The sequence below is a fragment of the Spermophilus citellus genome, assembly GCF_964194105.1.
Source record: "Spermophilus citellus genome assembly, chromosome: 9".
Taxonomy (NCBI): domain Eukaryota; kingdom Metazoa; phylum Chordata; class Mammalia; order Rodentia; family Sciuridae; genus Spermophilus; species Spermophilus citellus.
The window spans coordinates 18,133,035-18,277,213 of record NC_138191.1 but is presented as its reverse complement, the minus strand read 5'-3'; the positions used below and the strand labels follow the sequence as shown (position 1 = coordinate 18,277,213).

The 144,179-nt window shown below is 44.0% G+C and overlaps 1 protein-coding gene across 2 annotated transcripts; it reads left to right on the top strand.

Moving 5' to 3' along the window:
• The first annotated feature begins 61,096 nt into the window (after nt 1-61,096).
• Nucleotides 61,097-135,259, top strand: PTGFRN (prostaglandin F2 receptor inhibitor). Of its 2 annotated transcripts, none has more exons than XM_081307624.1 (9): nt 61,097-61,330; nt 92,301-92,669; nt 95,324-95,737; nt 100,109-100,489; nt 113,567-113,992; nt 118,304-118,723; nt 126,092-126,199; nt 129,908-130,050; nt 131,727-131,865. In XM_081307624.1, exons 1-9 carry the CDS (start codon nt 61,282-61,284, stop codon nt 131,730-131,732), a joined length of 2,316 nt encoding a protein of 771 aa, XP_081163750.1. In that variant the 5' UTR covers nt 61,097-61,281; the 3' UTR covers nt 131,733-131,865. The 2 variants fall into 2 exon arrangements, with proteins under 2 accessions (XP_081163750.1, XP_081163749.1); XM_081307623.1 differs by having other exon boundaries at nt 61,172-61,330; nt 129,908-130,213; nt 131,727-135,259.
• Nucleotides 135,260-144,179: the final 8,920 nt, after the last annotated feature.

The following is a 144,179-nucleotide window of genomic DNA, read 5'->3' as shown; positions in this document are numbered from 1 at the left end:
AGAGGGGAAACCTTCACAAATATACGTCTTGTTTTTAGGCAAATAGGGCAGGGTAGAGAGATTTTCTTGTATCTGCTTCTTTTCGATTGCCTTTAGCTGAAAGCCATCCTTAAGGCAAAATGGCATATTCTGGAGGGGCATGTTCTGCTACCCTTCATAGCCATAATGGGATCAGTGTAGACGGCAGTAGGATTTTCAACCCCCACATTCTAGATATTACACACCTAGTAATACCATGCTTTTAAGGATGAGAGTGTGCACAATGTCAGAAGCAATTATTGACTGATGCCAAATGAAGGTACTGGAAGGAGAAAAAGGAGAGGAAATTAGTTGTCTTTAAAAAAGCAAAAGCTATTACAACCATTTTTGTGAAATGTTTATTATTGATGCCTGGTTGTCACACAGCACAATAACAATTGATGTCAAAACCTGAAGGGCTGCCAAACAAATGAGGGATTTGTCAGATTACATTTGCCATGCGTTTGATTTGACAGCAGCAGTTAACTCGGGATAAGTGGTCTCAGTCTTCATAGTGTGTGGGCTCATTGTGTTAGTAACAGATAAACTCTGAAGGCTCAGTGATTTAACACAATGAAAGTTTATTCCTTGTCTCTTTCTATCCAATGTGAGACTCCTGCATGGGTGGCTGTCTCTTAAGCAGAGTTTTGGGAATCCAGCCTCCTTCTCTGCCATTATCAACAGGCAGTTCCCAAGGTTTCCCCTGGGGTTGATGGTTGAGAGGGGGCCTTGGGGTCCACTCCCAAAAACCAGCCAGAGGGAGAGAAAAAAACTTGACCAAGCACCCATGGGAGGATTTCAGGGTCAAGTGTGGCTCTGAATGACATCCTACTTATAATGTATTGGCTAGTACTCAGTAACAGGGCCACCTAACCACAGGGAAACTAGGAAATGTACTGTTTGGGCTTAGAAAATGATACCCTAAAGTATAACATTTTGGTAAACTAAGTGATTTGAATTAAAGGAATTTAAAGGCCTTCATAGCTGCCTTAGAATCAAGGTCTCTGATTTTTCTCTATTTCTACCTCCTAATAAAGGGAGGGTTCTCTCTGAAGTTCCCTTATCTGACTAAAGGAAATTCTTCTATTTAAAAAAAAATACAATGATCTTAAACTTCCTAAAATCTCATTAACCGCAAAAGATTAACTTAGAAAAGAAGACTAAAAGTTCTCCACCTTTGATAGTAAATACATTATCTATTCTTCTAAGGACTGCCACCTGAGGGACTTTATCTGCATAAGACAACCCTTATTTCTACAAACTTGTCACCACCTCCCCAGAGCCCTGAGGAACTGTGTCCAGGGCTATCATCTGTTCTTCAGCCCCATTCTTTATCCTAAAAATTATTTACTACCTTTCTAAAATTGCCTACAGCCTCCGCTTCTCTCTCCCCCATGAAGGAGGTATTTAAACTTGAACCATCTTCCCCTTTGAGTTTTATATTTTGAAACTCATTTCATATGCAAGTTTGGCTCCTGTGCACATGTGCCAGTTAACACATTTACTTACCCTTTCTCCTGTTAATCCATTTTCAGATTATTACAGCAGAAGCAAACCTTCAGAGAAGGAGAGGAAAATCTTTTCATTCCTATGCTATGTGTCCAAGAAAAAGAATGCATCCCTTGGCTTGTAATAACTCAAGGTGAAAGCTCCTGTATGGAAAGCAAAACTGACATCTTAATATTATTGTGAAAATAGTGTCAGCCTCATGGGCTCCTGAAAGAGACCAGAAACTTCCAGGGAACTCTGAGCCACACTTTGAGACCATGGCTCCAGAACATCAGATGACCTTGGGTGAGCCTAGCTCCCAACACTCCAGTTTGACATTAAAAGGGTATTTTTGTCTTCTAAACCTTTGGCATTCAGGGTTAAAATGCTCTTCATCAGTTTTCTTCCTTCCCTAGGCTCAATCCTAAATTCCAAATGATGTGGATAACTTCCTCCTCTCCCTGTTGGGGGCTTTTACGGCTGGCAGTGAGGAAAGGCAGGTCTGTGGCTCAGTCCTGGGTCCTCCTCCCTGCTGTGCTTATCTGTAGAATTTTGCCTCTTTCCATCCATTTCTTTCAGCTCAGGGTATGTCCCTCTCTGGGTCATATCTCAGCTCCCTGTCCCTCCTTGGCCATGACAACCCAAAGAGGAGCAGACATGTTCTTTTCCAACTCCTAGCAGGAAGTCCACCGGATACCACTTAGTCCAGCATCCCTTCACCTGGGATTTCCTGACAAGTACTGCCCTCTGCTCAGTCCCAACAAATTATGGCAGTCCCCTCCCTCGCTATTCAGTGGCCTGGGAAGGGCAATGGCTCAGTAGCCCATGTAACACTTTCTACCCCTCCTCATACCCAAGCACATACCTGCATCTTACAACCTCCAATCAGGAAGCTCCTTGGTGCCACGTCCATTCCACGTCCCCCTGAATTCCTTTTGGTGGGGGATAAAGATGGGGTAGCTGCTATAGCTCCTGCACTGTTGTTCGAACTCACAGAACTCTCTCCCTGTCTCCTCTGCCAATGATCTTTCTCTAGGTCCATGTCTGAGCCGGAGAGAAAAACCTTTCTAGAGAGACATCTGTTCTGTTTGTTTGGACTTCCTTTCCAGTCTCTTCTGTCTCACTAGATGTGTTGCCTCTTGAGTACTGAAGTCAAGAATTCAGGGCAAATTCTTCACAGGTTTAGTCTTTGTCCAATACCTCGCCTCTCCTCCAGGGACAATGGCAACCTCACCTCTTAATGTTCTGGATCCAGTGATGGTGGAAGACAAAAATAAAACACCCTAGTTAACGTCTCAAATTATTAGTCTGCTGTGTACTAAGATGAGAGCAAAAGGGCTTAAGTGGTTCCTGGGCAACAATTATACCTTAAGGCACTTTGGAAAGAGAGAAAAAAGTGATTTCAAAGGACAGCTTTAATGTGGGTATTTTGGGATGCCTGTACCAGTTTGAGGCAGTGCATGGAGCTGGTGGGCGTTGTATTTGGAGAACTCTAGGGGAGAAGTAAGCAGTACCTGAACACGTCCTGTTAAGGGAGATAAGTGGCTTCCAGGCCACTTTTATCTGGAAAGGTATTTTATTCCAATCCCAGCTCCAGTTCCAGGTTTTGCCAAGAAGACCTTCTCTCCCAGGGCTCTGTCTCTGGGTTCCTCTTTCATCCTGACAGTGCTATCAGAAGAAACCCAGGCAGTAGGAACAGCCAGCGTAAAGGTGGGGAAAAGTTTCCACACTGCCTTCTGAAGGGTCACTGAAATTAACTTGTTGGGAGTCGCCCTGGCTCCAAAGACTAACTTCCCCATCCCCCAAGAAGAACCGTCCAATGGTGAGCCCTGCTGGCTCACCTGATCCTTACCCACCAATCAGACTAGCCCTGCTGGCTCACCTGATCCTTACCCACCAATCAGACTAGCCCTGCTGGCTCACCTGATCCTTACCCACCAATCAGACTAGCCCTGCTGGCTCACCTGATCCTTACCCACCAATCAGACTAGCCCTGCTGGCTCACCTGATCCTTACCCACCAATCAAAAAGCACCCCATGCCAACTGTCAGACCACCCCCGGCTCTATAAATACGCAGAGCTGCCTCAATAAACGGGCATTTTCTCCAATGAGGAGCCTTGTTTATTCTTTCATAACTGACAATTGGCAGACTAACAGGAGAGAAAGACATGCAAATTAATTAACATGCACGGGATCATCACCAGCGAGTCATCATCCTGTAAGACTCAGAAATGAGAGATTGTAGGCAATTATGAGGAGTAGTTCATGATTTTTTTTAGAGAATTGAATGGTCCCAAGAACCGACAATGATCTTGGTTAAGATTCCTCTCATACTGGGGAGAAAATGGCAAGCTAAAAAGAAGATGAGGAACAGAATTTCAGGGACTGAACTTCACAGTGAACAGAGGTTCTTATTATTCAAATGAAGTCTCTCAGGAAACTCTCACAAATAGATGAAAAGTGTGCCTCTGTGCTTGAGGACTTTAGCCTCTTCGATTCTCTGGCAGTTAATCTTCCCTGGTTTTGTGAGGTTTCTAGGGAGAGGACCCAGGCAATTTTATTACTTTTGAAGAAGTTTCCTGTGTCATCTAGAGGAACTTCAGTGAGAGTCCTATCTGTCATTGGGGGAGGAACAAGGGAGGGTCAGAGAGACCTTGACTTTTAAGTAGCTGTGGAGCCCTTCCAATTTCCTTTAATTCTCATTGCTCAGCATGTTGAAGTGTCATACTTTGGGGTGTTGTTTTCTGAGCCTCAACACTAGGAAGGAGAGATAAAGCCTGATTCCCCTTTGCTCAACCAGCATCTCTCAGTTACTTGCAGGGACTCAGGCCCATGACTGGCAGAGATGCCAGAAGTCATGTTTTGTGTGATATCCTGATTTCTGAACACTCTTTGACACCTGCTCCCAAACCCAAAGGCTCTCATGCAGAAACACTGAGCCTGAGAGGCTCTTAAGGACTCTCAGAACATATAGGTAAGCCCAATATCAGTTGTGTCTGAGGAAGCAGATTGGCTGGCATCTGCTCTCCAGGCTGCAGGTGACTCCTCTGTGTCTGATGGGAAATTCTCAGCCCTGAACACTGGCATTGCCTTGCCAGCCCCAGGAGCCGTGCAGAGCAGAGCCACAGGAAATAGCCCCAGTCCTTCTGTGGAGAGGCAGGAAGTCACAAAGACTGGCAGAAGATTTACACAGTAGAACATGTGGGCACCATTGTTGTGTGGTCTACACAGAAGCAGATTCCCAACAAGGAGGACAGAAATTTCTACCCCTAGGTCAAAGACTCTGTGGTTCCACATACACTGGACAGTAGCACCATCAAATGCAGATCAGTGTGCACATCTTGGTTCTGATGTAGTCAATGACATGTTCTGTAATAAGAGTTAGGAGGCCTGTTGAGCTGAGGAGGCAGCGGGTGTGAAGCAGAGTTGAACAAAATTTCCTGCAAAAAAGAGGTGGGGGGAGGCAAAAGAATTTCTTCTGGGCTGGGATTGTAGCTCAGTGGTAGAGCACTAGCCCAGCATATGTGAGGCACTGGGTTCAATTCTCAGCACCACATATAAATAAATAGAGTAAAGGTCCATCAAACAAAAAAACAAAACAACAAAACAACCCCCCCCCACACACACACACCATTAGGAAAAAAAAGAAGCATTTCTTCTTTTGACTAGAACAAGAGAGAATATTGCCTCCTGGAGATGTGAATGTATAGCCAAGGCAGGAAACAGTTGTATTCAAATAGTGACCCATGAGTAAAGGGCATCCAAAAAACCAGGGACGAATAGTTGATATAATTGATTTTCTTTCTATGTACCAATACAAATTCTAGGGTTTAAAAGTGTGCCAGGATTGCTGAGTTGGTATTAAAATACTGAAATAATACAGATAAGATAATTATAGACACTGAAACAGATGGCTTGCAACTCCATGAAGTACACCATAGTTTTGCATAATTGAATAATTTATAACAAATTCATAATATTTTTCAAAAACAATCAACAGAGTGGTTTAAGAAAAAGAGAGACTGGGCATAAATAAGTCAAGACATTAATGTGGCAATTCCCAGTTGTATGAATATTAATGATTGTTCTTTTATTTTTTTATACTTTCTATATTTTTTTAAGTTTCTAAAAATAGAATGAAAATGCATACAAGCAACTCAGGAGACATGAGGAATGGCCAGGGCTTGTCCGTGAACTTGGGGAATCCATAGATCAGAACTTAGAAGTTGGCCCTATTTTTAATTCTCCTCTGCAGAATACCTATGACCCATGGGTCTGCACTCAATCTTGATTTGTCTCCGTGTAAGAAAAGCTTTTGTGGGCTTTATTCTAGTTATTATTGCTGAAAGACAAAATAACACAAAACTTAACACCTTAAAACAACCATATCACTTTACTCATGATTTTGTGAGTCCACAATTGGAGAAGAGCATGGCTGGGCTGTTCTCACGTTGGGTCTTGTGTTAACGGTCAGAAGTTAGCGGGAGCTAGAGTTATCTGAAGGCTCAACGGGGCTGAATGTTCCAGAATGTCTCATTCACATGATTGGCAGATGATGTAGGCTAAATGCACTGTCAACTGAGAACCCGCCTCTGGCTCCCCAGTCTAGCCAACTCAAAGTGATTGGACTTGGATCCATCCCTAGGATCTAGCTTTCCCCAGGACAAGAATCTCAAAGGAACCAGTGGTAGCTACAGACCTGTTCCGACCTGCCTGGTTTGTCCCCTGTCTCTCTTCCATTACATATTACAGTCTAGATTCAAGGGAAAGAGGATTAGCCATCTCCTGATAGAGAAGTGCCACAGTCATATTGTAAAAGAGCGCATGGGGTGATTAACATCGTTTCAGTCACTTCTGGAAGATAAAGTCTACCTTTATCATTCATTCCAATGCTTCCCAACCTTTGTCATCTCACAGCACACACTGAAGGCATTAATATGTGTACAGCTCATGACACATCACCTGGGAAACTCTGACAGGTTAGCTACAATTAAAAAAATCTTCCTTTCCTCTATAGCTAGGGCACATTCAAGAGTGAGATTTCTTTTTTTTTTTAATTTTTTTTTATTGGTTGTTCACAACATTACAAAGCTCTTGACATATCATATTTCATACATTAGATTGAAGTGGGTTATGAACTCCCAATTTTACCCCAAATGCAGATTGCAGAATCACGTCGGTTACACATCCACAATTTTACATAATGCCCTATTAGTAATTGTTGTATTCTGCTACCTTTCCTATCCCCTACTATCCCCCCTCCCCTCCCCTCCATCTTCTCTCTCTACCCCATCTACTGTAATTCATTTCTCTCCTTGTTTATTTTCCCATTCCCCTCACAACCTCTTATATGTAATTTTGTATAGCAATGAGGGTCTCCCTTCATTTCCATGCAATTTCCCTTTTCTCTCCCTTTCCATCCCATCTCATGTCTCTGTTTAATGTTACTCTTTTCTTCCTACTCTTCCTCCCTGCTCTGTTCATAGTTGCTCTCATTATATCAAAGAAGACATTTGGTATTTGTTTTTTAGGGATTGGCTAGCTTCACTAAGCATAATCTGCTCTAGTGCCATCCATTTCCCTGCAAATTCTATGATTTTGTCATTTTTTATTGCTGTATAGTACTCCATTGTGTATAGATGCCACATTTTTTTTTATCCATTCATCTATTGAAGGGCATCTGGGTTGGTTCCACAGTCTAGCTATTGTGAATTGTGCTGCTATGAACATCGATGTGGCAGTATCCCTGTAGCATGCTCTTTTAAGGTCTTCAGGGAATAGTCCGAGAAGGGCAATAGCAGGGTCAAATGGTGGTTCCATTCCCAGCTTTCCCAGGAATCTCCAAACTGCTTTCCAAATTGGCCACACCAATTTGCAGTCCCACCAACAATGTACAAGTGTACCCTTTTCTCCACATCCTCGCCAGCACTTGTTGTTGTTTGACTTCATAGTGGCTGCCAATCTTACTGGAGTGAGATGGTATCTTAGGGTGGTTTCGATTTGCATTTCTCTGACTGCTAGAGATGTTGAGCATTTTTTCATGTACTTGTTGATTGATTGTATGTCCTCCTCTGAGAAGTGTCTGTTCAGGTCCTTGGCCCATTTGTTGATTGGGTTATTTGTTATCTTATTGTCTAATTTTTTGAGTTCTTTGTATAAGGAGTGAGATTTCTTTATTTCACTTCTTGTACTTCAGGAGACTTGTTGAGGAAGTCGGTTCCTAAGCCAACATGATGGAGTTTGGGGCTTACTTTTTCTTCTAGTAGGCACAGGGTCTCTTGTCTAATGCCTAGGTCCTTAATCCCCTTTAGTTGAATTTTGTGCAGGGTGAGACATAGGGGTTCAATTTCATTTTGCTACACATGGATTTCCAGTTTTTCCAACACTATCGGTTGAAGAGCGCATCTTTTCTTATGTATGTTCATGGCACCTCTGTCTTGTATGAGATGTTTATGTGGGCTTGTCTTTGTGTCTTCTATTCTGCATCATTGGTCTTCGTGTCTGCTCTATAGTATAACTTAAGGTCTGGTATTGGGATGGCTCCTAATTCATTTTTCTCACTAAGGATTCCTTTGGCTATTCTGTGCCTCTTATTTTTCCAAATGAATTTGAAGTAAGGTCAAAAGTTGATAAATGGGATGCTTTCAAACTAAAAAGCTTCACAGCAAAGGAAAAAAAAATCAAGAATGTGAAGAGAGAGCCTTCAGAATGGGAGAAAAATCTTTGCCACTTGCATTCCATCCAGATGGAGCATTAATCTCCAGGAAACATAAAGAACTCAAGAAACTCAACACCAAACAAACAAATAACCCAATGAATAAATGGGCAAAGGAATTGAACAGGCTCTTTACAGAAGAAGAAATATGAGCGGTCAATAAATATATGAAAAAATGTTCAACATCTCTAGCTATTAGAGAAATGCAAATCAAAACTTTGCTGAGATTCCATCTCACTACAGTCATAATGGTAATTATGAAGAATAATAATAAGTGTTGGTGAGGAAGTGGGGAAAAGGGTACACTTATACCTTGCTGGTGGGACTGCAAATTTCCCCTCTGGAAAGCAGTATGGTGATTCCTTAGAAAACTTGGAATGGAACCACCATTTGACCCAGTGATTCTACCCACTCCTTGGTATATACCCAAAGGACTTAAAATCAGCATATTATAGTGACGAAGCCACATCAAAGTTTATAGCAGCTCAATTCATAGCTAAGTTATAGAACCAACCTAGGTTGCCCTACAACAGATGAATGGATAAAGAAAATGTGGTATGTATACATAATGTAATATTACTCAGCCATAAAGAAGAATGAAATTATAGCATTTATTGTAAATGGATGGAACTGGAGATTACCATGCTAAGTGAAATAAGCCAATCCCCCAAACCAAAGGCCAAATGATCTCTCTGATATGAGGATGCTAACACATAGGGAGGGGGAGGAGAGAACAAAAGTTTTTGAAATAGACAAAGGGAAGGAAGGATTGGAATAGAAAAGACAGTAGAGTGAATCAGACATAACTTTCCTATGTTTATATGTGAATATACAATCAGTGTAACTTCACATCATGAATAACCACAAGAATGGGAAGTTATATTCCATGTACATGTAATAGGTCAAAATACACTCTACTGTCATGTACATCTAAAAAGAAAAAAAAAATAAGAACACAATTTCTCACATTCCAAGGTAATTCTTGAGCCAACAGAAAAGAAACTCACCAGCTCAGATTGCTCTGTGCTTAGATATCTCTGCTTTAAGGATTTTTGGGTCCAAAAGCTTTGAGATAGTTTTTCATCTTATCTTCCCCAAACATTAAAGCAGAGAAAACATGCATTCTTCATGCATTGGATCAGAACAAAATATGTGTTCCCAATCAAACAGAATAATAACTGCAATGAATTGAACACTTTAAATATGTTAAAATTCATGAGTTCATAATGATTTCAAAACAACAATGATGAGAGAAATCATTATAGCAATCTTTGGAGATTTCCAGGACACTCACTCATTCAGAAAACTGAAACATAAAAGGAAAGGATCAAGTATGTATCCTGCCTTCCTTATAGGAACTACACTTCATGGTATTCCAATTATCAAGGTGCCACCCTTGGCTCCAAATCCACCCTTCTCTGCTGTGCTTTGCAGAAGGTGCGGGTGGACATCGCAGGAGGGAGGTGCTCTTTCTGGCTTTAGTGTGTTTTTCCTCCTGGTTCCTGCAGTGCACAGTGGCCAAAAATGTGGAGGCCGTCCCAGTGAGTTGTAACAGAACCCCTGTGAGCAGCTGTGTCCGACCCCTGCGGTGGGCAGTTTCCTGCCTGCCAGCTTGAGCCTAAAGAACTTCAGTGAACTTCTCCACTGTCCAATCATGCTCTCCATGTTTGAGACTGGAGAGACCCTCTTCCTGCTGTCACTTCCTTGAGTGTTCTGACTCCGCTGTTGATGTAGAAGCTGCTACTTCTACAATAGAGCTGTTCAGTAGAGGTCAACATCTACTATTCCTACATCTTTTAGAGTTTCTTAATCTCTCGTTAATAACTTTTATATTAAAATTTTCTCAACAGGAGACAGTATTTCTGTCTCCTGTTTTCAACACTGACTGATGAACAGGATAACTGAATTAAGTCTATTTTTCACTGCTACAATAAAACACCTGAGACCAGGTAATGTATGAAGAAAATTACTTTATTTAGCACACAGTTTTTAGAGGTTGAAAATCCAAAATATGGTGTCTCCATTTGTTTGGCCTCTGGTAAGGGCTTCATGGCGGAGGGCGACACAATGGCAAGAACATAGGTGAGACAGGAAGTCAAAGGGCATGCAGGGGCTGTATTCTTCTTCACTAACAACCTTCTCAAGGTCCCATGAGAACTGCATGAATTCCTTCCAAGGGCACCTCCCCTAATGACCTAATTATTTCTCACTAGGCCCACCTCTTAAAGTTACTATCACCTCCTGCATTGTCACAACAGGGACCAAGCTTCCAACAGATAAACCTTTGGGGGACATATTCAAGCCATATCCAAGCCAACTTTGGGTGTAATTGATGGGGGAAAGTATTCAAGAACACCAGCTAATAAATGTGCAAGGAACAAATTAAAATATTTTACATTGGAAGAAAAATAAATCTAGGCAAAGATCCTCCATGGATGCTAAAGCCATTAAAGCCAGAGGCTGGTGGAGAACGTGATAATGGATGCACCAGACCTGAATCACCCGCATTCAGAGGCAGATTGGCCATCGGCTGATCCAGTGTCATCTTTAGCGCCACTCATTCATGTGGACCCCTTCCAAGGCCTAGAATCTAATTTGGTTTTTGCAATTTTGATTTCTCTCTTAAAAAAAATTGCTTAAACTTAAATTGCTTAAACTTTGGTCTCCATGAAACCTGGACCTGCACGCTGCCTGAACCCCCTGATAAATATGAAGATCACAAAGGAGACAACTACAAGCCTCTTGATGTGATGTAATAAAAATTAGCCCCAGCCATGAAATACTTTTGCTAAAAGTTTCATCTCAAACCCATGAAGCCTTGTAGATATAATCACTTCGTAGAGACACTGGGGATAGAACATGTTAAAGACACTACAAGAGTCCAAAATATAGAAGATCATGTAGAACAAATTACCCAGTATTTTCAACAAATAAATACCAAGTAAAACAACAGCATAAAGGGTAGGGCGGGGGATGCTCACGCAGATTTTAAGAGACGTGAAAAATATCACCATAAACAACAAGGGTAACTTATTTGCATCTGGTTTAGGTAAAATAAATGTTTGTGAGATAATTTGAATTTTAACACTGACTAGATACTAGATGGTTTAGGGAATTAGTGTTAATTTCTTTTAGATATAATAATTGGTATTGTAGATGCATTTTTTTAAAGGGTCCTTACTTCTTAGAGATATATATTTAGGTACTTTGGAATGAAACAAAATATAAAGTTTGGAATTTTAAAAAAATGTGGCAAAGGGTGGATTTTATGGTTTGGATATGAGGTGTCCCCCTGAAAGCTCATGATCAGATTACAGAGCTTTGAGCTAATCAATGGATTAATCTATTTGATGGATTCATAATTTGAAAGGATTACTGTACTGGGTGATAACTATAGACAGGCAGGATGTGGCTAGAGGAAGTGGGTCATTCCGGCATGGCTTTGGGCTTACATATTTGTCCCTGGCGCCTGGCTCCCTGTTTCCCAGCTGCCACAATCTGAACAGTTTTCCTCTCTCATTCCCTTTGTCCATGATGCTCTGCCTCCCCTCAGGCCCAGAGGAATGGAGTTGGCCGATCATGGACTGAAACTCTGAATCCATCAGTCAAAATGAACTTTTCCTCCTTGAAGCTGCTCTTGTCAGGTATTTTGGTCACAGCGAGGAAAAGCTGACCAACACCATTGGGCTGTACGGGTTATAGATAAGTGCAGTTGGCATAAGGTTGACAGTTTAGCGGAGTGATGGGTACGCATTGTAAACAAGTTCATCATATTCATGCACACTTTGGTGTATGTTCAAAAATGTCACAACGAAAAGTTGAATGAAATAAAATATATGCTACCGTAGGTGGCATATTGCCTGCATATTAATAACCACCAAATTCGTATATTATATCGCAGTTTACAGAGCATTTTTCATACATAATTTAATGTAATTCTAACCTCGGGCCTACAAGGTAGATTATCTTCATTTCACAGGGAACAATTTCAGAGTGGTTGAGTCGGGGGCTCAGAGGCCAGGCATTAATGGGAGGCCAGAATGGGAATCAGATCCAAGTCTTTGATTTCCAAATCCCAGGCTGCACCTGGTGAGATGGAAGAAAAAAATGGATGATACTGCTTAAGTCATTTAACTTCTGAGCTTTGGAAACATGAGAGCAATAATACGCAGCCTGCCTTCTTCATAGTTGTGGAGAAACTCAGGTCTGATCATTTCTAGAAAGTGCTTTGCAAATTTTAAAGCACCTTCCGAATTTTGATCAGCATATAGAGACTAGTTTGCCTGGAAGGGATGCCACAAAAAAATGGAAAAGGGTGGAGAGCTCTGGAGGCTAGTTTGGGGGCAAAACAGAGTTTTCTCTTGGCAACCTTTGCATCTTCCTTCTGTAGACTTCCTCACTTTCCAAACTCCATCCCTTACATCAATATTAGCTGATAATGCCTAAGAGGTTTATCCTGTGGTATCTGAATGCTTGCCACGGTCCCTGGTGCACCCCATTTTTATGTGGCTTGTGGGAACAGTGACATCACGACGGCTGTTTACACCAGAAAGTTTTATGGCTTGTTTTTAGGCTGATAAAATGAGTATGAAACTGCATGGTATTTTCTGTTATTGTCCAGAATTCTCTATTAGATTATTTATATAAAGTCATCGGTACTCATGAATTTTCATCAACAACACTGGAAAACAAACGAGACACTTTGGATTCTCTGGGGGATGGGGAGGAGTGAAGTGGTACAGTTGAAATGACTGATATTAAACAGTTACTACAAAAACACAAACTGAAACCTCTTTGGGGACTGGGTATAAGATATCTAAAAAGCCGTGTCAAAATGGCAGCATCCCAACGTCCCCTCCAAACATCTTGCTCTGAAGCACATGTTCAAGAAGGGCAACATAATTCTGTCAGTCTATATTTAAATACTAACAGGAGCACTGAAATATAACTATATATTTTGTTTTAGATGTCTCATTTGTAATTATTTCCTTAATAGTACTAGTTTTAGCCATAAATGACTTTGGAAGATACTTTACCTGTGTCTCAATCTTCTTCACCATAAATGGAGAACAGTAATAATAACTGAACAATAATAATAACTATGTAACTTCAATCTATATCATAGATTAAAAATTAAATAATATCATGTATGTAAAAGTAATGTGCCTTGCTTAGAGCCTGTCTCAAAGCAGATAGAAAACATTAATCTCTTTAAACATAAGTACAGTTAGCCCCTTGTCATCTGCAGAGGATTGATTCCAGGATCCCTGCAGATACCAAAATCAGGAGCCATTCAACTCCTTTATATAAAATGCCATTTGGGGTTGGAGGTAGAAAGCTTGCCTAGCAGGTGCAGTGCCTTGGATACTATCCCCAGCACCACAAAAAATGAAAACCAATAAAATAAAATGGCATAGTATTTACAGGACACATAAGCAACACACATCCTCCCATATTCTTTAAGTCATCTCTTGATTGCTTATAATACCCAGTACAATGTAATGCTGCAGAAATTGTTGTTACATTCTTTTGCTTGAGGAATAATGACAAGAAAAAAGTCTGTACATGTTCAGTACTGGAACAATTTTTTTTTGTTGTTATTATTCAAATAATTTTGATCTGCAGTTGGTTGAGACCCCAAGGATATGGAAGACCAAGAGGGGACTGTACTTATTAAATTGTGCATCTAAGTCTGTAATTGCCATAGGCACTCAGAGGAGAAAGGGACCAGTATGGCTGGTAGAGAAGCAGGTAGTAGGTTGTGGATTCTGCAGAACTATGATGTAGTTTATGAGCACCAAAGACACTAGTTAGAAGAGGCCTCTATACCCGTGTCTGGGATGAGACAGAGCACAACATCAGCTTGAGAACGCTGGAGCTGATTATGTATGTGGGTATTTAGTGCACATTTCTTCAACTTTTCTGAAAGTTTGGTGTTTGTTATAATAAAAAGTTACAATAAAGTTAAAAATAAACCTTGTGGCCTTTTGAGATGCACCGCCCTGGTTAGCTTCCACAGAATAGATGGAAATCAGCAGAACAGATCTATGAACACATTAAATGGGCACTAGGGAGGCAGAAATGAAGTGGGCGTACTGGCAGGGACAGGGACAGACACTGTCTCCTCACGTGGTAGACACGGGGCTGGAACTGCTCAGAGAGACCACTCTATGGGCCAGGAAAGTTTGCTTCTCTTGGAACATGGTGCAGACAGGCAGCGATCAGTTCCAGTTCTGCTTCCAAGCAGCCTGGGGGAGCAGCCTTCCTCTTACTCTGCTCTCAAAATGGAAATGTTCAGCCCCAGGATTTCAAAAGGAACTTCTAGAGCTTGTGAAAGATCCCTCGCTCCTCGAAAGTAGAATTAAATGATACAATTTCAGAATTACTTTAAAAGCGAGTCTCAAATGTCCTGAAACTAGCCTGTCTGTGACTACTAAGAGTTGTGTGGGTGGCTCATTGGAATGTGACTATTTTGATTTAACGGTTCACTCAGGGCATGGGATAAAAGGCAACCGTGCATTATTTACCTCAAACACAGAGCAGCCCCTTGCTATGTATAAGAGCTATGTAACCAAGTGATGGCACCCTTAAATTTAGTCCAATGAGAGCATATGTGGATATTTGAACTCTGGATGAAGGTTGACTTTTTTTTCTCCCTACTACTGGGAATTGAACCCAGGGATGCTCTACTACTGACACACATCCCAGACCTTTTATTTTTTATTTCAAGACACAGTTTTTCTACATTGTCCAGGCTGGCCTCAAACATGTGATCATCTTTTCTCAGCTTCCTGAGTAGCTGAGGTTTACATGTTTTAAATATTATTGAAGCCAGTACACCTCTATTGAGCACCAACTATCTTCAATGTGAATACATATGAAATACTACAGCAGTTAATACTTTAATGAGAGAATTATGTAATTCCAGAAATGTATCATATCCAAACCTTTTGCAGGCACAATCTCCTCCTAGATCTCTCTTCAAGAATCATTGTCACCAGGCTGGCGGTGCACACCTATAATCCCAGCTACCCGGGAAGCTGAGAAAGAAGGATTGCAAGTTTGAGGCCAGCCTCAGTAACTTAGTAAGACCCTATCTCTAACTAAAAATTTGAAAAGGGGTGAAGGTATAGTGTGGTTTGGTGGTGGAGTGCTTGCCTAACTTGTACAAGACCCTGGATTCAATTCGCCCTCACCCCATAAAAGAATTATCGCAGTCTTCACATCCATGTAAATATCAAATTCTAGGCTAAAGTTAGGAGTCATCACTATTCTCCAAGTGTATTGCCTGAAGGATGTAATTTCTTAAAAATCGTTTCAAAAGTAAAATTTCCAATGGTTTGCAGAGTACAAACTGAAAAGCCAGAGGCCACCGCCAGGCAGCACCCCTAGTTCTCACCCCCAGAGGTAACCCTGGTAATAGATTTTCACATTCCCTTCAAGAGAATGTTTATGCACATACGAGCATATGTGACCCAGATGTTGGCCGTCCATCTCATCCGCTTGGATGACTTTCTTTTGGCCCCATGCCAAGCTTGACACAAAACTCAGACCCTTGACCAGCATTTACAAGAAATTCAATCACACTAAATATATCCTGATTTTTAAAATATCATTAAAGATTGATGGAGCTGGAAAGAAGGACACATTTCACAGCATCAACATCTCTCTCAAACAAAACACAACTGTGTTGAACATGTCTGTCCCTAGTGTTCCCAGACCACACCACAAACTGGAATGCTCCTCTCTGGCCTCTGTTCAGCCACTTTTGATACACACAGCCCTAGTCATTACTGTCACCTCTGTTCTAAGTCTCCTAGGTTTCCACTGCAACCCCTACCCTCTGCCAACCACCCCACTTTTAAGGATGCTAACAGCTTATTTAACCAGTCCTTTTTTTGGTGGACATTTCAGTTGCTTCCAGTTTTCTTTTGCTGTGTTAAACTATGTCCTAATTAGCATTTTAGAGGATACATACATCTTTGTACATTTGGGAGATTTTTGTCAGGCAAATTCTTAGGGGTGTAAAATCTGGATTGACGACATATGCATTCACAATTTGGGTATTTTGTGACAGTTTACTCTGTATGAAAGGGCATGAATGTAAATTTCCATAAGGCCTGGGAGCAAACATAGGATTTCTCCACATTTTGATCAATATTGGAAATTACTAAACTTGGTCATCTTTACCAACGTAATAGTGAAAGTAGTACCTCATTATTATTTTAACTTGCATTTCAAATTTAAATTTGATTTAGATTCAGCGCTTTTTCATCTATGTATTTGTCATCTGTGTGTGTGTGTGTGTGTGTGTGTGTGTGTGTGTGTGTGGAGAGAGAGAGAGAGAGAGAGAGAGAGAGAGTTAAAAATAAACCTTGTGGCCTTTTGAGATGCATGGCCCTGGTTAGCCTCTGCAGAATAGATGGAAATCAACAGAAAAGATCTATGAACACATTAAATGGGCTTTGAATTCAGGACCATGTAAATGCTAAGCAAATGTTCCACCACTGAGATACATCCCCCAGCCTATTTATTCATATTTCTTTCTCAATAAAAATCTTTTCTTTTCCCAGTTCTTTAGGTGTTGATATTAACAAACCCCCTCTTTTTCTAGAAATGATCATTTCCCTTGGCCTCCAGGACACTCTGTCTTCTGATTCCCTGGCACCTCTTTCTTGTACCTCTGCTGTCTTCTTCTATCTGCCTCTAGAATACCTCTGTTCCCCAGGGTTCCACCTCATCCTGCTTCCTTTCCCCATATGCACTTTCCAGCAGTGATCTCATCCACTTGCCTGATAACAGCTACACCTTATTGACCACTTCTAATGTCCTAGAATTCTACTGGGTGTTCTACATGCTTATTATGATAATTCTATGTCAGTGTTATCATCCCCAGTTTTCCAAATGAGGAAACTTAGGTCACAGAGTAGCCTGCCTAAGGTTGTGCCATCTGTAAAGGACAGAGCTGGGACACCCAGGGGTGTGCCCCTCCAATGTCTAAGCTCTATTATTCCTCTTGTCAGGTCCTCATTCACCATTTAAGGGGAGATAATTCCAAATCGGTAATGCCACCCTAGGCACCTCCCCTGACCTCCACATGTATATATTCAATTCCTCCATAGATATTGCTGCGTGGACATCTGCAGGAATCTCCATGTAGCATGCTTCCCCATAAGCCTGCCTGGATGTCCCTCTAGAGAAGTCTCCAAGCCTCAACCATTCAGTCACTAAGTCCCATAGAAACAGTTCAGGCATCTGGACCCTCTCTTCTCTCTGCTACTCCTTTGGCTAGTCATTTCTTGCCCAGAATGTCACACACCTCTGTACTGTTCTCTCTACCATCAGATTCTATACCCTCTAGTTCTTCCCCAACTCTGTTGCTAGAGGTAGCTTCTCCAATAAGCATAATAATCCCAAAGACTTTATCTTATAAAGGTTTTATCTTTAAGGCTCTTAAAGGAATAAGCAAAATAATCTATGTAAAATAGTCAGCTCACACTAATTCCTCAATAAATGTTAGGGCTCTCATCTTCCTCCTAAAAAGTCAGTCTGTAACCTAAGTCCCTACAGCCTGCAGTAACATCCACAGGCCCAGTGGCTTCCAAGGCCCTCACCTGCTCCCTGGTTCTTGCCCCACTCCCTCGGCTCTCAACCAAATTCTTCCTTGTGTTTGCACAGACTGTGTGCTCTGCTTGGACTTCCCTTCCCCTACTTATCCCACAAGTGAGCACCTTTAAGTCCTTGAAGAGCTAACTCAAATGGCACTTTCCCCGAGGTGCTGACCCTGAATTCCTCTATTCAAGTTCTCAGGCCCTTTCTCTGACCTCCTTTATTTATTCTTACAACATTGTATTGCAATTCTTTGTTTACCTGCCTACCTCCACAAGGCTGGGAACAGGGACTATTTTTCATCCTTCATCATACTCTCAATTTGTGGCACTCATAAGGCACTTTACAAATGCATATGGAATTAACATGTTCCATGTGCTAACAAGCACTCGTCTTGTCCTCACCTCTTCCACACCGATAGCCATGGACAGAAGGAACGAAGCCCCTCTAGCAAAGTGACAGCGCGTGCAGCCTCGGGGCCTGTTCCCCATCTCTGCATCCTGGCCTGAACTGGGAAGTTAGCTCAGTCACTTAGACCCTGCAAAGTTGGTCCCAGCTATCTCGTGTACCATTAAGAAGATCAAAAGATAGCACATGAGCAGCCAAAACGCAGCCAAGATGCAAGTAGTTATTAAATCCTTAACTGTTAGCTGTGGGGACAGAAAAGTGTGAAATCTTTCCTCACTCATTATAAGGATCCTGGCTGACACCTCTATAACAAAAGGCAGGTTAACAAGAGAAAAGCATAACAAGTTTATTTAATCAAAGCTTTATGCAACATGAGAGTCTTCAGAAATGAAAACTCAAAGACCCAGAGAAAGCTGTTTCTATGTTTACTTTTGATGAGGAGTGGATGGCTGTGCAGAAATGTGATTGGACAATGTTATGATCTAATGGAACAGACTGAGGGGGTCCCCGTCTGCTCAATTCCTCTTGGCCTCTCTGTGGAGCCTTCCTCCTTCCCAGGTACAGGGCAGGACCCTCTGGAAGGAGGCTTCCAAAGGAGAAGGGAAAGCATGAACTTTCTAAGTGTCATGATTGACTGTGGGGAGAGGGACTCTAATTCCTATGACACACCCTGGGGAGGAGGAGTTCTGTTTTTTGATTCACTTTGGAGGAGGAAAAGGGACAGAAGACAGAAGAACAGAAAGAAAGTCAGAGAGAGACTTTCTCAGACAGCTTCTGAAGACTTCCAGTCTCCTTTAGTTCAAAGTACTTAGCAAGTCAAAGCACCATATTTCAGGGTATCATTCTCCCAATCCCAACATAGCCAAAGTGAAAAGAGGAATAGTCATTTTCAAGAAATGGAGTGATACCTGGAAAGAAGACAGTTTTAGAGTTGAGTTTAAATTCACTATGTTAGGCAGTCTTCACAAATTAACCCTAAAATATCATTGTCTTGACATCAAAAAGGAGGCTAGTTTCTATCACAGGACATGCCCACCATGGGGGATACGCTGCCTTACTAAGTACTCAGGAACTCATACCTATGGAGTGTGGCAGACTGAGGTCTCTGAAAAGCAGGCTCTGAAAGGAAATTAACATGCAGAATGTTAATTTAGGAGTACCCTTGGGATCAGCACCTGGGAAAAGGGGCAGTAGGAAACTAGAATGTACAGAGGGAAGAGCTGGCCTGCCATGCAGAACCAGCAACAGCCCTGGCCCAACCCCCGGGTCTCCGGAGTTCTGGTAGCCCCGTAAATCTGTCTGGACTTGGGCAAAGTAGCCATGCCCTTATACTTCCATGTCAATCAGGGCAAACCTTGGGTGGGGAGGCTCTTTGCCACTGAGGCTGCCCTGCAGAAATTGACAACTGAAGACTGTCTGTGGATAGAACTCCCAGTCCCTAGGGCCACACATTCATTCATGGAAAGGGACAGGAGTCCACATGTGGCGCTATCTTATCATGTAGTATCAAACATGTGCTCCCAGGGTACTGTACTAGGCTGACTCTGAAACTGGGATGTGACATGCACAAGTCATCTGTTTGGTTATGTGGAAGTGACATGGGAAGGAAAAGCAATCAGCACAGAGCTTTCTAAAGAACAGGAAACTACTGGAGACTGAGAGCAGAGCAGAACATGTCCCAGAGTTGTCCCCATTCAAGGGGTCAAGAAGAGGTGGTATCTGTCACCAAGTCCTTTGGGACATTACTCAAGACCACTCCCAGAGGGAGTTCTTCTCTGGCAGTTTTGACCTGCCTTGACCAGTTGAACAAAAAGTCACATGTGACTGGAGAAAGATGCCATTGAAGTGAAGAGGAGCTAGGAACACCAAGGGGACATGAGCTGAGCACTAACAGTGTCTGCCACACCAGAGGGACAGAGGCCACATAAGCTTTAATGACATTATGGCACCTCAACCCAGAAGTGACATGTTCACATGTGACATGCACAGAGCTTGTCACATGGCCTTCTCACAGTGCTGGGCTGGGACAAACGATGAGCCTTGTCTCCAGGGAGAGAAGGCAGAAGGCTGTGGCTGAGCCCTGATGACGTCAACCACACCTCTTCCCCTACCGGCCAGCTGTGTGGGGGTGAGGAACTTATCTTTACCAGCCTCAATTTACCAATTCATAAATTGGGTAAAAGAGCACATATCACTTGTGAGAAATGAGAGTAATGAATCTACCATCATGACACAGAACTGGTGACATTCTGATTCTCACCTTGAGTCAAATGAATGAAAAAGATCTTTTGTGGTTCATTTTATTATGATACTTTATAACTCCAATGCATTACCTATATATGTTTTTTCTTTGGTGGTACTAGGGATTGAACCCAGGGGTACTTTACCACTGAGCTATATCCTCAGCCTTTTCTTTCTTTTTTCTTTTAATTTTGAAACAGAGTCTCACTAAGTTGCCCAGGTCTGCCTTGAACTTGTAATCCCCCTGCCTCAACCTCCTCAATAACCGGAATTACATGTGTGTACTACCACGACAAGGCTAATTATCTATATTATTTTTGTATATCAAATATAACATTAAAGGCCGGGGCATGGTGGTGCATGCCTGTAATCCCAACAGCTTGGGAGGCTGAGGAGGCAGGAGGATTGTGAGTTCAAAGCCAGCCTCAGCAATGGTGAAGCGCTTAGCAACTCAGTGAGACCCTGTCTCTAAATAAAATACAAAATAGGGCTGGGGATGTGGCTCAGTGGCTGAGTGTCCCTGAGTTCAATCCCCAGTACCAAAATAATTAAATAAATAAATAAAATTTGAAATGTTTGTATAACATTAAAATAATTAATAAGGAATGCTCATTTGAGATGAGATGTTACTGACGTTATAAGACTGATTCAAATATGTAAATAAATCAAAGCTATGAAAACATTTTAAAATGGTCTACCAGGATGCCTAGCACACAGTGGGCACTCAGGAAATGGTAACCATCACTATCAGTTGAGAACTAGTGAACATCAATCTCATTAATCACAGCCCAAAGTGGATTTGGAATGCGAGTTGCCCAGATAGATTATGGGCCGCAGGATCTGCTTGAAGACAAGGGACTGACCTGTGCTTGTGGCTCGCCTTGTAAACACCAGTCGTGGTAATTTACTTACAGCAAGACCTGCTTCCTGCTGAGCACTTCCAGTCCAGCCTCTAGAGCTAGCCCCAGGGGCAGAGGTCAATTTCCTTCCCGCCAACTTCCAAATGGTTAAGGCTGCCTGGTCGCAATGTCATCAGACTGAGATGTGGAAATTCTTTACCTGCCATAAACTAGACAGAGCTTTTCAGATGCAAACCGTATACATGTTGAGAGGAGAGACTGGAAACCAAAGAGAAAAGTCACTTTCAAGGCAGCCTGCCCCTCCCCGCACCTTGATTCCCCTCCTGCTTCTAGACACACACGCTAAGCACACATTGCTCTTCAATCTGCTACGAAAACAGAATTTTAAAATAAACCCTCGTCTACTCTCTCAAGTCAGAATTTAGAAGAGGACGGATTTTTGGAAGTTGAATTTGTTCTCTCAAATTAGTTCCAATCACACACATGTGCACACACACACCCCCACCCCACCACACATACATACCCACAGACTGCAGCTCTCATTACCAGGCCAGATATAAGCCCTCAGCAAGAGAGAGACATTGGATGATTTTGAGGACACGCTGGAAGCTGCATAAAAATAAAACACACAAAAGCCAGCAGATGGCACTTAATCATAATTTTTTCCCTATGCTTTCTATTAATTGTCAAAGATTCTTCATTCTGTCTTCCCAATAAGACAAATCGTATGCTAATATGGCATAGTAAGTCATGTTTTCCCTTTGAGATATTAAATAAGCTTGTTACATAAAACTTCCCCACCTACATAACTAGCCCAGGACCTATTTTTCTCATGCATATATTTATCATATCACACCATGCATATGCATGCCCATATATCTATGTGCTTCCGAGCATGCAGCACACTTGATAAATGCACAAAGGAAAAGCTAACACCTTCATTTATCTCCAAAAGCAAGCCCAAATCAAGGAGCTGTTGTTCCTAAAACAGTCGCACAAAAAAACATTTAAACCACATTGTCTGCCAGAATTAGAAATGCAGAAATACCTTAGGGAGTCCACTCTGGCAATTTCCTTCAGGGCTCCTATTACAAGCATTAACAAGGTGCATGACCCTTTCCAGGCTGTTCTGCCTCACCTGCCAATTCCGTTACTTTCTCCCCCTACATGCCTCAGTCTTTCCTGCTTTCTAATTCCTTTTCTTTATTCCACTTATTTCCTTTCATCTCCCCTCCTTCCTCTTAAGCACTGGCCGTGGTTTCCTAAGTCTTATAGGGACAGATGCTATACTAGGCAGGACTCTTGGTTTCTGACACCAGAAATTGACTCTGTTAAGCAGCACACAAAAATTATTGGACAGCATTCAAATCGTTCACAGCATCGACAGGAAGCCTGGAAAATCTGGCCCAGCGAGCAGGCAAGAACCAAAGGAGTTGGCACCAAAGAGCACAGCCAAGGTCACACTGCTGAAAACCACTCGGCTGAGGCAGCCACCAGCGGCCCCATGCACCAGCCACTGACAGCCACCGCTGCCGCTCGCCTCTACTGAATAATCATACACTTGCTTCACATCCTCCAGATTCCCAGCACAGGCTGGAAGCCCAATGCCAAGGCTGCCAGGGCAGGCCCCAGGAGTTGCTCTCCAAAAGCAGAGCTGTGGTTCCAGCTCGCACCACAGCAGGGCGGAGGCCCACGGCCCACAGCGGAGATGGTGAGCAGGCCTGGCGAGAATGCAGGAGAAAGTGGACCTCAATGAACACTGCAGACTAGGCAGCCCCAGGTGTCACAGTCACTACCCATTTTAAACAGGTCCTTTCCTATATGCATGGATGGGGAGTGGGAGCAACTTTTGGGGAAAGGAAAGATATTGGATGGCATACAGATCAATGATGCCAGTTCTGGAAAGGTAAACGATGAAGTCAAATTCAGCTAAGGCTGTAGCCCTGCGCAGTCCCCTCAGTTATTTCTCTCATTTTGTCCCAGACCAAGCAAGGGGCTGTAGTTGCTGATGTGAATACTCTTTGTTTCCAGGTTCTATTTATCCAGTTGACATTCCAGCTCCCAAGCACTATTCCTTTGACCCCCCACATCTTAACCCTTAATGGAGACCAGTCTCTTTCTAGGGATGAAATTTGTAATCTGATTCCTAGCCCAGTGCAGGGGCCTCCCTCGCTCCTGCCAGCTGGTCCCAATTAGGAGCTAGTTGGGGTAATTTGAGAGTGTGGGGGTGCCTGTGTAGTAGGAGGAGTACTTCCTAAGCTCTTGATTTCCCTTAGGATCCAGCCTAGAACTAATGGATCCTCTAACATCCTGAATTACGAGGTGAGTTTTGCTGGTTTTTCAAGAAAAGGAAATAAAATACATAAATAAAATCCCTCCATGGCGTTCCTGATAACCACGACCAATGTAGAGTAAGACGTGAAGGCAGCCATCTGTATCATTCTGGCAAAGTTCCGACTTTGCCAACATTTCTTGGGCAATTACCTCAATTTCCCTGTATTTGAACAGAGGGGCTCTGTGTTGCTGCAAGTTTCCTTTGTGATAGGTGACACCCACCTGGGCAGGTCTTTCCAGGAGCCTTGGTGCAGATTTGAAAGGGCCGCACGTATACCTGTGTTCAATTTCACAGTTTTTCCAACTTCATGTTTATTGAGCATCTATTATATGAAAGACACCGCTTGTCCTGGGAATGCAAAAAAACTAGATAAAGCCCACAATATACAAAGATGGATCTCTTCCAACCAGTGACATTCCAAAGAGGGTAGAGGGTGGAAGAGTTAGCCCTTGGCTGGGAGGAGCATTTTCTCACTGACATTGTTTAGAATTGCTAAGGCGCATGGTGATTATGCAAACCAGATGGACTTTCATTGGTTTTATTATTATTTTTATACTCTCTGCAGACAAATATACCCCTTATTGTCTGCACCTGGGCTGACTTCTCCCACTGGCTCCCTCCCCATGCTCCACTTCCTCCAATCACTCCTCCCAGTTTAGGCCATTACATACACTCTGGGTAAGCGAGGGAGAAAAAATAAGTTGCATTTGAAGTCATGTCAGCAGCGAACAAGTACCCATCTTCATCAGTAGTGTGAGTGTAGGAATAGTTCTTTCGTGGAAGAATTGTTGTATGGTTTAAATGAGAGAATACACATAGAAGCACCTGGCATATGGCAAGAGCTGAATGAATATTCACTGTTACTATATCATTATTCTATTAGAAGATATTATAACACCCTGCTTCATTTCAAGGAGTTGCTTAAAAACCTTTCTATAAAATTCTCTTCAATCTCCCAGGAGCAATAATGAGACAGAACCTAGAAGATGGTCAGGGTTAGGCACCCAGCTCAACCAGATGTGCAACACAGGTACACTCTGAGGGACATCTCCCATGCTGATGCGGAATTGCCCAGGATGTGGGGCAGGCAGGGGTGAGCCTCCCTGGCCCACATCCACCATCATCCACTGGCATTTCTCACCTGAATTGATTACTGCAACGAGGGCTGCTGATGGGGATTTTTTTTCCTACCCCTATTTATTCTGTATTTATTAGTTGACTTTCTGCTGTAAGAAATACTCTTTGCATTTATTAATGTAGTTGTTGAACTATATCTACACGAATACCAGGGCTTCTATTTTGTTCACCAGATTGGTATTATTTATATCAATTCTCAAGTTGTCCCAGATTTGGTCAGCAGACATCCCTGCAAGCTGGTGTCACTGTACTTTTGACATCCTTTATTTCAGTACTGGGGATTGAACCCAGGAGTGCTCTAAGACTGAGCTACATCCCAGCCCGCTTTTATTTTTAATTTTTTTTTTAATTTTGAGATGGGATCATGCAAAGTTACCTAAACCGGCCTCAAATTTGCAGTCCTCCTACCCCAGTCTCCCAAGTCCCTGGGATTACAGGCATGTGTCATGGTGCCTGAGAAGTCCTAGTCGTTCTCGGAAAAATTTTTTACATTCTGGTATGAGAAGATATTCCAGACTTGGACTAAGAGTGTAGCTCAGTGCTCAGTGGTACAGTGCTTGCCTAGCATGCATGGGGTTCTAGGTGTGATCATTGGCACACACCACACACACACACACACACACACACACACACAATCTGGGCTCATATTGCTTCCTTCCTGGCTCCAGTCCTGAAATCAGTCATTCATTTAAAAAAAAAAAAAAATCCTTATAATGCAGAGCAGTACTGGGAACCAAGATCTGAGTACTGTTTATGTAACTACATATGTATTCAGTACCCATTGCTTTTGGGGTTCTCCTCAGTTTTTTTTCTGAAAGAACCATAAAACACATATGTGTCTATGTGCACAGGCACAAATAAATCTCTCTGCATTTCTGTATCTATCCATCTCTATTTCTTTCCATCTATCATCTAGCTACCTGTCGATCTCTTAGTTTACACTGGTAGCTCAGTTTCAATGCAACACGACAAAGTTTATTTTGGCTCCTCCTTTTGTATATTTGCCTCCCAATGGTGGGAACCATAACCCTCTCATCTCACTCTACTTATGTCTCCTGATATCACCGGGCCACACCTCTGGCTCACCCCTCCGTGAGCAGCATCCTTGGAACTGGTTACCTACTTTGTTCCAAGAAGAAAGAAAGCGAGCTAATAAATACGTTTTAAAGACAGGAAAAGAAGGGGAAGGAACAGAAGGGAATGGGAGGGAAGAACACAGGAGGGAAGACAAAGGAAAGGAGGAGGAAAGGATTGGCTTACATTTTAATTTGTGTTTTTAAAGAGCATCCTGGTAGATTGGTAGGAGAGGAATTGAGGGGGAACAGAGTGAATTCACTTCTTCCTTATGTAGGCATTCCTAGCACTTGGGCCTCATGTTTTAAAGAAGGCACATTATAAATATTTAGGGAAGGAAGAAAGAAAGGGGGGACTGGAGTGTGGAGGGGGTGGAGGGTTCTCCAGATGAATGCACCCTGGAGTATACTTATGTGTTGCTTTTCTGTAGTGGGAGTTTCTTCTCTCTATAGCCAAGAACAAAAGACCACGATGAAGTGTCTCCTTGCTCTGTGGAGAACCTCATAAGAGGCTTCCTGTTGTTGCTTATATAAATGGAGCTGAACTGGATCCATTTTTCTATAGAAGGATACACCATCCTGAAGCAGATACTCTTTGTCAGTGACAAATCATTCACAGTCTCTTTTAGTTATTATATAAATGGAGGTCAAGTAGGACCTTCATACTGGGAAAAGTTGTGACCAGAGGTTTCCCCCCACCCCCATCTCTCTCTCTCTCTCTCTCTCTCCCTCCCTCCCCTCCTCCCCCTCTCTTTTCTCTCTCTTAACCCATTCCCAGTCAAAACCTCTCCCATGCTTTCATATGCAGATCTGGATATTCTGAAAGTGGAGGACCTATTTTCCCAAGAGCCCAGGGACTCAGGGAGGGAAGGAATTCAAGTTTAGGTCCCTGACTCTTGAATTCAGTGTGAGAAGTAGATAACATGGTGACCTGACTCATCCTGAGGCTAGAGAACAGCTGAACCAGTGGACCAGATCCTCACTGAGCCAAATGGGCCAGCCAGGTGGCAAAAGCTGGCACAGTTCCCGAACCCACTGTTCTGGATCAGCCTGAGACCAGGGATGTGACTGTGTGTACAGACCAAAGATAGGACTACTAAGACCTATAAATCAGCAGTGCCCTGGAATTGGCGAATACTGACTTGCAAGACTTAATGGTTAAATTTTTTAAAATAGTTTTTTTTAAGAGAGAGTGAGAGAGGAGAGAGAGAGAGAGAGAGAGAGAGAGAGAGAGAGAGAGAGAGAGAGAGAGAGAGAATTTTTTTAAAATATTTATTTTTTAGTTCTCGGCGGACACAACATCTCTGTTGGTATGTGGTGCTGAGGATCGAACCCCGGGCCGCACGCACACCAGGCGAGCACGCTACCGCTTGAGCCACATCCCCAGCCCTAGTTTATTTTTTTTAAGATTTTTTTTCCCACCATGCCTTCATTTTACTTATTTGTTTTTATGTGGTGCTGAGGCTCAAACTCAGTACCTCACACATGCTAGGCAAGTACTCTACCACTGAGCCACAACCCCAACCCATGGCTAATTTTTAGGAATTTTGCAAGCCAGCTAGTAAACACAGCCATTAATAAATATTCAATTATGTAAAGTTTCAGTTAAATAATTATATTTTAAACCAAGGTGATAATTACTCAAAAGACATCACTTACAAATTATTTTACCGCTTTTGATGCTCTTGAAGTTATTTGCATCTTTTATGACTGGTGGAAACTGTATACACAGTGGTGAGCTCTGGTGCATTATTAACTCTGTGTTCAGTGATGTCATATTAATAGCTTGAAATCAGTCATGGTGGGAGTATTTGCACCAAGGAAATTGGAACACTCCATCAGTCAGAGCTCCCAACCCATCTTCCAGGGGCCAGTTGTTATATATTTATCAGTACCTTTCTGTTACCCTTGAGATTTAGTCAATCATTCAGTATTTACTGGCTGAGACAAGCAAGGCTATAAGGGCCTCATAACTTAACATATTAAAAGTGCACATCACAGAAGGATTCCCTTATTGTGAGGTGGTGGGCTCAGGCCACTTACGTGCTGCCTCTCTCCGGACTTGAATGATTTTGACATTGTTTCAACTTCCTGAAATTTTGACCTTCCAGCAGAAAGCCTCAATGAAGAGGAAACTTGTGATCCAAAGTTTCTTCTCCCAAGTTTCTAAATCATCTTGTTAAAAATAGTGTTCCTCAGCCCAAATCCTGGCTCTGCCATGTGTCCATAAGAAAGCTGACACCCCTTGAGGGAAAAAAAAAAAAAAAAAAACAGAAGGCCGGAATCCAGGGATCTTTTTCTCTTGAGTAGTCCTGGGAATGTGGTGGAGAGTATCTGTCACTGAGCATGACTGGTGAGAGGGCCAGCACTCAGGAGAAGCTACCACCAAAGCAAGGCACATCACGCTAGTATCCGAGGCTGTTACAAGAGGAGCGGAATTCCACACGTTTCATGTTTTGAACTTGACCCATGTTGGCCAACTTCTATTCAGGACCCAGCATCTCTCTGCCCAGTGAGTATACTAAGATGGAAACCGACTGAATGGACACTTTGTTTGCACTCTGCAATCGCTGACATAAATGGTGGCTATAGAATGGGAGTGGGAGAGTGTGGCTTCCCTCTTTGGACTTTCTATTAATAACATGTGGAGTCCTGAACAATGTGCTCTGGGAACTGAGTAGAGGGAGATCCCACTTCAGTGGGAGGAAAGGGGGGAAGCAGGGAGGAATGGGGAAGGGAGGGAGAGGGACAAGTTAGGAAATGAGGAATGAACACCCCATATTCTCCCTCAGAGGGCTCCTTCCACTTGGTCTCCATCTCCATTAATGTCATCTTCTATTTGCTCTTGAACTTGATACCATTCTCTGCTTCTCTCTCTCCTAATCCACATTCAGTCCACCATCAACTACACTTTCAAAATGCACCCAGAATGTACCCTCTTCCTTACTGCTTACCCCTCCCCCATGTCACCACTCAGACCCACCCACCATCCTCTCTCCCCTGCACTGTCGCAAAGCTCCTGATGGGCCAGGGCAAAGCTTCTGCCCTGGGCTCCTCTTGCTTCAGCAGAGCTGTGATCTTGTTACATCATTCGCCAAATGACATCGCTCCTCAGCTCAAAGTCTTCTAGTGCCTCTGATCTCATCCACACAACGAAGGCCACAGTCCTTCCTCAGCCCTGCTGATCTGCACCCCCAAACCTCATATCTTCACTGCCAATGACCTCACCCACTCAGCCCCTGCTGTGCTGGCCTCTTTGTTGACCTTACTACACCAGATATGCTCCCACAGGGCCTTTGAGTGACAATTTGCTCCCCTGGGACACTCTTCCCCAAACAGCCATGTGACTAACTCCCCAATTCTCTTAGTTCTGACTCAAAAATTATTCCAGTGAGTCCTTCTCTGGCTGCCCCACCCCAGACATCTCCATTGTCTCTCACCATACTTCATATTCCCTAGTTTATCTTTATTTTCTCTCCTTGGCTTTCATAACTGCATGTGTGTATGTGTGTGTGTGTGTGTGTGTGTGTGTGTGTACACATGCATTCATGTGTGTGTAAGCACACACACATGCACATGTATACTATCTATATGCAAACATTTTATATAGACACACACATACACACACACACGTTGACCCTCTCTCCCACTAGCATGTGGGTTCATGGAGGGCAATGGTGTGTGTTGTTTTGCTCGCTCTCCGGGTTCTAGAACAGTGCCTGTATTCTAGTAAATGCTCCTTTCAATCATAACCCATCCTGAAACAGTGACTTAAAACCATAGCTTTTCATTGTCTCATAACTCCCCAGTTAGACAAGAATCCTTGGGCAATTGTTCTTTGAGAATCTCCATGTGGATGGAGGCCAACAGCAGCTGGGACTGAGTCACCTGGAGGATGTGGCTGGCACCGGATGCTGGACTGCTGGCTAGTACTGCACTGGGGCCAGGGTCTGCAGAGCCTGCATGTAACCCCCAGTTCATAGGGACATCATCTCTAAAAACTAGCTACCTCCGTACTCATTGAGTATTTGTGGGAAAAGGAAGGAAGGGATGGAGAGAGGGGTTATGGAAGGAAAGAAAGACTTGGAAAATTTAGATGTGGGATATGGAAGGAAATGAGGAAGGGCAGGAGAGCCTGAAAGAAGGGAGAATTGGATTTCGGGCACCATGGGAGTGTGATGGCACTGCAATAAAGCTCACCTTTTCGTGCCTGACTCTCCTTTCCCATCTCCCTTGAGTTGCACAAGGGCCTGCTGGCTTAGAAGGAGAAATTCATCTAATGCTGCACATATCAGAACCGGAGTACTCTTGGCAGAATGTTTCCCAATTTATACCCCAAGTTCAAATCTGAGCCAAGGCATAATTCCAAGGGAAGAACAACACAGCACTTTATCTTGATGTTGCTATTTCCCCCTTGATAATGTCAAAGCAGTTTTATAAACAAGTGTTATCATTGTATAAGAGAGGAAACGGAAGAGAACCAGTAACATTTAGGTTACCAATAACAAAATCTTTGAATCAATATTGTACTGACGTGATTTGAAGTAATTATGTGGCATCGGAGGCAGGCTGCGACTGCATCAAATTAATAAAATGTAATTTGGAAGAAATAAAATATAAAAATTTCCACATAAAAAGTGAAGCCAGGGAGGGAGGGAAGGAGCTAGAAAGCAAAAATAGACTTATCCCAAACTAGGTAGAATAAAACTTAAACAGTTGCTGGGATATTAAAAATGGATTAACTTTTAAAACAGTTTGGAATAGTTTAGTCATTTTCCAGAGCCTCGGCTATGCTGTGCCAGTTGGGCACTTCTTCCTAAACCAACCTGGCAGACGGTTGTCTAAAAAGGGTTTGCAGGCCAGCTTCTTGGCTAAGACCCAGAGAAGTAAATGTACTTGATTTTCTGAAGTTCCAGAATCTCAATATGAAAAGGAATAGAGACATGATTTTTCTTAGGGAAAACTCTGATGATGATATAAATTGTGTTGCAGCTGATATTAACTCTTCTCGGCGTGGGATTCTCCTTTGAATGATGTATCATAGGACAAGGTGGCATTGTGTTTGCTTCAGTTTGTGGCCTTCCTAAACCATTTTTTGTCCTAAGTTTCCCAAATATGCTCATTTTAGGGAAATTGGGGTACTCAACTTCTCAAGTATTGTTAGGATTAGATTTCACAGCATGAAGTTGAACTCCCCCTACCCTCAACCCATCCACCCCCCCAAGAAAAACCCAGTGGATTAAACAACATTGAAATTTATTTCTTTTTCACACAAGACTAGATAGATAGTTTGCAAATTGCAAAGGGATTCCCTGTGTCAGGACCACCGATTCTTTTTTTTTTTTTTTGTATTTTTCTCCCAATATCTGCATAATCTCCATTTCCTAAATCATCTCAAGGTCAAAATGACTGCTTTAGCTCCAGTCCTCATATCCCCATTCCATGCAAGAGAAAGAAGGAAAAGGCAAAGAGATTTAGTCAATCCCTTTAGGAACACTTGCTAAAAGGTGCTCAAACTATTTCTACTTACACCCAGCAGGCCAAACCTTAATCACATGATCTTACCTGGCTGGACAGGAATCTGGCAGTAAAGCCTTTCTAGTAAGTAAGTGCCTGGCTAAACACTGAGGATTCTAAGACTATAGAACAGAGAAAAGCCAGTGTTGTTGGACAATTCAACAGTCTCTGTCACAGTCTACCCCCTTTTGTCTTCCCCCCAAATATTTGTGCGCTCCTCCTTCCTATAGGACACACTCCCCTCCAAGGGAAGAAACCACAAAATCTTATCAAGGAACTGCCTCTAGCCCAAATTCAAGATCTCTACATCAAAGTACCAACAGATCTGGTGCCTGGGGAGGGCTCTCTGCTTCAACAATGGCACCTCTTGCCATGTCCTCATGTGGCAGAAGGTGGGAAATGACCAGACTCACTGGAGACCTTTTGCAAAGGTCCTGACCCCATCGGTGAGGGTGGTGTTCTCATGACCTCATCACCTCCTAAATGACCCCTCCCCCTATTGCATTGAGAATTGAGTCCCATCGTAAATTTTGGAGAAGACACAGTCACACCACGGCTAGAAGACTGGTTATCTTTCACCCAGCCCATTAGATATGCTGTGATGGAGTAAGAACAAGAAAACCACCATTAAAACTACCCTGTAGAAAATGTGAAACCCCCAGAAGTCACAGCCTCTAGTAATGATCAAAGGGGGGACTCTCCTCCAACAGAAAGATGACAGTCCTCTGGGAGCTGCTTCCGGATCCAGCATCTTCTGTGGCTGTGTCCAAGGCAGGAAGTAGTGAGTCCACCCTCTGAGGAACTGCACAGCTTTCAGAGCCCGATTCCTACTAGTGCAGATCTGCAGGCACAAGGCGGCTTGAAGCATTGAATAGTCAGCAGCTATGGCTGGCTAGACTCATAGAACTGGGGCAATACAGGTCCCTCAAAACTCAGTAGATGTCTCTTCTATTGGCTTTTTATCCATTCCATAAATAAGTGACAGCAAAGAAGAGTTTTTAAACTTACAGATTCAGATCTTATAGACCTTTGCCCTTTTTGCCCTGATTTAATGGCAGCTAGTTGGGACTATCTGGTTTGGGAAGGAAAACAACAGACTTAATTGGATCGTAGTCATCCCTTGTCACCAGAAAGCTTTTAATGGAACTTGAATGGAATTTACTCAACTTTGGAGCCACTGCATATGAAGTTTCTTTTGGGGTCAGAACATTTGTTTGTTTCTTTGTTTGTTTTCATTTTTAAGCTCCTAGATTACTGAACTGTTAGTCAATTTAAATGGAAGGCCAAACAAAAGACAGAGAGTATAGCCGGTGTGACTCTCCTAATATCTTAAAAATTGGGTAAATTTAGCTTTAGTTTGCTACTCTCCTGCTGCTTGTGGATTTAGGATTTTGCAATGGTGCCTGTCCACCCAACTCTTGGTACCACTTTCTGTTTAACTGGGGTAGGCTAACTTGCTACCAATAACAGAACTAAGAATTCAACCGCTCTACTACAATAGAATAGCATTTTCTGTTCAGGTATCTTTCAAGAACTGGTGCTCCAGAGCTCCAGGGACCCAGACTGCTTAAGTCAATGTCCCCATAAGCAAAGCACCCACCCCAGTAGCTAGTGGGATGACAGCTTCTTTTCTTAGTCTTTTATCTGTTGGGGTGTAGAGCCATGATCTATATGGCAGGAAAACAAAGTTTGCTAGGTAGTCAAATCTCAGAGTTTTTGATAAGTAGTTTTGTGTATTTGACAATAAGGCAAACGTTTTTAGAGAATGCCTATTTAAGGCTTTTTTCAGTTCCCCACTGGGAGCCCACAGCTCTGTGGCACTTCTATGAACTTTACATAGAACTGGATTCAAATGTCCCCCACTGCACTACTCACTATGACTTTGGGCAAGTTACTTAATGATTGTGAAGCTTCGTGCTTAACTAAGGTGAAATGTATATTTTAAAATAAATCTACTCACAGTGTAGATTGGTATAATGTGTATCCAACAGATATATAATGCTTAGCATTTCGTAAGTGCTAAATGAATGGTAGCTACACTCATTCAGGAAGCACATCGTTAGGATAATAGCACTTGAATTTGAATTTGTACAGATCTGTGTGGATCCTTGGTAGGTGGGAGGTTGTGGGCAAACTCAGTCCTTGTCAGTTTCCTCATGTGTTAAATGGGGATTCTGCTACCTATCTCGGAGTGTGGTTGTGAAGATTATATATAAAACACTCCTCGCATAACAAGGAGCACATAATAGTAACTCAGTAGGAGATTTTTGCTCTAGATTTTATTTTTTATTATGCTCTTTTCTGATTAAGAAGAAAATATATACTCAATTAAGTTTAGAAAACATGCAGAGTTATGGAGGAGAAAATAAAACCTACTGAACATGCACTGCTTGGATGACACTGTTGGTACTATATTTTGATGATTTCATTCTCGTTTTTCTTTTTTCTATTATGCTATTATTTTTAAAGCTGATGACCATGGGATACTCTTTAGTTCTAGGCTCAGGGAGTTCCTCACTCTGTTATAAATGAGAAGCCAGAAGTCTCTGCCAAAACAGAAAATAACCAAAAGGCTCCAGTTAATATATACTAACTTTCAAGTGAAGAGAGAATAGCCCTTCTTCAATTAGTCTGTCTTTGCTGCCATTTTGGAATAAGGAACTAGACCCTATTTCTTTTTAAGTTTAGAAAACACACAAATATTCCCTCCTGGGAAGAAGAGACACTGGGAAGATCCGGGGTGTGTATGAGTCTGGGGCTCCTAAAGCCAGACAGTTGGCCAATGTGCAGCCTTGCCTTGGGCTAGTTCTGCTAGGGGAACATCTAGTGCTCATTTCAGTCAATAGGGTATTCTGGTCACAGAGGAATTGGGATATTTGGCAAAGATTGCAAAGGAAGAAACGCAGACAAGTATACTTTAAAAATTGCCACTTAGGATAGGGCAAAAATAAAACCCACAATTCCAATTCTCTTATTCTGCCATACCCAGTCAATCTGGAATAAAGATCAAAAATTTAAATTTGACTGCTACCAGTCAGGACTTATTTCTTCCCCAATGGGCTACGTAGTATTGGTACTCAAGGAATATTTTTGTAATAATCAGTGATAATCTGATAACAGAAGAGCAGATGAGTTTGTCATTGTTCATTTCTATACCTCTCTTACTATTATCAGGGCCTCGACATTATGCATTAGTCTTGAAAATGTAAATTACCTACAGCTATTCATTCTGCCTATTTTAATGCCTGTCAAACCAAGATGAAAGAAGGCTGTGCCAAGGCAAGTCTGAGATCTTCATCTCAATCAGTTAAATCTTCGGTGGAACCTTGCATTACTCAAGCAAGGCAGATCTGAGCTCCTGATACAGTTAGAAGATGTGACCTACTTTAAAACCCAGCAGTGTGTGTGTATGATGAAATGAAAGTGAATTGTTTTGCTGAAATCTGACACTAAAAATAGGGCACTGGATCCTTCCCCTGCTGGAAAAAAAAAAAAAGAGGCATTAAAATGAGTGTGTCTGTATGTCTGGGAATATGTCTCCATAGCAACCATTGTCCCACCTCCTCCATCAACAGCGTTACCCCTCTCTATGGAAAGAGGGCACATGAACGCCTTTCCCAGCACCCCTCCCAATCCCTTACTCTATGAAATCTAATTAAAGAGTGAAATGAATTTTAGTGATGGTTCCAGAGGCTGGGAGAAGTCCAAGGTTGTGGGGAGGGGGTGAAAAGAGGAGCTCTGGGGGAAGGGACAGGGAGACCTGCCCTTCCATGTTGGAGCAGCAGCACACAACTCCATTCTCATTTTTAAAGAGAGCCCCAGCTCCCTCGTTGAGGGGCTGTGAGGGAGTGATAAACCCACCATGCACTGATGTTATTACTTTAATGGATACAGGACTGGCTGAGCACTTTATTTCCACCAGGGCTTTTTACTCTTGCATCTCCTTCCCTTTATACAGCATCCAGTTTTCCTCAGACCCACCTCCCCTTTAACAGTGAACATTGTCCCCATTTCTCATCCGGCTCCTATTGGTGGGGAGGAAGCATCATAGCAGGTGATAGGTCTGTCTCTGAGGTGAGTCCATCACACTTGTGAACCACCCCAGCCCAAACCCTGCACCCTTTTTCCTGTAGTTTAGAAGAATAGCGGGGCATGGAATGTCATGATGAGAAAGACACTCTGGGAGGCGGAAGCTGGTTTGGGAGAATGAGCTCCAGGGTTTTTTTTTAGCATCTGCTGGGGACCTTCCTTTTGCCTTTGCAGCAGCTGCCTCTACTTCTCCCTGCTTCTCAAACCTTGCTATCTGGTCCTCATTCCTGCATCCAAATGTTTTCTCCAGGTTGGCCATCAGTCTGGTTTTGTGCTGCATGGGGTCCCAACGGAAGCAGAATTGCCCTCACATGAGCATTGGGTCAGGTCTGGGCTTGTGCATCTGACGAGCAGAAGGTGGTGGCAGAAAGCTCTGGGTGTCTCCTGGGAAAGAGGGGAGAGTTCGTTATACGCAGTCTCCAAGCTGGCAAGTTTCAGTGGCAGAGGAGGGCAGTATGAAGAGCAGCTAGTTACATGCCTCTCAGCCTCATCTTCCATCCTGGTGAACGGAGTGGGGTGGGTTACTCCCAAGTGAAAAGTCAAAAATGTGCTCTCACCAGGGACAGGGTGGCAGAGCCCAGAGTGAATTGGCACAGGGCAGTCAGCATGTGACTCTGGACATCCACAGGAGGCCAAGCCAGCTGTGGCATCTGCAGTAGCAGCCTCTTGTCTGCCAGCCCTGCAGCTGCAGCAGCAGCAGCAGACTCCTCTGTGTCCTTGGAAGGAATAACCAGCCTCCCCGCTGGGGCTGGTGGGTCTCCAGCAGGTGGGCAGGCCTCCCTCCTTGCCTGTTAGCTGAGGTAGTGAGAGCCACTTGCTTCCCAAATAGCCTTGCTGCCTCCTGGAAAAATTATGGAAGACTCATAAGAATGGGGTCACTGTCCAGCTAGAGAGATTCCTAGGGCTGGAGTGTTTTTGCCCAGGCTGATGTGGCATAAGGCACCTGGCTTATCCACAGTGTAATCACCAGAACTAATATTGACTGAGTGCTCACTCTGGGCCAGGAGTTTTTCTAAGCACTACATGCATACTAACTCACTTAGATGTACAAAGCCTAGGAAATAGATATTCTTATCTTTGACAGATGAGGTCAGACTATTCTCAAGGTCATGTAGCTAAAAAGTGGCAAAACCAGGATCTCAACACACACAGTTGGAACCCAGAGCCCCCATGCTGGGATCTGGGCATTCACTGGCCAGCAAGAAACCTTCAGTCTTCATTAGATCTCCACTTTTTTTTAAAGTGCCTAGGAAATTTTTAAACACCAAAAAATTCATTATATAATCATTATGTAAATAACATCATTAAAGGAGTGTTTAAATGAGAAAAAGAAGTCAGTGCTAAGCTCATCACCCCAAAGCGATGGATTTTATATATGCATGGTTTTTTGGTTCCATGCACTCATGTTTCACATAGTGAAATAAAATTCTATATTCTGGCTTTTTCCCCTGATTTTATAACATTATATTATAAGCATACTTTTCATAAGGTTATTTTCTTACTTGCTTTAATTGCAGCAGAGCATTCCTTCAAGTTGATGTACCGTAATTGGCTTAGCCAGTCCTCTATTTTGGACATTTAGATTGTTTCCAGCTTGTCACCATTTAAAAAGTAGGAAAAACAAAATCTTTACTCCCATTTTTTCTCTTTTATGGACTCTTCCCAGACAGAGAAGAGCCACTTAACCTCTGCATTCGGGGCTGTTTTGATAACCTTTGGCCTACAGTCAAGGTTTACTCAAAGGTTAGGAGTATGTGAGCTGGAAAGGTTTCATTAGGTGCTATTCATTGCTGAAGGACTTGGAAGGAAGGGAAGGGGGAATGGAATTATGCTCAACATTTGGCTGCCAATATGCTAGAAATGGTGCACAAACCAGACTCTGGCCCCGGAGCCTGGGCAGCAGACATGCAGAGGCAACATTCAACTTGGTAATAAATGGCCCACCTGCCAGATCGCAAAAGGCCAGGGCTCCTTAAACCAACAGGACACAGCGCATGATTCAAATCCTCTCAGTAGCCAGAGGAACTGCCTCTCTCTACTTGCCAAGGGCTGTGATGACGTGTGAATCTGCAAGGGACTTTGAGTTATTTCTCCTCCCCTAACCTCTGCTGTATCATTTCCCAAGCCTCAGAGAGAGGCTTTTAAAACTCTGAATCACTGCTGACTGCATCTCAACTCCATCTGGGCTCAGCCTCCCTGGCCTAATGGAAAAACCTCAGAATTTGGTAGATGCTTAGATCAGATGAGTTTTAGCTTCAACCCTGGTAAAAAGAATCCATCTCCTTATATCCTGACAGCTCAGTCCAGGGTACTAAGTCAATCTAGAGAGGCAAAGAAAGTCAGGCCAAGCCAGGACCAGGGCAGGAGTAAGTGAGATCCCTGGAGGTTAAAATTTAAAGAGGCCTCATCCTGAAATGCTGACCCTACACTTGCTCAAGTGACCCTGTGAAGGCCTCCTTAAGCATCGTATCCCCAGCAACATCTTTTCCTCACCTTAGTCCTGGGTCTGTCCAAAGTCACAGTAAGGTTCTGGTTTGATGGCTGCTGCCCTCATGAAGTCCCTGTCTTGTTACATTCTGAGTAACTAGTTAAACATGGGCCCCTGACATGGGAAGGTAAAAAATAAAATGGACCATGTCCTTTAAAAGGTAGCAGTAATGCAAGGGGAGAGGCTGACCTTCCTCCCAGGACCAGGTGGAAAAGGGAAGCCTATGTGCTCTTCTCAAGCACCAGCCGGGGCTTATTGACAGAAGGACCAGACGACCCAAACCATGACTTCAGTACAGACTGGCACTTGTGTTCTTAAGCCTGCCTAGAGAATTAACATTCAACAGCTGTGCGTATTCACACTTGCTGAATGCGTATTACACAATATTATCAGACATTCTCCTACGCAGAGCAGCAGTATTGGCCCATCGGGTGATTCATGAGGTTCCAACACAAGCCGCCAGAGAAAGGGAGCTATCAAGATTGGGGTGATGAGAGAAATCGTAGCACATGGTAACAGAGGAAGGCAGACCGGATATCTTTTCAGGCTGGATCAAAGAAAGGCTTTGACAGAATGAGACATGATTTTCTTTATTTTGAAGTGTTGTAGGTCTCCAGATCTACAATTTGTTCAGAGTATGGAACAATGCAAGGAGTCATCCCCACACACAACTGGGAAAGGAGAGAGAGACGCGAAAACCGAGGAGGGAGCCAGGTGAGTTCATGCTTGAATAATAGATTCTCTTGGTAACAAAACCACAGAGAGGCCTACAGCCTGCCCCAGTTACCACCAGCTCAGATTTCCTCATAAGCTACCATCACCATGGGTGTTCCCGGGGCTAGGCCCTTCCAAGCCTTCCCTGTGACCCAGCCAGTGGCCTTCAATGTGGGATGTGTGTGCAAGAACCTAGTGGCATATAGAAAAACAATTAGGATTATCTTATCAATTATTTGTATTCTTCTGCCTTGATTTTTATTCTTGAATAAACTTTACAGTGTATATCATATATATTGTACATCAGTGAAAAGAATTCATTTTGAAAGGAAGTAATTAAACAACTCCGTCGTTGGTTGCAAGATCAAAAGTGCTTGGAAAGTATCTAAGTAAAAAAATAAATAAAACACTGAAAAATAAAATAAAATATAAAGCATATGAAACCCCGATGTTCAAAGTCCTCTGCAATTTACCTATTTAATATCCTCTCTATTTTACCTGTTGGATCATCCATTGCAATAAAGTGGATCTGGTCATTCTACAATTTCTCTCTCTCTCTCTCTCTCTCTCTCTCTCGCTCTCGCTCTCGCTCTCGCTCTTTCTTTCTCTGTGTCTTGGCTTGAGCTCCACCAGCAAATGAGGTCACATCTACTGGGAGACGGTGAATCTCCAACCACTTGCAGATATTCCAATCCTATCTAGGATGCCCCCCCGCCCCGTCCCGCTCCAGATGACCTTCCATGGGTAACAAAATGTTCATATGAAACACAGCCAACTGCTGTCTGCTAGGCAGAGATGGTGACTGTCATGTAATCAACTGCAATGGACAAACATCATAACCACTGCCTCCCCCACTAGCAGCTGCCCTACTGCTCAGTAGACTGGAATCCATCCATGTCATTAAATTAATACTAACGGTGCATCTAGCCACACCAGCATTGGTGTGAAGAGCTTGATAACACAAGGTAAAGTGCCACAGTCCGGCTGCAGCAAAATAACGGGGGGGTGGGGGGGGGTGGGGGGGGTGACGAACAGCTTGTGTACATTGATACAGCAGAAGTGGGAGCCATTTATTGTAGGACAACAGAGGTATTTATACATTCCACACAGCTTATCTTAATTAACATAAACTCGATACAGCAGTCAACCAATAAGGAATCTCCACACTTAATGGCTCGCTGGCGCCACCTCACAAACCACTCCCTCTGGCAAAATACCAGGCGCCATCCAGACTTGTTTACAGACTCTAACATTTGCCAGGCGCCATCCTGACTTGTTTACAGACTCTAACAGTAAAGAAGAATCCAGCAAATACAGTAGGGGAATCCAGAAAACAGGTCCTTCATTTATAATTCATTCAGGCATCTCCCAAAGCAGAATCGCTGGGGGCAGGGTGCTACATGTTTCTGCAGTTTGTGTCTACACAAAGGTGCCCAGGCAGGCAGCAGATCACGCCTTCCATCTATTGGCCTCTCCCTAAGGCCTCTAGAGGCAGATTACATTTTCCAAAGATGGCATCCACAATATTTCTCATCCCTTAAGTTCTTCTGACAATGTGACACAGACACTCCTTCCATGGAGTGATGAGGTCAAATATTTCTTCTCTTTCAACTTGAGTGGAACTTTGAGACTTCTTCCATCAGCAGAATTTGGCAGAAATGATGGCTTGTGACTTTTGAGGCTAGGTCATAAAAATGACATGATTTCTACAATGACCCACAGATACTTCACCACCTGCAGCATCTAGCACCGTGTGCACCGACTGAACCATGTGGACTATGTGTAAGTGGCCTAAGTTCTTGGACCCTCCTCAATTTCCTCATGCATAACCTGAGGATAATATTTATCCCTACTTCACAAGGATTAAATAAAGCGAACAATGCAAATGTGTATGATAATGCCTGGCTTAAGGTAAGCACTCAATGTTAGCAATTATCATTAGTATCACCACCTGGCATTTGGTAGGTGACTAATTAATATTTGTCCTTTGGGCAAATTGTGTGTACATAGGCTGAGAAGAAGATGAAGATCCAGTCTGTCCCCAATGGCGAGAAGGCTCTTCATGTTCGGGCTTAGTTCAGATCTCCAGTCTCAAGCCTGGGTATACCAGCTGCCCTGCACGACCCTCCAAAGAACACCTCTCACCCTAGACTTCCCTCTCATCGTAGGCTTCCCATTACTTCTCATTGTTTCACCTCCAACTCCATATTTCCTCTTTGCATTTGCTTTTATCGATTCTTCTTCCCAGGGTTCTTTTCAATTCTTGATTTTCCTTTCAAGTAATTTTCCCTGGACCTCAGTCCTCAGCCTGGAAGGCACCCTCTGGAAGCCTTTCCATACCTGAAGATTAGCTAAGAGTCTCTCAGTTTACCCTATCATGGCAGTAGCTCACCATAAGGAGAATTTTCTGCTAATCTCTCTCTCTCTCCCTCCCCCACCATCTGGAAGCTCCCAGAGGGCAGGATTTATGTAATTTTCACCATAATTAGAAATGTACTACCAATAATAGTCACTAAATAAATACTTGTTGAACAAATGGTTGCAAATCAACAGTTACCCTGTAACATTCAAGAAAGGTATGATGGTTCGGAACTATCCCTTTAAGAAACAGAAAACCGTGTAATACATTTTGCAAAGATTTCCATCTTAATAGATTCAAATATGATCTTGGCACTTAATGGAGTAAACGTTAGTTATCTGGAAAAATAATTTGCTTGCAATGCTTTAGCAGAAGATGTTAAATGAATGAAAATGTTGATCCTTAGGTTTTTCACCAGCCTTTCAGATAGGCTCTTGGGAGGACAGGGATAGGGAGAAGCAACCATGTTTCCTTCACGTGCCAAGGATGGTGCCTTGAATCTTTAGTAGCTTGATGAATATTTTATGAAAGTCTCATGAATTTAGGGATGAAAGGAACCTTGATGACTGACTGAGGATTGATTGAAAACCGAATCCTTGGTACCTTGGGGAATGGGCCACAAAACAGCTATCACTGGGCTGCAGAAGGGGGAATACCTCCTGCTACTCCAAGGAGCTGGCCCCAGGTGTCTACACTGGGTGGCTTTCCAGGAACCCAGCAGTTCCTGCCAAGACCACATTTTCTGGTTTAACTACTAAGGCTTTCTGTATGGGACAACAAAATATCTGCAGTGCTTTTTGTCCAAATGTGTTTAGCACAGCATTCTGTAATATTCCTTTCCAAGGGAATCACATCACAGTGCGGCTGGGAAAACACCCAAAATTTCCATTGTGATAGGATCCACCAGGGTGAGGCTAACAGCAATTTCTAACATAACCAAGATGACTTTTATTGCCCACTGAAGGGTTTCTGGCACCCAAAGCTCCACCTTGGTTTGGGTGGTCAGAACCAGTTGGAGCGCCGCATGCTATAACCTGTGCTGCTTGCTTGTTCTATTATCGAAAATCCCAAGACTATGACATAATGGCAATAACTTTCATTAGGATAAAGAGTGGGTTTTCTCCCTGCCTGGGAAAGCCCTGCTCTAGACAGGATATGGAAGGCTGGTCTGGGAGAGCTTAGGTTAGATATTTTTTTCTGCCATTACTAAGTGTACTATGGAGGCCAGTATGTATACTTGCAGGCAATGCTCATCATTTCTAAACCTTCCTTTCCCAACAGTCAGTACCTCCAATGAGTCCAACCACATGCAGTCTAGCACAGGGGATTCAAAACACAATCAAGCTTCAGTACACATGTAAACAGATGTGAGGTTCCAAAGCACCCAAGCTGCTGTGATCCACAAGTCCAGGGGCACCACCCACACGTGGCTGTCCTGCAAGTAACCTGGAGGTGGCTGGCTCACCTCGTTTCCTGGTTCTCTTGGCACAGACACAAGACCCTGAACATCAGATTCCTGATGATCTTTCTCAGTGTAGCCTACTGCCCTTTCTAGAATCTGATCCTGGGCGTCAACTTTTCTTCTGGTTAAAATAACAATATCTTACTTTCACTTATAGTGAACAAAAGACTTTCAAGTTCTTTATCTCATATGAAACTCAATAATCTTGTGGGGGGGGGCAGGTGGTTATGGCTGCTCTGTTTTACCAATGAGGGAACAAATGCTGATTTGCTGATGGTCACCCAGCTAGGAGCCAACAGAAGTCCTGAGTCCTGGTGTCCTGTTTATTCTACCAGAACAAATGAGTGTCAGAATATGAACAGAATGACCCTGCCAGTACTTCCCTGGCTCACCCTCAGCCCCAGTCTCTCCTACTCATTTCCAAGCCTCTAGGAAGTCCCAGAGATACTCACGAACAAGACCTTGCAGCCACCACACCACATTCTCCATTCTCCTCCTCTTCTTCTCAGTCCCCACCAGTCTCCTGAGGTCCTGCTGCTGGTGCCTACAGCCAGGAAAACGGATGTACCTTTAGAGATGGGCCACTTCTAAGTGAAGTCAACTATGTTATAGGGAGAAAGGGAAGGGGAGGAAGCCAGGAAGATGTCCCCCAATCCCTTCCTGTTGGTGTAGGGCAGGTAGAGGTGCTACTAGAGAATGGGAGGTACTGAGATAAGTGTCTGATCTCTCTTTAGGATGACTTCTTTGTTCCACAATTTTCCTTGGTCCTTCAGGTAAGGTCTTCTCTTTTAATCCTCCAGATATGCCTGGAGGCATCTGAATTTCAATCAGAGCTTAATCAGAGATGAAGAGACTCAGTGATATAACTGCCCAGTGTAATAAAAACACCATTGAAATGAACAGAATAACTGCCACTTAATTCAGGTTTCCTCCAAGTCATGTGAATATTAGTTTTTTTTCTTTTTCCAGTAGTGCATAGTACCCTTGAGTGATAATTTTAGAATACTCTTTGCCAGGCTTGATCTATCTCTGCAGTTTATACACGGATGTGCCATGTACCTCTCTCTGCAAGTGACCTGATACAACCCAACCTGAAGCTGAATATCAGACACATTTTGATACTGAATAGGGGGCCACATGTTCCTGACTGAGATTAAGTACTCTAATTCTTTTTGTTGGCATTTTAAGCCCTTTTATATATTCATGAAGTTGTCTTGTTTAGAAAATTGTAAAAGAATACTGAATCAAGAACAACATCAGAAAAGAGGAAATGACTTTGACAAAGTTTTAACAGTACCCAGACTTTGTTGGGGCCAGTGGAGGTAAATGAATAGAAGAATCTCTTTCTAGATAGAAACTTGATTAATAGAAAATTAGTTTATTCCTGGAATCACTGAATAAATATTGAACAAACATTTTTTTTTAAACATCAGTTTGAAGAGGTACCAATTCTTTAGCCTCTCTGGGTGCTCATAATTTCCATCCAGTCCTGACCCTAGGGGACAAATCAGAGCAGGCTCCTCCAAACTCATTCAGCCTTCGCTTTGTTCTTCTATGAAATGAAAGAATTAAAGTGGAAGCTTAACAAATGCTTGCTAACTGAGTACCTTTAAAATTATATGAAATCACCGAAGTAGACAGTCAGCTGGAACTTGGAAGCCTGTTATGAGGGGGATTTTGCCATGACAGTGTTGCTGTGGTAATAAGATTTGATCTGAGGAAGCAGCAACTATTCCATTGCCCCACCCAGGCAGACTGGAATCCTCTCTTTATTCCAGCTTATTTTCCTCACTTCTTACATAAGTCTGGTTCAGCCACCGTTTTGGAGGAAAGCTGTGGTCAGGACACAAGCCAAAGGAAGTGATCAGAGAAGAGGTTGCCAGAAGCTGCCATTTAGGGCCTCCTCTAGGGGTGATCAGACTTTATAAAAATCATGCATGACTATGTATACCTAAACAAATGCTCATCATCCACCTGAACAAGCCTCAAATCCAGGGCTTCTCAAATTATAACAGGTACCTAGACTGGCTGGTTAAAAAGGCAGATTCTCGTTAAATAGGGCTGGTTAGGGCCTGATTGGCTGCATTGCAAATAAGCTTCCAGGTGATGCTGATGCTGCTGGTCTCAGAATACGCTTTCAGTAATGAGGTTCTTTTCTGCATCTTCTGTCTGACACAGGAACACACCCATCATGGGTATTAAGGTCTAGGGATAGGGTGAATCAGGAAGATCAGAATCTAGAAGGAGATAAATACAGAGGCCAATGATTATAATGCTCTGAGGGTTCATCAAGGTACACAAATATGTGTACATCTTGGGGGAAAAGGATCCAGTAGAGTCCAGGGATAAAAATGAAAAAAAAAAAGGGGGTCTGGTAAAAATCATGGGCTTCCATCTTTGGATTCTCGTGACAGAATCTAGAAAGAAAATGAGGGAAGTTGGACAAGACTGTATTTAGCACTTTGGATAATGTGTTAGTCAGCTTGCTGTCCCTATAAAAAAAATACCTGAGGTAATCAACTTATAAAAGGAAAGGTTTATGGCTCACAATCTTGGAGGTTACAGTTTATAATTGATTAGCTCCATCAATTTTGGACCCATGGAAAAATGGCATATCATGGTGGGGGCACATGGTGGACCTGAACTATTCATCTCATGGCCAGGAAGCAAAAGAGACTGTGAGGAAGGACTGGAGTCTTCAAGGGCATGTCCCTAATGACTTAAAGACCTCACACTAGTCCTCACCTCGTAAAAGTTCCACTACCTCCCACTATTGCCACTCTGGAGATCAAGATTTTGAGCCAGCACTTGGGAGAGTGTTTGAGACCCAACCTCCCTTGGAACAATAATATTGTTTACTCACTTTTTTTTTTTTTTTTTTTTGTACCAGGGATTGAACTCAGGGGCACGTGACCACTAAAGTCACATCCCCAGCCCTATTTTGTATTTCATTTAGAGACAGGGTCTCACTGAGTTGCTTAGCACCTCGCTATTGCTGAGGCTGGCTTTGAACTGGTGATCCTCCTGCCTCAGCCTCCCAAACTGCTGGGATTGTAGGCATGTGTCACCGCACCAGCTGTTTACTCACTTTTTTAAAAAATATTTATTTCTTTTTAGTTATTGGCGGACACAACATCTTTGTTTGTACGTGGTGCTGAGGATCGAACCCGGGCCGCACGCATGCCAGGTGAGCGCACTACCGCTTGAGCCACATCCTCAGCCCTGTTTACTCACTTTTTTATTCTCTAACAAGTATAGCACTGGCTCATAAATTCTCCATAAGTGAGTATTGACTGTGCTGATCAATTACTTATTACATTTCATTTAATTTCTCATTGTGGCAAAATATACATAATATAAATTTGTTATTTTAAACATTTTTAGTGGATAATTCAATGGCATTAAGTATATTCACACTGTATAACCAACACCACACCCACCCTCAGAACTTCATCCTACCAAACTGATGCTCTGTACCTATTAAACAATAGCTTCTTATTCTCCACTACCCCCAGCCCCTAGTAATCATTATTCTATTTTCTGTCTCTATAAATCTGACTATTCCAGGAACATCATACAAGTTAATTCATAAAATATTTGTTCTTTTATGTTTGGCACACTTCACCTGGCTTGTCTTCTGTGCTATAGCATGTATCAGAATTTCATTCCCTTTTCAGGCTGAATACTATTTCATTGTATGTGCGAACCACATTTTGTCTATTTATCCATTGATGGATTCTTGGGTTGCCTCTACCTTTTGACTATTGTGAAGTAAGCCACCATGAACATGGGTGTACAAATATTTACACAGGTCCCTGGTTTCAAACCTTTTAATTATAATCCTGGAACTGGAATTACTGGATCATATGGTAATTCCACCTTTAATTTTGCTTGATTTTAAATTTTTTTAGAAGTCAATAACGTGAGTAGTACAGGAGAGAACAATCTCAGCACTAGGTTCTCCTGGCTTGGAGGACAGGGGAATGACCTTCAAGTCTAGTGATTTATCCAAGGGTTATCCTTGTTGTAACTTCCCTTCGACATACCATGATGCTGAAGAGGAGGGAGACTGCACTTTGCATCATTCTGTCCCCGCTGGACCAGCACTGCCATCAAATTTGGACAGCACTGCCATCAAATTTCTGCACAGACCAGGCTAGGCCTCTCAGCAAAGTCTCTCTACTGACCTGCAGCTGTAGAAGCCCCCACCCCCTTGCCCCAGCCAGTGTTGTATGGGTATTCTCCCCTCAGAACACCAGTAAGCAAAGCCAGCAATCCTCCCCATGCTAAAGGCAGGATGGTTTCTGCAAATGGTGATACTGGCAGTAACATTTTCCAGGGGGCTGATCTAACTCAGAGTCAGCCAAACCTCGTGAAGCACAGACTGCCCCAAAGCAGAGCGCTCCGAGGGTGTGGCTAAGGCTGTTGGAGGGAAGGGCTGGTCCACAGCTGGAGGCCATTAAAATGTGGCCAAGTCTCCCTTCTTTGTTCTCGGGATCAGTTTAAAGTGCTACCAGCCTGTGGGGCAGGGATTGAGATTCCAGGAATGGGAGACTCAGGAATACAGACAGAATTGCACATTCAAACATAAGATGTAATTTAAAAAAAAAGTTATTTATTGAAATAACAGACATTTAAAATATACACAATCCCATGCCCCACCCCCTAGCAAATTTACTATTTTCATTTTTCCAATTTCTGGTCCATTGTTTTGTTTTGTTTTTTCTTTTGTCAGTGCTAGGGATTGGACCCAGTGCTTGGGGGCATGCTAGGCACATGCTGTACTACTGAGCCACCCCACCAGCCCCTATTGCTCTGTTTTAGACAGTTTTTCACTGCTGTGACTAAAGAATCTGACCAGAACAACTGTAAGGGTGGAAAAGTTTATTTGAGGGCTCACAGTTTCAGAGGTGTTAGTCCATAGAAGTCTGGCTCCACTCCTCAGGCTCAAGGAGAGGCTGAATATCATGGCGGAAGAGGGTGGTGGAGGAAAGTAGCACACCTCACAGTGACCAAGAGCAGAGAGACTCCACTCTCAGACACAACATAAATATATATATATCTCCCAAAGCCACGCCCCCAACTCCCACCTCCAGCCCCACCCTACCACTCCAGTTACCACTTAGTTAATACCATCAGGGGGGGTCAGTTCACTGATTGGGTTAAGACTCTCACAACCCATCATTTTTCACCTGAACCTTTTTGCATTGTCTCACACGTGAGCTTTTGGGGGACACCTCATCCAAACCATAACATGCTGTTTTTACCCTATCAGTCTTATCTAGATTTCTCTTGTCTTCTCTTCACTTCTGAAAGTGGCTCTATTAAAATTATCATCATTTTCAGTTTTCTGGGATTGGAGGCAGGAAGTGTCTCTTTTCTAATCTACACCCTGGGAGACACACACACACACACACACACACACACACACACACACTCCCTCCGGGTGCCTTTCTCTTGGTTGACAATGTGGTTTCACTCACCCACTCACTCCACTTTATTGCTCAGTTTCTATGGGAAAGGCACCAGGTAAGAATGGAAATGTGCCTGTTTGCCTTTCTGCCTGTCCTGGTCCTTGAGCTTGACAAGAGTCAGTTGCAAAAGGAGGCATCAGTGATGTTTCCCTGATAGAGCTCTGACCCCCGGCAGTTGGCCCTTCCTTGGTATAGCCCTCCTCTTTCTGCTCCTGAGTTCTCTCTCTCCCTTCCTCTCCACTGATGATAGCTCTCAGAAGTTCCATTTACCCCGAGTGACTAAGGCAAGATTTTAATAGATGTATACTGTTTGTACACCGTGATCATACTTTCCATATCTCATGTCTCTCCAAGTCTCAAAAACTGTTATTGGCATTCCTAGCAGAAACAGTGTAGGATTTAGGGACTGTGGGTTCTTTCTAGAACCTCTAAGCGAGCATCAGGCAGGTTCTTGCCCATAGTGAAACCATAACATGGGTCTTAGGACTTTTCTCCATCTCCATATCACTGATTCTGACCTAAAATCATCCTTCAGTCAGGTGGCCCTGGACGTACTCCCTGGCTGCATGTCTCACCCGGATGTGCATCCGGATCCCTTGTTTCTGGGGACCTAACTCCAGTTCCCAGTTGCCTGCTTGCTCAGGTTTTCTGTTCCTCTGTTCCGTAGGATTAGGCTGGCTGCCCCGAGTTAGCAGAAAGCACACAGTCCTGTCTCCTCAGAAACAGGCAGGCAGGGAAAGTTAGGGTACAGGGTCTGGCTTAGAGCTTTCTCTTTCCTGCTAACTCTGGGCTAACATTCAGGTGTCCTTGATCCCCATTCACAAGGTACTTTTCCCATTGATCAGCATCTTCTTTAAAGTGAAAAACAAAACAAAACTATGGCCTTCAGTCAGTTCTGGTATTTGAAAACCACTATTAGGAAAACTAAAAGACAGTATGACTTTGAAGTTCAACAGGCCTGGAATTGGATCCTGGCTGTGCCATAATAGAGCTTTGTAAGCTTGAAAAATATGCTATTTTCTCAGCTTCAAGCATCTATAAAATAGGGTTAGTACTACTACTAACATCCTAGACCTGCTGACATTAGTTGATTATACCTCTTTAGACACTACCCATGTAGTACAGTGCTCTAAAATTATATTATATTCAATAACATAACAGTTGCAATGGTTAGCATCCAAATATGCAATGACTGAGTACTTACTACTGTTATTGTATTAGCCCATGAATTTACATTAATTAGATTTATTTTGATTGCAGATGACAAAAACCAACCCAATTGGCTTAAAGCTTAAGCAAACCGTCTTCTCACACAGTCCTGATTTTCCAAGGTAGGATGCCCCCAGGATTGGCTAGTGCAATGGCTCTTCAGTGTCTTTAAGGATCCAGGCAATTTCCATCTTTGTTTCCTGCCCTGTTTGTCATACGGGTTTGTCTACAGGCCAGCTCCCTTTTTGTCTATAATTCGACTAACACACAACCAACATCACAACCACATCCAGAAAGAAGAGATCTGTATGTAAGCATATATTTTTTTAAGAAAAAGAAGAGTCTTCCATTTCTGACCATGAAAGAGTAGCTGGTATCAAACATCCCTTCCTGCCAACAACAACGAGGAAACTAGACAAAATATATGAGATCCCTGTTTTCCAACCTTGTTCAGGGTAAGCCCTGAGTGAAGGGCAACAAATCAGAAGAGCCCTACAATCGCATGCTTTCTTCCAGAGGCATTTTCTGGACCATAGAGCAGTAGCGAGACCTAAGCAGAGCATAGAGGGCTCTCTGAGTTTAAGAGGCAGAGATCCAAGTTTGGGGAGGTGGAGGTTGGACTCTGTGGGGTAGGGTGCTGGAGAAGAGGAAGCTACATAGAGAAAAACCTCCAGAAACAGGCATTAAGGGAAACTTAGAGTATTTGGGTGACTATGAAACTTCAAAGACTCTGATTAAACCTGCAAAATATCGAACAAAGAACAACTCTTGATGATCTGTGAGCTGAGCCATTCTTACCATTCACACAGGAATGGGAAGCATTTGTATTTCAGCCAGAAAGACCTGGACATTCAGCAGCATCCCCAGGAGGGTAATGACTTAGGAGTAGGATTGAGTTAAACCTAGAGTAAAGACTGACCACCTCTGCAACACTTAAAACACCATTCTGAAAAAAAATCAAGCTGACCTGCAGGTAACTTAACTGTTCAGTCATACAAAGCCCATCACTCTTTAAAGAAAGACAACAAAATTCAGATATTCGATAATGTAACAGTTGCAATGGTTAGCATCAACATATGCAAAGAAGCAGAAAAAAAGTGATCCATGCTAGGAGAAAAATCAGTCCACAGAAACAGGCTTAAAAGTGGCAGTCAGCCAGGAGTGGTGGCACATGCCTGTAATACCAATGGCTCAGGAGGCTGAGGCAGGAGGATCTCAAGTTCAAAGCCAGCCTCAGCAAGTTAGTGAGGCCCTGAGCAACTCAGGGAGACCCTGTCTCAAAAAATAAAAAGGGCTGGGGGATACGGGGTAAAAATGGGAGTCCATAACCCACTTGAATCAATCTGTGAAATATGGTATATTAAGAACTATGTAATGTTTTGAACAACCAACAATAAAATAATTAAAAAAAAAAAAAGGGCTGGGGGAGATAGCTTGGTGGTTAAGTGCCGCTGGGTTCAATCTCTAGGAAAAAATAAAAACACCAACGAAGAAAAATGGAATAAATAATTGCCATTTTTTTCAAAAGTTGATGAGAACTATAAACAGAGATCTTAAAATGCTAACAAACCCAGGCAAGATCAAAACACAATCACAGCAAAACATATTAGAATAAAATGGCTGAAAACCAATGATAAAGAGGAAACCTGAAAAGTAGCAAGAGAAGAGAAACACTGTACATAGAAGAAAAAAAGCGAGAATAGTGACTACCTTATGAAAAATCTGTAAACTACCTGGACACAGTGGCACAGGCCTGTAATCTCAGCAGCTCAGGAGGCTGAGGCAGGAGGATCACGAATTCAAAGCCAGCATCAGCAATACAAGGCACCAAGCAACTCAGTGAGACCCTGATTCTAAATAAAATACAAAATAGGGCTGGGAGATGGCTCAGTGGTCGAGTGCCCCTGAGTTCAGTCCCCAGTACCAAAAAAAAAGCTATGAGCCATAAGACAAAAAAAAAAAAAAAAAAAAAAAAAAAAAAAAAAAAAAGCTATGAGCCATAAGGCAATAAAATGGTGCCTTTAATGTCCCTCATGAATAAAGAAAGGAAAAGAAAGAAGCAAAAGAAGCCTTCCATGCTAGAATTCTAGATTCAGGGAAAATTGCATCCTTCCAAAATGGAGACAAAATAAAGACATTTCCAGGCAAACAAAAGCTGAGAGAATTTATCACCCTCAAACATACCGAGAAATGTTTAGGAAGGTCTTCAAGTGGGAAGAAAATATTGCCAGATAGAATTCAGGAACTAAACAAAGAAATAAAGAGCTCTGCAAATGTACATATGTGAATGAAGAGAAAAGACTTTTCCTTGTTTTAATAATGTCTTTAAAAGCTAATTGGCTATTTAAAACAAAAATAACCACAATGAGGTCAGATTTATAACATATGTAGAAGAAAATGGAGTGAAAAACAATAGCTCACATGAGGGGAAGGAGAAATGGAAGCAGAGCCTGGGAGACTTGCATTTCTCTTGGCCCAGCAGGATCTGATGCAGGGGTGGACCATGGGAAGTTGAAGCTCACATTGCAAACACAGAAACCACTTTAAAATATAGCAAAGATACAGAAAAAAAAAAAAAAAAAAAAAGCCAAAGCAAGAGAGAAAATAAAATGGGATGCTAAAAAACAACAACAACAAAACTCAATCCAGATTAAGGCAGAAGAAGAAAGAACAGATGAGACATATAGGAAACAAATAGTAGAATCATAGACTTAAACACTCAACCATACCAAAAGTCCATTAAGTGTAAATGCTTCAAACACCTTAATTGTAAAGCAGATATTGTCAGGAAAAAAAGAAAAAGAAAAACTCAACTCTATGTTGTCTACTAAAATTGCATTTTAAATGTAAAGTCACAGATAGGTGAAAACAAATTTATCCACCCAAACATAAATTTAAGAAAAATATCCACAAAAATCTGCATCTGACAAATGGTTTGTTCTGTTTCGCTGTGCTGGGGACGGAGCCCCAGGCCCCATAGGCAGCAGGCATAAACTCCACCTCTGAGCTACCCTTCTAGCCCCCTGGTAAATGGTTCACATTCAAAATATATAATGAATTCTTATCACTTTCTCATAAGAACAATCCAAATAAAAGTGATGAACATTTTAATAGACACTTCACCCAAGAAAATACCTAGATGGCAAATAAGCCCATGAAAAAATGCTACACCAGGAGATTAGCCACCAGGAGATGTAAATCAAAACCACAGTGTGATACCGTTTGGCTCAGGTGAATTGCAGAAGGAAAACTTCTTCCTTCTTTGTGGTACTGGGGGATTGAATCTAGGCCTTTACCTCTGAGCTACATCCCCAGCCCTTTTTATGTTTTATTTTGAGATAAGGTGTTGCTAAGTGGCTGAGGATCTAGTTAAGTGGCTGGGCTGGCCTGGAACTTGGGATCCTCCAGCCTCAGCCTCCGAGTCACTGAGATTACAGGCATGCCTCCAGAAGGAAAACTTTTGGGAATGGGCCACATGGATGAGGGGGTAGGTGTCTGCCTCACACTCACCAAGTGCTTTTCCCTCCCCTTATCATGGACTGTGGAAATGCTACACCGGCCCCTCTTTTTCTAAAGTAACGTTGACCCATGTCTGGGCAAATAACAAAAGTTCAGTATGTGTATGTCTGTTCAAATAAATCCTAACTCTCTCACTTGGCAGAAATGACCAGTTCCCATGACTCACAGGACCCCTTCCCCTGAAAAGCAAGTGTTTTGCTGACTTTTTGCACCAGCGTGCAGTGAGACTTTGCGACTCTTGTTTTTTGTCATAATCCTTGACTGTCCCTGGAATGCTATAACTCACTCATGTGCCAAAGTCTGCAGCAGAACGAATATATAAAGGCAGGAAGGGAGCCCAGGAAAAGTGAAGGGCTGGCAGAGGGCGTTCACAATTGACTGAGATGGTGGTATAACCCAGACCTCATTTTTGTTTGGTTTTCGTTTTGGATGTCAGGGCCTCATATGGCCCAAGTAAGCACAGTACTACTGAGCTACATCCCTAGCCCCAGACTTCATTTATTTATTAGAAACAAAAAAAGGCCACTCTCTCGGTAGCTGTCATTGTCAACTGGAGGAAAAGAAAGCTCAATTAGTTCGCTCTGACTCAAAAGTCCTTGGTACATTACTTGAATGTGTTTAGAGAGGGTGAATTTCTTTCCCTGGAAGAGGAAGCCTCACTCAAACCGTTCACCTCTTTAATCAGAGCTCAGAAACTTTCCAAGTTAATTTATTTTAAGCAATTTCCTGTTGAAAATCCAGCACGGAAGTGGTCATACCCTGCATTTGAAGTGCTAATAATTCACATTGTAACTCCAGGCGGCTCCCTAGTCTGTATTTGGGGTACTTTGTGGAATCATTTTAATATTCCATAATCACTTTAATGTACAGTGTAATCTTGAAGAAGTAACTTAGGTTCTCTGAGCCTCGGATGCCTCATCTGTAAGATGAGGAGGTTGGGCTAGATCAATGGTTTTAGATTATTTTCTCCCCAAATAAAATTTTATATGGTACTCCAACATATACAAAGAGAAAAAAGAACAACTCTTCATTGGGGCTGAAGCATTTATTGAGCAGATCTACTGTGGGTCGGGCACTGTGCTGGGTGCCTGGAATACAAGGCTGAGCAGAACAGGCCTCTTTTCTCACTCTATTGGAAGAGACAGACTTGTCTACTTCAGGGTTCTGGGCTCAGGTGGGTGCCCATTAGAGAGCAGAGGAGTTAACGTCTCTGGGGGCCAACCCCAGGTGTTGGGAAGGAGCATGAGGGAACAAATACTTGAACTCTTGTCCCCAAGGGACAACTCTAAGCTGGTTCTATGCACAGAAGGTCTCACCTCCATAACACCACTACATTGACTTTCTCTTGTCCCCTGATTTGCTGTTCCTATTACCTCAGTGCTGCTTTCTGAGATCATTTCCCACATAAAGGATTCACTGCCAAATCAGTGTCTCAAACTTTGCTTTCCATGGAACCCCACCTAATGGAGTGGCCATGTGAAGAAGCATGAAAGGTATTTCCAAGGGAGATAGCAGAGGGGATAGGGGAGCCGTAAGCCCCTTGGTGCTGGCTGGACCACTCTGATTCTATGCAGTCAATAGTAAAATCGGGGTTGACCACTATTCATCTGTCTTAGACACACTCAGACCACTCCAGCCCCTCAACCACTGTGTGCTTAGAGAAAGCAAATTAATATTTGCTCATCCTGTGCAGACGGATGAACAGGGCACATTCCTAGGGCTAAGGAGAGGAGAGTCCACCGTTGGCTGCTCCTGGAAACAACTCCCTTTGTCAGAAGCTCGTGGGCCTCTGTGGTTGCAGTGTTCACCCTCCTCTTATGGGTCCCTTCACATTGCAGCCTGTCCCCAGAGCAGAGCTCATGTTGATTATTACCTCATTGCATTTAATCTGCAAATGAGGAGTTCAAATGTAAAAATGTCTCGAGAAGGGCAGGAGGTGTGGACGAGAATTTTACAATAAGGAGAATAGGAACTGAAAATGGGAAAAAGTAAAAGGAGCCAAATGGAAAATAATGGTGGCAAGGTCAGGAGGAGCTGAAAGAGAGATGATACAAAATTCATGCCTATTTGCATGCTCTAGGAAGCCACAGCTTTGACCACAGCTTTCTAACCATGCACCCTGAGAAGGGAAATACCAACAGCCGCAATATTTACAGAGCCCATCAGGTGAAAAGAAACTGGTCCCTAAGGAAAAGTGTAACTATTTGTGGCACTGAGATCAGAATAAAATCTCTTTATGGGTCTTAAGCAGAGAGGTTGCTGCCTGACGTAATGAAGAGCATCTGTAAACCTGTCCTGCGGGAAACACCAAATGACAAAGTGCACTGGGCTGTTTCTAAGGACATCCTTCAACACCGGCTGATGGCATCGTGACAAAATGCAATTCGGTAAAAGCAACTTTATGAGGTGCCAACGTGATATATCCAGGTGTTAAGCTCACTGACGGTCTACTTAATTCATAACTCGAGGTGGATCTTAGGGTTTCTAGAAGAATGTACAGGCTGCGTTTTCTTCAGGTAATCTCCCATAAATATTGTTTTTCTCAGTTGAGCTTTTAAAAAATATTGAGAGACAGTACGTTTGAAATCATCTAGATGGTGGCTGTTCTCGTGGTTGGTTGAGCACAAAATCACCTGCTCTACCCATCCATCAGCCAACTGGGGCAAACCTGATGTCCTCTAGTAGAGACGCTGGGGCCACACCAGGACAGCCTGCGAAGGCTCAGAAGTGGAACTCCTGTGTTTCCAGGGACAGGGCATCCGAGATTCTCCTCAGAAAGAAACTTTGCACTCTAATGCAGAGGCCAATGGATGATCGAGACCTCAGAAGCTTTGTGTCATAAAAGTAGAGGTCCAATAATTTTAGGCTGGCAAAAATATTAGGGCTGGCACAACACTGATACTTCTGCTGGGGTATAAACCTGTTCAGTACAGTACTCAAACTGGCACTCCTTGTGCAGCCTTCAAGACAAAGTTGCAGGAAGTTGGGAATGTGGCTCAGTGGTAGAGCACTTACTGGGCATATGTGAGGTCTTGAGTTTGAGCCTCAGCACTACAAAAAAAAAAAAAAAAAAAGGATAAACTTGCAAAATATGTCCTGTGATCAGGCAGGGTGGCATACATTGATAATCCCAGGTACTCTGGAAACTGAGGTAGGAGGATCACAAGTTCAAGGTCAACCTCAGCAACTGAGACCTTGGGCAACTTAATGGGACTCTGTCTCAAAATTAAAAAAAAGAAAATTACAGGGCTGAGGATGGGTTCAGTGGAAGAGAACTTGCCTAGCATTTCAGTTCCCAGTACTGAAATGATATATAAACTCAAGCGAAGTGACTTAAAGAAGGGTTATGAGCTACAAAAGTGTATAAAAAAGGGAAGATGCTCCTGAAAAATGATGGTCTGGTTTTAGAATAGTAGTTGATCTGTGAGTTCTCTCCAGTAGAGAGTATATGGGTTTACAGGGTAGTAACCCTAGCTTTCCACAGGAAACAGTGGCATCTACACATGAGTTTCTCTGTCCTCTAATGCTGCAGAGCAAACATCCAACCCAGTGCTAGGGGGAAAAGGAAGAGTCTTACAGGGACAAGGACAACGTGAGGACCAAAGAGTTGGTTGTACCTGGATGAAGGGCACAACAATCTTGAGGTTGGGAAGGACATCCCTCCAGGTTAACTTATGTAGGACTCACCTAATGCAGTTACCCTTTGATGCTTCCAATGTGGGCAGGCATTTAACCTCTGGCTGAACAGGTTTTAGGGAAAAGAAGATAGCGCCATATAATCCAGCTCCCTTCAGCTTTGAGCTAGCTCTGGTTATTACAAACTAGGCCAAATTCTCTCTTGTGGCAATTTTTACCCCAGTGACTCAACAGAATATCCCTTAGCGAAATTTGTTCCTTCTTTCAAGTATAAACTTCCAAACAATCTGAAGATCACTTACTCAGAGTTCCACCTTGTCTTCTTCAGAGTCTTCCACATTGTCTTCTCCAGAATCTTCCAATAAATCTTTTATTTGCTAGACTTAGCTAATAAAAATATAGGATGCTCAGGTGAATTTGAGTTTTTGACAAGTAAGGAATACCTTTTTCAGTATAAGAATACTCCATGGAACATTTGGGACATATACTAAGAAAGTATTCCATGTTTATCTGAAATTTTAATTTTATTGGGCATCCTATCTTTTAGTCAGCAATCCTACTCATGGTGCATTTTAATTAATAAATGTTTTTTTTTTTTAATTCAGTGCCTAGAACTTATAGTTTCAGGTGAACTCAGAAGTCTGGTTCAAATGTGGTGAAAAGGGCTAGGGGAGGGAGGACAGGCCCATACTCCTCTCCCAACCCCAAACTTTTGTGTGAAGGCTAGGGCCAAGACTTTGCCAAAAGGAGAAAAAGCGCCCTCCCTGGCACACCACCTAAGCTCAGGGCACAAGGTGGGCTATACCGGACACACTGGGCCACCACCATGCTTGGCAGCCATGGCCGTGGGTAGAGAATCTGTTTCAACATCTAGTGGTCCCCCACAGCTATTTCTAACTTCCTGAATGTGGCAGTACTTCCTTTTCACCATTTATTCTACTACCTCTGTTCATTCTAGGAGATACTTCAGCACTGATGATAGCATATGCACAGAATATTCCACAATATGGCATGTACCTCTTTTATCTGCCTAACTTTCTTTCAATTTCCTTTGCTCTTCCTGTATCATCATTTCCCCCATCCTTTGCAGCATGTCTTTCAACACATTAAACGAGATGAGAAGCTACTTCAGGGCCAAGGCCAAGGCCATGCACACTCTTAATAATATAACCTCATTCTTATAGAGTATTTTTATTGCAAAAGCCTCCTCTTGTTCCATTTCCTCATTTTTCTCCTCATTCTTCCACCCCGGTGTCCCAGTGGGACTAACACTGTGTGGGCAAGTGTTTGCTCTGGAGGTGGTGCTTGGGAGACATTTTTGGCTTGGCGGAGGTGGAATTAGGGGCAGTTCTAAGTCACCTAAAGAACATTTTCTCTATTTCTCACACTTTAGTCTTTTAGAGCTGAAGAAAGGAAGGGAAGGATGGATGGTTGGGAGGACACAGAGCAGGACCAGCCCTCAGGGAGAAGAGTGCTGAGCCTGTTCCCTTGCTGTTTTGAAGGTTGTCTCAGATGGGCACCCCACACTTCCAACATGGCTTCAACAAAATCCAAAATCAAATGACATTGATTCACCAGGAAATGATGGCTTCCTATCCCCACTCCTCCCTTTTAAACTCTTACCTCCATTCTCTAATTAAATCTTATTATTATTATTTTTTTGAAAATAGTAGTCCCTGTTTAATTTCAACTGGGGAAATACACACCTGGACATAGAACAAGGCCTATTTTTGAATGAAAATGATCAATGGAATGAAAAGTTGGCATGGAACACCCTCCTTTTCCTGAGACCCTGCTGCAGTAGGGGTCAGATAATTGGGAGGCTGTGCATGAGCTGGTGGCAGCAATAGGGTTAAGATATTAAGACTGGGCGAATCTTAGAACATTCAGGAAATTCTTTCATTGGGAACTTTTAACATTTTCATTTTCAAAGTTAAATAATATACTGCTTTTGCCTTATCTCAACGGGGAATCCTGTTTGAGGGGAGAGCATATGAGGATTCTTGTGAGGTTTTTCAGGGACAATACCTGCAGACAGACAGGAGTAATCAAGAGAGAACAGTGGCTGGTTGGGGCCAGTGTACTGAGGATTAGTGTGATGGGACAAAAAACAGCCAAGTTGGGATTCACCCTCATTGGTGGTAGGGGTGAGTTAGTTAGAATTAGTGGGTGTAAGCCTTCCTGCACCTAGCAAGTCTATACATTAATCACCTGAGAACAATTGGTTGGGGCAAAAGCTTTACCTATACAGAAGATTACTCACTAAGGCAAATAAATGTCTGCCATAATAAAAGCATCAACAGATTCCAGAGTCATGAATTAACAAATTGTGCTTGTCTGCTGCAGGTGCTGCACTTCTTTAGTTGGTAACATTTTATCTGTTTGTAGTCAGGGCCATGCAAACAGTGTGGTCTGGAGTTACTCATTTGTACTCACTTTCTGCTACAAAAATGGCTCTTTGGTTGATTCTCATGACACAGTTGACTGCCCGTCACCTATGGGCTGTCTACTCAGTCTCCATTCTATTTGCCTTACCTGGATAGTCTTATTTATTCTTCACATTTCAGCTATTACCTATGGTTATTTTCATGATTGTAAGATGCACCATTAATTTGATGACACCTGAGGGCAAAATGGGAGGAGAGAAGAATCCCTACCACATTCAATATACAACACCTATTGTAAGTTCATCCCCTCATACCTGACAACTGAGTACCTACTGATATATCAAGACTCATTGCACAGTCATCCTTTCTGTGAGGTTTTTTTTTTTTTTTTCTTTCAGCAAACCTTCCGCAGGACAGGCCACTCCCTGGTTTTGTCAGGACTGAACCTTGCACACGCTGCCGCACCTATAGTCCATCATGCATGAGCTATAAGCACTGCTAGGACAGGAACTGTCTGACTCATTCCTATAGTTTCAGGATCTAGCTGGCATTCATTCACTCTATCAATACATATTGAGGAATTGCTATGTGCCAGGCACACTCTCAGACTTGCATTTGTTTGTTAAACAAGACGGTTTTATTTATTTATTTTAGCAAAAATCGACTCTGCAGTAATGTGGGGGATACAAGATGAAAAGGTGCCAGCCGCTTAGGTTCTTGTATTATTAGACAGAGATGGGAGCAGTGCACATGTTGTGTTAAACTGAACGTGATCAAGTGCTAAAATGTGCAGTCCAGACGTTAAGCATTCTGGGTGGTAAAGAAAGGAAGATTGATGAGCAGAAATCCGAGCTTCTGGAGGAGCCAGGCCTTACGCTTCTCTGTAGCTCTAGCATCTTCCAAGGCTTGTTTTCAAGGTTGATTGAATGAAATAATAATAACAACAACAACAACAACAACAACTGCCCTTAGAAATGCCAAGGAAGGACTGGGATGGGGAGGGAGAAGAATAACAGGGTGGGTAAACAGTGTGGGAAAGGCTCAGTTGTAGGAAGGAAATTAATTTTTTTTTACAGTGGTAAAATAGACATAACACTAAAATAACCACTTTAATCATGTTTAAATGTACTGTTCAGGGGCATTAAGTAAACTCACATTATTCCATCACCAGGAATGAATTTGTCATTCTCTTTCTGTAGGGTTCATACCTGGCTAATCACACATTGGTTAACAGAAATAAGAAACACTTGTTGGTGTAAATAATAATGTACCGGAATAAAAGCAGTGTTCTTCTCCAGCTTGGTCAGTTTCCCCAAGAACATCTGTGATTTGCTTTGAGTATATTAATGAAAGGCTATGGTGAGGGGGCAGTGGGTTACCAGTGCTGCTTCTTGTATGTCTGAATCATCCTTGTGAAGTTTCAAACAAGGAACAGGAAAAAATTTTCCCAATACTGTAGAGCCTTTTGTATTCAAATCAAAAAAGTACAAAAGTCTATTGTGGGGGGGGGGAAGAGTCTTTATTGGTAACCAGTTGTGTCCACTTAAAGCAAAGAATATAAAATCTTAAGAGTACATTCCATATGAAGTACTCTAGCTATTAATATGCTTTTTTCTTTCTTTCTTTCTTTTTAAAGTAAGGGTCTTTGTGGAAAATTGTTCTAATCAAAGTCATGGGCACCCTGGAGAGGAGGGAGGAGTCTGGTGTAAGCAAACCCCTGGCCCACAGGATAGTCAGAGTTCCATTCTGATCTTGCCCCTTTGCTTGAATCTTTGGATAAGTCACCCAAACACTTCAAGTCTCTGTTCCATAAAGAAGGTTGGAATCCATGACCCTTAAAGTCCTTACAACTCTTTCAGCTTTATATGAATCATGTTAACCAGGGCCAAGCAGCAGGCTGGTGGGGTGCTTAGCTCGGGAGGAGAAGGAAAACGTGCGCGCTGTTGGCAGAGGGAAGAGCAGACACGCGTGGGTGACTCCTAAGTGGAGAACTCGGGGCGTCCCGGGATAGGGCCAAACCGATGGGATTTCCAGACGAGTCTTCCCAGGCCAACTTTAAAAGGTCGGAGGAAAGTTTCTCATGGGGTGGGGGCCCGAGGGGAGGGCTGGGTGGGCTCGGCCGTCGCCTCCCCTTTAAGCGGGTGGCCCCGGCGCCTCCTCCGTTACCTGGAGCGGGGAGGGGCTTGGGAAAGTTTGTGTTTGTTGCTGGCAAAGCGCCGGATGGGAGGCGCGGGCGGGCGCTGCGGTCCTTCCCTTTGGCTTTCGGGAAGCGGTCGGGGCTGTACACTGGGATCGGCGGGGCCAGCTCCCGGGGCCGGCCGCCTGGCGGAGGGAGGGAAGGAGGGAGGCGGGAGGGAGCGAGCCGAGCCAGGGGCGCACGTACGCCCCAGCGCTGGGATTTCTCGGCTCGCGAGGAGAGCGGAGCAGGCGCGCGGCCCAGCGGAGGAGCGCTGACTCTGGAGCAGCCGGAGCTGGAGGAGGAGGAGGAGGAGAGGCGGCGGGGAAGGAGGAGGAGGGGGAGAGTCGCTCCCGCCCTGCGAGCATGGGGCGCCTGGCGCCGAGGCCGCTGCTGCTGGCGCTCCTGTCGCTGGGTAAGTGAGCGTGGGGCTCGGCGGGACGCGGGGCACCGGCGGGGCCCCGTGGGGATCGGCGGGGCGCGGCTGCAGCGCGCGGCCTGGGGCGCAGGGGGTGCCCTGGCGGCTCCCGGGAGACCCGGGTGCGCGGGCGGCCCGGGCGGCGAGCGACTGCGGGGCCGCCCCGAGCTCGGTGCCCAGCGGCCCGGCCCCGCGCGGGGTGCAAAGAGCCTCTCCACCAGGCCGAGCCTCGCCCCCCACATGTGCCGGGGGAGTGGCCGGTGGCCCGCGGTCCCCCAGCTCTCTCTACCTGTTGGCCGCCGGGAGCCCGGCTCACCTTGAACTCCCGGCCCCGGAAGGTGCCCGCGGTCCCGGCCCGCGTCCCCAGCCTGAGAGCGGAAATATGAGCCTTTGATACGCCCCGCCATAGCCGCCCCTGGCCGATTGCTCTCCACACACGCGAGCCCTCGCTGGGTAGCCTTTCCAGGGAAGCGAGAGAATCCAGCAACTTCCTTCCACGAAGGTCACGGGATGGCCCAGAGCGTTACAATGACAATCGGTGTGCGGTCTCTGCCGTCATTTTTGTCGTGACTGAATCTCCTGCCTCAGTCTTGTCTCAGCTTTTCTTGAAGCTGCCTAGCCTCACGTTTATACACAAAGACCCAAGTGCCTAGCTTTTCCAACTTTTTCTACCTGTTACTTTGCCCCCCACCCCCACTGTCCCTTGCTTTTCACCTTCTGGAAACCCGGGGTGGCTCTTGATGGACCAGCGCCCTCCCTCCCCCCACTCAAGGAATCATTCATGAATTTTTTTCTCTCTCTCCATTTTCCATTCAGTCTATACACAGTCACCATCTCCACATAGATACACATGATGATCTTAACCAGCTAAGGGAATATGTTTGTTAAGTGTCCACCATGGTACTGGAGGGCTGGCCCTTAAATGCTTTTAATATTTTTGGGTCTCTATATAATAAGTGTCAACCAGGACAAGCTGAATCCTGAGATCTGGTCACAGGTTCTCTTCCAATCCCCTAGAGAGGTCAGATCTGAATCTTTGCAGAGCACATGGTGCTGTCTGTCCGCAGCCAGGCCCCAGCTGCACTGCAGGGTTAAGTGGCTACTGTGTATTTTATGCAGAGGGTCCCAGTGATGGCCTTCCACACCACTTCCCTCCTGCTGGCCCTAGGGCCCAGCTCCCTGACTCCTGCAGCCAGTAAGCCAGACTTTCTAGCTGCTTTTGTGTTCTTCCTCCACCTGGGAGGTATTTTCTCAAACTCACTCCCTCAGAGAGCTCATCCAGCCACATTGCTTGAGATGCAACCCATCTTCAGGAAGCCTCTGGATCTTCCTCTTAGTTTTGTAGCATCTCCCCTGTGGTCCACCATCCTGGAGCTTTTAATCTTTCCTGCACTCTGGTTCCCTTGTAAGATCCACATTTGTTGCACATTGCTGGCCATAGTTCACACAGTTTAATTGACTTATGTGTCTGCTGTCAAGCAGGGCCATGACCCATGGTTGCACATGTGATGCACTGCACAACTCTAGGAGCTCCTGTTCATCATAGTTTATGTGAACGACTCTCCCTAGAGTTGGGCAGTTCACAGCTCGCACATCAGTCAAAAGGGTGCGGTGAGGTAGAAAGTTTGAAAAGAATGCCTTTGAGTAACTGGGGCATGGGAGAAAAAGGGAGAGTGGGCAGAAAGAGACTGGCAAAAATAAAATGTAAGTGGGAAAGCACAGCTTTGGGAAATCTTAATTGTACCCCAGTTTATCCTGCCCTGGTTAGGTGTCTCATGTTAACTACACCAGGAATTTGTGGTGTCTCTAGCCAATGCCTTTTTGCCAATGGTTCTCTGAACTGTTGATGTTCCACCTGTCAGCTCTGACTCTCAGTATTTCCTGTGCTTTGGTTTCAGCTTGACCTCTGGAAAGGTTTTTTTTTTTTTTTTTTTTTTTTTTTTTTAAAACACCTTTCTAGCCCTGTACTTATCCTGAAATGTAATTGATAAGCACAATCATCTTTCCTCCAGTGTTGCAGCCTTCATAGAATCTTGGTGTCACTGTTCTCTGTGACCTTCACCTTCACACTATCTCTCATTATTATTATTATTATTATTATTATTATTATTATTATTTTCCTGTAGCACAGGATCAAGCTGCTTCCTATCTTTCTGGTTTCTCTAACCACAGTTTTAGTCCAGGTCCTGGAGGTTCCCACCTAGGTAATTTCTGACATCCTTTCCCCCCAGCCTCCCTTCTAAGTTCATTGTTTTCCTAAAAGATCATTTTTTTTTAATCCACTTTTTCTCTTCATTTCCTTATGATTTTCTGCTAGGGAGGGGCTGACCCTTGTGTTCTCTCCCCTCCGGTCTTCTCTCTGGTTCAGACATGTCATTCTAAGTGACTCATTTGCTCTTCTTTGCATAGGATATATAGAATATCTTGTTTTATGTATCTCCTTTTTTTGCTTGAAACTCACTTCTTCCATGAAGCTTTCCCAGCTAAGCCTACCTTAGCAGGACCTCACCAGTACCACTCAGCTTCCTGTGGCAGCTGTTCACTTCTCTTGACTGTGTCTGAGTTGTCTTGTCCATCCATCCAGCTTGGCATCTCCTGAGTGCTCCCTTTGTCCATAATAGTGTGTTCAGTACTGGGTGTCCCAGACAAATAACCAAGACAGCTTCTCACTGAGTGAGTGGTTGGTGGGGTGCGGGGGGAGTGCACAGATGATAAAACAACTAACTACCAGACAGAATGAGATGCCCCAGTAGAAACCGAGTGCTGGTAGGAAGCAAGGAAGAGGATGATTAATTTTGACTTGGGGGTTGGGGTTGCTTTTGCTGAAGAGGTGACATTTGAGCTGAGCCTTGAGGATAATTAGAATTTTGAAAGAAAGGATAGAAGAGCATTCTGGGCTCTGGGGAAAAGCGTAAAGAGTGGATGAGTGAAAGTGCATGATTCACTCAGAAGCAGCGCATGAGTTTCATATAATGAGGTTTTGGAGGATTAGGAAAAAGGGGAAGTAAATTGTAAGATGGCTTTGGGGTAGATGGGTTTGGGGTAGATGCTGGAGGCTTTGCTTGCTGTGCTGAGAAGTCTGGGTAGTAAGGGGTGGATTTATTGGCTCCTGGGTGCTGCCAGGCAGCCTGTGTTATTTCACTGGTTGTAACTGTCTGTCCCCTGTCTAAATCCCTACCCTAATTATATCCCCTAGGGGCAGGGACCATGTGGTCTTGCTCATTATTCTGTCCTATTACTAATAGGGCATATAACACATAGTGGGTTCTTTTTTTTTTTTTTTTTTTTTAAAGAGAGAGTGAGAGAGGAGAGAGAGAGAGAGAATTTTTAATATTTATTTTTTAGTTCTCGGCGGACACAACATCTTTGTTTGTATGTGGTGCTGAGGATCGAACCTGGGCCGCACGCATGCCAGGCGAGCGCGCTACCGCTTGAGCCACATCCCCAGCCCACATAGTGGGTTCTTGATAAATATTGGCCAACGGAATATATATGAATAGATATGTCTTTTTTTATATTTATTTTTTTTAGCTATAGGTGGACACATACCTTTATTTTATTTTTATGTGGTGCTGAGGATCGAACCCAGTGCGTCATGTGTGCTAGGTGAGCGCTCTACCTCTGAGCCACAATCCTAGCCCCATAGATATGTCTTTTTATCTGTGGATATGAGTAGCCATTAAAAGTTTGCCAGGTGAGATTAACGCAACAGGGGGTTGATGTTTGAGGAGGATAAATCCTCAACTAGTATGCAGTGTGAATTGGACGGTGGAAGGCCTGGAGATTGTGGACGGGAATTAACACATTTTGTTCACATCTATTTAAATTTTATTTGTTTGTTTGTTTCCAGCAAATTCATTGAAATAGTTTTTAAATGACAAAAGCATTACATCTATATTTTAAAATTCAAATACGACAGGAGAGTATTATATTAGTTAGGGAGACTGAACTGCTCTAACAAATAGACTTAAAGATTAGACGTTCAAACAAACAGTGAAGTGTCTTCTATAACAGTGTCCACAGGATGCTTCAGAGAGTAGGCTTCGGGGGGACTCTGTTCCACACAGTTGTTCTGGCACCAGGCTGGTGGCAGTTCTGCTATCTCCAGCCCATGATTTCATCACTACTGTAGTCCCACAAAGGAAACAGCATGTAGTAGAATATGTGGCCGCTTCGTGGGCCAAGCTTGGAAGTGGCACCATCATTTCTGTGGGAAGGAATTTAGTTCCATCTCACACTAGCTGCAAGGGAAGCTGGGAGATGCAGAGAAGCCTGGCAGCCATATGCCAGCTACTGGGGGAGAAAGGAAGAACGAATTTAGGGGGATAGCTCGCTGTCGCTGTGTCAGTTATAAGGGATTTAAAGTGAAAAACGCAGTCATCCTCCTGCCTAGCCATAGATACTTCTGTATAACATATGTGTGTTATATGTCTGTACACTGATTTTTTTTTTCAATGCTGAGGATTAAGCCCAGGGCCTGGTACATGCTATGCAAGCACTCTACCACTGAGCCTCATCCCCAGCCTTTTTGTTTTCCCATAGCTTCTGGATAGGATTGCACCTACGAGGCCCCAGATAATAATAGATGTTATAAACTGCATATCAAGTGTTGGGCTCTTACGTATATATTCTGTCACTTATTTTTTCACAGCAACATTTTGCAAAAAGTGAACATTATTTTCTCCTTATTTTAGATGAGGAAACCAATGCCTAGAAAAAGTTAAATAACTTGCCCAATTGCATAAAATGATACAGCAGAGCCAGAATTTGATCTCGGGATCCTACTCTGTCTCTGTGAAGGAGAAGCTGACCCATGTTCACACAACCTTGTGCCGTGTACTGCTAGAGATTAATGTGGGCAAAAAAGGATGATAGTGGTTTGCAAGCAAGAATGCAACTAAAAATAAGATCTGGGGTGATCAGGCAGTTCCCGAAGGAAGTGGCAGTGCCAGCATGCACCTCTCGGGTGCCATACCTGCAACCTCTAACAGGTCACTATACCTGCTCTGAGGAAAGGAAGCATGGCAGGAGAAAGAGGGCTTGCAGGAGAACTCTAGTGAATGCATCCAGCTTCTCAGTCTTTGAAGTGCTGTGGCCTTCAGAGATTCCTTGGCACTCATTTTAGCCTTGTTAACAGAATTCCTGTATCTGCCAAGCTGATTAATGCCTGCCCTGGCTATAATTATTCTTTTTAGCCTGCTGAATAGGATCTCTGGTTGTCAGTGATCATTCCTTACAAGGCAGTCGGGCCAGTCGGCGTTTATATGGCTATTTTGTTTTAGTGATGGGCTGCTGGACTGATTTCCCCCCATAGATTGAATGTACATTTTCATATTGGCACTGTGTCTGGCAGTTAAATAAGGTGTGGGCTTGCCTGTCGGAGTGTGTCTGCGTCTCACTTTATCAAATGAAGTTGAGGGGGAAGCTGTCAGGGGCAGTCCATAGCTATTCAGTTTAATTGCATTGGTTTCTTAAGGCAGGGTTGCAAGGCCATTTGACTCTGCTTTGGGAAAATAACTTGCACTGGCAAAAATTCTCCATAATTTATCTTTTGGAAAAGGCGATGTGCTGCAGTTGGCACAGTCAGTGGTTTTTTTAGATTTTGGAATATTTTTCTCCACACCAACTGTAGTCTTTGGGAAGCAACAGAATTAGACCCAGTGGTTATTGCTGTCGCCTACCGGCAGTGTGATTTCCAGTAGACAAGAGATAATGGCACACTGTATGTGTTTGTTCTTCGAATGCTTATTTCTCCAAGTGTTTGTGATAGATTGTAAAGTCACTGAATGTCATGATTGAAGTTTAAGTATGATGTACCGGGCTTCACACCTTTTAAAGCAACTAGATCACAAGAGCATTTTCATCACTTGGAAATGTTTTGGGGAAGTAGAGTGGAGTAGTGTGGCTAGTGCTGTTCTGTCCTGGATGAATTTGGCTCCAAACAGTGAGGAACAGAGTTGAATCGTATTGAAATAGAGGCAGCTTTCAGACGGGTTACTGCTCAGTCCTTAAAAGTAATACCGAGCCAAGGATGTTCTAAGAATGGCTCTTCCTCATTCTTATTTAGAGCTGGGCTCGGCCAGCGCTTTCCTGCTTGTGGGCTGTGGTAAAGGATGCCCCATGGGTTTCAGGTAGGTTACAGGTATATCATTAGACTATACCTTCAGCTCCTAGAGCCCAGGAGTCAGAGGCAGCCTCTAAATCTGAAAGTTAGTTACCCAGGGAGCTGTACAAGTAGTATCACTGCCTGCATGTGCTGTGATTGATGAAGGTTGGCAATTGTCTCTTTCACTTGGTGAACCCTACCTTGGGATGGACTGAAGGTGGAAGCTGAGAAGCTTAGTGGCAGTGTGAGCCGCTCATCTATCCATTCAGCAGTTACTAGGCCAGTGCCTACGACTATGGGCCAAGCACTGTTCCGAGTGTTGGGAGTTCTGCAGTGAACAGAGCAGAGCAGATTCAGATCTGCCCTTGAAGGGTGGGACTAGATGCTGGAAGTGTGCTGGGGGCCATCTTCAGAAAGAGGATGGCTGAAACAAGGGTTGAGGGAAGATTCTTGGGAATGCCGTCATTAGGAGATAGGAACTGGGTGGGCAAGTTCTACAAGGAATAGTCAGAGGGGCGAGAAGAGAGCCAGGAGAGCACCCTACGGGAAGCCAAGCAGAGATGGTGGGGAGTGGACTTGCTAAAGAGAGGTTGGCCAACGCTGCTGGAAAACCCGAAGGATAAATGCAGAGAAGACCTCTTGGATTTGGACACTGAGGTTCAACCAAATAGTAGAGGAGGAAGGAACATCACACTAGCTCAGGAATAAGTGGGGGTGGGGATGGAACTCTGAGTCAGAGACTGTCACCCATTTTCAAGTGCTGCAAGTAGAAGACCATGGTGAGGGTGGTAGCTTGGGGCATGGCAGGAGCAGACTGACGTGGACAGGGTGCAAGACACTGCTGCATGAGCAAGGGCCACTGTAGTGGAGTGGGAGTCCACTAGAGTCTAGTGGAGGAACAGGCTGGAAGGCTACTGGATGTGGGTATACTCCAGAGAAAGGGGACAGTGGGACAAGAGCTCAAATAGAGGCTTTGGTCTTGGAGGATCTGAGAAGAGGGAAGGGAGAGGTGGAGGGGTGATCTGGAGGGAACAGTGTGGTGTGCAGTGCACAGGCCACAGTGCCGTCAGCCCAGTGGTCCTGCAGTCCCAGACATGCTTGGTAGTGGTCATCTGAATGTCTGCTTCCTCCTGGCACACCTTTAAAGTTGACCCCAGGACCTCCCTGGCTGTCATCTTCCATGTGGATTAGTGGAATTAGCTTACTCCCTGATAGTTGCTTTTAGGTCTCTGTGGTTGGGCAGAGTCTCCAACACCAGGACTCTGTCCTGTTTCATTATCCATCTTCTTCCCATCCACATCAGCTAGGAAGACTTCAGTAATTTGTATTATAGATAAATGATTACATGTGTGTTTAAAAACAAAAAACATTTCTTTTTGTTTTTTTTAAGTGTTTCTATTTATGTTCCTCCCACTCCCACCCAAGCTCTGCAATGATATGTACTTATATAAAGAAAAAATAGGGCTTAGGTTCTGGAATTGGCCCTCTGCTTGAATCCTGCCTTCCAGCAGTGTGAATTTTGACAGGATTTTTCACCTCTTTGAACCTCACTTACTACCTCTGTGAAATGGGAAGAATACCTCTCTTGAGGATTGTCATGATATAATATTTGTAGTCAAATGCAAACATTAAACAATGTATGTAAATTCCTAGTGTGGTCTGGGGACTGACAGCATCAGGGTCCCTGGTGGATTCTCAGGGCTCAATCCAACCTGCTGAATCAGAGGCTGCGTTTGAACAGGCTCCCCAGGAATTTCAAACACATGCCAAAGTTTACTGCGGAGCAAGTGTGCTAGGGAGGAACCGTATATGCAAACCTAGTCCACAATCTGTGCTTGCCACACAGATTACTTGGTGCCCTGGGCTTTTCAGTGAGTACTGATGCAAAAGCCATGGTAACAGGCAGCGCTAGAGGGGAGTGGACTAGGGCTGGGCTCCATGGGAATGGAATGTGGCAGACTTTCAGTTCGCAGTGAAAGATGGGTAGTGTAGGTCTGTGATAGAGGCCATCAGCTGGTTTTGTGGCTTTATTTATCAAGTTTGGCACCTAGGAGAGATGACATGTCTTTCCATGGAAGACAGTGGAGAGATAAGGGATGAAGGAATCTAGTTGCTGATGAGAATAACACAGAAGATTGGCCAAGGAGTGCAGATGGGACCAGCAGCTTTGTGAGGCTTCAAGACTTGGTGTATCTGCAGGTTTCGAAGACCGGAGCACATGACGAGGGTCAAGAAGCAGATTCCGAGGCTCAAGAGAGGAGGTGGTCCAAGAAGGTAGGAGGTAGGGTCAAAAGAAGTAACATGATAATTCAGCGTTTGGAAGTGGAAGTTCAGATAGGCAGGCTGGCCAGTAGTTAAACAGCACTTGATTCAGGGCCTTTCTGCTACCTTGGCCAGTTTAGCTCTATATCAGACTGGGTTGGGCCCAAATGGATTAGGAGACAGGTTTGACTTTTTCAAAGCATTCATTCCAGATTTTGCAGGTAAAGTGGTAACCTGTGACTAAGATGAATTAGGGGCTGGGGAGCAGGTATGCTGGGGAGCAGGTGTGCTAGGGAAGAGCCATATAAAAATTATTTCTTTCCTAAAAAAGAAAAAGAAATCTTTTTACCTTTTATATAGCATTTATTTTGTGCCAGGCACTGCACTTTCCATGTGTTGACTCATTTAGTAGGTTTCATAACCCCATGAGGTAGGTACTGCTGTTACCTCTGGTGGATAGTGAGGGAGTTGAGGCACAGTGAAATAACCTGGTCAAGGTCACATAGCAAGTGGCAGAGCTGCCAGGACTAAAACCCAGACAGTCTGGCTCCAGTCTGGGCACGTGCCCACAGTGGACTCTTCTGCCCTGCCCTTCTGTGTGAGACTCAATCACTCAGAGTCAAAATGTATCTTTGCAAACATGGGAAGGAATTGATACAATTAGCTAAAGTGTGATAACATGTGTTTCCTTGTCTTTTTAAGATGTGAGGCTTGGATTCTGGCTCTAGCTCTTCCATTCAGTAGTTTCCTGACCTTGAAGAAGATGCTGACTAGCTCTTTGGCCCTGTAAAATAAGGACTAGTCTAGCCATCCCGAAGGTCTCCCGTTCCATCTCCAGAATTCTGTGAGCCCTGCTGACCCCCTGCTGTTGGCCATATGGGCTTCTAGGTGGGGCCTGGCTTTTCTGGCTCCAGGCCCATCTTCCTGAGCACTCTTCAGGTCTACAGCCTGTGCCTGTTGTCTCTCACCTGCCTGGCACCTCTCCACCACCCGGCTGGCAGTGCCTCCTAGGGCTCTGGGAAGTATTTGCTATTCTGCCCTTGTATCAGCAATCACTTCCCCATTCCAGCCCATTTCCTTTGCTGAGAAACTGGGCATCTTTCTCTGTGGTTCCCCAGGGTATGAGGTGTCCCCACCACCGCACTAACTGGGCTTCCAGATAGACTTCTAGGCAAGACACAGAAACAGCAAAGCCAACAAGGCATTTCTAGATGACAGGCTGTTTCTTACAGTTACTCATCTTTTGTGTGCATCCAAGTTGTGATTGAGGGTGTCAGCCCTGCGTAAAATTGGGGTTGAGCATCACGTCTCTGTCCTCATAAATGTGACTTGTGTTTTCTACCACCTTTAGCCTTTCAGTCTGGGAAGGAGCCTGGTTGCTGGCTGTGCTCCACAGGTTGTCCTTTCCTAGCACAATGCAGACTTGAGAGAAGAGACGCAGACCTCTTTAGATGTGTCTAAATATTGACACTACTTTGGATTTTACACTCTTCCTGAAGTACCTTTCAGGAGAGCTGAAGTTCAGACTTCTCCAATCAATAGTCTTAATTGGCTAAGAAATAGGTTCTAGCATTTGGGGACTTACTTTCTTTTTCTTGGTCTGAATGTGAAAGTTCAAAATGATGCTGAATACCACCATCCTGGCTAGCAAGATAACCTCTAGAAAACCAGGGTATTTGTTGGGAGGGACCTCTATTTCTGACCTCAGTCCTTGTTGTATCGGGCTGCTGCCCAGCCCTCCCTGGCCACATTGAGGTGTTATTGGTGGTGCTGCCAAAACCAGTGATAGGATCTAATTTGCTTGCATGCAGGTATTTTTGAGGCTTACCTAGAACTCTCTAGGAGTGAATTCTGGGCTGTTTTAAGTAGCTTGTTATCATGTGCCATTCCAGAGGCCAAAGGGTACATGGTGCTTTATAAATTCATTGTCCCTGCACGGTGTACCAAGAACAGCATATTATCTGACTTGATGTCTGTCCAGGATGCTGCCAGTTTGCTTTTGTTGCAGTGAGGAGTTAAAAAAAAAAAAAAAAAAAAAAAAAAAAAAAAAAAAAAAAAAAAACCTTTTGGCACAGCTATTTCTTTTTCCATTTTCTGAAAGCTGGCACATCCAAATGTTTTCTTATTTATTTGAAGACATTACAGTCCATCATCTTTGCTTGAAATCCATACAGTAAATTCCAAGTGAAGTCCATGATGCCTAAGCCAGAGCCTGGTACCTGGTGGGCACTTAGGATACAGTCTATGTGAACATGGTTTGTGAACCTTGGAGGAGCAAGTCTGTGCCCAACTTTTACTCTGCTCTGAAATATGAGATGATCCTACTTTTCCTTGTGGTCTTATCTTATAGTACTTAAGCAGCACTTGGGGAATATTTACCATGCTTCTGACACTGGGAGATTACAAAGGAATTAGGAAATGGAGTCCAAAATAGAAACAGAACAGTTCCATTTGGACAGCAGAATGGATCAGAGGTGCTTTTTAAGGGTCTGAGTGAGTTATAAGATCATTGTGCATATGGGGCTGTCAGAACTATAGGAATGAAACTGAGGCCAGGGACTGTTCATTCCTGTCGAGAGCCAGGAGCAGGAAAGGCATTTCAGGTATCAAAATGACCAGTGCAGTTTCTCAGGGGTGGGTGGGAGTAGATGAAAGTGTCCAGGTTGCTGTCCCATGTGGGAGTCAGATGACTTAAGCTGAATAAATAAGAGAGACCTCGGGGAATGTGGATATTAAATTCTGGGGAGAGGAGCTGGTGGAGAGGAAGATTGTGGCCAAAGTCACCCTGAAAGGTGTTGGCAGCCTCATCAGCACCCACAGAGCAGCTTGGAGCTGCGTGCACAACACTGGTGAGGTCTGTTGGGGTTTGCAGGAAGCAAGGCTGCTAAATTAAGGTGATAAGTCAGGCCATAATCTTATTTTGGGTTGTTTCTTCCAAGGAAAACAGCTCACAAAACAATCACTGATGTTCCCCTTAGGTAGTTTATCAGAGCATTTCTTCAAAGGACTATCATCTGATAATAGACACAGACAAGTTTTAGAGGAAGGATAGGGAATTTTAGTTGGTGTTCTACGGAAACAAGGTTTATGCAATCATGTGGTTTATTCTTCAGAGCCCCACTTTAATAACCATTTATCCCACAAACAAGTTTCATCTCAAACATCAGTATGAGTCCCAGAAAGCCTGGTGTGGTACCTAGCACATAAGTAACTGGGGAAGCTACCTCCGTTAGGGCATCTCTGGAGTGTCACAGAGGCAGCAAAGTGGCATATGCTGCCCAGGGGACCCTCCGGGACCAGCACTGAGCTCATTAACACCTCAGACACAAAGGTAATCCGCATGTGCCAGGATCTAAGTCCTAAGAAAACCACAATGATAAGGCATGGTCTGTTCTTGTCGGTAGGTTCCTTTAAGGTGTTTGGGTCTCAAACAAGTATGAAAACTCAGCACATAATCAAGCTTTGGTGAGTCCTTGTAATTTTCCCCAAGCATCCCTCCCCCCATGCCCTTAGAAATGACTATACAATATTTGTACACATTGTCCTTCTTTGGTTTATGTATTTGTCTTCAAGTTATTTCTGGTTGATTCTTTGGGTCTTGAGGGAAGCCTCACTTCACCACCAAGATGAAAACACTTTTGGACCCTTGAGTGGAGTGCTGCTACCTGTAGCATGGGCCAGCCTGCGTCAGGCCTCTGTCATGGCTCTCATGGATCCACATACCTCTGGAGCCCAGCCACCAGTTTATGATGACCAATGTCTCAGGATGGGTGCCTGTCTCACCCTGGATGACTATAAGAAATATGTCTGGGTTCACTGATCTTGAATTTTTGAATGATTGAATTAATTTATGTGGTTAGAAAACAATGGAAGCCAGACCTGGTGGTGCATGCCCATAATCCTAGCAACTTGGGAGCGGAGGCAGGAGGATCTCAGGTTTGAGCCCAGATTGGGCAACTTAGTGAGCCTCTGTCTCAAAGTAAAATTTAAAAGGGAACTGAAGAGGTCGCTTAGTGTTAGAGCATTTTCCTAGCATGCTTAAGGCTCTGAGTTCAATCCCCAGTAGTATGAGGACAAAAAAAGAAAGAAAAAGAAAAAACACTTATGTATTATATAGTATATATTATATAGTACATAATGTACATAAAATGCACATATAAAATACATATTTAATACATGACATAATACGAATATGAAATTGTAGGCCTTAACTCAGAAAGGGGTAGAAATGATCTATGTGTCCTTACTACCTTTTATATGTGTGTTTTTTATCTGTTTTTGTGACTACCATAATATTTCAGGAAGAATTGCCCATGATTTCATTTCTAAGAGACGTTAGAACAGTAAAGTAGGAGAAAATGGAATCCACACATGAAAAAGAAGGAAAGAAGAGATGAAATCCTCAGCACCATGAGAAAGAAAAGAAAAAAGAAAAAGGGATGAGAAAGTCTCCCTTCTCCTCCCTGTGGAATTTGTTTTTCCGTTGGTGGCTTGTGTGTAAGACGAAGGACTCGTGTGGGTTCTTATTCTTGCCTATTTTCTCCCTCCACCCATTCCTCCCTTTGTAGGATGGTCCATTCCAGAATGGCATCTGCTCCCTTCCTGGGCTTGGTCCTGATGTTCAGAGTATAGAGAACTGGACGTCTTTAGTTCCAGCGCTTGCTCCAAGAGCCTCATGGCGGGGTCTGTCCAGACCACAGACCACCTGCTTGTCATCACTGTTCCAGGAGCAGCCTGCTGAGTCCTGGCTCAGGCAGGGACAGTGGTGCTGCTCCTGCAGCGTGCGTCTCATCTCACTGCCTGGTTTACTGCTGTTTATTCTCTACCCGGTGCCAGGCCTTATTCTATATCTTGGGCACATAAAAACATAGATGCAGTCCTTTGTCTCCGTAGCTGTCAGTTAGATGTAGAGGAATGACATATACACAGGAAAAGAGGTGGCATTAGAGAAGAAACCAAGCATTGCTAGATGGCGGGGGGTGGGGGGGGACCCTGAAAGTTTAGAGAAAAGGAAGAGTGTTCTGGGCCACTTCAGACAGAGGTGCTTTTGCAGAAGAGGTATGCACCTGTATGTATGTAAGAATACGTACTGGTGCATGTATTTTTAAAGACTATAGTGCCGTGTCTGGATTGAGAACCTTTCAAAGGGATCCAGATCATACAGGTAGTTTGGCTTTCACTCACCCCAAAGAGGAGTGTTAATAAAATTGATAGTGGTGAAATTTGGGATTTGGAATATTGAAATTGTGTCACTTCCTGAGGTGCTGAGACCTAGTCTCTTGACTATGCCGGATGTCATAATTGCTCTGAACATATGCCCTTCACTTTCCAGGATGAGCTTGGCAAAGAGCTTTTTTGAAAATGTATTAATGAGGGACTGTTTCTGAAATTAATAAGATTAAGTAACTCCAGTTAACCCACCTGGATGATGATGCAAAGGTCAATTCTGACTCTAAAATTCCAGAAGCTCATTGAGATAGGAGTGATCACAGTCATTATGTCTCCAGGCGTGGAGCTGGGCTGGCAATGTGGTGACGAGCAGGGAGCCGTCTGCCCCTTCCTGAGGCACCCAGTCCAGCAAGGGAGGCAGACGAGCAAATAAGCTCAGGGTTGATGGGGGAGCCGGCTCTCTGAACTCTGCCTGGGCTGGCGCGGAGGCTGGAGAAGGATCAGGAATGGTTTTAGCACCGTGGATTCATTTGAATTCATTAATTCTTGACTATCAGTAGTAATTTTTTTTTTTTTCTGGTGAGAACGAGTGGGTAATTTGTTTATTTTTTGTTGCTAGGATCCAACCCAAGAGCTTCTAGCATTCTAGGCAAGTGCTCTACCACTAAGCTACAGCCCTACCCCTTTTTAAATTTATTTTGAACATGGTCTCTGAACCTGGGCTAGCCTGGAACTTGTGATTCTCCTGCTCCAGGCTTCAGTGTAGCTGGAATTACAGGCATGTTTACAGGTGCGTACCTCTGTGCTGGGCAGGTAATTTGTTTTAGGCAGAGGGAAGAGTGCAGGGAAAGATATACTCCAATTTATAAAAGCATGTCTATTTTTTAAAAAAAAATAATAATGATTTTAGCAGTAGATGGACATAGTAACTTTATTTATTTTTATGGGTGCTGAGCATTGAGCCCAGTGCCTCACTTCCTGAGGTGCTGAGAACTAGCCTCTTGACTGTGCTGGATGCACTCTACCACTGAGCCACAATTACAACCCAAGCCTGTTGATTTTTAATATATGAAGAAAAGAATTTTTTTTTCTTTTTTTGCCTCTGGAGAGGAGGGTTCAATGGTAGGGTCTTTACAGGGAAAACCTTGGACTGAAGAGAATGCCACATGATTTTGAAGAGTCTCCCATGTTACCTAAAGTAGTTGAACATGACACTGTAGCTGCCTGTCTAAAAAAGCTGCCACTGTCCCAGGAACACTGTCTGACACTTGGCTGCATGTTGGCTCAGCAGTTCATGTGATGATGTGGCTGTGCATATGGTAGGTGTGAGTAAAGAATTGCAGAACGAAGAATTTTCATTCCTGTCAGATTGATGTAGTTAGTCTTAAGAGACATGTGAAACCAGAACCTAGAGTCTTTTTCTACTCAGTTCCCGCAAGCTGTTTTAGTCAGCTTTTTCACTGCTATGACTAAAGGATCTGACCAGCACAACTGTAGGGGAGGAAAAGTTTATTTTCTCAAATATCGATGTGGTGAAATTTGGGATTTGGAATATTGAAATTGTGTCATGGTTTCAGAGGTCTTAGTCCAGAGAAGGCCGGCTCCATCCTCAGGGCTCGAGGTGAGGCTGAACATTATGGTGGGAGAGGGTGGTGGAGGAAGGCACCTCACATCATGGTGATGGAGAAGCAGACAGAGAGACTCCAGCTCCAGATACAAAATATATACCCCATAACCACACCCCATTAACCATTTCCTCCAGCCACACCCCACCTGCCTCTAGTTACCACTCAGTTAATCCCATTGGGGATTAATTCACTGATTGGGTTAAGACTCTCACAGCCCAATCATTTCTCCTTTGAACCTTCTTGCATGGTCTCACATGTGAGCTATTGGGGGACACCTCGCATCCAAGCCACCACACCAGCCAAGCTATGACACTCCTTACTGAGCCTCATCTGGGAAGCTGAGCACAGATCCCACACCGGCCACAGTATATGGCAAGGCCTATAAATGTCAAGGGCAGGCTTCAGGTGTTGTTGAGGGATGAGGGATGGACAAGGCAAAGGAGCAGCAGGAAAGGGAGATGGGACAAAGCTGTCCAGGGTAGGGAAGAGGAGAATTTCACCAGCAATCATCTCAGGTGCCTTTCATGTCCAGATGCAAGTTTAAGCCCAGTGTAAATCCCCTGTTCTCTTTCAACTAGAGGCTCAGAGGAGGACCAGGTGTTCACACAGAGTTTGGCAGGCTGTGTTGGCCAGTTTGTATAGGGAGAGGATTGAAAATGGCTGAGCAGTGAGGGATGCTGGGCAGTCCTTGGGCTTCTAGCAGCTGTTGATTTTATAGAATGTTCTAAAATAATCCTTATGGATAGATTGTGGCTCAGCCTTTTCTGTCTGTGGTTCTCGGACAGAGAATTGTTTAAATCATTTCATGTTTATTGAGTTATTTTGGTTGCTCATCAGTACCCTCTGCCTCAAAGTGGTTTTTGCATCTTTTTTTTTTTTTTTCCCTAAATCATTATCATTTGGTCACATAACTTCTCGGAACCTCAGTTTCCTTATTTAATCCTCTCAAGGTTGAGTAGTAAATCCTGTGAGCAGAATTTTTGCAAACTGTAAGGCAGTGCTATAAATATAAGGTGGTTTTTGTCAATTTCTAAGGGCATAGCAGTCTCCTTACTACTTTGGTTTGCTGTATCAGTTTGGGTTCCATCAGGGAAACAAAGCCTCAGTAAACACTATGGAGAGGCATTTATCAGAGGATTTGGGAAGGGGCTGGAGAAGCGAAGGCCTGAAAGGGGGGAGTTTGGAGGATCAGGGAAAAGTCACGAGTCAGGCCTCCTGGGTGGGTGGACACATTGAAGCTTGCAGAGGAATCTGGAAGCCAGGTAGAGTGGGACGTCAAATGGGGGCTGGTATAAGGGTCTGAAGAAGGGCAATGGCTTTGTTCCTTACCTCTTCTTGAGATGTTTGCAGCCAAGCATCTGTGCTCTTTGAGTATTGTTGGTCCATAAGAATAGCATCTAGAAACAGAAGCAGAAAGGGCAGGGACAAACTGGTGCCCTCTGGCATCTCGTATCTTTCATTGCCTTCAACACAAGGACAGTGAAAGCGTAATGGCTGCTGCTCTCCTTCCGCCCCCCAAATCTCACGTGTTCTGTTCTATCCAACTCCAACCTGGGAATTGCAAAGAGAAGGCGTCTCTGGGAAATATAGTTTAGGCTTAGCTAAGTTGACACAGTACAAAACCTCAGCGTTTCATCATGTAGAATTCAAGATTTAGCATGACTCTGGCCTCCCAGGATCTCTCAAAGACCACAGAACTGGAGGTGATGTCCCGGTGTCCATGGTCAAGAGTTCAGTTAATGATCCAGTCTTTAAGGAGTGACTTGCAGTTTGGTTCCCCAGTTGCTGGTGGCATTACATCTGTTTGTCTCCCTTGCCATCCGTGTGTGTCTATAGAGCAGGAGGGTGGTGCTTATCATGGGACGCAGAAGCGAAGGAAAGTTGCATTGACTACAAGAGCCCGTCAGTTCTGATGGAGACTACGGTTACTGTGTCACCTCCCTTCTGTCTCATTAGACCCAGGCAACAAGCGTATGAAGGCTAAAACAAGATTTCTGGATGGAAATGACTACGGATAACATAGCCAGAAACTAGCAAGGGTTCAGTCTCTGGGCTACCATTCTGCACCCCTGCAGCCTGTGAGTCACTCTGCCCTTTTCTTATGTTTCTGTAGCCAGGCCCAGGCCAGTGAGACTCTGATGTATCCTCGGTGGTAATCTTGGCCCTAGGACGATAGAGTTGACTGAGAGATTTAATGGCCGTCCCTGGGTCTTGCCATCACTATAGGTTTTTCACCTTTTGGATTCTGACTCTGATTTTTCCGCCTTGCCTTTTTACTCCTTCAGATTCCTTGGGTGCACTGAAACCACCCTTCATCCTTATTGGGATCCCTCTGATCTTGAACACTCCTTCTTTTCCAGTCCACTGGACCATTCTTACTTTACCTGGCTTTTATTTGCAGGTAGACTCTGGCGGTCACCATTTGGCAGTGAGTTCGTGAGCATCCTGGGACCCTCTGCCACGTTGCTTTGCCAGTCCTCGTATTTGAGTAGTCCACAGTGACCACAGTCTATAAACCTGAGCTGTATCATCTTGCCGGGGACAATCTGAAAGCCTTCCCACCTGAATTTCCAACAAAGTCATGACATCTTTGCTGCAGCCTGGTCCTCCTTCTTGTTTACTTTGTCATGGTTTCCTATTGTACTCCCTTTGGTCCTGATTCTAAATCTTTTTTCATGATCTTTAGCCTCTGAACCCTTTTCTATTATTTTACTGAGACAGTAGTGACCAATTAAAGGCTCCTCAGACTTTTTGCCTGAAAACTTTGCTGTATTTTTTACCCATCCATTTCTCCGTCTGTCTTTGGCTCTTTTTTTCTACCTATGTATACCCTCTCCATCTGACCCCCTGCCACCTTGGCGTTCCCATCTGTGTGCTGATTACTCCCCAGTGAAAATCTCTAGTGTGGACTTCCCTTGAGCTCCACATCTCTATGTCCAACTGTTTACTTGATGTTTTAGTCAGCCTTTTCACTTCTGTGACTAAAAGGACCCAACCAGGAAAATTGTAGGGGAGGAAAAGTTTATAAGAGGTCTCATGGTTTTAGAGGTCTTAGTCCACAGAAGGCTGGCTCCATTCCTTGGGGCTCGAGGTGAGGCAGAACATCATGAAGAAGTGTGCAGCAGAGGGAACCATCTCACACGATAAACAGCAAGCAGAAAGAGAGAGACTCCACTCTCCAGATACAAAATATATGCCCTTAGCCACACCCCCAATGAACTACTTCCTCTGTCCATATTCGCCCCCACCCTACCCCCTGTCTCCAGCTACCACTCAGTTATTACCATCAGGGATTAATCCACTGGTTAGATTAAATCTATACCCCTCAATAATTTCTCCTCCAGACCTTCTAGCTCTGTCTTACACAAGAGCTTTTGGGGGACACCTCACATCCAACCACAACACTTGGTGTCTAGTAGGGATCTCAAATTTGAAGTGATTAAAAGAGAACTGTGGCTTTGCCAAATGGATTTGATTCCCTCCAGTTATTTTGTCTCTCGGTAAATGGCATCGCCACATACCTAGATGCTCAGGCCAGAAGCATGGATCATTCATTAATTCATTCCTACATTCCTCCCTTTCTTGGCCATAGTCTCTTTGTTTATATGCAAGATATATCCTGAATCTGACTACTCCTGAGCATCTCCACCAATAGAGCCTGAGGCCAGGTGTCCATCATCTTTTGCTTGATCTGCTATACCTTCTCCTATACTGAACCTTGCTTCCAAATTGGCCCCACCCAATCCACCTTTCGTATAGCAACCAGGCTGAAGTTTTTACAAATAAAGCAGGCTCTCTTATTTCCTCCTTTACAGAAATCCAGGGCCCCAGACCTTTTATTATTAATCATCATTCATTCACCTTGATCCTTTTTCTGTCCTTGGAGACCACCAAGCTTGATCCATTATAGGCCTTTTTTATTTGTTCTTCTGTCTGGATCAGGTTTGCTCGAGGATTTCTATCAGGGTCTCCTCCTCATTCAGGTTTGGACTCAATCTGGCTTTCAGAGAGCCCCTTCCTGACCACACTTCTCCCCCCTACTGTTGTATTTGCATGGTTTTGGGTCTCACCCTTTCCTCACTAGAACAGAAGCTTCTGGCAGTTGGGGCCCCTGGCTCTGTGTCCCTTGTGCCTAGAAGGTTCTCAGAAAGACTGACCACTTGTGCCTCCCACTTGTGCCCAACCATCTCCTCTCACCTGTTTCCATCTCTTTTTTCATGGTGGGGCCCTCACTTGCCTGCATCTTTGATGGTTCCCTCTCTCCTGGCTCTTACTCTCCACATCCTATACCACATCACTGAATTTGCTCTTTGGTGGAGTTCCCAGTAATTAGTTAGCCAATCAATTCAGTTGTCTTCTTGGTACCCATCTTCCTTGACATTTCTGCTTGTTTGCTATTACTGTTCATCTTTTTTTCAAACAGAAACATACAAGAGAGCTTTGCTCTAAGATTGTGCCTAGTGCAGATAAGAATGGGGAAGAGCATGGCCTTCATGGAGCCTGCAGCCTTCCAAATAAATGGCGTGTCTACAAGGGAGCAGGGGCGTCACTGCTTGCTTCCTCTTGGAATTCCTGCATCCCATGGTTGCCAGGACATACGCCTTTTCTGGTTTTCTTCCTAACTGGATGCTATCCCGTTTTTCTTTGCTGTCTCTGTCTTGTGCTTGTATCTTAAATCCAGAAGTTCACTCTGGTTTGGGCCCTTTCTCTCTTGGTGGCCCTCCAGTGACTCCCACATCTTCACCTTTACAAGGATCTCCTCTCTGCCCATCTCCTTCTGTGCATGTGACTCCACCTTCATGTTAGGCTCAAATATCTTTTAGGGGCTTCCATTTCCACTTGTCTAAATCTCACTGATTCTTTTTCTCGGCTGTGTTGCTACTGTGCTGTAGGAAATGGTTTTCACCAGCTTTGAGCTTCCCTTTGACTTCTCTCTCACCTCGCAGGTATAAAGGCTGACCCTTCCTCCAGCAGGGCTCTCTTTCCCTTCCCACCACTGCTCTTGATTTGACCCTTCATACCCCTCTCCCTGTCGTCTGGGGGAGACAAGGGCTCCTGAGTGACCTCTGGGCCTCCACGTCTTCTCTGCAGATACCATTTTAATCACCCTGCTCTTCACCACCCTCCACGTGTGTTCCCACATGTCTTTGCCCAGGTCTTTGCTTCTGATACTCCCTTTATCTCATCACCTTCCTCCTCTGTGTCCCCTGTTCAACCTCCTCCTCTCCCAGCCGTTCTTCAAAATCCAAGTCAGATAATGACGCTGCGTGAAGCTCTTCACTAATCCTTTTGCCCTCTCTTCCTTTTGAACCCGTGGCCCTGGTTAGCACCTCTGTTTGGTACTTATATCCTTTCCTCTATTGTGTGTCCGTGTGCGCCTGTGGCTCTTGTCACAGCATGTGTGCCTTTCAAGAAGGTCCAGAGGTGGCCGTACCTTTCTTCTCACCCGTGGCTAGCACAGGGGCTTCCTGCTCAGTAGCTGTTTATTGAATGAGGAATATTGTCTTGCATTTGTCCAGTGTCTCCCAGTGAGGTCTGAGCTGGATTTGGTTTTAATGATTTTAAGGTTTGCTCTCATAGTTCCTGATGTACTTTTGGGTGGTATTTTGGAGCACTGCCGCGTGTGACTCTGTCACCTGTACTTGGCTAGCCCTGCCTTGTTTAATGGGTGCATCACTGCACTGTCAATGCTTAGGGACTGTCCAGATGAAAGTTAGCATGGTCCCTTCCTGCCACAGTTCTCCGAGGCAGACTAGAAAAGACAAAGGTTTTTCATTTGTTGAGTCGGGTGCTCCAGGAAAGGCATCAGAAGGGTGTTTAAGTTTGACCTTCTCTGTCTTCATTTCTCACTTACATTTGGAAATCCGCAGGCCTCCAGTCTCTCACTTAAAGGCCTTATGAGGACCCAGGAAGGGGATTTAAGCACCCGTTTACGAGGCAGACTGCAATTCCATAAGCTCTTTAGTTCCTGCGTTTCAGCAATACCTGTCCCACTGTATTCAGTAACTGCTGATACTTATCTTCCAAATGGTTCAGATTGGAAAGTCAGATTGTTTGCTTCCAGGCAGCTCAGTGAGATGATAAAATTTGAGCAATAATAGAAACAATTGCAGGAATCCTTTGCAGATATGCCATACTCTGCAGGCCTTGATTTAGAATAATGTTGATGATAACCTGAGAAATGAAATTATTTCCCATGGATCTCAGGAGGAGGTGAAAAGAGGGAAATAAATAAAGTTTAGCTTTATTGGCTTGTCTTTCTTAATGATTTCTCATGGTTGCCAATAGCACTTACTGAAACAAACGTGGAGTAGTTGTTTACCTTGAAAAAACTTGCCCCACTTTTCCTGCCTGTCCTCATCTATTCCACATGACAGAAGAGGGTCGAAGGCATTGAATTACTTTCTTGAGTATTCCGAAGGTAGGGGAGTGATAATCTGAAAGCAATGAGCTCTGGGTTGTTCATTATCTACTGCTAAGCAGCCCGAGCAGAGAGCTTCTAAAAGCCCCTCCTCCGGGGTTTTGAATAAAGTTCTCTTCACTTTTTGTGAGTATGACCATATAGTATCTGATGTTAGAGTTGGTCTCACTTCAAGTAATGAAGGTAGAACAGCAGAGAAAAACTTTTGAAGAAACTGGACATTAATTCCATTTCTCTATTTCTCTCATCTATTTCATATTGAGAATATATGTTATTTCTTCTCTCTGTGACTCATTTCTTTCTTCCACTGCTGCCCACCTGGTTCACATTGCCATTGGAGGAAATGAAATGTTTCTTCTCTCTACTCTGCAAAGACAAAATCAGCAGAAGCAGCAGGCACAGGCAGCCCAGCCCATGGTTGCTTGGCAGTGCTGCATGAGGGCCAGATAAGCCTGGCTTTGAGTCTTTGGACCCCCAGCAGGTTTTTCCAGCTTCTTTTGAGTCTCAGTTTCTTCCTGTCTATGATAGAGAGATAATCTCTACCTTATGATTGTGTTCTTTAAGATAATTTGTGAGCCAGATGTGGTGGCACATGCTTTTATAATCCTAGTGACTTGGGAGGCTGAGGCAAGAGGATCACAAGTTCAAAACCAGCCTCAGCAACTTAGTGAGGCTCTAAGCAACTTAGAAAGACCCTGTTTCTAAATAAATAAAAAATTAAAACCAAAACCAGAAATGGACTGGGGAATGTGGTGGGTGGCTAAGCACCCTTGAGTTCCATCCGAGGTACCGAAAAATAAATAAATAAATAACCTATGAACAGTGTCTGACTCAGAGCATGGTATATAAGAGACACACAGAACAATATTCCTCTTCTTACTTTATCTTGTGTTCTTGTTGGGAGAAACTTGTCGATTTGATAATAAACTGAATACAGAATCAATACCTGAGAAATGCATATGTGATTTTAGCTAAAAGTATGGGTTCTTTGATTAATCAAGTATTTATTATTCCATTTCCTCCCTCAATTAGTTTGGTTTTTGCCCTTTATTCCATTTCCATGGCTACCATGATATATACTTGTGACTGATTAGTGTCTGCTTCTGGTCTTTTTTACCACTTTTAGCATAAGGAAAGATCTTTGACATTTAAGCTCCAGTTAATCCCACCCCTCCCTTCACTTTTTATATTGTTGATTATCAGACATTTTAATTTTATATATATATATATATATATATATATATATATATATATATATATATATATATATTTTAAATTCCAAAGACTACTGTTAGATTACATGGTCAGTTTTTCAGTGCGTTTGCCCACATAGTTATCCTTTCTGGTGCTCTTTGGACTTATTATTATTTTCATATTCCAAAAATATCATCAGGGATCATTTTCTGAAGAACTTCATGTAGTATTTCTTTTTGGTGTTAATCATTTCCCTTGTTGAGAATTGGTTGAGAAAGCACATATATTTTGCCTTCCTTTAAAAATTTTTTTTTCTGTCAGTTATCTTCTTTTATCACTTTAAGGATGTCATTTCATGGTTTTATGAGCATTGTTTCTGTTGAAAATTAGCTATCGGTTATATTTTTCTCCCTTTCAATAGTTTTACTGTGGATGTACTTAGGTGAAGTTTTCTTTGCATTTTTCCTGCTTGTGGTTTTTTAACACATTTTGCTTCTATCGCATGATGTCTTTTGTTGGCTTGAGAAAAAGCCTAGCTATTATCTCTTTAAAAATTAATTCTGATTCTACTTCATTCTTTTGCTTCTCCTGAGACTCTATTACACATCTGTTCGACCTTTTTGCTGTGTTTCATGTATTTCATAGACTTGTCTGTATTTTTTAAACTTTTTTTTTTTTTTTTGTACCTTGGACTTCAGTTTGGATTACTTACATTGACTTTTATGTTGCATCTAATCTTCTATCAGACCCAGTCACTGAGTTCCTAACTTCAGATATTGTAGTAGTTGTTGTTCTAGAATTTCAATATGACTATCTTAATAGGTTCCAGTTTAGGATGTGAAATCTTGTTTTTTATTTCTTTAGTAAGTTCATCATAGTTATTTTAATATCTGTGTCTGATAGCAGCAATACCTGGATCTCTGCAGATCTGTTTTTGTTGGCTCTTTTCTGTTTTTAGTCATCTGGTTCTATCACCTTGAACACTGCCAAAAATGTAGAGGTTCTCTGAGATGTTTGTTATCTTCTTCCAAAAAAGGTAGACTATTTCCTGGCAGGACAACAATGTAGGAGAAACTCAGATGGAAACTCACGTTAATCTAATGAGGAATGGAGATTCTTTTAGATTGGATTCCAGTCTTCACGAGAGCCAATTGGGTTTTCAGCTTTGCTCTTCCGCCATGACCATAACCCTTCCAGTCTTGGTGTTTGTTACAGTCCACCTTCCTTTGAGGTCTCAGAATCCCAATATTGTTTCCCTGTTCTGTGGGATTCTGTTGAACTGTTTAGCCTCTTTGTATTTATTTTCTTCTTAGCTTCTCAGCCCCTTGTGTATCTTTCATGTTATCAATTGCCATGAGGGGAAAAGTGATGTGGTACGAGTTGGGCTTCTTTCTCTGCTGCCCCCCCCCCTCCAGGAACTTGACTTGTCAATCTCTGAGTTTCTTAGTGTCCCTGAAGTTCAGAAGCTGTGTTATTTTGGCCCCATAAGTTGCTGGAGACTCTGAGTTACTAAATTCTACTTGATCTGGCCTACACCACTAAGAAATTGGCAAGTTTCTCAAGAGAATAAGCAGTGGACATTGTTGGGGTCATTTCACTGTGTTTTAATGATGGTAACCACTCGAACCTGACAGTCTTGATTACTCACCAATGCATCCAAGTAATCTTTTGCTATCTTTTATCTGTATATTGTGGTTTTTATCAAAGGGGGAGTTGTCTCAATACAAGGTACTTTATCATAACATGAAGGGTAAATCTGGCAAGGGACATCTCAGTTATTGGTCCTTTGGAATTTGTACCCACTCATTCCCTTCCTCGCGATATTTGCGATATTTGCGATCTTCTAATGAAACAGCCCTACACACACAATGAGAGTCTTAAAATAAGGTAAAAGGTTCAAAGTTCAAGGGAAGTGGGGGGGTGGACACCAGAGGAAGGTGTAAAGAAGGAGATGATTACTAGAAATGTAAACTACATATGGTTTTCATAGTTGAACATCATATTTAATATTGATTTTCCTTGACGCCAAAGTACAAAAAGATGCATTTTTTTTGGGGGGGGAGGGAAAATTGCAGGTTGGGATAGAGTAAAGAGATGGAGTTAGCAGTGACAATTGTTTGATATTTTTTGGTTTTGTTTTATTGCTTTTAAAGGAAGATTAAGAGACAATAGGTAGGGTAGGGGGTTCTGAGGCTTACCTAAGAGGATATGTTAGCTAGCTTTTTGTCACTATGACCAAAATACAAGAACAACCTAGAGGAGGAAAAGTTTATTTTGTTTTATATTTTCAGAAGTTCAATCCATAGTTGAACTGGCTCTAAGGCAGAAACATTATGGCTGTGGCTGAAAGGTGTGGCACAAGAAGGCAGATAGAAAGGACAGAGAGAAGAGGGAGGGAGGGTCCAGGGAGCAGATAAAGCCCTTCTGGATCCTGACCCCAGTGACCTACTTCTTCCAACTAGGTCCAACCTCCTAGTAGTGCATTCAGCTATCAGTGGGTTAGGTCATTTAATGGATCCGTGTATTTGATAAATTAATTTACTGATGAGGTCAGAGCCTTCATGATCCAGTCATTGCTGGAAAGCTGCACCTCTGCTGTATTGGGGACCATGCTTTTAGCACATGGGGTTTGGGGGGGGGACGTCCCAGGTCCAAACCATGCAGAGGGTCTAGTCTAATTGGGGCATTACAGTGTGATGCTGGTCCCCTTAGTAATTGGGGGAGTAGTACTGATTGGGCATAGAAGTCTTCATACCAGTTTTATTGAAGTGCCCTTATTGAGTCTCAGGTGTCACTGTATTCTATCATAACTGCTACCACTGCATGACTGTTTAGTCACAAGTATTCTGTGCATCCTAATCTTGCACCAAAGACAATATAGTAATAAATGATGCTTAAGTAATACCAGCACATTAAAAACTTCACATCATGGTTGCACCCTACATTTTTTTTATTTTTTTGCGAAAAAAGAAATTGGCATAAAATCTCAACAGCTATGTGGTGAAATGGTGAAGTTTCTCTGGGGCTGTGGTAACTGTCCTGCACGGTAGGAGATACCTGTGTAATTCTTATTTTCTGGGGGAAAGAATGTAAAATGGTGCCCTAACAGGTATGTTTTTCCTGCTACTAAATTTTAATGGATTTTAATCAGGTGAATCTTTGTAATACAGCACAATGGTATCCTCAGTAGTATTTTTAAAGCTGGTGAAGAGTTGGTTTTCTTATATTGACCCCTGCAAACAAATGAAGCCATAATTTTAAATTGTTAATTGTTTAAGAAATTTTTATGGGAAGCTACACTAATAGAGTTCAAGTACAGATAGGCTTGGGACTCTTAATTTGAAACACACTAGTAGAGTTTGGGAAACCAGAGGAAATTTTTCTTTTCCTTTTTTGCTCAAGTTATCAGCTGTTACAAAAGGTTGTGATGAAATTTTGCAATGTGTGGGTCTGTCGATATTCTTTTTGATTTGAGAAGAGCCATATGCTTTACTTTTTACAAATTTGTATTTATTTTTATGTGTCATTAGCTGTTATTTAACAATATTAATGGAAATCTGTACTAAATACCAGATTGCTGGTGGCAAGTTGAAATTCTGTTACCAAAATTTTAAAATCTTGATTTTTCACGGATGAGGGGACCTCCCAGTTCTGCATGGAAGACATGGCTCAGGTTTATGTCTTTTCAGATTAGAATTTGATCTTTCAAGCATCTGTTCATATCTGCTTTATTTTTCCCAGCGGCACTGTAACATTGCTGTTGTCACAGGTATTCTGCAGGATGAGTTGGAACGAGGAGGAGGGAGCACCTCCGTGATTCTGAGTGTGTGTGTGTTGGGCGGGGGTCACCCAGGAGGTGGTGCTGGAGCTGCCTCTCACCAGGTCATTGCTGGAAAGCCCTTCCAGGTGGAAGGGGCATTGGGGCAGAGGCCTTGGAGCAACAGGGAAGGCGGCATTTTCAGAAAGTGAAAGTGGTTTGTTTTTTTGTTGAAGGATAAATATTAGGGGAATGATGAGTCATAGAAGAAGCCAGAGTGGTACCGTGGGCCAGTTTGTGAAGGATCTTGTATGTCTTCTGTTCATTCCTTTATTTAGCAAAGATTTATTGAACAGCTACTGTGTATCAGGTGCTGTTCTAAACACTAGCATTCAGCAATGAATGAACAAAACAGAGAGAGCTGCTCATGTGGAACTGCCTTCTGACAGGAAGAGAGGGCAGCACTTGATAGTAAAACTATCTAAGTGCACAGAGAGGTATATTAGTGAGAACTGATGAGAAATTTTGGCAAGAGCAAGAATGGAGGAGAGGCTGCTATTTTAGAGGGTGAAGAAAGACCTCATTAAGAAGGTGATATTGGAGTAAAGATCTGATGCTGGTAAAGGAGCCAGTGGGGTGAGTGTCTGAGAATGTTCCATGCTGAAGAATTGTGCAAAGTCCCTAAGATCTGGCTTGTTTAGGAGAAAGCATGATGGGGTACTGGGAAGGGAGAGGAACAGGATGCATGGTCTAAGAAACTATGGGGGCCGGGTCTTAATGGCCTCTGTAAGCATTTTGGCTTTTATCTGGGTAAGATGGGGAATGATTGGAGTGTTTTGACCAGAGTAAGATATAACACAACTTGAGTTTTTAAAAAGACCCCTTTGGAATGAGTAGAAAGCCAGGAGATGAGTCAGGGCTCTTGCAATAGTGCAGGTGAGAAGAACAGTGGCTTGGACCTGGGGGGTTGCAATGCAGTGGCTGGGGCAGTTTTTGACCTAAGGGTGATATTCAGCCACTGAAAACTTCTGATCACAGAGTGATGTGGGCTGTGTGTGGCAGCCATGTGGAAGAAGGATTGGAGAGTTGAGGCAAGGAGCTGGATCAGTTTCCAAGGCTGTAAGAATTAGGCATAGAGATACAAACCTCACAAGTGATGTAGGCTCATGCCTGAAGGCCCCGTGAGCCAACTTCTTCATAAAAACAAATAGGAATAGAAAAGATTTACACACTGGAATTTCCTCTGTAAACTTTGCCAAGGAAGTAAGGTGAATGGTTATGGTCAAGTTTACGGTAGAGGTGGCCCTCCTTGCAGATCCCCATGGACCCCTACCACATGCAGGGTGCTGTTCAAGTGCTGCCCAATGCGTTTGCTCACTTAATCCTCACCATAGCGCATAGGGTACTGATGGCAGTCTCCAGGGCACAAAGATCTCTGCCATGATGCTTCCCTCTTAGAGGTCTCTTTGAGAGATTCACAATTGTCTGATCATCTATAAAACTAAATATAAGAAAGTGATCACCTCTTTCCTTAGTGAGCCATGATCATGATGTCTTCAAGAGACTTGGTCACTGCCACGTAGAAATATGTATTATTTCAATGTTATTCTTTGAGTTCCCGCTAACAGAAATTAACTTAAGAAACATTAAGTGGAGGTGAGTGGGATTGCTAGAAACTGAAACATCCAGAGGAAGAAAGGGGTGTGTGTGTGTGTTTCTGTGTGTGTGCATGCACATGCACGTGCTCACGTGCACACATGTCTGAGCACCTGGGAAATGGTCTAGGAGTTGTGGCTGGGTGCAGTGGCCCCAAGGCTGCCTTCAGATCACTGGGTGTGTTCTCTCCACCTCTGCGGTCCAGGTGTTGGCCTGGGTCTCTTTTTATGTTGATGGCTTCCTCATGTGGTCAGGAGGGCTGCCCGTGTGCAGCTTCAGGGTAAACCATCTTTATATGGTACCTTGATTCTACTGGGAACGAGTGTCTTTCTGAGAAGCTTCAGGAGAATTCTGAGTTACCTTGTCTTACCCCCAGCGCCCATCTCTGGAGCAGAGGTGCACGGCCAGCCCCATCTGAGGGGCAGGTAAGTAACACTAAGCAGCTGCCACAGGTCTGCTGCACCTTTGCCAGAAGTAAGAGGCATAAGGTCAAGGGTGTCATCTGGTAGGCACTGAGTTGCCTTAGGAAGAGGGTAGCCTGTCCCAGCGCTACTCAGTAGTATTTGAGGTTGGTGCAATTATTCTCCATGGGAAGATATATGACCCATAGTTCCTCTGAGTTGCCAGCCCCAGTCACATTATTTTTTTTTAAGGTGAGTTGTGTGATCTAGGGTCCAGCAGCTTTTCTTCAAACAGGAGCTCAGTCTGGACCTTCCCAGCTGGTCTAAGGGGGGTGGGGAGGCAGCCAAGCCTCAGAACACACACTGTCCTCCTTCACTAGTTCTCTTAGGTGGATACTTTCTTTTTCCCTTCTTAAATGAGCTGATAGTGATTGGAGACAACAAGAGCTACCTTTAAAAAAAAAAAAAAGTGTTCCATTTTCTTTAACCTTGACCCAAATTTAGATATTATTTTTTTCATCATAATCTGGTACACGTATACCTTTGTTTACTTAACAAAATACTGTATGATAAAACAGTATTTATCCCTTGCTAAATGCCATGCACTCTTAATGGTTTTTGTTCATTTAAAATTCCATTATAAAAAGCACACACCTCTGGTTGCAACCATTCTAAATTTATTTTACAACTCACTAATGGGTGGCAACTTATAGGTTGAATATTATGAATTAAACTAGTGAAAAACGGGCAGCAATGGTGTATTAGTTTAGGAGAGCTTCTGCAGCAAAGAACCACATATCAGGTGGTTTCAACAACAGAAATTCTTTCTCTCACAATTCTGGCAGCTGGAAGTCCAAGATCAAGGTATTGGCAGAGTTGGTTCTTTCTGCGGGCTGTGAGAGAAAATCTGTTCCATACCTCTCTCCTAACTTCTCCTGGCTTGCTGGTATTTTTTTTTTTTTTTTTTTTTTTGGTGTCCTTGGCTTGTAGATATATTACCCTATCTCTGCATTATCATGGGATATTCTCCCTGTGTCTGTGTCCAGATTTCTCTTTTTGAATCCAGGAGTGCTTAACCACTGAGCCACATCCCCATCTCTCTCTCTCTCTCTCTCTCTCTCTCTCTCTCTCTTTTTTTTTTTTTTTGAGATAGGATCTTGCTAAGGTGCTGAGGCTGGCCTTGAACTTGTGATCCTGCTGCCTCAGCCTCCCAAGTTGCTGGGATTACGGGCATGCACCACCATGCCCAGCTTCAGATTTCTCCCTTCATAAGGATACCTGTCATACTAGGTTATGGTCCCACCCTACCCCAGGACAACCTCATCACAACTTAAATAATTACATCTGCAGTGACCCTAGTCCCAAATAAGGCCACATTCTAAAGTATGGGATGCTGAGACTTCACTGTGAATTTTGGGGTGGGGGACACAGTTCAACCCATCGCCTGTTACACCTGTTCATAGAAGGAGCCATGCATAGCCATTTGGTCTGAACTGAAATGCAGGGAGTAAACACTAAGTTAAAATCATGCTTAGGAGTATTGCAGGGAAGCCTTCTGAGAGGATTCACGGGTGCCAGTCCCAAAGGGTCCTGCCACAGGTCTGTGGATCACATGCTCCCAGGAAGGGAATGCCAGTGAACCCAGGGCTTTGTGCACCGGGCTTGTCCCCTGCGGCAAGTTCCTGCATACCTGCCAACGCCAGCAGCCAGCTGACTCCCTCCCTCCCTTTGTGCTTCCCCATCCTCATTCTGAATTTAGATCAGGGTAAAGAATAGAGAAAAGGAAATGAGCCAGAAAATAGAAAATTAATACTTGGTAGAATCGTCATATTTTAAAATTAATTTATAGGCAATGCCAGATAACAGGAGTTAAATCATTTTATCAGCAGGTTGCTCTAGGATTTAAAAATTGGCATCCATCATTGTAAATCAGGTCTCAGGAGCCCCAGGGAATGGTCTCCAGGGATGAGGGTTGACATAGGGTGGGCAGAAATGTAAATACTTGATTAGCTGTGTCCTTTTCTTTCACAGAGAACCTAAAATATTTTTACATCATGAGTGATAACGGTATGTTAAATAGTAACGGGAGGGACGCAGCTATTCAGGTTTATGGTTAGGCTTGTTTTAATACTTAATCTTCCTCCCTGTGAGTCCTGGGAAACTGGTTATGGGAGAGGCACTCAGTTCAGGGTATCCTTGGCTCATAGTTCTAGGGATGGCTTAGCATCCTTCTCCAGAACCCCCTTTTCCCCCATGGTTAGGATGCCATCTCTCTGCCTGAGGCCTGAGGGCAGAAGCATCCTTGAGTTTGCCACACTCGTCCTGGGAGACCTTCCATAATTAACGACCTTCCCGTCCTCTCCTGTTTTGCAGCTCTTTGTCGCGGGCGTGTGGTGAGAGTCCCAGCAGGGACCCTGGTCCGGGTGGTAGGCACTGAGCTGGTCATCCCCTGCAACGTCAGTGACTACGATGGCCCTAGCGAGCAGAACTTTGACTGGAGCTTCTCGTCGTCGGGGAGCAGCTTCGTGGAGCTCGCAAGCACCTGGGAGGTGGGCTTCCCTGCCCAGCTGTACCGGGAGCGGCTGCAGAGGGGCGAGATCCAGTTAAGGCGAACCGCCAACGACGCCGTGGAGCTCCACATAAAGAATGTCCAGCCCTCGGACCAAGGCCACTACAAATGTTCCACCCCCAGCACAGATGCCACTGTCCAGGGCAACTATGAGGACACAGTGCAGGTTAAAGGTACAGTCCTCATGTGGGGTCACTGTGCTGGGGGCCAGACCTTCCTCTGCCTTTTGGCTGTGTCCAGAGACAACATCCCTGTCCAGGGGACTGCTAGTGTCTTACCTGGTTAAAAGCAGAGGAGGGACCAGGTGACCTCTAAGTGCCCTTTCTCTTCTCTCCTACATGGTTCTGAAGCATCTCAGGGCCGGGGAGTTGGAGGCAGCATGGTGTGGTGGGAGAGCCAGCTCTGGAGCTAGGTCGCCTGTGCTCAGTCCAGTTCTGACTCTGTCACTTGTTAGCTGTGTGGCGGTGGGCACACTTCCTCCTCACTATGACAGTATGTACCTCAAAGGGTGTGAGACAGGTAAGTTAACATGTGCTAGGCCTTAGAGCAGTGCCAGTAGCAAGTTGCACTCAGTGGTTAGTGACAAGAAGGTGTTGGTCACGATGACAATGATAAGTTGTACAGAAATAGCACATATTTCAAAATTCATCTTTCTTTGTGACCTGCATGGTTTAAATGCCTGTTTGTAACAGAAGTTGTATGTTTGTATATACCCCCAAAATGATCTGGTCACTGCTGTTCATTGACCTGGCTGTGTAAAGAATCATATCTTGTGTTATCTGTCTTGGGTTTTATTTTATTTTTTTCCATCTTTCAAGACCTCTTAGATTTACTCACACATTCAGTTCTCTAACTCCACTGAAAAAGATAGGGCAGGATATTTCTCTAATTGAACAGGAGGAAATGGAAGAGCAAAGGTTAATTACTTGCCTAAAATCACACAGCTAATTAGTAAATGAGCAAGAACAAGCCATTTTAATTGGAGGCTAACAAAATAGAAACATTATTATTGTTATTATTATTAATTATGCATTTCATTTGTACCCTGCCTCGTTCCCAAAAGGATAGAAATGTATGTAATTATCAGGACAGTGAAAAATGTACACGAGGATATAAAAAGAGAGGGTTGTTCCAGGCGTTTGTATCCGCTATGATTGGTGGAACCTTCCATCTCGGGTACTATATCCCCGCACTAGAAACTCATGAAGGAATGAAACAGCTACCCATGTCTGTTAAGTACGTTTAAAGCATTAACACATCTAATCTACTTCTTCCATTTCCTCTACTTCATTCCTACAGGAACAAATCCCTACTTTATTTTTACAGGAATAAAGTAGAGGAGTAAATCCTGAGGGTGTTTTTTAAAAGTCCCATGTCATTCTTGCATTGGAGTTACAATGCAGTGTGATATCTCTCTTCTCCGCTAGGTCCCATGCAGCCTTGACTTCCCTTGTGAGTCTCATCTTGAGGACCAGGAGGGCAGCAGGAGACTACCACCCCAGTCACCATCCCCAGTGTCTTTTTTTTTTTTTTTTTCTTCTCTAGTCTTTAGCAGACAGGAGAAGCAAAGGAAGGCTTTTCTTGGCCTGAGAAAGCAGATGGATGACCGTGAGAGAGAGAGACTGGCTATCTAGATGGAGCCTCTGGCAGGTGCTACTTGTATTCCAGGGTTTCTCTGGCCTTCAACTTCATGGGTCATGAAGTTATTCATCTCTACCCAGAGAGAAACCGACATTGAGAACCAATTCGTGTTAGCCAGACTCACAGATTGATATATAATGCTAGAAAGTCACGGCATCTATTTTGTAGAAGGGCTGGATCTTTAGAATATGCCCTTCTAAAGACATGGCAGGTTTTTTTTCTGTTATCTAGAGTACTCCCTTCTCAGGGACACTGAATTAGTTTCTCAGAGTGGAATTGAGAGAAAAAAACCAAGGAGATGATGAATAGGATTCTCTTACTGAGCTTCTGGACTAACCTGATAGATTTTCCATGCCCTTTGTTAGAGGTCCCCTCTGTGGTTACTAGAGTACCAATGTTGGTTGCTTATCCCTTCTCTTCCTAAATCGCACTCACTAATAATTCCTTGACCCCCTGCCCCCCCCCTTTCTAGACCCTGTAGAAGTGCTGTTTCTTCCAGTGAGCCCTAGGAGAGCAATAGCTGGACCCTCAGCTTTCTTTGGCCTGGTCCTGTCCTGTGGATACACTGTTTCCCCTGCTCGTCTCAGGCAGTTCCCAGGTGGTGAGCCACAGACAGCTCATGCCATCCTTTCCCCCAGCAGATCTTGGCTGCTTTAACTCTGAGAATGCCTCATCTGCTGGCTGCAGACTCCTAACCAGAGTCCTAACCAGAGAAGTATTTTGACAGTAATAACCAGTTGTTTTATCCTGATGTCAACCACTGTCCTGGGAACGTGGTGCCCACTTTAACTTGTTGAACTCTCAGGTCAACCGCATGAGGAAGATCCATTTTAAAGAAACTGTCACAAAAGAATAAAATAACTTGCCTCAGGGTAACAGAAGCACATCCCTGAAAACTCAGCTACCAAAGGCAGTTTTCCTTCCCCACCCTAGTTCTAGCAGGGGGTTTAGTAGTCTCTTCTTCCTTTTTATTTATTTATTTTTTCTTTTCTTTTTTAAGTCACTTGAGATAGATGAGTCAAAATGGGGAAGTTGCCCATCTGGGCATTAGAACAGGGAGAGGAAGAAAGGATTTGACTTTGGTAATGGCTGCAGGCATGGTTCAAGGCCGGAGTCCTGGAAGGTGTCTGGCCTTTGCCACAAGGGGGCCCACGTCCGCTGACCCAGATGTGTTCTCTCTCTGCAGTGCTGGCCGACGCCCTGCACGTGGGCCCCAGTGCGCGGCCACCGCCCAGCCTGAGCCTCCGGGAGGGGGAGCCTTTCGAGCTGCGCTGCGTGGCCTCCACCGCCTCGCCCCTGCACACGCACCTGGCGCTGCTGTGGGAGCTGCACCGCGGGCCCTCACGCCGGAACATCCTCGCCCTCACCCACGAGGGCAGGTTCCACCCGGGCCCAGGCTATGAGCAGCGCTACCACAGCGGGGACGTGCGCTTTGACACCGTGGGCAGCGACTCCTACCGCCTCTTGGTGTCCAGGGCGCTGTCTGCCGACCAGGGCTCCTACAGGTGTGTGGTCAGCGAGTGGATCGCAGATCAGGGTAACTGGCAAGAAATTCAGGAAAAGGCGGTGGAAGTTGCCACCTTGGTGATCCAGCCAACAGGTGAGCTTCCGGAAATGGTGTGCATAGACTGTGTGTTGTGACCCGTGGTGGGATAAAGAACTGAGCCAGGGAGCCCATGGGTTTTGGCAAGAGCCGTGGGCCTCTCCTGTGAAGCCTTCCTTTGGGGGTGAAGGGAACAGGGTGGGGCTGATGGTTTGGGCAGAGGTGCATTGGTTTTGAGCTCTATGCTATCGTTTTTTTGTGTGTGGCAGCTGCATTTATCTGATCTTATACCCATGGGAAGCTGCAGCACATTATTCAAGGTACTTCACTCAAAGATGAGAACATCAATTCCTCTCAGAGGGAAGCCCTGCCTGGTGTGCAAGGGGGATTTGGGGTGGATCTGCTCACACCTGCTCCCTTGGCTTTATCTAATTTTATGTTTTCTGAGTCAGTCTGCCTGTCACCACAGCTATTGGGATGGGTCAGGATCACCCCCGAACCTCTTACCTAACTTTCATCCTCTAGGCCTGCCTTTGGGGTCCCCTCAGCTGTGCCAACCCATCAGGTGAGGTATTCTGGAGGGCTGGGCCCCTTGCTTCCTCTACCATCCATATCCCAGGAGTATCTAGCCCTGGGTCTATTCAAGAAGTCCTTTTTCCTGTCATTTGTGAATATACGCCCCCCCTTTTTAACCCCCTACTCCAACTACAGAATAATGAAGAAAATAGAAAAAGCACGTTAGAAAATACACAAAAATTAGAAAAACAAATATATGTATGTGTATATATATATATATATATATATATATATATATATATATATTAAAGCCAGTGTTGACTTATTGTTTAATAAGCATTGATAGAAAACCTGTGTGGCTCAGTTCTGTGCTGGGCCCTGGGGGCCTGGGGACCCAGGGGCAGGACACTTGTTCTCAGGCCCCATTGAGCTTGCAGTTTCAGCAGAGATGGACTGCAGAAAGACCATTGCAGGGTAGTGTCGTTGCTGGGCCTGAGTGGGTGGACTTTGTGTTCTCAGAGTGTTACTGACAGATCTCAGAGTGCTTTGCTGCTGCTGCTGCTGCTGCCTCCTGTTTTTTAAACTGGGAAGACCTTGGCTAGGCTCATTTCCTGAGCAGAAATGTGAGTGTGTGGCTGCTCGGTTGCTCGGATGGGAAGGAAAGAAGGAAACAATGTGCACCGTGTTTGTCTCTGTTAGACAAATTGTCCTGGGCACATTCCTCTGCATTTATGCCACCACCTCAGAACTGGATTCAGTAGAAGTAGGTGTGAAAAGCAAGACTGAGCTTCTCGAGTGACTGTGGCCATCAAGGAGAAGAGCTACCCATCACCGTTACAGAAATCACTCTCCAGATGGATTCAAGTCACTTTTTTTTCCCCTCTCAGTGCTGAGGCTGGAACCCAGGACCCTGCACGTGCTAGTCAAGTGTTCTACCATTGAGCTGCATCTCCAGCCCTCGGGTCAGCTTCCTTAGCAGAAGTGATCTGTCGAGAAGCTACCCTACAAAACCTCCAGCTATTCAGCCTGCATCAAATAGCTATTTTAATGAGACAGGAGGGTTAAAAGAGTTTCAACTTTGCAGCAAGTTAACCATTTTATGCAGGAATTTCAATTTTAAAGTTTTTTTTTTTTCTTTTCAAATACCACAAAACCCATAGTATCTTGTAATAAGACTGGAACACTGAGCCTACTAGGCAGGTAATAATGTCTAGCTCTCACCTGAGACTAAGGGTTCATAATCTTTTTTATGCCATGGGCTTCCTTGAGAGTCCTTTGAAGTTCCTTTGTCAGAATTAAGATGTCTTAATTCTTAAAACATAATACACCAGATGACAGAGTAAAGCACTTATGTTGAAATAGTTATCAAAATGCTTGAAGACAAATTTAAAATAATATTATGCTTCTTTATTAACATGTTAATAATAAGATATCATGGTAGACCTAGCAAACTATCATAATTTCTAGGTAGCAATGAATGTAAGTTATGTTTTACAATATCTGCAACAACTATAAACCTATAATGTAATATGAAAATAACTGTGATTTCTGTTGGAGCCAAGTCCCAGGGGCAGGTAGTACTACCCTGCTCATTTTCACATTGTGAAAAGGTACTCTATTTTAGGGAACATTGGTAAAATGGATTTTTTTCCCCATACACATTCACAGATTCCATAAATTCTCTTTGTAGACCCCAGGTTAAGAATCACTTGAGTTATAGTCATTTCTATCTTGTCTAAGTTATGGTTATTCTCTTGTCTTGTACTATCCATAGCTGCCTGCTTAAATATTCTGATCACATCGTTGTTATAAATGGCACAGAGCCACTTAGACAATGAAGCTGTGTTCCGGATGAGGTAGTTACCCGCCCCTACTCCCCACAGTTATAGTACCCGGTAGACTGGGTGATGCAAATCTTGGTGTCTAGTTTATGGATGCAGTTGTATTACAAGGAAGAATTCCTACAGCACAGGCTTTGCCTAGGTCCCCTCTTGCACTACAAATCCTTTAGAACTGCTTCTTTATTTCCCTCCAGCCTGCTCCAGCCTGTTTTCCAGTGGTAAACTCCTGAATCCAGAATGTGTGAGGCCTATGGTTAGTGATATGACAAGATGTTTAACCACTTGCACAAATCAAATTACAAAGTGAACTATGCAGTTGAAAAGACATTTCTGCCAACATTTCCAGGACCCAAGGATCTATTTTCTCAATATACACATACCTCAGCTCCATGTTGAGTACTCCCTCACTGACCTGACACCCTCCTGAGTCAGTCTTCCCCGGGGAGCTGTTGGCCCAATAGCAGCTCCCCCAGCCGATTTCAGGGTTTCTGTCCATGAGCATTGTACTGTAAGTGGGGTGGTTCAAACTGCAGAACCTGGCTCAGCGTGGCAGTTTCTGTGAGTCCTCTCAAAAGATGCCCTCAAGTTACTTTTGGCTTCTTTTTAAAGAGATGAGGGAAGAGGAAGAATTTGAAGGATGAAATTGGACTTCTAAATTCCTTTTTCTAATGCTATTCCCACCTTCTTTTCTGTCATCTCTCACAGTAAATGTTGAACTTGGCTTGAAAGACTTGTTTGAAATTTTGTGAAACTCTGGAAATATTCATGTGCACGTAATGTACACCAAAGGGCATGGGCTTTTCGGTTGGGTCTTTTCTGAACTGGGCACCAGACTCTGTCCCTGAACTTCCTGGGGACAGTGGTTGACGCAGTGGCTCTTGCTAGCAGGCCTGGGCTGTGCCGCCATTCCCATCCCCTGGGTGATGTCAACTATTTACCGTCTAAGTAATTGTTCCCAGAGCATTATCACAAGTCCAATGTTTTCCTACTCTGATTACAGATGTTTGACTCCTTTTCAAAAAACCCCTGAATAGAGTACAATGTTTCCATATAAAAGCTTTGACAGGGGAATGCTGAAACTCGACCCCTTGGAATCTGTGACACCAAATACTTCAGTGCTTCATCTAAATATAGTCTTATTTTAATTACCCACACTAATGAGAGAGGGCAGTAGCGTGGATAATCCAAAAATCATTATGTTCTGGCTATAGAATATGTCTTATGTTTGACTTTTAGGTGGGCATTCTAATGAAATAAATATTTCTCTGAATTGATTCAAAAGGAACATTTTCTGTTTCCACTTTACTTTCTTGTCTGCTTTGGGTATTTTTTCTTTCTCTTTCTTTTTCTTTTTCTTTTTCTTTCCATTCTAGAGATGGAACTCAGAGCCTCATGCATGTTTGCCAGGGGCTCTGCCCACCGAGCCATACCCCCAGCTAAGGCTTTTTTCCTTTTTTCTAGAAAAATGGTTTCACCTTCACTTCCTACCTTCTCTTTCTCGGTCCCAAACTGACTGTGCACACATATCAGAACTAAGCTGTCCTTTTTAAAAGCACTCAAGTTTTATTATGCAAATGGAAAAAGTTTGATTTTGGTTTTGTGACTTTCAGCAGACTTCTTCTTATCAAACAAACAATAGCTTAACAGTTAAGACCAGAGTTCCTAGAAGCAGGCAGTCCAAATCTGAATTCTAGCTGTGTCCTATATTAACGATGTGACTTGGGGCAGGTTACTTCTCTGTGCTTCTGGTTCCTTATCAGTTAAATGAGGATAATAATAGTATCTTCTAATAGAATTATTTTGAGTATTATCCTCAGAACATTGGGATATAGTGTGTATCAGTATTTGCAATTGTTTTTTTTTAAATAAAGAGAAATGCAGCATGTTTCATGAATTTATCCATTAAATACCTCTTAAGTATGTAGAACTGTACAAAGCCTACTAATTTTCATGCCATAAAAGAGAACTTAAAAGAAGATGATCTGAAGGGAAGCAGGGTAGGAGAGATGAAAGGTGGAGGAGACAAACCTAATCCAGATTACTTAGATTTATTTGTTGTTTAATTTACAAGTTCTGCGAGCAGCTGTGGCCAGGAACTTGTCCGTGCCTGAAGGAAAGGATCTGGACCTGTCCTGCAACATCACGACAGACCGGGTGGATGAGGTACGGGCCGAGGTGACGTGGTTCTTCAGCAGGACACCTGATGGCTCCTCTCCTGCCCGCCACATGTTGGCACGACTGGACCGTGATTCCCTGCTGCACGGCTCGCCTCACGTGGCCTTGAGTCATGTGGATGCTCGCTCCTACCATTTACTGGTCCGAGATGTTAGCAAAGAAAACTCCGGCTACTATTTCTGCCACGTGGCGCTCTGGGTACCTGGACACAACAGGAGCTGGCACAAGGTAGCAGAGACCATGTCTGCACCTGCCAGCGTGGGTGTGACCTGGCTAGGTGAGTGTTGGGAGGATGGCTTTTAGCCTCTCCGGCTTAATCCCTCCTTGGAGCTGTCTGGAGGAGTCTGGGTGCTGGGTGTGCTGCATTATTTAGACCTTCTTTTTATTGGGAGTAGTGTAATTTAGAGAGATCCAAAGCTGGAGGTGAAAGCAAAACTGGCTGAAATAGAATCTGGCAGGCAAGGGAAATGTTTAGATAACGTGGCCTCAGTTGTCTCAATGCCTTCAATTGAGAGGGCATAGTTTCCTTTTGTTGTTGAGATTTGCAGGGTGGGAGCTGTGCTGGATGGCTTTGAAATGGACCTTTGTTGGAGAGCGAGCACTTCTGTTTTCCCTGCCTGTCCGACACTCCTAGGTACTCCTTGGCAGGCGCTGCTGCTTTCCAAAGCTCTGTGCAGAATCCCTTCAGCTAATAGAAGGCTTTTTTTTTTTTTTCCCCACTTAAATGCCCTGGAATCCCAAAATGATTTTATCTGCTGCTGCCAGTTACACACAGGGGGCTTCCTGCTTCCCCAGGCTCTTCTTGGGGGCTCTCTCAGCCTGGGTACATTTTCCTTGGTGCAGAAGCAAAGTTGGTCACCTCGCCACCCATTTTTAGTAGTGTGTCATATGTGCAAAGATCATCATTGTTTCCTCAACTTGTCATATGTGTGGCCCCTGGCCTGACCTCGTGTTTTCTACCATGCTCATCTTCCCCATCCCTTGTTTTCCTACATGTTTTCTCACTGAGCGAAATGTGTGTGGGCTCTTCCTAATTTTCGTTAATGGCTTGTAATTGCAAGTAAACTCAGGAGGGATGGGGTCAAATGGGGTGTGGAAAGCCTTCCTCCCACCTGCATTATTACCAGGATGGGAAGGGCCTACCTGTCAAGCTCTTTCTGTTTAGAGCTTTGCCTTGCTACTGTCCCGTGAGTGCATTGGGCTCTGAGGAAGGCATTAGGCATAACTTTGATTATTAGGAGGCAAAACACATCTTTTAAGGACAGGGAATGATTTCCTCCTTTGTCTGTTACCAAACATTTTCCTGCCATGACATGCCACTCACTCCTGGCTCTTCTCTGCAAGGAAATCTTCTGTGAGAGGACTGCTGTGTTCACTGTCTGTCTGTCCTTAATAAGCCTTTATTTGGCAAAGGTGGGGGATTGGCAAATGGGGACAGAGGGGGCAGGGAGAAAGGTAATAAGAGAGTAAGAAGAAAGGACAATCCAATTGCAATTGTGACTAGGCAGGGTGTTAGTCATCCCTGTTAACAAAGTGAGCCTTTGATATTGGGAAAGTAAAAGCAGCAAGGTTTATCTGGTGAGCTTTTTTATTCCTGCCGTCTGAGCCTTGTGTGAGAGACTCACTATGAAGTACTGAACTGGAACAATGTCGGCCCAGCTAGAACTCTCCTTAGCAACCTTCAAAATAAAACAGATGTTGTCAGCACCAAAAGAAGATTTTTCATCTCTGGAGCTGAATTTGTCTCATAGCTCTGATCCTCAGTGCATTGTGTGGCGCTGTCAAATTCCAGCCCCGCCTTTCCCTATCCCCTCCCCCTCCAATTTCTGAGTCCTAGCTAGAGGATTCCCCCCCCCCCCAAGGTGCTGCTGCGTGCACTCCAATTTGAGGGTTTCTTTGAAGTACTCACGTATGATCCCGGCATGCCCCAGGGGAGGTGCAGAGACTGTCAGACATCAGGAAAGGAGCTCTGGGAGAGCGTGGGCTCTTTTAACTGGAAGGGATTTGTTGGTGGCTCTGTTCTCCAGAGAGCAAGAAGAAATAAAGAGACTAAATTGTGGAAAAGGTTCAGTTATTATCCTAAGGATCCTGTCGTCTGCTTTCCTTCGGAGTTACAGCACCTTTGTCGTGAAAATCATCAGCGTGCTTCTCCCTGACTGATGCTAATACATATGGAACCCTGTGCCTTTCCCTACGCTTTACGCAGAATAGGCACTCGATAAATATTGGCTGATTGGCTGGATAGGTAAATCATCCAGGACCAGCACATGGATAATGTTAAAATACGTACACAGGGAAACCAGAATTGCAAACAGTTTTGCTCAAGTCAGAGTATTCAGGCATATTTGCACACAGATGAACCTACTAGGAGTGTTAAGTGGTATAAAAAAAAACAGCTGCATTCTTTTGCTTTCTGTCTTTCTTCCTTCTTCTTCCCTGTGCCTGTGACTCATACCCTTGCAGCTGCTTGGACACTTGTCAGGAGACGAGCTGGGCATGAGTACAGCAGCAGACATTTAGTCAGGATCTCCACGCTGGGTTCTCTGCCCAGAAACAGATGTGCCTGACCTCACCCTACTTGGTTATCTCTAGAAATGTAACGTGTGTATGTGCATGTGCCTTCCATGCCAGATGCAACTTGGGGCCTGCATGAGGTAACAGGGAAGTGAGCCCCCTGCCCCCAAAAGCAGGAAGACAAGTGACCTGCCAGGTATATAGGTCATCTTAGGTTATATGACTGTGGAATGTTGTCACAGAAGCATTCTTAAGAAAGCTGGATCCCCAGCTTTGTCATGTGGCAAACTTGAGTTTTGTTGATACTTACACAAAACTCGATGTTGCCACTTAACAGATCCAGAATTATAATTTCCATTGATTGAGCAATTATTTAGTACTGTGGACCAGACATGTACTAAAGGACTTCATAGGCATTAAATGTTTAATCCCATAACAATCCTGTGAGTCAGGTACCACTCCCTATCCCTGTCTGAAAATCACTATTTTCTTCATTTTGCCTATGATTTTGAGGGTCAGGGGTTAGGGAGGGACTCAGTGGGGTCCATCTCTAATACAGTGATGACAGCTGCGGGCACTTAGGACTTCGGGCTGCCTTCTAGGTAACTTTGTTGTAGAAGTGACACCATGATCCTGGGCCTCTCTCCTCATATACATCTCTCCACAGGGCTGGGGCTTCTCGCAGCTCCATCTTCTCAGAGTAGGTCACATTTCTTATGTGGTGGATACCTTCTAAGAAGCAGGAGATGGAAGTTACTAGACCACTTAAACGCAAAGTCTCCGACAGGTTCTGCTTTCTTCTATGGGTCAAGTCATCTCAATTTCAAAGGGATATAAGAGATCTCCTAAAAGGGAGGGTAGCGAAAGATCCCCTTAATGGTAGAAGGGCACGTAAGAGGGGAAGTGCTACAGCCATCTTTGGAAAATAGAATCTACCATGGTGGAGAACACTTGCTTTCCCCCCCCCTCCCTCCCTCTCTCTCTCTCTCTCTCTCTCTCTCTCTCTCTCTCTCTCTCTCAGTTTCAAAAAAGATGCTGGGGATGGCCTAAAATTATGGCCCAAGGTCAAGCCTTGGGGACCTGCTTCACTTGAGACCACCCGAGCATTGGCTTCTAGAAGCTGGGTAGTTGTCGTTTTCCTTTGCTCAGCATGGGAGTGCTGAGGTCAGTGAGTGCGTGCAACTGGTCGGGGTCTTCTCGAGTTCTGTTGTGTCAGCTGGGAAGACACCAGGGCACTAGTGGGAGTAGTCTGGCATCTCAAGGAGCAGGTGATCACGGTGATTTTTTTTTTTTAAGTGAGAAAGTCTTCTTTTACTTAGGATTTATGTCCTACTTCAGAGGGGGAAAAGGTTTAAGTTGGCTTACAGAGTGAAACACAAAGCAGGAGACATAAAAATAAAACCAAGATCAAAAGGAGTGGGAAAAATATCTGAGAATAGGTATTGCAAGGTGGTTGGGGCGAATTCATTATTGAATTTGCCTCTGAAGTTTTGAAGAGTTGAGACAAAAAGAGATGTGATTGTACAGTTCTCTTCTGAGGAAGGATAACATAAACTCCTTCAGAGAGACAGACTTTTTCTTGGCCCTGAATTTATCATGTGCTTTTTCATTTCAGGGAGCATTGGGTAACATTATGGACAGTGCTTTCAACTGTTCTTTTTTAAAAAAAAGGCCCTAAATGATTATTTAAATGGATTTTTTCATGTCCACCCTCTATAAAAGCTGAGGGCATAAATCCTAAGTGTGTGAAGGAGTTTCTGTAAGAAGCTGAATTACCGTGGGGGACAAATGTTGCTTTGTGTTGATCCAATTTAGTGTATAGCTGAAACTTAGGGAGCCTAGCAGAATGGCCAGTTAATCTGCACATTAAGCCATCTCTCTCTGCTATCAGATGTCTTAAATGAGCCTTTGGCAGGAGTTGGATACTAATCAGTTCATGGTTGAGCTCTCTGCCCCAAGTACCATGCTTCTTTGGTGTTAATTGGAGAGGGTTCCAGGGCTTCGGATACAAGAGCCGGAGGAGGCAGAGCTTGAGTTCTGCTATTCAGTCTTAAGAACCTGATTTGCATTCTTCCCCACTGGAGGACCGGCCCCTATTCCAGCAGAGCGCCAGCAAGGAAGGTAATTATTTTTTTTCTTTAGAAGGAGCTGTTAATCTGCTAAGTACTTGGTAGAAACTTCGGAGTTCTGTGCCATCCATAAGGGACAATATTTAGATCTGTGCAGTTTTTTAGATGGACTGTTATTAGCTGTCTGCCCAGAATTATCCCTGGAAGACAGAAGAACATGTGGCCAAGTTTTGGAGCCAGGGAGACCTGTTGAGTCCCACTTTACCATCTTCTAGGTGTGTTGTCTCCAGGGTGTTGCTTAACGTGTCCAAGGTTTGGTTTTCTTGGTTTAATGGGATGATGCATTTTAAGTGAGAAGCACAGTAACTAGCACTTAAGTGCTTAGTACATTTTCTTGGCTATAGTGATGATGATTTATTAGTGTTGGAGAGTCCTTCCCCACCAAATTCTTAACCAGTTGGGATGCAGGAATGCCTCTTAGGGCCTGGAGAAGCCCCACCTAAAGGAACTAGGATGTATGTGTCCTGGAAATAGCTGCTAGGGAGCTAGGGAACATAGGTTGAGCTGGCCACCTCCAGCCCTTTCCTGAATATTACTTTGGGTGTGGGACATTAGTGTTCCATTCAAATTATAGTTGTTGTTTTTTTTTTTTTTAATTGTTCCCAAATGACTCATGCTAAATGCATCCCCATGATAAGGGTGCTGCTAAGCTGCAGTAAAGCACCCCCCCCCAACAATATTTTCTTATTTATAACCATTTCTATTTAAATGTTGGAGAATATTTAATTGTTATAAAAGCAATGATTTGGGTAACTCTTCGACCATGCACTTTGCTGCCTCTAAAGTACTTCCCAATTCAAGTAAGTCACCAGCAGAGACAGGGGATTCCTCCTGTTTTCTCTAACTCACATATCCAGCCTGTTGTTCTCATTAGCGGTGTCAAAGTAACTGAGTGTCAGAGCGGGTAACATAGTCCCATGACACACAGGATTAAAACTTCCACCGACATTACACTCCTGCTGTCTGGGAGGTAGCAGGCTTTGAGAAGGCACTGATAACCTCACCTGGGTGCGGAATGAACCTGTGCAATTTGCTCATAGTGGGAGCCAGGCCATGGAGCCGAAGCCTCTCCTGTCATCCTGCTCTCACACACTGTGCACATCCTTATCTCCTGACTTAGCTCTTCCAGGCTTCATTTTTGCTTGTTTTGTTTTTCATTTGGAAGTGTATATGAAAATAATTGTCATAGGAAACATGATTGTTATAAAGATTAAGCAAAAATGCAAGGAAAGTACATAGCATGGTGTCTGGCACATAGACAGCCCTTCTGAGGCCAGATGTTAACAGTATTGTTGTAAAGTGGGGAAAGTGACCCAAGCCTCATAGAAACGTGAGAGTAAAGAGAGGAAATCTATGTGAAAAACCTCAGGTCATATTCCTGAATACAGTAGGCACAAAATATTTTTTTTAATTTTTTTTATTCTAATTTGTTAATATATGACAGTGGAATGCATTATAATTCTTATTACACATATAGAGCACAATTTTTCATATCTCTGGTTGTATACAAAGTATGTTCACAACAATTCGTGTCTTCATACATGTACTTTGAATGATGATGTCCATCTCATTTCACCATCATTTTTAACCCCATGCCCCCTGCCTTCCCCTCCCACCCCTCTGCCCTATCTAGAGTTCGTCAATGCTCTCCCTCCCTACCCCATTATGAATCAGCTTCCTTATATCAGAGTAAACATTCAGCGTTTGGTTTTTTTGGGATTGGCTAACTTCACTGAGCATTATCTTCTCCAATTCCATCCATTTACTTGCAAATACCATGATTTTATTCTCTTTTATTGCTGAGTAATATTCCACTATGTATATATACTACATTTTTTTAATCCATTCGTCTACTGAAGGGCATTTAAGTTGGTTCCACAATTTAGCTATTGTGAATTGTGCTGCTATAAACATTGATGTGGCTGTGTCCCTGTAATATGCTATTTTTAAGTTCTTTGAGTATAGACTGAGGAGAGGGATAGCTGGGTCAAATGGTGGTTCCATTCCAAGTTTTCCAAGGAAATCTCTATAACTGCTTTCCATATTAGCTGCACCAATTTGCAGTCCCACCAACAGTGTGTAAGTGTGCGTTTTTCCCAACATCCTCACCAACATTTACTGTTGTTCGTATTCTTAATAGCTGCCATTCTGACTGGAGTGAGATGAAATCTTAGAGTAGTTTTTATTTACATTTTTCCGGTTGCTAGAGATGATTAACATTTTTTCATATATTTGTTGATTGATTGTATATCCTCTTCTGAGAAGTGTCTCTTCAGGTCTTTGGTCCATTTATTGATTGAGTTATTTGGTTTTTTGGTGTTTAGCTTTTTGAGTTCTTTATATACCCTAGAGATTAGTGCTCTATCTAATGTGTGAGGGGTAAGAATTTGTTCCCAAGATGAAAACTCTCTATTCACCTCACTGATTGTTTCTTTTGCTGAAAAGAAGCTTTTTAGTTTGAATCCATTCCATTTATTGATTCTTGATTTTAATTCATGTGCTATAGGAGTCTTATTAAGGAAGTTGGGGCTTTGGGAATCAACTTAATGAAAGAGGTGAAAGACCTATATAATGAAAACTACAGAACCCTAAAGAAAGAAATCAAATAAGATCTTAGAAGATGGAAGGATCTACCTTGCTCTTGGATAGGCAGAATTAATATTATCAAAATGACCATACTTCCAAAAGTATTATATAGATTTCATGCAGTTCCCGTCAAAATCCCAATGGCATTCCTCATAGAAATAGAAAAAGTAGTCATGAAATTCGTCTGGAAAAATAAGAGACCCACAATAGCTAAAGCAATCCTTAGCAAGAAGAGTGAAGCAGATGGCATGACTATACCAGACCTTAAACTATACAACAGAGCAATAGTACAAAAACCGCATGGTATTGGCACCAAAACAGACTGGTCGACCCATGGTAACAGAATAGAGGACACAGAGACTAACCTGCAAAATATTTGATTTACCAATTAGTCAATGATTCCGAAAGCTTTTCATTGTTTTGAAAGTCATAACAAAGGAGTTTAACGACTGCCTCTCTCCCACCTCTGAATCTGTCTACCCCCCCATGTTGGGGATCTAACCCAGGCTTTGAATACACTGGGCAAGCACTGTGCCACCACTCTACATCCTAAGCCCTGACTAATATTATTTGTGTAAGTCTTCCTTCTGGGCAGGATCACCATGGAGTCTATAGCTTCAGGGATGGTGTGTATATGAATAGACACCATCCTGGTAACCAGATTAGCAAGCAGATCCCCTTTCTTGGAATATTGTTGACATCACTCTTGGATTGGCCTCAGTATTCTGCAAAAGATCTATCTGTGTGGATTGTTGTTTGTTTTTAACTTTTAAAAACAGAAATTTACAAATGTTCCTACTGGGAGTAATAACCACCGGCTTGAACAGCTATCAATATTTTGCTGATCTTATTTCATCTGTCTTCCTTCCCATGGATACACACACATACACACACACACACACACATACACACACACATACACTCATACACTCACACACACACTTTTTTTTTAATCTGCAAGAGCAGAAAACATATCCCAGACATCGTATCATTTTACTGTTAAATACCTCAGCATGCATCTTAACTGATCAGCATTTTTAAAACATAACCACCATGGCGTTCTGTGCTGATTTCTTGATGAGATCAAACAGAATGTGGCAGTAATCAGTGGTGAAATGCTTGTGCCCAGAATGAGCATTTTTATGCAAAATATTAAAATCAGTTCAATTCGGCAAGTATGTTAATACCTTTGATGTACAAGGCACGGCACGCATTGCACGTGCAGATGAATAACATGGGTTGTCCCTGGAAAGAGTCCTACGGAAGGTTCGTGAGACGCCCATACGAATGACTGAAGTTCAAGGCAGTGTTGAAGTAAACTCCTTGGAGAGTGGGGAGCCTGGCAGGTGGCAGGATCTGTGTGAACACTCGCTGAATAAGAAGTAGAGGTGTGATGTGCCGAACTAGTTCAAAGGAGGCACCCTGTTAGGGAGGAGGGGCTGCACAGAGAGGCTTATGCAGAGGGGCCTTGGGAAAGGCACAGTCTTGGCAAGCCGATTTTGAAACTGTAAAACAGCATGAAAGGGCGGTCTCTGCACATGCACCAGAACAATAAAAGAAATAAGACGCCACCCGTACTCCTGGCATTCTGACATGGTGGGTAGAACCCTGTGTTCTGTAGCAGTGTTGGCCTAAAGTTACCGGCAAGGCTGGTAGATAGTTCAAACAGAACTGCACCTCGTTAAGTTCACCAGCTGTAAGTCACTCATTTCCATCTTTGCGTTGAAGCTGAGGCCTTCTGGGGAGGACAATGAGGAGGCCGGCCGCTGAAGTCAGTGATATTTTTCTGGGTTGCCACGCTGAGGTTGCTCCAAGCAGATGCATAGGTTCTGCCACTCCCCCATGCTCTCATTTTCTGTATTTGGGTTTGTGGGATTTCAACAGATCCATTTCAGGGCAGAGGATGGAACTGAATGGGAGAATCCATTCAGTCATTGCTTCAGCAATGGGATCAGTGGGAAGGCAGAAGAAAAACCGGAAGCTTTCGACTCACGGGGTACACTGAGAGGCGCTGTCAGAATGGAGTTGCAAAGGTGGTAGGTACCCCGCGGCTTGGGTTCACAGGTTCACGTGGAGAAGGGCCTAGAGTGCCAGGCCAGGACAGAGTCCTTGACCCTGTGGGTGAGAGGAGAAACCCAGGAGGGACGGGGCAGGCGTGTCGGCCTGGAGGTGATGCTGGGAGGCTATTAATAGTCTGGGCTGGAGGCAGTGAGGGCCCAGATCGGGGTGTCCATGGTGAACCTTTGTAAAATGCTACCAGGCATCAGGCATGGGAATGGGAGCAGTGGAAGAGACCAAGGAGGCAGAGTGTGTAAGACGTAGGAACCCTCGAAGCCGAGAGGTGGAAGGGAAGAGGGAGAGTTGGAGATGGCACATATTTCAAGCTGGGGGGAGCAGGAGCCTGAGGAGGGGAATGTCTCAGAGAGAACCGTCGTTGGAAGGAGCTGGCTGTGCTTGTCTGGAGTGCGGTTTTCACTGGGTGTTTGTGTATGGGCAGAGGAGGATGAGGAGGGCGGTGGATTAGGTTGTGAATGTGCTGCACTTGAGACGCCATGGAGACGGCTGGCGGGATGCCTGGGACTGAGCTACGAGCCAGTGTGTGTGGGTCTGGAGCTAAGGAAGAGTCGGGGCCAGAGCAGGGGGCCAGCTGGGTTCTCATACGTGGGTGAGTGAGCCTTGGGGAAGGAGGGTGGAGGCGGAGGAGGAGACGAAGAGGAGAGAGCAGCCCTGGTGGAGCTTGTCCATGTGTTCCTGTTGTGACCACTAATAGCTCAATCATGTCACTTCTTCTCTACCATCTTTTTTTTAATTGATATATTAAAGTTGTGTATGTTTGTGGTATACAGAATGGTCGTGTCGATATATATTTCTGTCGTGGAATAGCTAAGTTAACCTAATTAACATACCTATTACCCGACATGCCTTTTTTTTGTGGTAAAAACATTGACAGTCTATTCCCTCAGCAGTTTACAAGTACCTACATCCAGTCCTTTGTCAACTGTCGTCAGTACGTTGTACAATTGACCACCTGGATAGTTGCTCCTATTTAACAGAAATTTTGTATCCTTTGACCAACATCCACCCTTCCTGACCCCAGCCTCTGGTTACCATTTTGTTCTTTGCTTCTATGAATTTGACCATTTTCTAGGTTCCACAGAACAGTGAGATCATGCTGTCTTTGTCTTTCTGTGCCCAGCTTGTACCACTTAATGTGGTGCCTTCCCGATTTGTCCATGTTGTTGTGAATAAGAGATTTCCTGCTTTTCTATGGCTGAATAGTATTCTGATGTGTGCATGTGTACCACCTTGACTTTATCTACTCATCCACTGACGGACACCTTGGGTGATTCCCCCTCTTGGCCCTTGTGAATAGAGCCTCAGTGAACACCTTCGGTCTTTCGTCATAATTTTAGCAGCCTTCAAAAAGGTGTCACTTTGGAAGAATATGCCCAGGGCTGTAAGTCCACCATGAAAAAAAATGGAAGGGCTTATTATTAAAGAGTGTATTATCTACTAGGGGACAGAAGAGAAGCCCCCAGGCAGCATTGAGGCGTTTTAAACTCATGGGTCGTTGAAGCTGAGGCGAGGTCCCCGTGGGAAGCTGTCTTCCGGGTCACGTTCCCCATGAGGACGATTTATCCGTGCCGTTCCTGGCACGGCATTTAGTGTCTCTTCAGATCACAGTGTCGGTCAGTGAAACTCAGAAAACACAGAGTTTAGAAGACAGTAAGTCTGGTTCATCTGAGAGATGAGGGTTTTCTTGGAAGGTGGTAGGAAGCGGGTAAGCCTGGGTCCAAGTCTGCCCGCTTTGCGTTATGTGGGCAAGCTGTTAACTTTTTAAAAGTTTCCTCTTCTCAGATATGAAATGGAAATCATGACTAGCATTTTCATGACTCTTTTAACTCTCAATCCTCATATTCAGATCATGCGGTATGGTTACTGTTGTTATCCCTGTTGGCACAGAGAAGTTAAGTAATCTACCCAAGGCTACGCTCCATCGTATCAGTGGCAGGGCTAGGATTTGAACAGTCTGCACCAGACCCCGACCCTCCCCACCGCTCTGTACTGCCTCGTTGTAGTCAGGTTAATGGGTGACATGCAGGAGGGTCTCCCTTGTGGTACTTGATAGGGACTTGAGGTTCCCTGAGTGGTATCTATGGTTGTCGCAGATGGTTGATGTGGCGGGGCTCCGGGTTGGCCTCGACAGGCCTAAGGGGTGTGGTCTTGCTGTCTGCACAGCCAGTTTGAATCTGCCCTTTTCACAATAGATGAACTGGGTTGACCTGGTCTACCTTCGGGTCTGCATCCAGAACTTAACAGGAGCAGACAGACGTCTGAGACCTTGAAGTGGGTGGGGAGGGGGGGTTCGAGCACTCCTATCCTTGCATGTGACGGTGCACATCCGCAGTCAGTTGTTGCTAGGGAGGCCTGCTGTGTGGCCCCAGGCAGCACCCTCGCCTGTGCAGGAGGAGGCATATAGCTCAGGGTATTTCTCCACAGCCACCGCCTCGCCGTAGGATGTATTCCCATGCCAGGCAGAGGCCAGGGGCCCTGTTGGCCTGGCTTTCTACAGCCGCGTCCATCCTCACTCACAATTAAATGCTTGCAAAGATGACATTTGAGGGAATTAGGATTTTGAGTTCTTTCCATTTCCTGGCCCAGTGAATCACTCTGGGAGAAGTCATGATGTTATAAATTTCATTAGAAGTGTAAATCACAGAAGAACAGTTCCTTGACCTCAGCAGTTTATAATCTGTATGAGTCATAAATAAAAGCAATGTTAAATAAAACCCAACTGATGAAGGCGGGCAAAGGCAGGGTGGGCCAAGGGGAAGTTCTGCTCAGGCAGAATTGTCTTTCTCCCCGAGGTCAGAGGGCTACCGAATAAAAATGATTTTTTTTTTAAAGAAACCTTCGCCTTAAAGCAGCAAACATATATTGAGTGCCTACTGTACACCAGGGTGTATTTGGAGCTTGAGAATGAGACTTTCAAGCAAAGAGGAATCATGGTATGGATAACTGATATGCAAGTATACAGCACGGGGTCACAGAGAAATTGTCACCCCTGAGGACTTGGGACCTGGGTGACAGTGAAGAGTGAATGGAAGTGTGCAGGCATCTGAAACAGGGCACCACAGTGGTGTGAGAACCTTGGTGATCAGGGATTCCACAGGAGGAGGATGGGGAGAAAAGGAGGCTACCAAGGGGTTCCAGAACCAGGTGTGGAGGAGGCTTGGGGTCAACGAGGACAGCAGTGTGGAGGTGCCAAATAGATACATCAAGGCAGCAAACATCAGAGGAAGGAGGGGTTCTTTTTCTATAAGTGAAAACCAGCAGGACCGTGGCAGAGTCAGGGGACATACTAGCAGCACTAGCTTTCCCCCCACCCTCTGTTGGAATCGGAGCAGGGAAGCGGTTGGTCACAGGAGAGCCGGGTCACAGTCAGAAGGTTGCAGGGTTGGCAGAGTTGGAGGGTGAGTTTCGTGTGACGGCAGAAAGAACATCCCGTGAGGAGTTTGAGGGTGGGGGTGTCTATTGACTGAATACAGAGCCAGCAGAAATGTCAGGAGCAGCAAAGAGAAGTCAGGAATATGCAGGGGAATGGCACCCTGAGAGCCTGGAATTCAGGGCATGGCCGAGGATGGCAGGGGCTGAGCCATGGTGGGCCTAGAGTTCTGGAGCTTATCTGGGACAGAGTTTCCGTTTCCCTCTGGTGGGGGCTTTGGAGAGTGGGGGCTTGCACAGCATTCAAGAGACAGTCTTGGTCAAGTGTGGACACTGAGCTTCTTATGAGATCTTTAGGTTTTAACCTCCTGGAGAGGCAGCTGACCCCAGTCCTATTCAAAGGTTAGGGTTCTGATGGAGGACGTTTGACTACTTGGTCTTGGGAGTTTTCTTGGGGAAATATAAGAGGAAGTATTTTGCAAGTTTTGTAAACATACTCTTACAGGCACCTTCTCATCCAGTCACAGACCGGTAGCCAGTAGGGGACACATTCATAGCCAGTAGGGGACACAATTTAATTTTCTTATTCTGAGTACTTGTCTCATTCCTTAATGCTAATTCTTGGTATGTGGCCCTAATTTTTATTTTTTATTTCCCCCCGTGGCCTCTCTCCTGTTCAGAACCAGACTATCAGGTATATCTGAACGCCTCAAAGGTCCCTGGGTTTTCAGATGAGCCCACGGAACTGGAATGCCGGGTAGTGGACTTGAAGAATGCAGAGGCCAACATCCGTTTCACAGTGTCGTGGTACTACAGAATGAATCGGCGCAGTGATGATGTGGTGACCAGCGAGCTGCTGGCCGTCATGGACGGGGACTGGACGCTACGATATGGAGAGAGAAGCAAGCAACGGGCCCAGGACGGAGAGTTTATTTTTTCTAAGGAGCATGCGGACACATTCAATTTCCGGATCCAAAGGACTACAGAGGAAGACAGAGGCAATTATTACTGTGTTGTGTCTGCCTGGACTAAACAGCGGAATAACAGTTGGGCGAAGAGCAAGGACATCTTCTCCAAACCTGTCAACATATTTTGGGTATCAGAAGGTGATTGTCATTTGGTTTATCATTCATTTTTGTTTTGTTTCTGTTCTGTTCAGCCTGCAGATTACACGAGGAATCTGTGCCTGTTCACTGGGGACCCATAATCACCACGTGACCCCTATACCCTCTTTGGACTCACTGCTGCCCCATAGAGGGTCCTGTGCAACTCGCTGTCTTTAACAAAATCTCCTGCTTCCTGATCCTCAAGTCTGAGTGTTCCTTTCCCCTTCTGTCTTCTTCCACTTAGCATTACCAGCTCTGAGGACACTGTTGCCTCTGGGAGCTCTCCTACGGTGGCATTTCTTCCCACACTGCTCAGATCACTGGGCCTAGAGGTGGGGCGGGCACCTCCCTTCTCCTCCCTGCAGCTTCCAGACCATTTTCTCTCGGCCCTGAGAATATCTAGCTTTGTCTCTCACGGCTGTTGCTCCTTGACTCCTGGGTCTTCTGCTCCGTTGTTGGAAATGCTAGCTGCCGTTGCATAGCTGCTCTATTGCTGCTCCTATCTGGAGAACTTCACTACAAATCACCCTTGTAGCTTTAAAGAAAATGCTGAGCATGGTGCCCACCAGAAACCCTGTTTCAGTTGGTGGGAAATAAATGTAATTTGGATGCTGGAATTTGGCTTCTCACGTGTGGCCAGGTTGAGAAGCCTAATGTGGGTAATCCTCTCACCCTTAGCCCCTCGTCCTCTCTCTACGCATCATGTCTCCTATCCTATTGTGGTCCTTCCCCCCTGTATACTCCTTAGACTGGCTCACTTCTGATAACTGAAACCCCTCTAGTCTCAGTCTCAAGCATCCTGTTCTCCTAATGTGTCTTCTGTGTTTCTAGATCTCTCTTGCCGGTACTCCAAAAACAGCCCTTCAACCTACGGGGACCAATGATCTGCTCCTCTTCCTTCTCTTTTCCTTCACTCCTACTGTGTCTTCACTTCCCTCTTAGCTAGCTAGGATGACCGTTGGCTTGGGGGTAGCCCAAAGTCACTTTAGCACTCTCTATCATCTTAGATGTGTCTGGGGTGGTCGGTGGGGATAGGTTATGTGATCACCCGTTGTTACCTGGCCTAAAGTCTCAGTCACATCACTCCCTTGCGTACATCCTGAACTCTCTCTAGGAGTTTCCCTTCTCTAGGTCTGCCTTATGCTCTAACCATATGACAGCCCAGTTCAAGGCCAACTCTCTGCTGCTTGCCGGCCTATGTCTGTGGAGTTTAGTGTGTGTAGAGAAAAACATTCAAACAATGCTGACTGGCCTGCCTTTAAATCTGGGATCACTTAGGTCAAGTGGGTCCTCAACACTGCCTGGGAATCATTCTGCATTTCCTTAATCTGTTTACTTCCCCACTCTCTTAAATGATTATTGCATTCCACCTTTTCTCCCTGCTCACTTCCTTCTCCACCTCTCTATCAGCTACTGGTTTTGTTTCCTCTTTCTCTTAAAAAAAAAAAATTAAATCAAGAATTCCCCCATGCTCTACCCTAGCACCTGAGCCTATGATATTCAGCCTTACACTCTCTTATGACTTTAATATTTCTCTCTTCTCTGGACTTCTCTATTGGCCTGAAAACATGCTGTCAGATCTCCTTCAAGGTGGTGGGGGAGCTAAACTAATCCCGATCCCTCTTCTTCCTCCATCTTTCTGTTCCCTACAACCCATGCCTGCCTGTTACTCTCTTTCCTTCTATAGCCATGCACAGCATCAGATTTTTCTATTTGGGAGGTTTCCAATTTCACTCCTCCCATTCTCTTTGGTGTCTATTCTAATCAGGCTTTTCCCTCTATTGCACTTACAAGATTACCAGGGATCCACATATTGCAAAATCTACCTGTCAGTTATGTTGCTGAAGTTGGCAGGATTTAACACAGGTGATTGCTCCTCCAACCTTCCTGAATGCTTCCTCAGCCTTCTTTGCTGGCGTCTATTCCTTTTTCTAATCCCCAAACATTATGCAACTTCAGGACACTGTCCTCAGACTTTTATTTAATGTGCCCCCTTGATAGTCTCTTTTCATCTCATGAATTCTAATACTTAGACACCAGTGACTTCCAGTTTTACATTCCTACTCTGGAGCTCTTTCCAGAACTGCAGATTCAATATTTCTTTTAAATCTTTTTTTTTTTTTTTGTAGTTGTAGATGGACAGAATGCCTTTATTTTATTTCTTTATTTTTATGTGGTGCTGAGGATTGAACCCAGTGCCTCACACATCCTAGGCAAGCGCTCTACCACTGAGCCACAACCCCAGCCCCTCCAGATTCAATATTATGTTGCCTTCTGTACACCTCTAGTTATCTAATAGGTATCTCAAACCTCTGTTCAAAGCAGAGATCCAGTCTCTGCTGACCCTTTTCTCTCAGCCTTCCCCAGCCTGTTGGAGCTAGCTAGCACCATTGTTCTAATTGTTTCATCCAAAACCTTCATCCTTCACTTCTCCTTATTATTATTATTATTTTTATTTTTTTTTTTTTTGGTGGTGCTGGGTATTGAACCAAGAGCCTTGTGCATGCTGGGCAAGTGCTCTACTGCTGACTGCACCCCCAAACTCCAACTCTTCATTCTCAAAATCGTCTTAGGATCTAACCACTTCTCCAGCTTCACTTGTACGGAGGAGTCGTCCTCTCTTGCTGTGTTCTGTCACCAGCTCCCTAACTGGTCTCCTCACTCGGCCCTTACCCACGCCCTTAAGATGCAAGTCAGACCATGAAGCTCTTGGGCGCTACACCATCACAGGCTCCCGATCGCAGGGCAAAACCCAGAATCCTTTCACTGGCCTTTGGTGCCATGTGCTGTTGCCATTGGCCTCATGTAACTCCCCCATGCCCACAGCACGCCAGCCCCTCTGCCCTCCTGTGGCTCCCCACAGCGCCAGCCGGGCTCCCGCCGTATAGCTTCCCACGTGCTCTTCCTCTGCATAGAAAGCTTTTCCTCAGGTGGGTATGAGGCTCGGTCCCTTACCCCCTTCAGGTCCTTATTTCAAGTGTTTCTTTTTCTCTGCATGTGCTGGCTGACACACATAACCCACATGCAAAAAAAAAAAACCCTCTTTTCTTCTCTGTTTTTTCTCCTTAAATCATTACCCTCTAACTGTACCATATATTTTACTTATTCATTTTGTTTGTCTCCTTCCTCCAGTATAGAGGGAAGGATTTCTGTATGTTTATGCACTGTTGTCTTCCCGGTGCCTGGCATGTGGGAGACTGAATGAGCAAACAGACAGGACAATCAAGAAAGAGTGTGGGCTGGCGTTGTAGCTCAGTGGTAAAGCACTTGCCTAGCGTGTGTGAAGCACTGGGTTCGATCCTCAGCATCACATAAGAACAAATAAATAAAAATAAAGGTATTAAGAAAGAGTGTGGGTGACTCAACAGGATCTCAGAAATCAGTGATTCTGGAGAGACAATGTAACATTCATATTCTGCTAATAGGTTTTGAGGAACAAGTATTCCAAAGAACCCAACCTAAAACTCTAAGAACCAGACAGATTATAGGATTAATAATTGTGTTAAAGGATAAAAAGAATGGGTCTAATTCATTTATTCACCCATTCAGCAAATATTTAAGTACCTTCCAAGTGCCTGATGCTGTGCCATTATAATAGATGAATTCTAATGTGTATATGCGTAGGGATTATTGTTTTGACACAGAAGCAGAGAGAACACACTTAAACCTAACATTAGTGTAGCCATAGACACTGGATCAGACTGTTAAAATAGCACCTCTGAAATTAAAGTGTAAACCAGGTGGAAGTGATTAGGTCTACAAGTGCTTATGCTCCTGTCATTTAGTAATCTATCTGGTCTGTAGTGTTAGTATTATAGGGATAAACAGAGAAGCCATTTTCCTGCTGTCCTCCTCCACCAGGCTAGCTCAGCTAGGGGGCGCTTCTCTGTGCTCAGCAGATGCTCAGGGGAGGAGAAGTGAATGGTGTAGCCAGGAGTCTGGCCAGGATGTCTAGTCCTCCCCAGCTCACTAAGAGTGAATTCCATTGTGCATCTTAGGGTCACTTTAGCTCCCCGGCTTTTCTCTCTTGGTGAACATCTTAAGGACTTGAAGTTCCTCCAAACCAAATTCTCACCATCCATTACCTGTACAGTTCCACCCATTCAGTCATTTCAAACTGCTGCTTCCACTGTGCTGGTTTTCAGCCTGGTCACGGTTACACGTGATTTTCTTTCTGAGTTTTCTAATTTTCATAAGTGCCTTTGTGTGGTAGTTTGCAAATAAATTCCCATTTCCTTGATGTTTTGCTTTTAGATGCATATCCATTTTAACTGATCCTGTTGGAAATCACCTTCTGGTGCTTCATTCCAGATTCCGTGCTCGTGGTGAAGGCAAGGCAGCCAAAGCCCTTCTTTGCTGCCGGGAATACATTTGAGATGACTTGCAAGGTGTCGGCCAAGAATATTAAGTCTCCACGCTATTCTGTACTCATCACAGCTGAGAAGCCTGTTGGGGACCTCTCGAGTCCCAACGAAACCAAGTACATCATCTCCCTGGATCAGGATTCTGTAGTAAAGCTGGAGAATTGGACAGATGCATCGCGGGTGGATGGAGTTGTGTTAGAGAAAGTGCAAGAGGATGAATTTCGATATCGAATGTACCAAACTCAGGTCTCAGATGCAGGGCTGTACCGCTGCATGGTGACAGCCTGGTCTCCTGTTGGGGGCAGCCTATGGCGAGAAGCAGCAACCAGTCTCTCCAATCCTATTGAGATAGACTTCCAAACCTCAGGTGAGCAGGGAATTCTGTGGAATCAAAGATTGAACTAGAAGAGGATTTTGATCAAATGTCCTTTTTTTTTTTTTAACCAGCTTTATTGAAATAGAATTCATATACTGTACAATTTACCAATTTAAAGTTCATAACTCAGTGGCCTTTCATGTGTTCACAGGATTGTATAGCCATCACCACAATCAATTTTAAAATGTTTTCATGACATTCAAAAGAAACCCTGACCCTTAACCAATATCCTCCAATTCTGCCTCTCTTTTCCCATGTCACGTCCTCTAGTAACCACTAATCTACTTTCTGTCTCTATAGATTTGCCTATTCTGGACGTCTCAAATAGTGGAATATATTATGTGACCTTCATGTCTCTGAGCATTTTTCTAGGATCATATATATTGTTGCATGTATCAGTACTTTATATATATATACTAGGACACTTTTCCACAGAGCTATATCCCCAGCCCTTTTATCTTTTTTTACTTTGAGACAGGATTTTGCTAAGTTGCTTAGGGCCTTACTAAGTTGCTGTGGCTAGCCTCAAACTTACAATCCTCCTGTCTCAGTCTCCCGAGCCACTGGGATTACAGGTGTGCACCACTGTGCCCAGTTCAGTACTTACTTCATTTTTCTTTTTTTTTTAATTTTAATTGTTGGTTGTTCAAAACATTACATAGTTCTTGACATATCATATTTCACATTTTGATTCAAGTGGGTTATGAACTCCCATTTTTACCCTGTATACAGATTGCAGAATCACATCAGTTACACTTCCATTGATTTACATATTGCCATACTAGAGTCTGTTGTATTCTGCTGCCTTTCCTATCCTCTACTATCCCCCCTCCCCTCCCCTCCCCTCCCCTCTTCTCTCTCTACCCCCTCTACTGTAATTCATTTCTCCCCCTTGTATTATTTTTCCCTTTCCCCTCACTTCCTCTTGTATGTAATTTTGTATAACCATGAGGGTCTCCTTCCATTTCCATGCAATTTCCCTTCCCTCTCGCTTTCCCTCCCACCTCTCATCCCTGTTTAATGTTAATCTTCTTCTCATGCTCTTCGTCCCTACTCTGTTCTTAGTTACTCTCCTTACTTCATTTTTCTGACTGAATATTGCATTGTATGGACATGTCACCTTTGTTTATCCTTTCATCACCTGATGGATGACATTTGGCTGTTTCCAGTTCCTTATTATTATAAGCAGTGCTGCTATAAATTTTCACTTTTTTTGCAAATGTGTATTTTTATTTCTGTTCCCATTAAAAAACAAAAACCAAACAAATAATTATAATAATAATAATAAAGCTAGCTATTTGATATTCTTTGGGAAACATGGTGGGGTATAAAAAAGAGGAGGGGATTGAGCCTGTAGAGATGTTAAGTGACATGCTGAAAGTGGAAGATCCAGATCCGGGACCCTAGTCTTCACCAGTTGCATGGCTTCTGTGCTTAAGACCCTCTTGGAATGAAGGTTGTGACTTCTTTTCTCAGTCCAACTAATCAGAGCAGTGTTTCCATATGATTCTGCATCTTATTCCTCACCTTGCTTTTAGATTGGAGAAAAGATTTCCTACAATTAGTCAAATCATCAGAACTGCTGTGGTCTGGATGAATGTATCTGCCCAACTCGTTTTGTTAAGAACAATTGTTAATTGTATTTATCTGTGGGAAAGCTAATTCAGACAAGAACATTTTCACATCTATTCTGAAGTCATTTTGTCTTTGGTAACTGGAATACTGTTATGCAGTAAGGTAGAAGGATCCTCTTTTTTGATAGCATAGATATAGGTGCCCATTTTAAAAGGGAGATTTTTCTTTCCCATCTAAGTAATTCACGAAGATCCTCTGACAGATCTATGTGTGAGTTTCAGCAGGAAGGTGATTTAAAAGTTTTAAATCCCAGTTTTATTTAGAGTATCAATGTGAAGGATTATCATTTGTGAGTTTTAGACTGAACATTTTTATTAACTCTGCTCTGGGTTCCAGTTAGAAATTTCTGTCTGTGTAAATTCATGTTCATCTATAAAAATTCAGGCATTTAAGTGAATCACCATAACAAATCCAAGATGTTTGTTGAATTAAATTATTTGCATTTACTTTACAGGTAAGGTACACTCCCATAAATCATGTTATCTATATTGTATTATTTTAACCTTTTATGGTGTTAGAGAAATAATCTTCTAGCATCTCTTAACTTTTAAATTAATAAAACATAAATATTGATTTAAACTCTGAGGTTTGTAAGGAATAGCTAAGACACAAGCCTCTCTTATTGTGTATTTGCTTGTTTGTTTACAGTACCCACTTTATAAGATGAAATTCACATACTGTAAAAGTCACCCATTTAAAGTATACAGTCCAATAGTTTTAATATATTTAGTGTTGTATAACCTCTCTAATTTCAGAAAATTTTCATCACTCCAAAGGAAACCCCATTCCCATTAGTAGTCTGGCCCAACCCCCACATTCCCTTTCACTTGGAAACCCCAGATCTACTTTCTGTCTCTATAGATTGGCTTCTTGTGGATATTTCCTCTGAGTCAAATCATTTAGATTGTTTTGACTTCTTAGCTACTATGAATAATGCTGCCGTCAACATTATTATTTGAAAATAATGCCTCCCGATCTGTGGGTTGTCATTACTTTCTTATTGGTGTCCCTTGAAACACTGAAGCTTTCAATGTTGATGAAGTCCAGTGTATCTGTATTTTTGTTGTTGCTGCTTGTGTTTTTTGGTGTCAGACCTAAGAAACTGTTGCCTAATTCAAGATCATGAAGACGTATGCATGTTTCCTTCTATGAATTTTTTAGTTTTAGCTCTCACATTTACAACTGTAATCTGTTGTGAGTTAATTTTTGTATGTGGTGTGAGGATTGGGTTCATCTTATTCTTTTTGCATGGAGATATCCACTCGTCCTACCATCATTTATTGGATAATCTGTTTTTTCCTTTGTCAAAAGTCATTTAATCAAAAACATAAGTGATATTTCTAGACTTTTACTTCTGTTCCAGTGATCTTGTATTTCTGTCCTTAAACCAGTGACATCTTATTTGATTATTGTAGCTTCGTAGTTAGTTTTGCAATCAAGAAATGTGAGTGTTCCAGCTGTTCTTTTTCAAAATTGTTTTGGCTACTCGGAATCCTTTGCATTTCCCTGTGACTTTTAGGATCAATCTATTAATTTCAATAAAAATATGGATTGTGTAGAACAATTAGGAGAGCATTGCCATTTAATAATATTGCCTTCCAATTCATTAATGTGAAATGTCTTTCCATTTAGTTAGGTCATCTTTAATTTCTTTTGGTGGTATTTTGTTTTCAGTGAACAAGTCTTGAACTTCTTTTGTTAAATTCATCCTTAATTTGTAATTTGTTTTTTAAGCTCTTGGAAATGGAACCACTTTCTTAATTTACTTTCCAGTTTGGACATTGCAATTATGAGCTATACAACTGATTTTTGTGCATTGATCAAGTATCCTGCAACCTTGCTCAACTTGTTAATTAGTTCCAATAGTTTTTTATTCCTTACAATTAATTTTTTTCTTTACAATTTTTAAAATAGGAGATCATGTTATTTGAGAATAGAGATAATTTTACATCTTCCTTTCTGAGGTGAATACCTTCTATTTCTTGTTTGCTTGATTTCCTTGGCTAGAGCCTCCAGTACCATGTTGAATAGAAATAGCCCAAATGGACATCCTCATCTTGCTCCTAATCCTAGGGGAAAAGCATTTAGTGTTTCACTATTAGGCGTCATGTTATATCTGGGTTGTGGGGGTGCTTTTTGGCAGGGGAGGGTACTTGGGATTGAATTTAGGGGCTCTTGACCACTGAGCCACATTCCCAACCCTATTTTGTATTTTATTTAGAGACAGGGTCTCACTGGGTTGCTTAGTGCCTCACATTGCTGAGGCTGGCTTTGAACTCATGATCCTCCTGCCTCAGTCTCCCAAGCCACCGGGATTACAGGCGTGTGCCACCACACCCAATTAAATCTGGGTTTTTCATAGATGCCCATTATCAGGTTGAGAAAGTTTTCTTCCATTTCAATTTTTTGAGTGTTTTTTTTTTTAATCATGAAAAGGGTATTGGGTATTGTCAAATGCTTTTTCTGTGTCTGTTGAGATGGTCGTGTTATGTTTGTCCTTTATTTGTATATGTTTTGTTATCTGTAGGAGTCAATTCCATCATGTTTGACATTTGTTATTTGATCTTTCTTATAAACTGTTATGTGGAAGAGGGAAGACATAACATCTTCTGTATGTATTTCTGGGTGAGGAATGGATATTGAATCTATTTCTCAGTTTTTTAAAAACTAAATATAACAGATAAATTCACTGTGCTTCCAGGTTGAATAGACTGCCTGAGGTTTCTATTTTTAATCTGTGGAGTTGTCATAGCCAGTTCACATTTTAATTAGAAGAGGCTGCCATCAAATTCAGTACCCAGCACAACAATGTAGCCCTAAGTAGCCCCCAGCAAACATTGATTTGAAACCGGAGCCTTTGCTTCCCAAAAATCTGCAGTACTCCCTAAGACCTACAACAAAGAGTGCTTCCAGTGTCCATCTTCCTGGCCCGCTGGCAGGGCCCTGGCCTCTTTATGATTGAGACCTGTTTCTCAAGGGGGCCCTTCTAAGTCATGACTTTTGCTGACTCAAGTGTCAAGGGGGAAATAAGATTTAAATGTGAGGCTTTAGGCATTGGCCTTTGAAAAGAATATTAGTGGGTGTTTTTTCTCTTTAACATGGAAAATTTGAAAATAGAGTAAAAGAACAGAAAGAAGGAATCCTGTCCTGCTACCAGAAACTAATTTGTGTTGTTTATCCTCCTAGAATTTTTCCCTTGAGTGTTTTCTTTATGACTCTGAGATCAGGCTGCATATATAATTTTATGACCTGCTTTCTTTCCCCTTTAATGTTAGAAGATAAGCATTTTTTCCCATTGCAATAAATTCTAGGTAAACACTAACTTTAATGAGTATATATAGTAGGATTTGCTTAACCATGACCCTTTTGATGGACATGCAGATGATGGGCAATTTTTTTGCTTTCACAAAAACATTGCCATTAAGCCTTTTTCTAGGGCTGGGGGTTAGAATATGGCTTGCATGCATGTTTGTATTTAAAAAGCTAAGTGGTTTCCGTACTCTCTGCAGACCAGGAATCAAGGGACCCCTAGTGACTCTGGTTGTTCACTTAAATTCTCTGGGCCAGTCTGTCATCTGTGAAGTTGACCAGACAAATCCCCTCACAAAAACAGCATTACCACAGAAATTGACCATAATGAAAATATTTCTAAGCCCGGGATAATGACCCATATTAACAGTGAGCTGTTGACTTCATTAGAATGAAATCGACTCCTGTGCCCCCTTCGCCACAATGAAGGCCTTCTTCCCCATCCCTGTCTGCATTGTGAGCCGCCGCACAAACCCGCTCTGGATTCCCACAGCCACGTCCAATGGGGAAAATGAGAACTGTAACTTGTGACCTGGAAGACATTTGGGGTTTTCTTTGGAAATATAAAGAAAAAGTGACATTTGTCCAAACTTCATGAGTCTTTTTTTTTTTTTTTTTTTTTTTTTTTGCTATTTCAAATTAAATAGAAACATAAATCCATTATGGGTATTTCTTAGCATTTTTTTTTTATTGTGTGTTCTCTTAAAAGGGGACGAATACTTTTAACAAAGCCCTGATTGTGGTCCCATTTGTTACCGTGAAATTCTTATTGGAGAGAACAATGTAATAGCCGTTGTTCACCATGGCCACGACTACCCTGCACTCGCAGATGGCCACCTGTGGCATAGAGCACCCCAGTCATCACCGCAGAGCTGGCTCAGTGCGGCCAGCCCAGGCCTGCCCCTCCTCACTGCAGGGGCTGAGAGCTGAGCAGCAGAGGACTTGATGTCCAGAAGAGGGCCGGGTCCTTGTCCTCTGGCTTTCATCGTTCCCCCCCCTCTGCTGGGCCGTCGTGTTCTCTGTCCCGGCTGCTCTCTGACTAATTGGAACTCAGTGGTTCCCATCCAGGGCTGCCTAAACCCCGCTAGTGTTCCATATTTTATAACCATCCTTTACCTTTCTCCCAGGAAAACACAAAACTATTTATATAACTTAGTGTGAGGAAAGGATTCTAATGAATTTGTCTTAGTAGTTATCAAGTTGAAATGAGAATATAACATGGCAATTAGTTGCCTCATTAGATGGTGTGACCTTTTGCATGTGCACACTCACACACACTCTCTCTCCCTCTCTCACACACACACTCTTTTTCTCCCCATGGTCATTTCTTCTGGATGTTTTGTTGTTGTTGTTGTTGTTGTTGTTGTTTTAATATACTTTCGGGTATTCTTTCCTTTCTGCTAATCTGAACAAGAAAATAGTAAACATCTGTGTTCTTTTAACGTGTTTTGGAATCCACATCTAGGGCCATCTATCACTATTTCTCAGGAAATCTTAGAGGAATCCCATAGCACCGATGTTCTGGAACCTTCTTTCAAGTCTGCCTGTTCCTGGGTTCTAGGAGCTGTGATGATAAGATTAACATTGACTTCTTGGGATCAGCTTGGCTTAAAATTGTGAAATGCTGTCACCTAAGAGGGATTCATAGATAGGTTTAAAAGTAATCATCATGCCTACAGTGTTCTCAGGGAGGTATGGGAGACAAATCCTGCCCGAGTCCAGGGCTTTCTGTTTATTTGTTTCTTACTAGACTTTATTTTTTTAGAGAAGCATTGGGTTCACAGCAAACTTGAGCAGAAAGAAGAGTCCCCATGTGCACCCTGCCTTCCTGACTTGGATAGTCTTTTGAAGGACTATCCAGGCTGCCTCAATTTCCCCTGGCAGCCCGGAGCCCTACTTCAGTACTTTACATTGTTGGCATGTCTGAATCCTTACTGGATTTCAGCTTTATAACAGCAGGGCCCCTGTCCCCAGCACTCAGCACAATGCAGTGAGGTCTCTCATACTCTTAGGACCAAAAAGCATTTGTGGTTCAGTCCCTGTCCCTCTGCTCTCCAAACCATCCTGGCCTAGAGTGAATCACCATGAACCAGAAATAACCCAATCTGTACCAGGATGAGAGGTGGGGATGACCTTCAAATGAGATTTTATCAGAAAACAGGTAAAGGGAAAAGCCAGAAGAAAAAGTAGCTCTTTAGAAAGAGTTGTATTTTGGCTTCATCTTTAGACAGGATTCATTTGGACATGCCTAATGCACACGTTGCTTTGTATAGAAGAAAGGCACTCTTAAAACACTTTTTTTTGTGAGTTTTCAGACCAGTTCCCAGGAAAGGGAACCACATTTAGATGCCACCAAGAATGGAATTTGAAAAAGTATGAAAGAAAATAATAGGGGCTGACCTTACTTTCTTCCAGGTCCCATATTTAATGCCTCGGTGCATTCGGACACTCCATCAGTCATCCGGGGAGATCTGATCAAATTATTCTGCATCATCACTGTTGAAGGAGCAGTGCTGGATCCAGGTACCTCCCACCAACCTTTCCCCTTCCCCTTTCCCAGGTTGCCTTTTGAAAATTATTTTTCATATCAATCCCACTGCGATACACAGATGTGGGGGGACTGGGGATTAGACTGACTATTTATCCCCACTGCCTGCTTGGTACTGGTTTGGTTGATTGGATGCCTGTGTCTGTTGGGTGATTTGGAAACATGTTCAGACATCTGAACCTGAGTTGTGAGGGCAGGCAGTGGGTCCCCTCCAGGCTTGGTTAGACTGCTGTGAAACATACTTGCAGAGTTTATTCCTTCTCTTTTTTTTCATTCATTTATTCATTCACATATTACTGAGCTCCTTCAATACATAAATGATGCTGGAGATGTTGAGAATAGAGGAATAGACAAAATATTCAAAGTCTGTCTCCTTGGAACTTGCAACCTTGTTAAGGACAGAGGCAAAATGACAGCTATTAATGCTATGAAGAAATATAAAAGAATAAGAGAATAGTAGCAAGTGACCAGGCAGTGCTATTATAGAATTTTTAGGAAATTTTTATAATACTTTTCTGCACAGAAATTATTAGCATTGCCAACAGGATGCTTAACAGCTGTGGGACCCATTCATTTCACGCCTTTTATCCTTGGCCCCACTCTTGCTTCTGGATCCTTAGGGCCTGAAAGAACCTTAAATGCAGGGTATCTCTGTTGCTGAGCATGGTTGTAGCTACCTCTGCCTTTTCCCAAAGACTTCGTGAAGAAGCATCTTACTAAGGGCTGCCCTTATCTCCTCTACCCACTTTGACCCTGGACATCAATTGTCGTTCCCCCTCCCATCACAAGCAGAGCCCTGGTTTGGGGCAGATTTGTACCTTGAGAAGTCCAAATTATGCAGGGTGCTCACATTTCTGTGTGGAGACAGCTGGAAATGTGGTTCTGGGGGGAACAAGAATCAGGTTTCTTTCTGTATGAAGGGGATATGCTAATGCAAAGGGAGTGAAGCCAGAGTGAGCACCCTGGGCTGGGCACCGGGCCCTTCTGGCATCTAGGAGCAGAGGTTTGGGTGGCCACCACCATCCAGGTGGATGTCTGGCTCCTGCAGGACCTCAGGTTGAAGGTTCAGGTGGCAACTAGTTCAGGATTTTCTGTAAATGACCCAGTAAGAAGTATTTTTGGCTCTGTAGGCCAGATGGTCTCTGCAGCAGCTCCTCAACTCTGCCGCCATAGCAGGAAGGCGGCTGTAGATGAGAATGTAAACAAATGGGCATGGCTGTGTTCCAGTGGAACTGTATTTAAAAACAGGTGTGGACTGGATTTGACCTGAAGGCTGTAGTTTACTGATTGATGTCAACACTGGCTCTCTTAGGAAAGCTGAATATGGATGAGCTTTAGAGGTAGGAAAAAGATGTCTGTGGGTACTATGAGATTACATTTCTGAGAAAAGGAAACCAATGGATTTGGTCAGCTCTTTTCATGGGGGTAAGAAAGGAGGGGCCTAGGCCTTAAATGAGTAGTCTCGACTTTGCTGAGATGCCATTTTTACCCTTAAAGCTCATTTATAATACACACACACACACACACAAATAATAATAATAATAATAATAATAATAATAATAATAATAATAATTCTTTAAATGTTCTTTGTTGGTAAATGAAAGGGGTCACCAGTTGTAGATTTAATATAAAAATCTTTTCCTCCAGTGTAATTGCAAAAGCTATATGTATCTGATATCTCGCAGGTCCCAATTTTTCAGAACTTTGCACTCTTGGACTATGTAGGTGGAGGATTCTGAATAATTAAACACAAGTTGTAATGTAGTATTTTTTCATGCATCCTATGGCCTGCAAGGGAATTCCTGTTGGGAAAGGATGGTTGCAGAAGTGGGCTGAGAGCCAAGGCACTCCTGTGCCGAGGTGGGGAGGGGGCAGCAGAGCGCAGCCCTTCTGGAATGGTGTCTCAGCTCAGGCCCTCCCAGAAGCAAAGCTGAGACAGGCCTGCCGTGATTCATTGAGGGAGCGCTCTTGGGAGAATACTGCCAGAAGGGAGGGGATCCAGGTAGAATAAATAGGGAAGAATGCAGTGGAGATGTGAATTCAGAACAAGTCTACCCCCACGGGTGCTCTTGTGAGTGACCAGAGTATTGCCACCTGGAGCCAAGGGACTGGGCTTTTAGAATCCTGCAGTGGTCAGCTGTTGTCTGGTACACGTGCTCAGCATCTAACACCTATGGAAGCAAGAGCTCAGGGCACCAGCAGCATCTGTACAGATCACATGGCTAGTGAGTGCGGGTGCCCAGATTCTAGCTCAGGTAGCCCACCCTGCAAAATGCAATGAGCAATCAGGAGCTAGAGTCTGGGCACAAGCAGCGGGAACACGGCTGTCCTTCTGCTGCTGCTGCTATCCACCCAGCACATGGAGGTGACAGCGGCATGGAGTTAAAGTTTCCACTGAGTTGTGAGCTTGACCCGGTTGCCTGCTGGGCCCCTGACGCTGTGAGGGTAGGAGGCAGCTCATGGTACCCACTCAACCCCTGCAGAACTGGTATTGTTGAATAGAGACAACTTCACACTCTGGGAACAAAATGTTATCATCAAGTACTACAGTGGCTCCTTGGGGACAAAAAAGGAGATATTGTGTTTTCAGAGGGAATCAGAAAGGAATTATCATTTGGATGATTTTGTAGAAATTCTGGCTTTTAGTTTGATTTACAGTCCTTTTAAATGTGTCATCATCTGAACATCACTTATTTGCTTTATACTATGCTTTTTGAAGTTATTAGTGTACTTTTACTAAATGAACGAATGTTACATTTTGTTCAGCAAAAACTACCCTCTTTAACATTTATATAAACGTCTTGTCAAGTGGATTTAAGATGGAATGATATTTGTAGCTTATGGTCCTTACTTGGCTGCTGGATGACCTCAGAACTCACCCAACTGATATTAGTTGATTTCAGTCAAGAGGAAGAGGTGAGGGGTTTTAGGACAGGTGCTTGGTTTTCACATTCTCTGACAATTATCACTGTGCCAACGTCTTCTTTCTCTTATGCCTGTATTAATTTATTGGAGGCTGTTAGAGCCTTAATTTTGCAGAGTACTCTACAATCCAGCAGCATTACTCCCTGGGACTGCTAAACTGTGTTCAATTTTCTCAGCTTGACATCTTTTTCCTCTTGTTTTGAACTTAAGTACTTCTACAAAGAGGAAGAAGGAAAAAAAAAAAACACAGTGAACAATAAAATCTAAACAGTTTACAACTCTAAATTCTGTGCAATTCATTTTGTGTACATTTTGTTCTTTATGGCTTTAGTGTCTTTTCACTCTTGTATTCTTCTGCCTGAAGTGCCAAAGACCCTGCTTTCTTTAAGAGTCAGAGTGTGATGTCACTGCATACCAGCTTCATGTCCTTTACTGTCTCTGGGAAGCACTTTGACTCGTCTTCCTGGGATTCCTTGGGATTCCTTAGGCTGGGTGGCAACAGCAGGATGGGTAAGAGGCTGGACCCTGGGGCTGGATTCCCTGGGTTGAGCTGCACATGCTGCTCCCTCTGACTGTGTGACCTTGAACAAGGTGGTCTCTGTATAGAGGGCAAATACAATGGTACCTTTATCACAGGGCTGCTGTGAGGCTGTGTGGAGCAGAGCAGGCCTGTGATAAGCATTATATACGTGGTGGCTACTTGCATTAGTTCTGCTCACTGCACTGATCCCAGGGTTTTTTGGCTTGGTGATCCACAGATGACATGGCCTTTGACGTGTCCTGGTTTGCTGTACACTCCTTTGGCTTGGACAAGGCTCCTGTCCTCCTGTCCTCCCTGGATCGGAAGGGGATTGTGACCACCGCCCGAAGGGACTGGAAGAGTGACCTCAGCCTGGAGCGCGTGAGTGTGCTGGAATTCTTACTGCAAGTACATGGCTCTGAGGACCAGGACTTTGGCAACTACTATTGTTCCGTGACTCCATGGGTGAAGTCACCAACAGGTTCCTGGCAGAGAGAGGCAGAGATCCACTCCAAGCCCATCTTTATAACTGTGAAGATGGATGGTAAGAGTGACACACAGACCTTTCTCTCTGTGTTTGGGGAATGTCCTCTCTCTGTTCCATGCCACAGCTGACAGAATCCAGGCTTCCAGGGTTTGAGGAATGTGCCGTAACGTGTCCAGCCTGCTTTCTCTCTAGGCCTGGCCTGGGCCTACCGCCAGAAAGCACAGGCAGCCCTTGCCAGTTCCCAGCTTCGCTGCCCCTTGCTGGTGGCACCAGCAGGAAATGGTTTTCAAGATTCATTGGAAAGATTTTCGAGGCTTTGCCATAAATTCTGTGGAAACTACTAAGCCCTGAGGTTGGCATGGATTCTGCGGGGCAGCAGCAGAGAGCGGCATTGAGAGGGAAGGTCCCGGTCTCCAGGTGAAGCCGTAGATGGGGTGCCCGTGCTGCCCTCCTTGCCCTCCCATTGCTGTGCTTCTTGGAAAAGGGAAGCCCCCCCCCCCCCCCCCCCCCCGGTATCACAGGTACACGGTGACTTCACAGAGCCCAGAGGAAGGAGGGCGATTCCCAGCCTCCCCACCCCAGAGTCAACCTACCCCACGGTCAGACCTCCATCCCCCGAGCATGCCAGGGCAGTTGTTCCCAAGAAGTATGTTTCCCCTGCAAAAAGCTTCTGAAAGTAAATGTCAAAAGGAATAACACTGTGGAGAGAGTTAAAGTTCGAGTGCCTCCACGGACCAGGAGAAGCCTTGGGAGTGTCTCCCTAGTGAGATTTCTGTTTGGGGAGATGGACCTGGGAACTCCAGCTCTTCCAAAATCGTTAGCCTTCCCGATCCTTTTCCTCACTTGTAATCTCTCATGAGGCTGTTGTGAAAACCAAACCACACCAAAGGTAAGGCACTTAGTCCAGTCGTGGTATCCATTCACGGCATCTAGCAAGGAGGAGAGTTGGGGCTTCCGGGATGCAATCTCAGCCGTGCATATCTAAAATCTCAGCTTGTGCATATCTAAAACTTCTGTCATCTATACCATATTTGCATCCTAGATATTCCTCGCTTGAAGTAACTCCACATGAAAAACCCAGATTTACCAAACAAGGAGGGGAGTGATTATTCACTTTGCTAGATAATTTACTATAGTGTTACTTAAAATAGCTCCCTTAGTACACTTCAGTTATTTGATGCATGGAATTGATTTATGCACAGTTTTTTTTTTTTTAAGGACGCATCTGCTGCTGAACGTGCGTTGCCCTTATACTGACTTTTAAAAATCAATCTCCTGCCAAAACCCCCAAAAGCCAGCTGACATTCAGAAGCATTGAATGGAATCTTTTTTTTTTTTTTTTCCTATAGCACAATCCCCTCCCCCAGAACTGGGTGTGGGGAGAGATTTGTGCATTTTTTCCAACTAACGTGGTTGAGCTGCTCCTGTGTGAGCACCGAGCTGGGTGCTGGATTTATGACATCTGATCCCGCAGGGAAAGCCTGCTGAGTGGGGCAGACAGGGTGGCAGTGGTCCCCAGGGGCCTCCCTGGCAGCACTAACGGCTTCCCCCTTTGATCTCTCCCTGCCAGTGCTGAACGCCTTCAAGTATCCTCTGCTGATCGGCGTGGGTCTGTCCACAGTCATCGGGCTCCTGTCCTGCCTCATCGGGTACTGCAGCTCCCACTGGTGTTGCAAGAAGGAGGTGCAGGAGACGCGGCGGGAGCGCCGCCGGCTCATGTCGATGGAGATGGACTAGACAGCCGGACTGGGAGTGACAGAGGGACAGTGGGGGTGAGAAGAGGACAGTGAGATTTTTAAAACCAAGTGTGTTACACTAAAACCAGTCCTCTCTAATCTCAGGTGGGACTTGGCGCTCGCTCTCTCTCCTGCATGTCAAGTTCTGAGCGCGGACCTGTCTACCAGCACACGGCTCTCCTTCCCACGGCACTTTCTGATATATAACAATTGAGTGTGTGTTTTCCCAACTGCAGTTTTTTAACGGTTAACCTTTGTCTAATTTTTTTTCTCCTACTGGCTTATCGATCCTCCGACTTGTGTGTGTCGACCGCTTTTGTGGCGAGGGGCTGCGGTGAGGAAGGGGTGATGGCATTCAGAGTTCTTTACCTTGGGCGAGAATGTGCCTGCCACCTGGGCGCCCAGGGTCCTCGGTGGGGGCTCCATGAGGACAGCTGCTGTGACCCTCGACCCCAGCCTAGAGATGACACAGGCCTGTGCCCACGGCTGATCTGTGGCTTTTCCTACTCTAACCCATGCCCGATTTTCCAGGGCATAGACTACATTTGAAATCTAAACTTGGAGTATGTCACTTCTCATTGAGCCCAAATGCATTTTTTTTCTTTTTTTTTTTTTTTTCCTTCTCTGCCCCTCTTCCATTTCTTTTGTATTTGCTTTCTGTGAGCGTGCTGAAATGGCAGCCCTGGAATCTGAATTTGGCTTTCCACCGAGCACCTTATCTTGCCACCTTAGCCTTAAGAATGAATATGAAGAAAAATACACAGCCACCTCTGTCCAGGGCAGTCAGAAAGTCTGCGAGGAAGAGAAGGTTGGGGACAAGGAGAGGGACAGACGCTTTTGCCAATAGCTGTGAGGCCTCTGTGCCTCGAGGGATCCTAGGAAGTTCGATTCACACGGCCCGAGCCAGGAGGGCCAGGGCGCCAGGGCTGTGCTGGGCCGTGGAAGCCCCTCCATCCCCCGCTTCTGCCCTTCCTGAGAGGCAAAGGCGTTGGCCACCAGGGGGCCTACAGGGACCCACAGATATGCCATGTCCTTCACACCCCACTTGGGCTCCTTCACATGAAGGCAAATTGCTGCTTGAAGACTGACTGACTGCAAGGAATCTGCAATTGCCCAGAGGAGCCGTGCGTTTTCCATGACCTTTACAGTCCTTCAGGACTTTTTAAGATCCCCTGCAGGGGGTCAGTGAGAAAGGGTATACTTTGTGGTATGTTTGCTTTCCTATTAGGAACACAGAAGAAACCCGGCAATTTACTGTCATGTAAACAGCCTATAAAGTAGGATTGAGAGCAGTCGCTTTGCCTGACTGCTTCCATCAGGAGTAGGACAGCCGACAGAAAGAGATCTTCCGGGTCCCTGACTTCTTCATTAATAGTGCACCCCTCTGAGCCTTGGCTCCCTGAAGTGTCTGGCCCCCTGCACGGCACTGGCCTTCCAGAAGCTTCCAGTGGGGTTTTCTGAGGCTCACTGGTGACTCATGCCCTAATTGCAATCCTCTGTGCTTTTATCCTGGCTCTGAAGGATCTAACACTGCTCTGTCTTCCAAAGGGGGAAAAAAAAAAGATTCGTTTGTTTTGAGCAATAAAGTAATACAAAATGATGGCCATTCATGTGCAGCTCTTTGTCACTGTGGGCCGGGTGACTGAGCTCCTCCCAGCTCACCAGCTCTCCTTCCCCTCTCTTTTGCTCTTGATTGGTTCTGAAGTGCTTGCTTATCACCAAGTTGCCCCCGGAAGCAGATTTCCACCCAGTTTTTGCTTTTTGTTCTGTGCACCACGGGGACCGCCCCTATGACACGCGCTGTAGGTCATGTCATGGTTGCAGCACGGCTGTCCCAGGCCTGGACCCCATGGTGGGAAGACAGGGAGCAGGTACGCCCCACCCAAATGGGAGAGATAGAGGAATAAGAAGAAGCCTTGGTGGCACTAGATTCGGGTATCTTCTCAATGTCATTTCCCAACTGTGCTATTTCGGAGAAGGAGGGACACGGGTGATTGTACAAGCAGGAATTAAGGGAGAACAACTATAAACTGGTGCTATAGTAGTAACAGCCAGTGCCCCGGGGCCCTTGCAGTTACCCTAGGAAGATTCACTGTTGCAGCGACGGCTCTTCTTAGTGGGAGATGGGACACTTAGCTTTGGACAAGACCAGGTGGCCCCCAGGTGTGTGTAAAACCAGGGACCAGGTCACACCAGGCACTTAGTGGTAATAAAAGGGACGTGTGGTCACAGATCATACCTTTCCCTTTCAAACCGATGTCAAGGTTCAAGGCTGAGTCGTGAAGGCACTGGCCTTCCCCCTTCCGCCATGTCCATTGGGCCAGCCTAACCACAAGTCACCTGGGGGCTGGGCGAGAAATCCCAGGACATGGCTGGTGCCCTCCAGGGATGTAAACTTGCCTGGGATGTGTGTCCTTTTCAAAGTGGGAGATACACTCTGGTACCAAATAGGACTCCCATGTCACAAAGTGCTCTTCTGGGAGAGGCTCCCGCCAGCGGCGCTGTATGAGCAAAGAAGGACCTGGCCAGGCCTCCCGCGGATGAAATTGCACTTCTTAAAGCAACTTTAGAGAAGGTTGGGTTTTTTTTTTTTTTTTCCTAATCACAAAAATATTCCCCCAAAGAGCCTGAGCGATGTTCAGATAGAAGCCTCAAAATTGCTTTTAAATTGTTTACTTTATGATGTTTACAGACACGTCTCACTTTTTTAAAAAGAGAAAAACGCAAAACTCTGGCTTCCTAAACAACTTTTCAGATTTTTTTCATGGGACGGTGGAACTCTGACTCACCAGCTGGATTAAATCTTAATTTAGAAATGTATTTATGTGTGTGTGTATGTGTGTGTGTGTGTGTGTGTGTGTGTGTGTGTGTGTGTCCCCTCCTAGCCACGTGGCTCCCTCCTGCCCAGACCTCTGTCTCTTTCCCTGGGGGCTCTTGCCTCCTGCTTTGCAGACTGCCTGCAGCCATGATATTGTCACTGACATCTGTGAGCCAAAGACTGAGCCTTTTTTGGCAGGAACAATAAGCAATACTACACAACTTGCTACTTTCAGAAAACTTTTTTTTAGCTTCACCGATGACAACAGAGGAAGATGGGAACTGGGATTTGGGTAAGTTCTCCTCCGCTGTTTGACCAAATTCTCAGTGATAAGTACATGTGCAGATCACTAGGAGAACAAGGTGGACTGACTTTCCTTTTTTAGTGTGGCACATAAGGATCTGCAGAATTTTCAGTAGAAAAAAGAAAGGGTCTTGTGTATTTTTGTCCATATCCAATGTTATATGAACTAATTGTATTGTTTTATACTGTGACCACAAATATTATGCAATGCACCATTTGTTTTTTATTTCATTAAAGGAAGTTTAATTTAAATTGAAGTTGTGTGAGGAACTTGATGTTAGCCTCTGTTATCTGTCTGTGGCTGAATCCCAGTTGCAACCTTAGCACTTTGTGATCTCCTTGAACCCTACAAAGCATTATGGATTTTCACAAACTAGAAGGAAAGAACTGGATCTCATAGGGTCCGTGTTGAGGTTCCCGCCAATCAGAATGTTAAGGGCAAGGATCCTGTTACTTAGGGAAGGTCTCTTGGTCTTCTGGTGAATTCTCATGACCTTATAGGCCTCCTTTTAGGAAAGAGAAGTTAGATATTGTTCCTCTCTGCAGATGAGGAAACAAACACCAAAGCTCTGTGACCGGAGTGCAATGGTTTTTCTGAGTCACGATGCAGTCTGCAGCCAAACAGGGCCATAAGGTACTGACCTCTGCAGTGTACAAACAGTCCTCTTCCCCAGACCGCTGGCTTCAGCAGACCTGGGCAGGAGCCGGTGCTGAGAGCTCCACTTCCAGGCAGGCCATACTGGGCTGGCCACCACGCTGGGCTGGCCTCGCCTACCGACTCTCTTGTTGGCCTCTCTTGTGTTCCCTGTGTCTTTTGTGTCCTGCTCTGGGACCACCTCGTGCTGTGAGTTATTCAAGGGCTGGGTGTGTGTCCTAGTCACTCACTGCCCCATGACTGGCCTTGTTCCAGTCCTGGAAGAGGTACTCGGACTTCATAAACGCACAGTTCAATGGTCTGCTGTCGAGAATGACCTGTCATTACCCGCTTGTCAGTGAACCAGGAGGATCCGCTCGTGTCAAAACCCTGGTGCAGTCACAGCTGGCCTTTGGCAGTGCCCTACCCTATTAACCCTACTACTAAACCCATTCCTTCCTCAACTTAAATGAAAAGCAAAAACTTAACTTGTACACCTCCCTGTGCCTGGGCCTTTAAGCACAGGCACCTGCCACAGTGGCCTTGGCACCTCCCACTTGCTGGCCTGGAAACCTCTTTCCACCTGTCTAATCTGGGCTGCTTCCAGCCCCAGGGAGCCTTTTCCTGCCCTTCTAGGCTAAATGAGGATCCATCCCCTCACCAAATGGTCTGGTGGTCTGAGAGTGTCTTGAGGATTGGGACCGTTCAACACTGTGGCCCCAGTACCAAGTTGTGATAATAACTAGCACTGGGATTCTTACAAGGTGCCCAGTATCTTGTGGACGTGGTCACAGTCTGAGTCACCCCGAGGGGGGCTGCAGCAGAAGTTCTCAAGTGAAAGCCACTCCCATTGCCTCTCACCTGCAGGCCAGTGTGCCTGGCCCACTCTTAAGATGTTATTATTTGGTATGGCAGGGCCAACACATCAGGAGGCGTGCCACACTGCGGAGGGTTGGGGGACACCTGGGGAAGCAATAGGGAAGCAATAAGGTTGATAAATTAGAAGGAAGAGCAGATGAGAGCCTTTGCGGTTCTTTTTCCAGGAAGAAACTGGAAAGTTCAAGTAAGCAGACTTAGGATTGGCTAAGTTGAATGATTTCAGCATGTTCTGGGACATAGGAACTGTCCCTGTCTGGGACATGACCTTGGGGTGATTAAGGCGCGTGGATCAGGGTCCTGAGTGTGATAGAGAAGGTGGCAGGTGTGAGCTCTGGATTGGTTGGTTTGCATAGCAAAGACAAGTTCTCTGTTGAGTCCTTTGCCCTCTTAGTAATTGGCTAGCCCCAGGAGGGACGGTCTCTCCAGAAGAAGCAAAACTTCAGATGTTAAAGCACCGAAAAGCTAGATAAAATGACATGGTTAGTACACACTGACCGTTTGGGGCTTATAGGCTGCTGAGATAGGCCTACGTGACCCAGCTCCACCCACAGAGGTGCTGCTCACCTGGGTCATCTCTGTTCTCCGTATTCCCAAATCTATTTGTGCCATAATTATATAAATTTATTTAATAGCATGTAACCCACCAGAATGTCAACATTAACGAAAGTCATCAAGAAATATTCTTGCCAGGTGCAGTGGCACACATTTATAATCCCAGGAACTCAGCAGATCTGAGGCAGGAGGACTGCAATTTCAAGACCAGCCTGGACAACTTACTGTGACCCTACACAACTTAGTGAGATGCTGCCTCAAAAAAAAAACAAAAACAAAAGGGTCTGGGGTGTCGCTTAGTGGTATAGCACCCCTGGACTCAGTCCTTCTGTAGGAAGGAGGGAGGGAGGGAGGGAGGGAAGAGCTGTTGGTAAAACTGGATATCCATATGCAAAAGATTGAAGTTGGACCCTTCACACCACACATAAAAATTAACTCAAAGTGGATTAAAAACTAAATGTAAGACGAAAGCTATAAAAATCCTAAAGTAAAACAAGGGGTGGGGGAGCTTCAGAACGCTGCATTTGGCAATGATTTCTTGGATATAATACTAAAATCATAAGCAGCAAAACCAAAAATAGATAAATGGGACTATATCAATCTTAAAAAACTTTTGCATGTCAAAGGAAACAATCAACAGAGTGAAATTGACCAGTGGAATGGGAGAAAATATTTACCAACATATAACTGATAAGGGGTTAATACCCAGACTATATAAGGAACTTTGTTGTGCAGCCAAAAAATAACCCAATTAAAAACTGGGCTAAGAACTTGAGAAGACAACTCTCCAAAGAATATATACAAATGGCCAACAAGCACATGAAGAGATGCTGAGCATAAGTAATCATAAGAGAAATGCAAATCAAAACCACAATGAGATATCACCTGACGTGCATTGAGACGGCCCACTCTCAACAGAAAAGTGTCATTCTTGTGCAAGAATGAAGGGAAATTGGAATGTGCACTGTTGGTGAGAATGTGAATTGGTGCTGCCATTATAGAAAAAATAGGGGGAATTCTTCAAGAAATTAAAAATAGAATTACTCAATGATTCATTAATCACACTTCTGGGTACATATATCCAAAAGAAGCCAAAGTGATATATCAGACATTGCATGTCCATGTTCATGATGGCATTCACACTAGCAAAGAGGTGGAAGCAACCTCAATTGCCATCCACAGAAGAACAGATAAAGAACATGTGGTATGTATATATAATAGAATATTATATGGCTATCAAGAAGGATGATTTTTCTTACATATACTACCATGTGGATGAACCATGATGACATTATGCTAGTGAAATAAGTCACAAGACCAAATATATATGGTTCCTTTCATTTAAAGTATCTAAAATAGAATGTATAGCAACAGAAGGTAGAAATGTGGTTGCCAAGAGCTGGGGAGGGAAAATTGGTGTGGAATTTCAGTGTTGCCAGATGAAAAAGTTCTTGAGATCTGTTACACAGTGATGTGTATGTAGTTACTAATAAACTGTGCATTTAAAAAGGGTTAAGATGATGAATTTGATGTTATGTGTTTTTAACCTAATAATTTAAAAAAGAAGTATCATTAAAAAAGATGACTTCTATAGAAGGACTCAGACAAATTGCTTTTTTTAAAAAAAAAATGCTACCAAATTAGGTATAGGCAAAACAACTATAAAAGATTGAAGGTGGCCAGGCACCATGGTGCATGCCTTTAATTCCAGCAGCTGGGGGTCTGAGGCAGGAGGATTGCAAGTTTGAGACCAGCCTCAGCAACTTAGCAAGTACCTAAGCAACTTAGCAAGTCCTTGTCTCAAACTAAAAAAAATTAAAAGGGGTAGGGGATATAGCTCAGTGATTGAGCACCCCTGGGTTCAACCCCCAGCACCAAAAAAACAGACCGAGGGTGGAAGTAGGAGATAACCAAAAGAATGAAGAATTCTGTACTTAATTGACTTAACAATTTTTAAAGTTATTTCTCCACTTGAAAAAAATCAAACCTGAAATTTTTAGACAAGACAACATAGGTTTTGTCTGTGCGAGAAAGTAGTAAGACACTCCAGGCTACAGACCCAAGTTCAAAGGAAAGACCTGGGTCAGTGTCAAGAAATTGGTGAATAAATGGGCACATGTATGGTTTAGGTGGCAACAAATGTCTTAGAGACATGGCCTTGGCTTTACCTGCAAGTTCTCCTAATTGATCAACTAAAAACCCTATGAGCTGGAGGTGAAGCTCAGTGGTAGAGCACATTCTCAGCATTCACAGGACCCTGGGTTCAATCTCCAGTACCACAAACAAACACACACACACACACACACACACACACAAACTAGCAGCCCTGAGTAATCTGACTCCAAAGTCTTTGCATGTTCTTAATCACTCTACCAGCCTCGGTGCCTGGTATTCCAGACATTCAGTAAGTATTTGTTGAAACGCTAAAAAGATGAATAAGAATTAGAAACTACCCTTAGGAAACGCACAGTCTTAGGAGAGTCGTGTGAATAATTGATTACTATACAAAAGTGAAATGATACAAGTTCACTGACAGCACAGAGGGAGTGGTGAGCCCTATCCAAAGAGCTCAGGAAGGTTTCACAAAGGAGATGCAGACCCAGCTACTTAAATTTTTAAACAAAAAGACAGTTAGCAGGTAGGGATGAGGCAAGATTTTAAGCAGAAGGAAGAGTGTTGGTAAAGTTAAAGAGGGAAACACTGGTAAGACAGGTCCAGAGGAATACAAATGGCCCTGTACTTCTGAAGGTGAAAGTCCAAAGGCAGGTAGCTTATAAAGTTCACGTCAAGGAGTCTGAACTTGACCCCCAGGAATGGTTGGGGAGCCTCTGGAAAAGTCTGGTCTGAAAAGCGCAGAACTATTTGTATTTTAGGTCTCTCTGGCAGCAGGAGAAGGGGGAAGGACAAAGCTGGAAAACCAAGTGTTCTACATTAGTCCAGGTTTAAAAAAAAAAATGAGGACCCCGAAGTGTGACAGCAACAGACAGAATCACTTCATAAAGGACTTAAGTGTTGGGCACAGTGACAAGCCCCCGTAACCCCAGCTACTTGGGAGGCTGAGGTGGGAGGATCATGTGAACCCAGGAATTTGAGGCCAACCTAGCAACCTAGTAAAACCACGTCTCAAAAATAAATGAAATAAAAATATTTTAAGGAGAACTGATAGGACTTCATGACTGCATGTGGATGCAGCATGGCGGCCAAATTGGAACCGTGTGTCTGAGTGGAAACCACCATGGACAATACCAGTGAAAGAGAAAAACCATGACTTTGATGGTAGACTCACAGTTGAGTTTTCTAAAGGGCCTTCAGGTGGAGCTGTGGGGCATCAGCTTGGTAACTGGTCTGGAGCTCAAAGGAGACCCTGGGGTTGGAAGCCTCTGGGACGGCAGTGTACCCCTGAGGAATGGGAGGCAGCAGTGTCAGAGGTGCCTGGGGACGAGGACCCAGTGAGAAGGAACTTCTGCAGGGGGGAGGGAAGACCCTGCAGAGAGCGGTATCAGAGGTGAGGAAAGAATTCAAGTAGGTTTGCCAGTGGCCAGCTGTATCTCATGCCACAGAACGCCCAAGTCAAGAGAGCAGTGGGCACCGTTGTGACCCTGGATGTTTGCATGAATCCAAGCCCAGATTTAAGCGGACTCCAGTGCCAGTGAGAGAAAAGCAAGACAGAGGGTCCACCCAGAAACTGCAAAGTTTGAAGAGAGGGGTCAGAGGCACGAGTGGGGTTGTTGGAAGGAGGGTAAGAATTGGCGATTTAGTAAGAAGCACTTGAGCTGAGTAAGCAGTGAAGAGGTGTTTGTTCCTAAGGGGGTGGGAGGTACCTTCTCCCCCCACCCCCACCCGGCTCTCTTTGGAGCCTACACTGGGCCCCACACATTGTTCTCATCAAAGTTGTCAGTTGATCCTGCATAGGAAACTTAAGGAATAGCCCTTCCCAAGGACATGTTTGCTTAGAAAACAGGAGAGTGCCCAGGAATCCCATCCACTGCTCCTTTGTTTCAACAGGAAGCCAAGCAAATCCCTATTCCCCAAACCCACCCATGCCCTGGCTTTTGCCTCCGCACACAAAAATCTAGCTCATGCTTTTTCCCACAGATAAAGTGTTGTTGCCCACTTAAAAACCTCTTCTGCCTTGGTGAAGGAATTGTCAGCTCTAGTGAAGTCGAGCCAGAGAAAAGTAAGAGGTCTGGAGCCGAGACCTGGGCACCCTCCTCCCTCACAGGGCTGAGCTGCACCTGGGCCCAGTTGCATGAGGGGGTTGACTGAGACTGCTGCGGTCCCATCTCGTGGGGTGACAGCTTGATGCTCTCTCCATGTAGACCTGAGGCTCAGCTGCAGGGCTTCCTGTACATTGCTAAGTCCAGGACCTGTAGAGTAGCAATCAGTTTAACCTCAAATACAAAAACTTGGATAGGAAAAGGGTCAAAATAATGATAGGCTTCCTGCTGACTGGTTAGATGTTTTTCTGCCTCCTCCAACCACTCATTATCCCACCCTTTGCCTTCCAAAATTCATAAGTAGCAAGCTAGCAGATGTGTTGACGTGAAGAGGTGCCTTAGAATCCAGCCATATTCTACCCAGTGATTTGGGGGACAGGTGAGTCCATGACTCCAAGTCTTAGTTTGCTCATCTATGAAAGGGGATTGGCAATGCCGACCACACAGTGGTGTGAGTTACCCTATAAAACTATGCCTATGAAGTGCCTTGCACAGAACCTGCTATGTGAGGTCCCTGTTTATTCCTGGGGCCTAAAGGCTTATGATGAGAGACCACAATACTTGCAATTTCTATAAACCTCTGTAACTAATTTTGGAGCACATCAACCTGGGGGGAAAAAAACCTCTTTTTATTAATTTTGCAGAAAATGGAACAGAATTTTCCATTTTTGTGCATTCCTGGTTGCTTTGTCCAGTAGTGGCCCTCTCCCTCCCTCCCTCCCTTTGGAGCAGGAACCATATTTTACATTCCTTTCAGCTGGTACAATTGCAATGCAGTGATTCCCAAGGCAATAGAAGAACTGTCTCTTGCCAGCTCTATTTTTTTCTTTCTTTCTTCTACTTTTTTTTCCTTGACAACAAAAAGCTTCTTTTTTCCCTCTAAGAAAAGAAGCGACATCACCCTGTCAATGTTAAATTCTGGCAGAAATGGAGCCACTAAAATAGAAAGAGGAAAAAAAATATTTTGGCAACAGCCAGGAATAAGAAGTTGCATAGCCTTCACTGGGTTGTATATATTTCAGGGTTGCGGGTACTCTGTATTCTTGGCAATGGCTGTCTCTGTGGTTGATGCTTATTTCTAAAACCATTCTCTTTTTGGTGCACATGGCAAATTGATTGTATTGACCCCCAGGTCTTACTTAAATCTTTCCCTTTGCCATGTCACTTGTCAATTCCCCTCATTAAAGATGCAGAGTCCGTTAACTCATCTCTTGCATTTGGGCTTGACCACGTGACTTGCTTTGGACTGAGGTTGACAGTGGTCATAATGTAAGTAGAAACTTCAAAATGTGCTGAGGTGGCCAGGTGCCGTGGTGCATTCCTGTAATCCCAACGACCTGGGAGGCAGAGGCAAGAGGAGCACAAGTTCAAAGCCAGCTTCAGCAACATAGTGAGGCTCTAAGCAATTTAGCAAGATCATGCCTCAAAATTTAAAAATAAATAAATAAATAAAAATAAAAAGGGCTGAGGATGTGGCTCAGTGGTAAAGCACCCCTAGGTGAAATCCCCAGCAACAAAAACAAACCAGTGAAAAAGGGTTGAAGTGTTTTCACTATTTCTTTTGGACCCCTGACATTATCATGAAAATATGCAAAAGCCACCTGACTGGAGTGATGTGAGACACATGGAAGAGAGCTAATTTGTCCAGTCAAGGCCCTCCTGGACCATACTTCCCCTGAACCCAGCTGACCCACAGGCTTGTCAATAAAAATAAGTATTTTACTGGTAGAAGCATGAAAGCTTTGTGTTTGTTTGTTACACAGCACTTACTAACTGATACAGTGCATTTGCCCAAGACATTGGTGTGTAGACGTAACCCATGGCTTCTGGAACTGAAACAGTGAACGTATTCTTGTACTTCCAGTCCCATTGATACTGTAGTCAACAGATTAGAGGGTTGGTTTGAAATCATGCTAGGCAAACTGCCCTTCAATATTTCTCTACATATACCCTACACATGTCTGCTTCTCCCTCTCTGCACTCTCTGTCTCCCTCCTGGGATATCCTTTCCTCTCCTCCCTACCTATTTGAATAGTACCAAATCCTAAAACAGGTTTCTCTAAATGCTCTTTAGGGATTTCTAGCCTGGACAGCGAATTGGCCACAGGACACATGCTGTTTTCTATGGCTACTGTTCCTTATCTACAGTTGTTTATTAAACTAGATTCCAAGTTCCTGAGGGCAGAACCCTTCCTGCACTTCTATCCTCCACGTCTTGCACAGAACCATAGGAAAGTGCAGAGTTTTTCGCTAAAGACTTTAACACGGGTAGGTTAACTGGTATTAGGGGACTGAGGGTTAAGTATTATTCCTAATGAAGAGAACCAGGGAAGGAGGGATGGCTTGGTGGGTGGGTGTGTAGATGGATGGCAGAAGGAACGTGTTTCAATCAGCTGTTTCGCTACTGGGACTGAAAGACCCCGCCGGCACGACTGTAGAGGAGGAAGAGTTTATTTGAGGGCTCATGGTTTCGGGGGTCTCAATCCACAGAAGGCCAGCTCCGTTCTTTGGGGCTCAAGGTGAGGCTGAACATCATGGTGGAAGAGTGTGACAGAGGGCAGCAGTTCACATCATGGTGATCAGGAAGCAAAGACAGTCTCCACTCAGGAGATACAAAATATATCCACCCCATAGCCACGCCCCCAGTGAACCATTTCCTCCAGGCCACACCCACCTGCTTTCAATTACTGCTCAATTAATCCCATCAGGGATTATTAATTCACTGATCAGGCTAAAGCTATAACCCAATCATTTCTCCTCCAAACCTTCTTGCATTGTCTCACACGTGAACTTTGGGGGACACCACATCTAAACCTTAACAGAAAGAGTGAATGAAGGTAGAAGCTTCTGGACCTAAGTGTGTAGACTGCTACCCTCGTCCACT

Bases quoted from the DNA above. Each gene is read 5' to 3' on its own strand.
- PTGFRN (XM_081307623.1), top strand. From the start codon at position 61,282: ATGGGGCGCCTGGCGCCGAGGCCGCTGCTGCTGGCGCTCCTGTCGCTG. The intron at 61,331-92,300 runs GTAAGTGAGCGT...CCTGTTTTGCAG, and splicing joins GCTGGCGCTCCTGTCGCTGG to CTCTTTGTCGCGGGCGTGTG. The intron at 118,724-126,091 runs GTGAGCAGGGAA...ACTTTCTTCCAG, and splicing joins GATAGACTTCCAAACCTCAG to GTCCCATATTTAATGCCTCG.